Source organism: Carex rostrata, chromosome 9 (assembly GCF_964058835.1).
Source record: "Carex rostrata chromosome 9, lpCarRost1.2, whole genome shotgun sequence".
NCBI lineage: Eukaryota > Viridiplantae > Streptophyta > Magnoliopsida > Poales > Cyperaceae > Carex > Carex rostrata.
Window position 1 is genome coordinate 5,977,175 of NC_135926.1, and position 141,551 is coordinate 6,118,725.

A 141,551-nucleotide genomic window follows, 5' to 3' on the forward strand; every position below is an offset into this window, starting at 1 on the left:
CAAAGAGTGAGGCTACGGTAATATGTACTTTACAGAGCCGCCCGTGCTATAGTTTCATATGCTTTCAAAATTTAAATAATTAATCTAAACTGCTCAATATAATTTGCATAGAAAATTGTACTTTCATATCAAATTATCTTTTTTACTATTTTTTAAATAAATAAAAATCACTTGATTTAAAAATTTTGATCCATTCGAAATTAGTGATTTTATATCCATTTAAAAAATTCTAAAAAAGTTTCAAAAAAATGTAAAATTTGATCTCGAAGGATATTTTCATATTGAGATCATGTTTAACAGTTCAAATCAACTATTTAAACATTAAAAATAAAAAAAACAAACCCATAGCTCACGAATCGATCCATAATATACATATTACCATATCCTTAATTACTCAATGCCAAACTGTCCACCTTAGAAAACAAAAACACTGTTTACAATTTTAAGGACAGACATGCATGTTGGATCTTCCAATCGACTCAACTGGTAGGTGATTGAGCATGTAATTAATTATGTGTAGCATAAATTAAAGTTAGTTTAATGTACTAGTCGATGCAGAGAGCAACTACCCATTGTGTGAAAGTCGTTCATGGGTTGGTGCGATTGACATATTCGCTTTCTTCGACTGAAATAGCGAAACCAAAAGTACAAAAAAGAAAGAAAGAAAAAAAACAGAGAGAACTCGGCCCTGGTGGGGAAGAGACCTAGGTACTTGGGTAGGTGAGTAGGAGAGAAAGAAAAAGAAAAAATAGACCGATATATGGGACCTTCCCTTTCTAACTAGGATTTGTTTAACATGAAATGGTGCTCTTATAGGCCTACGGGCTGTCAGGAAAGCAAAAAAAAAAAAAAAAAAAAATGGTGCTCTTATTGCAGGAGGTATGAAAAAATGGGTCCTGGCTGTTGCCTGTTGGTGACTAGTCTAGTCAATTAAAGGGAATCTAACATAATTATTTAATTATCATTGTCCAAAAATGGACACAACAAGCAGTGTTTGTGGGAGTGACGCAACTGGACACTGGATTATTTTTATCATAATGAATAATGAAAAACGTAGGATCTTCGTTTTTTTTTTTTTTTTTTAAATAAAAGTTGAACTTCAAGCAATCTAATTATTTAATATTCACAAATAATAGTTTATTTGAGTTTTGAACCTAGGACTTTCTACATAGATAGCGTTGTCTTTGCCATTAGATCAAAGACGGATTGTCATAGGATCTTCAGACTTATGAATACAATATAATTATAAACTTAAGACGTACACACTCTCATAATTGCGCACAGAAATATTAATAATTTTCAAATTATATTGTTTTTATCGCCGAAGATCATGCATTATTCATTAAAGACCATATATTATTATCATTACGGTATAATTAATTTAAAATATTAAAATGTTAATTACATTACGTCATAACATAAGATTTTGAAAATGTTAATTTGACTAAAATTTAAATTTAGTTCATTAACTAATTTCATTGAAATTCTTCTTTCTTTTAGTGTATAAATACCCGAACAGTTTGATGTGTATTTCATATATAGAAAATATCTAATCTCTCTGTATATTTTTATAAAGAGAAAAGGTTATTGTCCACGGGCTTTTGTCCACCATCTGTCCACAGCACTTTATCCAATTCCTGTTCAACTGTCTTCCGATCCCCACTTCGTAACCGTCTCGTCTTCTTATTTAAACAGGTCGGCGGACGAGTAACCTTCCTTTTTTGAATTCCCATATTTCCAAATCCGATCAGATTAGATGCGCATTTCTTTCCTCTTTCTTTGCGACACATTTGGCGATTTCCTCTTTCATTCGCATTTGGCGATTTCTTTTACAGTATTTCTTTGAGATTTCTTTCCTCTTTCTTTCCGCACCAAACTGATCTCCTCTCTCCTCTCATTTTTTTCCGATCTGATCCGAAAAAAGTGTTATTAGATGCGATCAAAAGAATGTGAAAAGCAAACTGATCTCCTCTCTCCTCTCATTATTTCTCTCCTCTCATTTTTGAGATTTGAATTTTTTTCCTCTTTCTTTACAGTATTTCTTTGATTTTCTTCCGATCCGATCTGATCCGATCCGATCATCTCTCCTCTCATTTTTTTGTATTTACCTTCTCTGATTCATTTTTTCTTTGCAATATCGATTTTAATTGAGATTACTGACTCGATCTCGTTTTTTATACATGATCGCAACGGAACCTTCAATCGTGGAGCGCGATCGAATAGAAGTTGTTTTTGTTGAAGAGCACGGCAAAATTCAAATCTAGTAAATTATTTCTGTTGAATTTGTTGTTTTCGTTGTATGCAGTAATAGATCTAGCATTTCAAATGAAATATGGAGGAAAGAGATGATAGAGAGGCGATATGGAGTATTGATCTATTAATTTTACTGTATTGCCCCGTTAATTTTACAGTATTCATCTTGTGGAAATCTGGAGGAAATAGATGATAAAGAGGCGATATGGAGTATTGATCTGTTAATTTTACAGTATTGCCCCGTTAATTTTACAGTATTCATCTTGTCATTTTACCGTATTCATCTTGTGAAAATCTGGAAGAAAGAAATGATAGAGAGGCGATATGGAGTATTGATATGTTAATTTTACAGTATTCACCTTGTCATTTTACAGTATTCATCTTGCGATATGGAGTATTGATTTGTTAATTTTACAGTATTTATCTTGTAATTTTACAGTATTCATCTTGTGAAAATCTGGAGGAAAGAGATGATAGAGAGGCGATATGGACTAGTGATTACACTGCATATGCATGATTACTCTTTAATGCCTTTTATTTTGTATGATATAGGTTTGTATTTATGATTACACTGCATATGCAGCCTTGCATATGATTACACTGCATATTCAACCTATTAAATGTTGTAGTGAATATTTGTGGTTTGTGTTGAACAGATGATGAATGTATGTATAGATTTAGAAATTTTACAGTATACATGGTATTATTTTATGGTTTATATTTGAAATTTACAGTATACATGATTCTTTGCAGGTTGTAGTTTAAGCTGAAATGTAGCATTTTTTACATTTTATCTTACAGTATATATAGTATTATTTTATGGTTTAGATTAAGAAATTTTACAGTATACAAGATTCAATTGAAAATTTACAGTATTATTTGAAAATTTTATAGTATTATTTTATGGTTTAGATTTAGAAATTTTACAGTATACAATATTTAATTAAAAATTTTACTGTATACAAGATTCAATTTTACAGTATACAAGATTCAATTAAAAATTTTACTGTATACAAGATTCAATTTTACAGTATACAAGATTTAATTTTACAGTATACAAGATTCAATCGAAAATTTTACTGTATACAAGATTCAATTTTACAGTATACAAGATTCAATTTTATAGTATACAATATTCAACCCAGTGCAGACGCTAATAACTAACTCTAACTGCCAATAACCGCTAATAGCTAACTCTAACTGTCAATAATTTTCGAAAGTACAGTTTGAAAGTACATTTCTTTTCTCGTTGCAATCTTTTTCTAACTATCATGGGACCACTTCAAATAGTTGTTGAATGTTTTGTGATTAACTGATATATTTTATGTGATATATTGTATAATTATACAGCATGTAGAAGTAATTTTACAGTATTCGTGCAAGTCAAAGCTGTGGACAAATGGTGGACAAAAGGCTGTGGACAATTAGATGCTTCCTTTTATAAATAATAAACAGTGAATATCAACTTTTAAATAATTAAAAATTTGATAAATAAATTATGTTCCAATAATAATAAGCTTTAGTCTATCGGCAGATGAATTCTCAAGGCTACAGATAAAAAAAAAAAATAATACCATAACTGATGATAATAGTTTATAATACTTTTGGTCATGTTTACAAATAGAATAGTGCGGACCTTTTTTTTTTTTAAAAAAAAGGCAAAAAAGTCCATTTCATTTCTAAATTATAATAATTACAAGGATTAGTGTTTATCTATCTATTAGGCTGGAGTTCATTATCCCTCCTTACAAATTAAAAATTTAGTGAAAGACAATATAACCGCCAAATCTTGCTATTAGCAAGGCACCAAAAGTATGCTAAATTTGCTAAAACTAAGCCACAAAGTTTTGGGCTAATGCTAAGTATATCTATATGACAAAATTGGTGAAACATCTTCATTTTCCACTAAGGTAACACCTCAGCAACAGCAGCTCCTTGCTGTCCAGAGACCTCTACACCCGAGTGGAAATGACATCTTCTATGACCGGTGGCCACTCTCCAACAGCATCCTTGACTTTCTTGCTCATGTTTCCTGCTCAATAAGAACAAAGAGATTTAATTAGTAAAATCAGATTTCTAGCACTTTTAATAGCAGAAGTATTTTTTTTGAGAAAAAAATAAGGATCTAGCCCTTATTTGCTTTATTGATCATAAAAGGTTTCAACATGAAACCAAGTACAAAAACACAGTGTTATTCAACTTGGTTGAATATGAAGAAAACCAAAAATTGAAAGATAAAAACAGAAAAAACAAAAACAACAAATTGTCAAAAAGCAGGGTTTAAAGTGCAAAAATTGCAAAACTCTTCTTGTCAGTGAAGAGATTTCTTCCATCAAAAAGGCATTGCTAACAATGATACCTTCTTTCACTCTACACCGTCCGTTTCTGCATTCCCAACTGGTTGCAGCTTTCTTCGTCAATTTCTGTTTAGACTTTCCGGCTTGTAATTGTTACTGGTACCGACCCTTGTACCAGTACCCAGTGGTGTTCATCTACTACAGCACCATTCCACCAATTTGCAAAACCAGCCTACAACCAGTAAAGGATGTAAGTCAATCTTCATTTTGTTTGTCTTCTCTTGTACCAGTAAAGGATGCAAGTTAATCTTCATTTTGTTTCTCCTTCCTCTCTTCTTCCTCAATCAATGAAGGAACCTCCATTGATCTTGCACTTCTTCCATTAGCTCTTGTACTCCTTTGGATTGATCTCTAAAGATTCTAGCACAACGCTCTCTCCAACAAATGAAAATTGCCAATAAGAGAACTTCTTTGGATTTACCATCTTTGTGTTTTTTCACAATCCATTTGTGTGCACTTTCTTCATCGAATTCCCTTGACCAATTCCTTATTGGTAACTGAAATCTATGAATCAGCATTGTATAAACCATTAAAGAGAAGGGGCAATCAGAGAATAAATGTCTGATAGTTTCTTCACTAGCTCTGCACAGTATGCACATGCTCGGTAGATTCCATCCTCTTTTTTTTTAAGTTTTCTGCCGTCAATATCTTTTCATGATATGCCAACCAAGCAAACACTTTTATTCTTGGCGGCACCTTCATTTTCCATACCTTGTGTATTCGAATTGTATTATCAACTTCGCCCTTTAATCCTATGTACAGAGATTTGACCGTGAATTCCTTTGTGCTTGTCAGAGACCATTCTACCACATCTTGTGCTCCTGACAAAGGAAGGTGATTTCTAAGAATACCTTGCATCTGTTGAATTTGCACCAGTAAAGTTTGTTGATGCGTCATTCCTGTTATGATACACAGATTTTCAAAATTCTGGTTATACGCTTGCTGTACTGTCAAATTCCGATCAGCTGCCTGTTCATATAAAAGTGGAAATCTTGTGGAAAGAAAACCATGTCCCCAGTTATTGTTGGGGTTTTACGGTGCTAACCAAAAACCCGTTTAGGCTTAAGTTGCGGAATGACCGTAGAACAAAAATTTCTACGGCCAACTTAAGCTCAGGATTAAACGGGGTATGTCAGGAAACTTTTCAAGGCGGTCCACCTTCAGTATTCCTTTGGCATCAAAACCCAATTTAATCCTTTTACAGATCTACTCCATGATTGATTTCTAAAACTTTAATCTACTTACCAATTAAATAAATTAATATAGCATATTTATACCTTGTTTCCAAATCACAGTTGGAATGCAGACCGAGCGAGTAGAGCCTCACCAGGGAAGGAATCGACTCGGAGTATCACACGTGTGATACCTCTATCGGTTATCCACCAGGACTAACCGGAGAGCGGTTTATTTCTTCTGCCAGAAATACCGTAAACTGCGGAATTCTGCAAAAACACTATTCACAGGAAAAAGATGAAAACCCGTAAACACGAATTTTCGGTTGCTCAGTTTCATCAATATGCAAAACTGACATACTGCGAAATTCGGTAAAACACTATTCATCGATCCCGTAAATATACCTCACAACAACTCGCAAGATTATACGTCAACTACGTATAACTTTCTTTTCTCAACCGAAACACTATTTGGGAGAGAAACCGAGAAAGAGAGAAAATACCGATCCGTTTCGACACGAAACGGTATGAGTGAATTAGCAAATTTCTCTCTACCCCTCCACTCCTATTTATAGAGTTTAGGGTCGGTTGCCAAAAGACCAAAATGCCCTCCAAGTTCGGCCTATTTACAAGATATGTCATTGAATGGATAAGGATGACATGTCATGTGGATAAGATCGATGACGTGTCATCTGGATAGGATCGATAACATGTCATGCGGATAAGCACGAATATGAAAAGACCCGAATGCCCTCGGCCCGAATACAAATAATATTCGTATAATTATTATGAACAATTATATATAGTTTTCTTCGGTTGTTCGTTTCGGTATCGATGACGTGTCATCTGGATAGGATCGATGACATGTCATGCGGATAAGAACGAATCTGAAAAGACCCGAATGCCCTCGGCCCGAATACAAATAATATTTGTATAATTATTCTGAACAATTATATATATTTTTCTTGCGGTTGTTGTTTCGGTAATCTATACAATGTGTCCTTCACATTTATAAATTAACCGGTTAACTTTTATACAACGTGTCACACACGTTTATAAATTAACCAATGTTTTTGCTTGTTATTTTTACATAACATTTATAATTTAATTATAATACGTATAATTAATTATAACCATCTTACTATTGATCATAACCAATTTATAATCAATCACAATAAGATTCTCCGATTAACTCCTATATGGTGTGACCCAATAGGATCTGTGTTATGTTGGTAAACAGAGTTAAAACTGTTTTAACTTCTATAATCATGAGCGGCATCTGGCAACACATCATGACCATCCAATTACACAGATGATGTTGTACAGTACAATATCACGATCCAGTAAACAATTTACTTGTGTTGTCAATTTCGTGAATTTGAATTTTTCTTCCAAAGGAATTTTCTTCTTGTCTTGTCAATTTCGTGAATCACCCAAATCGGCAATTTAAAAACCGACATAAAATATGTCGGAATGGAAGACAGCACAGCATTTAGAACCAATCTTCCTGCAATTGATAAATTCCTTGCAGCCCATCCTTGTAGCCGATTATTTATTTTTTGGAGTAAGGGAACATAGGTCGTTTTTGGAAGTGATTTGTCAGATAGTGGCAACCCAAGATAGTTAAAAGGAAAGCTTCCCTTTTTGCAGCCCAACGCATCTCTCAATTGTTGTGTTAAATGAGGATTGTCGAAAGTAACCAGTAGTTCAGATTTCTCCATACTCACTGCCAAACCAGAAATTTGCTTGAAGACCATTAAAAGAATCTTCATTGCTTGTGCTTGCCTTATATCTGGTTTCATGAAAAACAAAGAATCGTCTGCATACAACAGACAAGGCCGCAATTCCAGAAAAGGGAGCTGCCATGCACCTTCTTGTACCAATTTTTCAAGCCATCTCGGGATGAAGTCCATTGCTAGTATAAATAAGAGAGGGGATAGAGGGTCTCCTTGACGTACGCCTCTCTTCAATTGAATTTTTTTTAAATGTAGTATTGAAACAAACCTCATTTCTATGTTTCCACAAATTTCAACTAACTGCACTAATGAGAATTAAAAATCCTGTTATATCTATGACATCGAGAGAATAAGCAAATGCAAGTATACTATCCCAAGTTGTCCACGATTGCATTATAAATTGATTTTTTCTTAACCAAAACCAAATTTGTTGAGCTGATGTACAAGTGAGAAGGAGATGGTCAATCGATTCATGGTGCAAACAGAATTGATATTTGGGATCTCCAACCCACCATTTTATGGCTAAATTGTCTTTGGTTAGTATGATATTATGCGAAACTAACCACATGAATAATCTAATTTTTGGTAGTACCGGCAAGTTCCAAATAGTGCGGACTTAAAACTAAATATATAGAAAAAGATCTGAGACAGTGTAGTTTATAGTCTCTGTGTATAAGAAGATGTCGTTGTAGTCTGCAGCTCCTGTGTTTTTCTGATGAATATGAAAATTTATATGTCATGAGTTTAATGTTTTTAAATACTACATTTAAAAAAAAAATGGTCTGCTCTCCAAATAAAGCTATAGAGTACAAAACAAAACGAACCCCTTACATGGGTGGGGTGGGGCAGGAAAAAGGCTATATATGGTTGGATATTAATTAACTGATTTAATGTTCTTGGAAGATGTAGGTTTCATGTTTGGTGCCTGCCGTAAAATTATTCTGGATTAAATTATTATTTTAAGTTAAAATAATTATGTTTAGTTCAATAAGTTTGATGGAGTAATATAATAATATAGAGAAAAAATTATAAGTCGTATGTTACAGAATCTACATATAGAGTATTTTATTCCGGATAAACTCAAATGTTACTTTTTTTTTGAGTGATGTTGGAAGAAAAGTTATTCAACTATTTAAATATCCACGTGAGATCTTCCATCCGGGTTTCGAACTTGCGACCTTTCCATGCTGAATATATTATCTTTGACACTAGACTAAAATCTGATTCTCAACTAAAATAGTACATCATTTTAATTTTTCAAATTTCCTCATCATTTGATTGTTTAAAAGTGAAATAAATAGTTTACTCCACAATCTAACATATGAGCGGATGGAGATAAATTTCGTTCTTTTTAAAAAGTTCAGGAGATACTTCTTTTTTTTGCAAAATTAATACCGTATTTATAGAAATCGTTACTGGCAGAAGCTGCCATGTTATTTTTATTGAATAAAAAAAATATAGTGCATGTGTTGTTCACCCCTCAGATTCCAGTACAAGTAAAGGAAACAACAAACAACCAAAAAACCCGAAAAGGAATGTACAGCAAAGAAATCCTTGAAATTTTCACTTTCCTATCTATCCCACTTAACAGAGACGCAGCCATTCTTCCATGTGGTACACACATCTATAGGCCAGTGCCTTTGCATCCAGTCTTTGCTCTCTAAATATAATTCCATTTCTGTGCTTCCACAGATGAACCGACATGCCCATTCCCTCTTACCCATAAGGCCCGTACTTCTTACCAACTCCCAAGAGGCACTTACAATTTGCTCCACTGTCATTCCTATTTTCATCAGAGATTTAGAAATAATGTTTGTCACATGAAACCCCACAGCAACAGCAAAAGGGCATGAGAAGAAGAGGTGTAGCCCCGACTCTACAGGGCACTGTTGACAGCAGACACACCCCATGTCGAGATGCATATATACCTCTGCGCCTGAGCACATCCCTTGTCAACAGCTTGTTTTGTATTAGCAAAAACGAGAAGAATTTTGCCGAGGGTAGAACTTAGCAGAAATCGTTATTTTGAAGAAGAAAAAATAACATATTCGGACTAAATTCACAAATTGTAGTTGCGTGCTTGATAAATTTTGAACTAAATATTTCGACACCGAAATTTTTGAAGGAGAGGGTTTCAACGCTCTGGTCCTGTGCATGCTCAGCTGTTCGATTGATCTAATTCAATCCAAATTTATATATCTGTTAAAGATTCGCTAATCAAACAATCAATTTTGAAAGTTACCGTAGTTGGCAATATAAACTCTTTCTTTACAGCTTACTGAGGCATTTATAATGCCGGATTTTATAATATGACACTTTATTATATTGTTTTCTAATAAAACAGGTGAGACAACCACTTTTATCAAAAAAAAAAAAATCAATTTTAAAATTAAATTGTTGAAATATTCATGAGACTAGTTATTGACAAGACCTGTCTATTCCAAAAGAGAGAAGAACCGCATATTTGATACTGGCCGGTGGCCACGGTACTCAGAATTTTTTATTTATAGATTTTATTAAAATAATATAGAAAAATTGATAAAAAGACGATGCAATTTCGATATCATAGAAGTAACCGGACTAATAATTCGGTTACTTTAGTGTAATGCTCTATTCACATATCCAGTTACACAAAAATCTTCCTACTCTCATTTTATTTCTCAAGGAACCGAATTATTGATTTGATTTTTTTATAACTGTCTAAAGAAATCGAATTAATGATTTAGTTTCTTATATGAAATAAATTTTACAGACAATCTATTAATTTTTCTATATTTTATAATGCATTTATATAAATAAAAATCAACGGTTTAAATAGCGTTTATCGTGTCATAGCGGATTGACTAAAAAAACAGCGCTATACTCAAAACTATGCACAGTACCCTCCACAAAAGGAATTAATCAATTGAACTCAAGAAAGGGACAATGGTGCTTACCGTTTAAATTGCGAGCCAACACTAAGTGCAATGTGTTAAGCAAAGTATATCAATTTAATGAGAAGAGAGAATAAAGGGGAGAGTACTTTATTATAACTACATAAAATGATTTTAGCTTTGTTAATTGATTACAGAGGACACAAATATCTATTTAATAAGGGAGAGCATGCTCTCATACAATGGATCCAGTCCAATACAAAATAATTACAACTACGCAAGTATCGAAAATATAGGTAATCGTCGTAATTTTTAAAAAAAAAATTCACGATTGTCTGTCCATTCTATATTACAAAAAAAATATAATGTTGTTATTTATTAGAATTAAGAAGCTATATCGAATAAGTGATGTCAGGGTGACTACATCAACGGGTCGAAAAAAATGGTAATATATTACGAATTAGCGCGTCGATGTCGATGTGGGTCCTGTCTCTTTACAGAAAAGATACATGCACAACTCTCGAAAAATAACATCTAAAAAAATATTAGAATATACCGAAATTCTTTAAAAAAAAAAAAAACATCAACAGCAAAATTGCACTTCAATTTTACTGCAATTTTAGCAAAAACCTATTTTAGAGTAGGGCACATAATATATATTTCTGTGTTGGACTTCACATAATATAATATTATGGCAGCCTAGTAAATTTATATTAATATGAAAATAAACCAACTATTATCTCAAGAGAATATACTATTTTTTCATATGTGAAGCATTAAGACTTATTTTTCATGAAAATGTTTTGCATTTCAATTTTTCAACGCCATCGGAGATAATATCATCGATATAACTTAAAAAGTCGATTGTACGTGTACGTTGTACTGTCATTTTGACTGTACATGATGTCACAGCAAAAAAGACAGATGCACACCAGCAGGTCAATGGCCCATTCAGTCATCAGTCCATTTTTTCCACTTTTATCTTTAATTTTATTGATGACCTTAGACTAGCATATTCTATGGTAAAACAAAGAAGATATGGACATATGGTACGATTGGGGTATTTCATGTCTCCCCTCAAAATTATAAAATTTTGCAACATTTTCAATTTTATGAAAACTGTTCCAGGACATAATTGCATAAACAGCGAAGCATGACTGCATGATTACTACAAAAATGAATTGCATATCTGACGGACATTCAGACCACTCCGTGACGTGCTACAATATGCGTTCGTTTTCTAAGATATTGTTTCATACCAACTCGTAGAATACTGGCTTCGCACAAGTTACAAGTCAATATGTATCTACCCAACATTATATTAGAGTAAAACTATGGTGATGTTAAGCTCGCCGAGTTCTTTGATCTTAACTTTTAAATTTATCGGATTGATTTCAAATGATAAAATTAAACTACATATATCAATATACTTGATAAATTATGTATTTACAAATCAAATTTATAAAATTTCAAATTAATTTAGCATAAAATTAAACGGTCAAAATATGATAAAAAAATGCATTAAAATTTTGACAGCTTAACTTTATACTAAATTAAGTTAAAAAATTTGGAATTTGATATATAAACGCATCTCATAAAATAGATTGGTTTCAATAATTTAAATTCGATGTTTCAAGTCATTTGAATAAATTTTGAAGTTCAAGCTTATAAAAAAGAAAAGAAAAACTTGGTGAGCTTAAGATCACCCTAGCTCTACTCTTGTACTTGGTCAATATACAAGTAGAAAAAGTTAAGTCTTTTTTATGATTCCCCGTTTTAGAAAATAAAAAGATTCTGCATTCGTTAAACTTAATAAAATTCAAAGGTTTAAATAACGTTTATTGCGTCATAGCGTACTAGTTAAAAAAACAACTCTATGTTCAAATAGCGTTGATAACGCCATAGCTTTTATGGCTTGAAAACGCTATAGCGGCTATAGCGCACTATTTAGAACCTTGATAAAATTTCATATACCTCCCTCTAATATCTGGAAGGTGCATCTTCTAATGTGCTAGGAATCATTTTATTTTGGAGAAATTAATTATTTGCCACTACAAAATCTTAAAATTTGAAAAATGTCACTCCGAAATTAGAAATCATCGTAATGTCACTCTAAACTTAGTTAATTTTTTAATTTTGCCACTCCAAATAATTAATGACTAAAATATCCTAATTAGTTATTTGCCACTCCAATATCTTTCTTTGAATTTTGTTTGATTTGGCTTTAACAACATTTTTACGTGTATAAACTTTTAAGTTTGATTACAGAAAGCTTCTCCAATGAAATTCCCCCAAAATAAATAAATTATTGCTTAGGCACCTAGAACTTATTATTGTTACCTTGATTGGCACATTTTATTATTGTTACCTTGATTGGAAATGTGCCGGGAGGGAACTTGTTAGTGAGCAACTCCTTTAGCCGTCTAACTGCACAGACAGCATTTGACAAAATATCTAAAAGAGGTAAAATCTCTTATATTTTTAATGGGAACTCTTCAGTAAACCACACAGTTGGCCGCAAACTCTTTACTGTCTTCTTCTCCTTGCATTTCACCTACCACAAATTGAATCAGATATGGTTAGTTATTAATTAATTGGAGTGGTAAAATTAAAAATAAACTAAGTTTAAAGTGGCATTAGGATGATTTCTAATTTTGGATGACATTTTTCAAATTTTCAAATTTTGAAGTGGCAAATAACCAATCTTCCCTTTTATTTTAGTCGATTGATGTTATCTTTTTATTCTCTCCCCCATGCATTCATAACAGGCTTTATACAACGTTAAAACCCAAATAAAAAAAAGGGAAAAGGCGGACAAGTATCCTGAAATTTGATACACCTTCCATTTGAGCGAAATCCTCAGTTGAACTCAATATATATAATAGTAGCTCCGGCCATTTTTTTTAATACCCCAAAAAAAAAAGAAAAATATAAAAATAACCTCTGTTTTGGATTTTTTTCATATATGCCCTGACCGCTTGGAAACGGGGCGGGCCAAAACTTTAGCAAACCGCCCATGCAATGGGCGCTTCATGCCATTACCAAACCGCCCATATACTGGGTGGTCCACTTTTTTTTTTTTTTTAAGTTTTGTTTTTTTTAAACAGAAATTTTTTTATTTTTTTTATTTTTTGTATTGAAATATTAGAAATATTGAATATATTTCTTTAAAAATAGATGGAATACAATATAATTTGATTTATTAGAAAGACTACAACAAATAACCCGGATCAATATTTTTCAGGCCGGATTTTTCGCGGCTGTAAGAAAAATTAATATATTTCTTTATGTGTTATTGGATAAAAATAAAAATGCTTAGATTCCGAGTTATTGATCCCGGTTCAAAAGTCACTTTTATGTAATCTAGAAAATATTATAATCCTTCTAGGACATTTAATTTATAAAAAGTTGTATCTATTTTGAGAATTCTTTTTGAATAACATTTATTAAATAACTTAAAGTTTTTTTTTTTCAAAAATAGATACAACTTTTTATAAATTAAATGTCCTAGAAGGATCATAATATTTTCTAGATTACATAGAAGTGACTTTTGAACCGGGATCAATAACTCGGAATCTAAGCATTTTTATTTTTGTCCAATAACACATAAAGAAATATATTAATTTTTCTTACAGTCGCGAAAAATCCAGTCTGAAAAATATTGATCCGGGTTATTTGTTGTAGTCTTTCTAATAAATCAAATTATATTGTATTCCATCTATTTTTAAAGAAATATATTCAACATTTCTAATATTTCAATACAAAAAAAAAATAAAAAAAAATTTCTATTTAAAAAAAAAAAAAAAAAAGTGAACCCCAAACCGCCCAAGCCAGGGGCGCTTCATTTTTTATTATTTTTTTTTTGAAAGTTTATTTTTTTTTAAACAGAAATTTATTATTATTTTTTTATTTTTTGTATTGAAATATTAGAAATGTTGAATATATTTCTTTAAAAATAGATGGAATACAATATAATTTGATTTATTATAAAGACTACAACAAATAACCCGGATCAATATTTTTCAGGCCGGATTTTTCGCGGCTGTAAGAAAAATTAATATATTTCTTTATGTGTTATTGGACAAAAATAAAAATGCTTAGATTCCGAGTTATTGATCCTGGTTCAAAAGTCACTTCTATGTAATCTAGAAAATATTATGATCCTTCTAGGACATTTAATTTATAAAAAGTTGTATCTATTTTTGAAAAAAAATAAAAACTTTAAGTTATTTAATAATTGTTATTCAAAAAGAATTCTCAAAATAGATACAACTTTTTATAAATTAAATGTCCTAGAAGGATTATAATATTTTTTAGATTACATAGAAGTGACTTTTGAACCGGGATCAATAACTCGGAATCTAAGCATTTTTATTTTTATCCAATAACACATAAAGAAATATATTAATTTTTCTTACAGCCGCGAAAAATCCGGCCTGAAAAATATTGATCCGGGTTATTTGTTGTAGTCTTTCTAATAAATCAAATTATATTGTATTCCATCTATTTTTAAAGAAATATATTCAATATTTCTAATATTTCAATACAAAAAATAAAAAAAATAAAAAATTTATGTTTAAAAAAAAACAAAACTTAAAAAAAAAAGAAAAAAGAAAAAGAAAAAGTGGACCGCCCAGTATATGGGCGGTTTGGTAATGGCATGAAGCGCCCAATGCATGGGCGGTTTGCTAAAGTTTTGGCCCGCCCCGTTTTCAAGCGGTCAGGGCATATATGAAAAAAAACCCAAAACATAGGTTATTTTTATATTTTTCTTTTTTTTTGGGGGTATTAAAAAAAATGGCCGTAGTAGCTCTGAAAACAATATATGATCTAACCTACTCAGATTAGTGTTTGGTAAATGCCCCCGGGGGCCCAACCCGGACCGGTCCGCCCGTGCCCGTGTCCGGACCGGACCGTGCCCGTGCCACGGGTATGCACGGGTACACGGGCACGGGTATTAAACGGGCCGGACCCGGTTTCTTGGAAAAATGCCCGTGATAACCCGGACCCTCGTACCCGTAACCCGTACCCGTGATGCCCGTGCCCGTGAGCCCGTGGCAGATTATTTATTTATTTATTTATTTTTTACTTTTGATCTAAAATTCAAATTTAAACTCAAATCCCCCCCCTCCATTCCCCCCATGCCCCACAGCCCCACGTTCTACCCGGACCCCTACCCGTTTTTTTTTTTTTTTAAATTCAAATTTTAATCCCTCCAAACAAAATTCTATAAATATACACCCATTCCTTACAAATTTTCATCTCTCATTTTCTCAATCTCAATCTCAATATTTTTATTATTCTCCAATTTTAATTTTATTGTTAAAAAAATATAGTAGTTAATTTAACAAATACGCAAACGCAAACGCAAACGGAATTACGAAGGTATTCTCGAAGATTTTCCCGCGAAATTAAAAAGGTAACATTAATTTTTGGTAGATTAAATTTTGTTAGATTGAAATATTGAATATTAGATTTATTTTTGTAGAGTAATTTAAAAATTAAATTTGATGTTAGATTTATTTTTGTAGAGAAATTTAGAATTTAAATTGAATGTTAGATTTCGTTTATGTTAGATTTATTGAATGTTAAGTAATTAGATTTGTTATATTTATTGAATGTTATATTTATTAAATTTGTTAAGTAATTAGATTTGTAAGATTTATTTTATGTTAGATTTGTTATATTTATTTAGTTTATGTTAGATTTGTTAGATGTGTAGTAATTAGATTTATTTTGAATATGTTAGATTTTATTTTTGAAATTCGGATTTATTTTTAATAGGTTAATAAAAGATGTTAGATTTTTTTTTTTTGAATATGTGATGTTAGATTTTTTTTTTGAAATTCGGATTTATTTTTAATAGGTTAATAAAAGATGTTAGATTTATTTTTTTGAATATGTGAAGTAATTTGATTTGTTTTGAATAGGTTAGATTTTATTTTTGAAATTCGGATTTATTTTTAATAGGTTAAATAAAGATGTTAGATTTTTTTTTTTGAATATGTGAAGTAATTTGATTTGTTTTGAATAGGTTAGATTTTATTTTTTGAAATTCGGATTTATTTTTAATAGGTTAATAAAAGATGTTAGATTTTTTTTTTTTTGAATATGTGAAGTGATTTGATTTGTTTTGAATAGGTTAGATTTATTCTATTAAGAATGAGTGCCAACACAGCGGAATCTCATACGCGAGCTCTCAGCCCGATTGCAGAGCCCTCAGCGGAATCTCGTACACGAGCCCTCCCCTACTTCTGCTCAAGAGATCTCGAGGAACTTATGAAAGAAGAAAACCCCGAGAACCTTCATGAAAAGTCCCAAGAACGTACAAACAAAGAACCGGTAGATTTTTGCAATCCCTGTTACCAATATGGGAAGAGGAGTGAGATGTTCTGTTGCGCGGAATGTTTGCAAGCTTTCCATCCTTCCTGCATTAGCGCCTACCCGACACGTACAAGGGAGGATATAAGGTTCAAGCATTTTATATGCCCACCCTGTGCCTTAGACAAGTCTAAGCGAAGCGGGCAAAAAAGAAAACGAAAGAAGCAGTGGAACTCTGATTCCGATTAGGATTATCTCAACGTTGTATTATTTTATTTTCAAACGCGACCTATCAGTTGCTAGTTGTAATTTCCTTTACTTCAATGTTATTTTTCCTTCATTTATCTCAATTAATTTTTTACTTTCAAAATTGAGTATTTATGACTTTAATTCACAACAAATGAAATTTTTATCTTTTGATTTTCTTATTTTGTCTTGTATATATGTATTATTTATTTTTATAGGAAAGATATAATTACATAAATAATTAAAATGTGTTAATTATAACAAAAATTATTGAGTTCAAAAACAAATATAATTACTTGTATTTCAAATGGAGAGTGAACAAATAAATCAGAATTTTTATAGGTTATAAAAATAGGTTATAACCTATTTTTAACAAATATAATTACTATGTCAAATGAATTTTAATAGGTATGAATTTGGATTTATAATTGATTGATTTTCAAAGAAAAAAAAACAAAAACAAAACAAAAAAAAAACAAAAAAACTGAACAAAAAAACAGAACAAAAAAAAAAAAAAAGAAAAAAAAAACAGAAAAAAAAACCGGTCCGGACCGGACCGCCCGGCCCCCCGTACCTGGACCGTCCTGCCCCCGAACCAGTGACGGGCACGGGTATTAAACGGGCAGGGCAGGATTTTTGAAAAAAAAACCCGTGATGCCCGGCCCGTTGTACCCGTGTGCCCGTGACCGTGGCTACCCGTGCCCGTGCCCGGGTTTTGCCCGGACCGCCCGGCCCGGCCCGTTTACCAAACACTAACTCAGATGCTTTAATTCTATTAATCAGGCCTACTTCCTGGCTATTTCCTATTTGCCTGGTGATGAGTATGGCAATATACTCATACCATTCAATGCACGTGTGACAAAAGTAAAAAGAGAAATTTCATAAAAAAAAAAAGTAAAAAGAGAAATCTTTCCTATCTACGAATGTTGTCATTAAAAATTTACAATTTGCATAAAGTAACAAATGAAAGCAATTGAAAGTTGCCACTTCAAAATAACTAATCTGCACGTACAATTGTCACTTAAATATGTACAATTTGCATTCTCTAATGCAGAAATAATAACAAATGAAAACAATTGAAAATTGCCACTTCAAAATAACTTATTCTGCACTTACAATCCTCATCACCGAGCTATAGCCTGAAAACGAGAAGATCCCAATCAATTCGTTTCAAAAGCTACAAAAACTGCTATAATGAAAGGCGTGTAACCTTTTTTTTCCTTGTATGGGAGAATACCACCTCTTGGGATTGGTTACTTGAATTGAGAGCTTCAAGTATGCTTTCAATCCACCTGCAGATTTAACAAAATAATAATGATGATGACGATAACGATAATAATAATATGATCAACCAAGTTATATATTCAATTGTTGAAACAAAAGAGAAACTATTACCCTTCAATGCTGGGAATTTTGGGATAATAAATATTCGTGAGGCCTAATCTTTTAGCTGCTGCAGCAGTTGTTTCTCCAATGCATGCCACCGAGTTGTCCCACCCGAAATTAGATACCAGATTAACCCAGGCACTGTTTTAGAAAATGTATTGTTACATTAATCCACAAGTAATTTAATACAAATTCAGAAAAAAATATGAAAAAATTACTGAAGTACCGCAAAGCAGAAGGAGAGGCAACAGCAACAACAGGGACCAAAAGAGCCTGCTCTAACTCCTGTGGGTCTACCTCTTGAACCGGTACCTTCAGGAAGTCGTAGATTTTAACAAGTTCCTTTTCTTATACCTGATTTTAACAAGTCATGCAAGGTATAAAAAAATGCATAAATAAGGTGCTAAATAATTTACAGTGTCGTATGTATTGAGCCTCAAAACATCAAATCCTCTGCCTGACAAGCCATCCTCTGCACACCAAAGGGACAACTCATGGTTACAAGTCTAAATATTACACTGAAAAGGTCAGGTTATTGAAAAGGTCTTAACAATGCATCATTAATCCGCAAACTTCAATTAATGTTTGAATGCTTTCATTTTTCTCATTTATAATCCTTTTTTGGTTTGAGTCAGACCTTGAACTAATTGCTATTGCTAACAAATTAGGTCCTTACCCTGTTAATGTCAAGCATCGATGATGTGGTGGTCAAAAGAAATATTTTGACACCAATTAAACAGACAAAACTACATCCAACAATCCTCAATAGCTTATTAAACAATTTTCGCAAATAAAAGCCAAGGAACCTTTTCGAACAATGAAAGAAAGTTGTGGCCCTTTAGGAGCAGAATTTGTAAATTTGACAGAATAACTTAGTATACCTATTTCATTGCTCGCTTTTACTGAAGCAGGATACAAAACCCTGCCGCTGATTTGACCCGATCTTGGAAGCTCTTGAGCCAAAACTTTTCCTGTTGCTGACGAGAAAAGTAGAAAAGAGAAACAATTCCATCACCCTCAATTTTCAGTGAAAAAGGTGTGAAATTATTTTGTACTTTTCACACAAGAAACAGATACCTTTAGAAGGAGAAAATGCAATCTGAAGAGGTTGATCAGGCAACTTAGATGCTTCGAGAAATGTGCTGGCCGTGCCTTGGCCGACCACTCCAACTTGCACTCTTGGATTTCCTGCCGCTCTGAGATAAGGTAACTTAGATTGATGTAATTACAAATATAACTAAAAGATAATCCATATCTTTTCTACTGTGATGAGATCAGATAGTAGCAGGCAAAGAACAAAAGAGTTAGTTGACACAAAAATCATTTTACCCTTACTTCCATGCATCGAGGAACACTGATCCAGCTTCTGGTGAGGTTATAATAATCCAATCAAAGCTATCATCTGGTAACAAAAGGCCAATGACAAGCTAAGCAACTGAGACTAATCTACTATAAATTTAATTTTAGAAAAGCAACGTATGACAAAGAATAAAATGAGATGTACATAAAATTACGTAAACATGAAAATGGAGATATTGTGGTTAAAACATACTACGCAAGACATGAGAAAGCCTATCAGCATCTGGCCCTTGAACATGCTTTATCAGAGGAACCTCTAAACACCTGATATCATGCTTTGCCTGCACAGCCAAATAAATACAAATCACTGTTAAGTGCTGATTAGTAGAAACACTATAGGGCCTGTTCGGAAATTACTGTTCACGTGGGAAAAAAAAAAATTCACTCAGATTGTATTTTTTTTCCCACATAAACAGTAAAAATCAGTTCAAAAATTTTGCATTCCTATTCCTATATGCACGCCGAACAGGCCCTAAGATCGTATGCTTTCAGATTTAAAGAAATGCGCGCAATTGGAAATACACCGAGCCCTAATCCCAATTTTTTTGCAAATTGGTGAGAGAATTTCAGGAAAGGTCAGTGAAAAAGGTAGAGATTCGTTGATCTAGACAGAGAATTTGTCCTTACATGCTATTAAGAAATTGAAATTCATAATGGAATTACTCTTTCTCTTTCTATTGGTTCTTTCTCCTTCCAGTTAGTAACATAATTTAGGGACAATTGTTGCCATACCCATACAAAACTTCTAAATATCCAATTTCCCCATCAAAATATGAAAAATTCTTATTTCCCCACTAAAAACGAACAACTAATTATCATACCCTTTCTTTACTCTAATTTTAAAATTTAATTTCAGCTTATTGCAATCTTTTATTTCAAGATGAAAATTTCCCCATCAAAATATGAAAAATTCTTATTTCCCCACTAAAAACGAACAACTAATTATCATACCCTTTCTTTACTCTAATTTTAAAATTTAATTTCAGCTTATTGCAATCTTTTATTTCAAGATGAAAGGACTAATTAACACTTCTCTTCAAACGAACATATTCTTATTGTCCGATTATGATAAAAAAAAAATATTGATCGTAGTTGGACAGTTAGAATGTGCTTGTTCGAAGAGAATGATAAATTTAGTGATAAATGGTAATACAATGAAAAAGGTGCTACCCACCAACACCCCCCCCTCCCCCCCAACCCACCCACACACAAAAAAAAATATTAAATTTGTCCATTTGAATTTTGTAATTTTAGCATGCATTAGTCCTCCTTATAAAATGAAATTATACTAGATTTGATTTTTTAATCTCCTCAATCTCAATTTCTAGTTTCGTCTCCGCTAAATTAGTCCTTTTATCTTAAATAAATGACTAATAATAAGCTCAAATAAAAAAAAATTAGATCAAAGAAGATAAAAAGACTAATAATAAGCTCAAATAAAAAAAAATAGATTAAAGAAGATAAAAAGACTAATAATAAGCTCAAATAAAAAAAATTAGATTAAAGAAAGGGTAATGAGAAAGGTTATTTGTTTTAGCTGGAAAAATTAAGCAATTTTCAAGTTTTGATGAGGAAATTAGATATTTACAAATTTTTGATGTATATGACAATAATAAGGAGGGTTCTAATGCCTCCATTATGTCTTTGCCTTTTAATTTTATAATAACATAAATTTTAAAATTTATATATTCAAACAGATAGATTTGATCTATATTATTTTCTCTACATGCACATAAAAAATTATTACCTTTTGATTTTGATTTTAAATGAAACAATAAATTGAAAAATCAACGTCCAGAATTTATCCAAATTGGTGTATTTTTGCAAGCTCTCAAACCTAATAGAAATGTAATGATACATGTGAAGAGAAAATGATATAAATCATATCTAACGGTTTTATTTTGACATTTAAATTTATATTTTAAGCTATTGTACTTCTTAAATGGGTAAATTTTGTTGGAGGTAACTAAACTTTGTTGTTTGTCACGAAATGAATGAAAAATGGTCATTCAAGTTTGATTTATCCCTCACTGACTTTTCATATGTCCCAATCAAGTCCTCTTTAACTTCTCCATCCAAAAAACTAATAAAATATAAAGTGATATGGAGATGGATAAGCATATTCCCTTAGTAATTTAGACGGAAAAGTTACAGAGAGACTTGATTGGGAATTTGGGACAAATGATAAGTTAAGTGACTAATTCGTGACAAAGCACCAAGTTAGTGACCACTGCCGAAATTTACACTTCTTGAATGGAGGCACAAGAAATTGAATCATTTGAACCATCCTCAACAGTAATTACCATCATTTAAAATGGGGAAATAGGCAATTTAGAATAATTTAATGGATATACCAACATTTCTCCCTGGAAATAGGCAAATTTAGAAGTTCTTTATTTTATTTTGAGATGGGAAAGAAAAGAAGGTTCATCTACCTTCAAAACACTGTAAGTTACTGATTCATGAACAAACTGACAGACAGTCTCGTACAGATAGCCCGCGAGATTTTATCTTATCTTCACAAAACCACTCCCCGTAATGTATATCAATGATACAAATTTAGAGAAGTTTGTAAGAGAATCTCATGTACTAAGTACAAATAGAAATCACTTACTTACCAGGGCATTAATGAGCTTCGCGTTCTTCCCTCTCTCTCTGGTGACAACAACTCTCGCCTCAGCTAGAGAAGCAGAGCAAGCACGAATGTTAGAACGGTGCGAAGAGCTCCAAAAAGCTTTCTTCGTAGACAAACGACTCGAAAAAGGAGAGATAACGGGCGGCTGAGAGAGGAGCAAAACGGATGCCATATATTTGATTTCGATTTTGGTTTCAATTTCAATTTTTGTTCCCTTGATATTTCCGGTATAGGTGATACGCTCGTGGAGAAGGCAACAGGCGCCAGCTAGCGGATCGCCCCTTGAGACCCTTTTCGGCTTTTGCCCTTCCTTTTTTATGTTTTTCCTAATTTTCTATTCCAACCTCCTCTTTCCGGAATGCGTATCCTCTGCATTAACTTAAAAAGGAATCTTTGAGTTAATGAATCTCCACCGTTTGATTTTAAACGGAGCCAATCTGGCCTTTGCTTATGATATTGGGGGGTCTCTAATATTAGTGCGGATCTAGAATGCACGAATCTTAAAACATATTGGATGGTCAGGATTCATTAAAACAAAAGATTCCCTTTTGAGTTAATGCAGAGGATACGAATTTCTCTTTCCCCGTTGCCCATCAAAAATATTGTGGGTTTCTGTTTCGTAAATTATTGTGTTCTTTCGTGAAATGGGTTAAAAATCCAATATTTAACGAAACAGGCCCACACCAAACTTCTTGTGATTTCCTCTATCGTCGAAAGCTGGTAAAAAAAGAAGAAGAAGCTTGTAGCAAAAACCCGCTTCATGTGGATATGCACAACTACTGATTAAACCGATCACAACAAAGCTAGGGGTCTTTTTCTTTTTTATTTCACAAGGCAGCTAGGTGTCAGCCGCTTGGGCCCGGTGTGTCCGCTTTGCCCTTTCTAGTAGTCAATGAGCCTGTTTCTAGAAGATGTAAGTTTCAAGGTGTCAGCCGCTTGGCCCTATCATGTGTCATGGATTGTACTACCAGCCTGGACCGTTCCTTACCGGCTTACCCAAAAAACAAAAAATATGTGTCCTTACTGGATAAAAATCTGCTGCAATTTCGGACCGATAGCAGTGTTAACTAAACTAAGGGTAAGGCTAAGGTGATATGGGTGAGTTGTACATAGACCTACGGTGCTACGGCTCAATATTTGAGTTTTTAAAATTCAAACGGTCGATTCGAACTGTTCATCTTGTTCTCCATATTAATATGTGTTTGGAGATCAAATTTTACATTTTTTGAAAGAATTTACTATTTTTTTAGATAGGTAGAAAATTAGTTGATCTAAAAATTCTGCACCATTCAGATATTTGATTTTCTACCTATCTAAAAAAATAGTAAAAAAAAAAATTTCAAAAAATGTAAAATTTGATCTCCAAACACATATTAATATGGAGAACAAGATGAACGGTTCGGATTGACCGTTTGAATTTTGAAAACTCGAATATTGAGCCGTAGCACCGTAGGTCGCTATGCAACCCATATCACCTTAGCCTTACCCCCTAAATTAAATAAGATAGCATTCAGCATCCTTGGATTAAAATTTTAGGAAAAAATTTCAGTGTATCCATCTAAATATTTGAAATAGCCAATTTTTTCATCAAAATAACGTAATATCTAATATCTACATACAAATTTAAAATTCTTTCTTCTATTTCAATTTATTTATTTTTCTTTTATTTATTTATTTTAAAATTTAAAATGACCATTGTGTTTCTCTGATTGTAAATGAATATGTCCATTAATGTTTCAACATGGTTGAATTTATAGCATTGAAGAAGAAAAGGAAAGACCTTCATTTTTCACGCCTCAATTGCAATAAGAAATGAGATGTATTTTAGTTTCATTTTTATTTTTTTGTCTCTGCCTCCTCTCTGAATGGTGTCACCCATCTCAGTTCTTGTCCTCGTATTCTTTCTCTGAATATTTTCTAAAAAAACACAAAACACTGATTCGGCTTCGCCACGGTTGCATTAGAAAACCTAAAGCTCTTAGGCGACGCGCATTAGAAAAAGAGATATTGGATATTATGGTATTTTGATGGACAAATTGGCTATTTTAGAAGTTTGTATGGACACACTAGAAATTTTCCCAAAATTTTATGCTTACTGAAGAGCTAAGCGTTCGGTGGGAAGATAAAATTAAGAAAGAAGTTTTAATGTAAACAAAAATATATACTGTACGTAGGAGTTGATTCAGGATTCTCGTCAAGGGGGGGGGGGCAAAAAATTATCGAATTGGATTTAAATAGCTAATCGGGTTTAAATCCATTAACTAATTGGATACTTAATAAAAAATAATACTTTGACTTATATTTTCTAATAATCTGACTTGTAATTTCTGATTGTCTAACTTATAATTCTAATTACCAATCATAATTTAAGAAAATTATTTTTATTTTAACCCTATATTTAACCCGAATTAGAAATTAAACATCCAGAGAGAGGCAAAAAAATTTTCAAAGAGAGGCAGAGTCGATCGAAATCGACAAATCACCACTAAAACTCAAAATCCAGGGGGGGCGCCTGCCCCCCTCTAGTTCCACATGGGTCTGCCCCTGACTGTACGTAGGATGTAAAATATTAGTTTGTATCTAGAATTATCGTTGATTAACTTGTCCACACATATGTAAATATCAATTTGTCATTTATAAAGATAGAAATAATCATTAATTTTCAAAATAATATAAACTCTATACATTACTATCAAGAGAGATATCAATGAAATAAAGGAATATCTATCAAAGCGAGTGTCAATGGAGCGTCTCGACGAAAATAATTGTGTGATTTCAAGTTCAGAAGAAATGTTCGTTGAAGAGAATATTTTCTTTTCTTACCCGTACCTAGGGAAGTGTTCTCTCTCATGAAGAAGGAAACAGAAAAATGAAAAAGAAATGTAAAGAACCTTAGAAGATTTGTTGTTGGGTTTATAATTTGGGAAAAAAAATGTACTTTTTGGTTCTTAAAGAAGTCTTGAGGCCAAGACGCTAAGGAGAGATTCCAAATTAGCATTATGTGTTAATATATATATATATATATAGAGTTAGGTTGGGGTGCTATGGATAGCATAGTGGCCTCTATGCTACGGCTCAATATTCGAGTTTTCAAAATCCAAACGGTCGATCCGAACCGTTCATCTTATTCTCCATATTAATATCTGCTTGGAGACTAAATTTTATATTTTTCTGAATTTTTTTACTATTTATTAAGTATTTTACAAAATTGTTGATCCAACGGTGGCTGCACAAAACAGTAAAACCGTTGGATTAGCGATTTTCAAAGTGGCTTAATAAATATTAAAAAAATTCAGAAAATTATAAAATTTGGTCTCCAAGCAGATATTAATATGGAGAATAAGATGAACGGTTCGGATCGACCGTTTGGATTTTGAAAACTCGAATATTGAGCCGTAGCATAGAGGCCACTATGCTATCCATAGCACCCCAGCCTAACTCTATATATATATATGTATATAGGACTTGGCTACTGTGCTATGGGTAGCTAAGAGGCCTCCCGTGCTACGGCTCAATATTCGACTTTTCAAAATTCTAATGGTCGATCCGAACCGTTCATCTTGTTCTCCATATTAATATGTGCTTGGAGACCAAATTTTACATTTTTTGAAAAATTTTTACTATTTTTTTAGATTTATTGAAAATCGCTGTTTTTCAGACAAATCTGGACCATAAAAAACAGCGATATTCAATAAATCTAAAAAAATAGTAAAAAATTTCCAAAAAATGTAAAATTTGGTCTCCAAACACATATTAATATGGAGAACAAGATGAACAGTTCGGATCGACCATTAGGATTTTGAAAAGTCGAATATTGAGCCGTAGCACGAGAGGCCTCTTAGCTACCCATAGCATATTAGCCAATTCCTCTATATATATATATATATATATATATATATATATTATTTTTTTTAAATAATTGTTCGAAAAAATTAACGTAAATTAAGAGTTTAAGAAGTGTCAAGAAGGCTCAAACCTCTTGAGCCGAACATGTACTATCTAATTTGTTAGAGAGTTACTTTTAAAGTTAAATTTTCAATTCGCATAAGTTAACATGAGTTTTATTTAATTTGTAAAATAAGTATTTACAATACAAATCCTTCAACCTATGAAACTATACGAGCCATTAAAACTATCTTTGCTCTTCTCAATTTAGGAGACGTTGTTCAAATTAAATATATATATATATAGAGAGAGAGAGAGATGGGCTATGGTGCATTGCAATGCATGAACCCTTTTATGCATTGCACTCTAAATCATGGATTTAAAGTCCAAACGACCAATCCGAACCGTTCATCTTGTTCTTAATATTAATATGTGCTTGGGAACCAAATTTTACATTTTTTGGAATTTTTTTTACTATTTATTAAGCAATTTTGAAAGTCGCTGATCTGATGGTCCAGAAAATTTTACTGTTTTTTACTGTTCACAGCAAAACAGCAATTTTCAAAAATGCTTAATAAATAGTAAAAAAAATTCCAAAAAATGTAAAATTTGGTCTCCAAGCACATTTCTATATGGATTAAACATCTAACGGTTCGGATCGGTCGTTTGGACTTTAAATCCGTGATTACAGTGCAATGCATAAGGGGGTTCATGCATTGCAATGCACCATAGCCCATCTCTCTCTCTCTCTCTCTCTATATATATATATAGGACTTAGCTACGGTGCTATGGGTAGCTAAGAGGCCTCCCTTGCTATGGCTCAATATTCGACTTTTCAAATCTCTCTCTCTCTCTATATATATATATATAGGACTTAGCTACGGTGCTATGGGTAGCTAAGAGGCCTCCCTTGCTATGGCTCAATATTCGACTTTTCAAAATTCTAACGGTCGATCCGAACCGTTCATCTTATTCTCCATATTAATATGTGCTTGGAGACCAAAATTTACATTTTTTGGAAATTTTTTACTATTTTTTTAGATTTATTGAAAATCGTTGTTTTTCAGACAAATCTGGACCATAAAAAACAGCGATATTCAATAAATCTAAAAAAATAGTAAAAAATTTTCAAAAAATGTAAAATTTGGTCTCCAAACACATATTAATATGGAGAATAAGATGAACGGTTCGGATCGACCGTTAGGATTTTGAAAAGTCGAATATTGAGCCGTAGCACGGGAGGCCTCTTAGCTACCCATAGCATATTAGCCAAATCCTATATATATATATATATTGATGACATAAAGAGTGTGTTTGGATTGAGAGTGAAATTGCTGAGAATAGCGTGCTAATTTAGAATTCGGAATAGCCACTAATGAATTAGCAGAATAACAGCTAATTCGAGCTAACTCAAGTGTTGAGAATAACTATTTTTCACCTAAACATGGAATAGTCGCTAACCCAACTAATCCTGCTATTCCTTGATACCCAAATACACCAGCTTAATGCCGCTTATTCTCCTTTAGGGGTGTCAACGGGTACGATAAGGATCATGTGAAAGTATTTTCATACCTGTACCCGTTACAAATTGTCCTTATCCGTACCTTATTCTTATTCGCTACAAATTATCTTAACCACATACCCTATCCTTATCCGTTACGATTGTCGAATAACGAAACGGTAGCAGATAAATAATGGGTAATACTAATATAATAATTATTTATTAAATAATACATTAAAATTTTACACATGTACAGTACTTTTGTTGAAAAAAATAATGATCATGCTAAGCACAAGTATATTAATTAAAGTACTATTTTCAATGCTTATATAAAGGAGGGATCTACTTACAACCTTTTTTGGTGACACTGAATTGCACCTTACATTTTTAAAGTATTCAAAGTCCAAACAGTTGATCCCAAAACAACTGATCCAAACTGTTCAATTTGATATCCATATTAAAATATATTTTGAGATCAAATTTTACTTTTTTGGAAATTATTTGCTATTTTTTAAGAATTTTTTAAAATCACTATTTTTCTATGGTCCAGAAATTTCTGAAAAACATCGATTTTCAAAAATTCTAAAAAAAAAAATAGTAAAAACTTCCAAAAAAATAAAATTTGGTCTCCAAGCACATTTTGATATGGAGAACATGTTGTGCCCTTAAGATCGACTATTTAAACTTCAAATCCAATGGTTTACAATCCAATGTCAAGAGGATATATACATTGCAATGCACCATAGGTCCATAGCCCCACTCTGTGTGTGTGTGTGTGTGTGTAGATATATATATAGAGGTTGGCTACTCTACTTACATGAGCATATGAGGGTATATGCTTATAAGTCATTTTTTCGTTTTCAAAATCCAAAAAGTCGATCTGAACATTAGAAGTGATCTCTTATTGAAATGTGCTTGGAGACCAAATTTTATATTTTTCTGAATTTTTTTACTATTTATTAAGCCAATTTGAAAATCGTTGGTCCAACGGTGGCTTAACAAAATAGTAAATCAGAAGCCACCGTTGGATTAGCGATTTTCAAAGTGGCTTAATAAATAGTAAAAAAATTCAGAAAAATATAAAATTTGGTCTCCAAGCACATTTCAATATAGAGATCACATCTAACGGTTCACATCGACTTTTTGGATTTTGAAAACGAAAAAATGACTTATAAGCATATACCCTTATATGTTTATGTAAGTAGAGTAGCCAACCTCGATACACACACACACACACACACACACAAGATTGGAAAACGGATACGAAATAGACTTTATCCGTACCCTTACCTGTTTAAATAAAAAAATATATATTTACCTATATCCATACTTTTTAAATTTAAAAAAAAAAATCTTACTTGTACCTGTCTTATCTAATAGACTAATACAGTACAGATCGGATAAACAGATAAAAGGGTGCCATTGACAGCCCTATTCTCCTCTGACCTTGTCTTCCCTTCAAATTGTATAATTTAATATTTTCTTGGCGAACTCTTCATCAAACTTTTTTATGGAGCAATATTTTGGAACCATAAAAAGCTTTCAATCACCCAAAAGACCACTAAAATAATCTGAACAAATAATGATAAAATTCCTAGAATTTTCGGTGATCTTTTTCTTTTGCATAAAGTTGCCATGGCAAGACAAAAAAAAAAGAACAAGCAACAGACTCATGTAGTTGGAGTTGTTTCTTCACGAGAATATATGCAATAAACTAAGGTTTGAGTTACTTCTTCACGGGAACATTGCTTTCTCTTCGGACTTTTTTTAACAAGTTATATTTTAATAGCTTGTTTATACAGAATTTTGTTGGCCCTCCGATTCGGTATCCTATGTATTATCTCGTATTTTGGATTTATCTCGATAGTTCGATCAGAATATGAACCAATCCGACTCAAACATGTCTATAATGCACGAGATCTTTTTAATATTCATGCCAATACATATTCAAATGGCCTGAATTTGTTATATATAAACTCAACATTTGAGTTACTATAAACATTATGAATTCGGTTTATTTATTTCCTTATGAAGTCCAACATGATAAACTAGAGTAATAAATAGTATTGGAATTTTAATTATGTAACTAATCCAAAACTAAATGTTTTAAAGGACAATTTGATTCTTTGCTTATTCGTATCCTTACGATCACTCTTTCCCCGCAAATTTTGAATGCTAATTAATTTTCTACTTCGAAGGCATTAATTATTGATTACTCTCTTTATCATTGAAAGGGTCTTTTTAAGTACATTTTTTTTTCGAGAGGCAGCACAGTTGGCTAGGAAATTTTTTTTAGAATTATTGGTTATTCAAATGTCGAGAGTTCGTTTCCCCTTATGATTTCCCAGTTTCTACGAAAGTAACAAAAAAAAAATATCATGTTTAAATATTATCATTTATAATTTATACGCCTATTTTTTTTTTGAAATAAGTATTAACCTTTTGTAATGGAGGAGTATAACAATTATGTATCATTTTCATTTTTTTAATCCTATTTTTATTTCTTAATTTTTTATGTAACAATTACATAAAACAATCAATTTTGATGAATTTAAAATTAATTATATTATTTTCTTTCTAATTTTAGCAGATCAGCTAATATATCCAGGGGCAAATATACAGTAGAAGAATGGGGGTCAATTGATCTCCATTTTTTTTTTCCAAAAATTTTAATTTGCAACTTATTTTCTATATAATTTGTAATAAAATAGTACAATTAGTGTAAAATAACTTTTATTCACAACAAAGAAAATTTTATATGATTAATTCTCATTCACATTTAACTCTCATAACTTGAAAATCTGGCTTTGCCCTTAACTATATCCAGCAAGACTTTACGTTTTCTTGGGCTTTCTATTACTATTATTTGTTTATGCATTGAATCTAACTTATATTTAATCATCCTAAAATCATAATTTTTTTCATAGAAGAAAATATTTTAACATTTGTGCTGTGAATTTGTCATCTAAGACCCCAATGTAGTAACTTATATGTTTTTAAATAAGTATAATTTAGTATTAATTTAAATGTTCGATTTTTAAAATTGAAATTGTTTTTCGTTTTTATGGTATATATGAACTATATTTCCATGCATCCTTAAATCCACACAATCATACGCTTGGCGATAAACCCGGAAAAAACATTACGCCACACGAGATCCGGAGTTGGAAGTTTCTCGACATTAGCGCAGAATCACTCCTTTATTTTAAAAAGAAAAAGGCGATCCTCTAAGATCGTCCGTACCTCACCAAATGATCATCGATATTTTTTTACTTGCACTAGGGGCACATTTTGTAGTAAACCAAAACACCGACTAGCGGGGCCCACCTTACAGTTTAACGGCCTGTTCAGATTTGACTGTTAACATGTGTGAACAATAAAAATCAGTTCAAAAATTTTGTAATCTCATTTCTATATCCATTCTCCTCCGTCAGCCGAACAAGTCCTAAAACACACACTTTGTTCGTTCATCCAGACAGTACCACATTAATATTTATAATAACCTCATTAATAACTATTAAAAAAAATCATCATCATCATCATTGTTATTTGCTACTAGATTGTGATATGAGGAGGTATTTTTACGGTTTTTTAAGAAATAAAAAAATGTAATTTCTTTCAGAGAGTGAATGATTAATTAAAATTTTCTTTGAACAATAGATGAAACCACATCAATGATGATGTGGTATTGCCGGATGCAAGTTTTTGGAACCGTACTAACTGTGTAGTTTCGGTGTTTTTAGATGTTAAACTCCATCTTCACCACGTATTTGTTCAAAAACTGTTAGAATCATCATTAAAGTGTATCTATTATTTTTTGAAGAAAATAATCAATTTTCTTTTTTCAATTCTGAAAAATAATCTATTTTCTCTTCATTCTTAGAAAATTACTAAGATTCACTGAACGCAGAGGCGATCAATGGTCATATCTTTTGTACATCTCTCCATCAGATGAACCTTGTGAGGAGAAATGGGAAGCAAATCTGCTTTTTTTCTTGTGAAAAGGACCTTTCTGTTCTCCAATTTAAACGGTTCAAAATCGATCAAACGGCTTCAATTATATCTGATTCATTTTAATAGATTATATTGATATAAAAGAAAAAGGTAATTGAAACTGTTTGATCGATTTTGAACAGTTCGGATTGGAGAATAGAAAAAGAAAATGAGCAGATTTGCTTCCAGGAGAAATGAGATTCTCGTGCGTCTGAGCGATATGATAAGCAACGAATCGGATCGGATCGTATCACCATATGTAGGTTAATAATTAACACATAAATACATAATATTGAGTTTGGCTAGTATAACATTAGTGTCATTTCAGCCTATATAACATCAACTCTAAAACCTATCAAATCGGCTTCGAACGACTAATTCAAACCGTTCAAACCGATTTATATTATGAGTAATGCGTTTACATACAAATTTTTTATATTTTTGAGTTATTTTAGTATCAAATCAAGCAGTAAAAATATTGAAAAATTAATGTATTAAAATTAACTTAAAAACTCACACATTTAACCACTTAACTTAATACTAAATAAATTCGAAAAGTTATAAATTTTGCACGTAAATACACAACTAATGAATTAGATCGGTTTGAACGGTTTGAATTCTTGGTGAAATCGATTTCAACCGCCATTTATGCTAAGTATTTGTCCCATTTATGCTAAGTATTTGTCAATCAGTCAATGAATGCTCTTATTTCTTGGTGAAATCGAGCGAGTCGTAACAAATTTGTCTCAGTTTTTTATCAAGTTATTTCAAAATAGAACAAAAGGAAGATGGAAAGAAAATCTGACAGACAATAAATCTCTTTTTCTTTTTCTTTTTCTCAAAGAAACGAGTCATATTCTCTCACAAAGAAATAAATCGAATTTAATATAAAACATATTTTTTGAGGTTCAACTCTTTGAATATGAGTTCAACTTCAAAATCTTATGAACTATATTTCAAAGTAAAATTTAATATTTTAATATTTTACATTATTCTCTAAAAAAATAGTTTACATTAACCTTTTATCTTGATATAATTTTTTGAAAAAAATCGAGTTTCTCATCTAATTTAGCCAAATTCTATCAATTCTTCCGATTCCGATTTTGCAGTCAATTTACAAGTCCGCTTCCAATAAAAATTAAAAATAATATTTAATAAAGAATAAAATAAAATAATTATATATTTTTTTACGTAATACAAATCCTGACTACGCCATACTGCTTAGCAATATGATCCGTTTGTAAGATGATAAACACAAACGGCCCTTTGTTGGATTTATTTTATGCAGAACCATACTGCATATATAAACTCTAGATATGTCATGATCATTTAGTAAACTCTAATATGAAATTTAAGGTTATCTTGGTCTATAGGCATGATCTTCCAGAGATGCATAATCACTGTTAATCACCGAAAACTCTTAGAATTTCAAATAATCTCTCTCAAGTCTGATAGAGAGAGCGAAAGAGACGGCAGCGGCAACATTCTTTTCCGTACAAGAAAAAACATCCGATTTAAGTTCTCAATTTTCCGTATTATGTTTTTCTGTATATCTTTTAGAGAGATAAGATCAATTAATCTATAGAAGTATATATCCTGATATATATATGAAATGATACAGATCAATTAGCGCCTCTTTCAATAGGTGCCTCCTTTTATTAAACAGGATATAGATCATTCAATAGTCGCCTTTAGCCTTTAGTTTTAATTAATTATAATTAATTAATTAATTAATCAATCAATCAATCAATCTTATTTTTCTTATTGGATCTGTAGCGGGTTTGAATTAAGAACTTTCCTTATTGGGTATTTCTTTATTTTATAGAACATTACCATATTTGATTGTATTTCCCAGATACCAATAGCATAATTGTATTATTACCAAACTTTATATAATTTAGACCATCACTAAATCATAAAAGTTATTAATACGCATTCTACAAATCAAAGACCTCACTTCTCATGATACGTATTGAACCCGATAAATAATACTTAATTTGATCACTTCATAACGGGTCTAATTTTGACAGTCTATTATTCAATATATATTTATATTACATATAAGCTCACATATGTTGTAATTAATTGAAATTAATTCCAACACCCTCTTCTATCCATTTTTATGTAGACAATGACACAATTACTCAATTAGAAGATGGAATTCATGCAACAATCACTAAGCCCGGTTCGTCACTGGGAAAGCAAATCCAATTAAACACATCGATACGATCATCCAACAAAACATCGACCCGAAAATAAATTAGATAATATTTAATTGTGAGTTATTAAGAATAAATAGAAAAGAAAAATTAGAGTTGAGATATATATATATATATATAGATAACAAAGAGTACTAGAGTAATTAATAAAAAATTAAAGAAGTCTTCTAAAAGTATCTAGAAAATTTACCCCTTTATTTTTCCATCTCTGAGAAAGACAATTAATGTTGATCCGGTGAAGACAAAAAGTATTGGGCCGCAGCCTATTTTGTGTTTTCACGGAGAAGTTCCGAATGGAACTTGAAGCGGTTTTGCTTCTATTGAACTTCCACTGAATTTTTTTTTTTTTTTTGGAAACTCTGATAAAGGCTGTCAGGTTGAACTTCCACTGATTTTCATTCCAGTAGAAGACAGTTTACTAGGCTGGGATTTCACAGGATACACTTTTCCTATGTTTTGCGATTAGAATTATCTTTCAAAAATACATGTATAGGAAGGGATAAGCAGGGTAAATTGGCTGATGGAAGTGTTTGTGAGCCTACGAGCATGAATGATGCAAAAAGAAAAATACTAGCTGTAAGTCATCTCTTTGTAAAGTGAAGTGTTCTCTTCAAGATATCTCTCTTCAAGATATCTTTTTTTTTTTTTTTTTTCTAGAATTCTGCTCTTTAGTACGAATTAACAAAAATACACTAGGGAATTTTAAAATAGTGCATGAAATTATAAAGAGAGCGTGGAAAGAAGTAGTGATTTTGTGTCGTGCTTCGGTAATTTTTTCTTTGTAAAAAGTTTTCACGTAAAATCTTGTTTCTTTTTTATTTCCTTGTGCTTATTGCTTGTTGTGGTTAGTTCTTGTGTGTTTTTCATATTTCTTCATTTGAATGGATGTTGATGTATGCTCACAATATGTTTGATGAAATTATTCTTTAAATGCTTCCGCCGCAACCTTCCTACAACAATTAAATTTTTTGTACAATCAGCAGATAGCCTTGAGCTTCAATATGATATATGCAGAGAACTGCATCTTCAAGTTGAAACCAGGCTGGGAACGGATGAGTCATCGGTTTGTTGCTGCGGTGGTTACAAAAAAATGACATGGTAATTGTTGGCTCAATATATTCAGATTATATTGCCTTAAAACAACTTACATGTGAATATACCGCTGACTAATGCACACAATTAAAACATTTATAGATTATATCAAATGTGTCAGACTCAGCTCAACATCCTTATGAACACAGATCAGATTATATGTTTGTTTTCTACATCATAAAAAAATGATATACTGTTTATTATTTACATGTTGTGTCATCATAGGAAACCGCCAAGTAGGTTTATGGACATTCAGACCAACTAGACACAAGAACAAACCAATATAACTTAAATTTATTGAGGTGATTTGTTATGAGACGTATGAATCTGAGAATTGCATTGGTAAGCAGCAAAACTTGCTGTGTTACATCTCATGAAAGCATAATGACGACACAAGGATTACAAAACACCACTAACTACTCTAAACCTTAGTTAAACCAACAATTCTTTTCATAACCACAATTCAAAAGATGAATACCAATATCCTTTGAAAATGTTTATTAAAAAAAGGTCCTTTGGAAAAGAGAACTACACAACAATTAAAACAAAAAATGACTTCTAACATCCTATTCTGAAGAGGAAAAGAGCTTTAGACACTCACTCTGGCAGCGTTTCAAACAAGTATCATTCCAGTTGGGTACTTGGTACTGATTCACGCACACTGTCCGTGCACATGCGTCAGCACATGCATCCAGCTCAGAAACACCACAGACAGTCACACAGGTATCAGGCATTGGGTCCTTGGATAAGGCCCCAACCTTCTTCAGCATTCGCTTGGAGGTGCAGACCCGCTCACACACAAAAACCTCATCAGAGTTGTTTCCACGGCCTCTTGCAGCTTTCAGGCGACTTTCTTCATCTCCCCTTATCTTTCCAATAATTGCTTGGCCGGCAAGTACTGCAGGTACAGCAGCTGCAAGTACAGGCCACCAGATGGCCACCATTTCACAAGTAGGGAGTGGCAAGAGTTGTCTTGGTGAAAATTATTACCTGGTAAAAGGTATGAGTCTATATTATCAAAGCTGGGAGTTCACCTATAACAAGAAGAACAGGTGCAATTAATTCAATTAGGAACTACAATACTTATCCCATTTGTACCAGTGCTGCCAAGAGGGATATCCTTCAGTTGGACATTGAAGTTTCATATTTTGCAGAGATCAAAACAGCAGTGCAATTTAAAATTGTAATACGCATGCACCTGAAAGAGGTAGGAATTTCGAGAAATGCTGAATTGAATATTTACAGTTAAGTTAAAACAAAACAAACTAGTACATTGTGAATTAAGCAGGAACAAGTACAGAGGTGGCATTCTGCCAAAATGGAACTGGAATGATGTTGAAATAAAACAAACAACATCATAAAATAAAATGTAACTAAACAATATGTCCATGAGAACAAAAAATAAAAAACAGAACCACAATGTGTCACCCAAAGAATCAAATTACAAGGAGATTTCTTCTAAAAACATGCCTTTCAAAATATGAAAATTTCATGTATTACCCCTAGAAACAAGAAATATCTCACTTGCCCCAGTAAATAAATACCATGTATGCAGATCCCACCTTCCCCAAATTGCACCTAGGAAGAAATTATCAATTGCCAGTAAGCTCAACTTTGCATTGATCCTCGCTCAAAACCCTGAATTTGAATACTTTTCAGAGGCTCTCAAGGGGTTTTACTTGCTTTGAGAATTTGTTAAAATTGCTGGATTTGGTTTCAGAGAAGAAATAGTACACCCCAACAGTCTCTTGGTACTCACCAATCAGCTTTAGGCAGTCGCCAATTACTAAGGTTGGAGATAGAGTATCCAACCCGGAGAGTACATATGGGACATTTGAAGGTATGTCAGAAAAGATGCAGCCATCTAAATCAGGAAATACAAACTCTTCTTCACAATCCAGTTTATTGTCCATGAGACTATAATAGGAAGAACAATTCACATTACTTAGTTTTCTACATGCTTGTAAGGCAAACAAAACGATGTAACAAACACCTAAATAATATAGACTTGAAAGGCCGGTTAACTTCAAAATTGTAAGGGGTAAATCTACAAAATAGCACTTCCATGCCTGTTTTGAGACAAAATAGGCCCCATTCAAAATCATCTTCCAAAATAACCACCATGGTATACACTCATGACCTTGGGGTCATACCACAAATGCTGTAGATCTAAGTTCTGGTATTAACTCAACTATACACAGCCCAAGTTTGGAGTTCTGTGTAATAGTGAAAATTAAGATAAAGTTTAGTTAACTATTCATAATAATTTCCAGAGAGTTTAAAAATAAAAGGATTACAAATGATACGTCCAATTGTCCAGGGAGAGAAGGAGAGCCTATACAAGCACAAATTTTCTTACCCCGGGTATTGTCAGATCATAGTCAACATGAACAAAAAATGAGCAGATACCTCAATAGGAGAAAAGTAAAACAGCTCTTTCCAATCAAGAGTTTCAAAAGATAACATGAAACCAAAGGTCACAGTTTTCTACAAAAATAGTGCTCGATGGACATCGCCAGTAAAATGCTATAATCACTTTCATTAAACTCACTGCAAATAACAATCGAAATCAAGGTCGACCTTAACAATTATAGTTTCAGGGAACAAAGAAATTATTTTAAAATATTAGCTCCACAGTTTGTTTATTCGGAAAATACCTTCTGTTTGGTGATCAAGAATATCTAGGGTTTAAGGCACGGGCTCCGTCTCCTTTCGCTTGCGAGGCGATGTGCGCGACTCACATCTAGTGTCAAAGACCTACTCCGTTTTGTTGAGCAAGGAATGGAACGAAAAGGGAACACACGCCGGACGAATTTACCCGATTTTGGCGAGGCCCATTATCACTGGAAGCGTCCGGTCTATTTTAGTGTTTAAAATCTGTTAATGAGCAATACGTGAAGATTCTGAATTCAGATCCAGTGCAATACCTGTCCGTGTAGAATGAGATCAGAGTCGTCCGTTTTAACGTAAATTCAAGTAGTCAACTATTTACTCCCGTAGCCTCTTTTCTTTAACAAGGGCTGGATTGGCACTCCATTGAATAGAGAAAGAATAAATGAGAAAGTTGAACCATTTTTTACCATAATCCAATACAAAATAGTAGACAGAGTGCAATTAAACTTATTCCAAATATCCAACCCAGTATAAAAACAAATTTTCCTTCATTCATCTCTCACAGAATAAGAAATAGACTAACTAAACCATAGGATAGGAATTAGGGATGGACCAAAGTCCAAACAGAAAATAAATTGACAGTAAAGTTTCACCCAATTCCATTTCTATTTTTCCCCGTCCCTTTCTCCCGAACAAGCTATAAGAATTTAACCTATGTAGCATGAACACTTTAGTAGTGCCACATCAATGTCCAACACAACATACTATAAGAAAAAGCAAACAGAAAATAATGTATTGCATTATATCATGTCGTACTATAACACTCATGTTCATATCCATATTATGCAAAGTTTAGAGAAAATTAGCTGCGACAATCAGACTACTGGTTGTCCTAAAGCAGTAAATGTTAATTTATTTATTTAATAAATGGTTGACTATCTACTTTGATATATACATGGACATTATACAAAAATCAGTGCTATGGCATATTACAACCAAGGTGCCATACAAGTGGCACAATACATACATGTCTTAATTACAAGTTTACAACAAACACAAATTCTCTATAGTCTGTACATCAGATGAATCCCTACTCTCATTGCTAAGCTCACCTATTGGTACCTCATAGAAAAGATTTCAAAATTCCTGAAATTCTAATTCTTATCACGTTGAGCTGTCAGTTTCTTTAAGAATTTGAGCGTCTCAGCATAAGATGGATCTGACTTGTTCAATGGCTTGCATGAGTTTACATGATCAGTTCCATCCAATACCTGGTAATAGTTATCATGCAACAGACACATAACGATTAACACCATGCATAGGATGTACAGAGAGCATATTACAGACTGGTCTTACTATGTTTAGGTCCCTAAAAGTTTCAATAGTTCCCATTTTGCAAAATTTGTCATCTGGATTCCTGCTGACCATTTCAGTCAAAAGAATTAATGAAAACAGATATTATGCAACTCGATGTGAAACAAACGACTTCTACTAAAAGAAATATCAGAGAAATGACTCCTTCCAGGTGAGCTGATTAATGATTATGAGTCACATTTATACTTTTTATTAGAAAGTATGATGGTACAATCAAAACAGCATATATCAGACTGTTCAGGGACCAAAACAGGTACTAAGCTTCAAGGACCGTGTGATAAATGGGTAATTACTTTACCCCCCATGTGATTTATTCGCTGATGAATGAATATTACACTTACAACTAATTCACCAAAGCCAGGATACGCAGATTCAATAGGCACAACTTCCATGCGAAGGGCCCACCCACCATATCCTTCTACAATGGGCGTAACCTGAGTCTGTTATCCAGGCAAATTCATTATTGCTCTCAACTAGTGCTGAAAAGTTGTGCTAATAATTTTCGAAAGTTAAATTTCATACCTCGCTAAAACTAAGCACATCAAGGGTCCCCTTGTTGTTACGGCTTCTGATAAAGTCATTCAGCTCTAATAATCGGGGGGATCCGCTCCTTAATTCTCCAACCTATAAGACAAAATTAATTTAAGATATACTAAAAAAAAAAAAAACTCGGAAAGATAGATTGAATTTTATATACTCCACAAAATTATAGTACTAACTGAAGGAGCTGGGCGAAGAACGAAGCCCATTCGCCAGGGCATATCAGCTAGTTTGCTCCCAAAATGGGGACAGCTATAGAATACCTACAGCAAATAAGAGGTGATATATTTTATGGTAAAAACAATATGTATGCAAAATATGTACTGAACGTGATAAGATTGTATACTTACTATACCAGCTGTATTGTGCAAGAATTCATTGTGGTTGTTTAGCTTGGCTTGGAAAAGCATCTGCTTGACCACAAGACCGCCCAAACTAGAATCACGAGAAAACAAAATCAAGTTTATAGCCTTAACATGATAAAATCAAAATATGTTCTTCAAATTTTTAAAAAATATTAAACCTGTGAGTAACAAATACAACAGGTCGAGTGCCAATTCCTGCTGCTAACAACCTCCTGAGAAGCATGGAACTCACCTCCTAGAAACACAAACATATCATCTTATCTAAAAGAGAAAATTCTTTTTTTTTTCTTAGTTAACAAAGTGTTGGAGAAAGGACAAACCTGAAGAGGCAAGCTAGCTCCAGTCCAATCAGATAAATTTGTCTGCACAAGATACATTCAATTAGGATATAATAATGCATTTAAAAAACAGTTTCTTCAAATACAACTCACAAGAAAAAAATAAGAGAGAGAGAATCGGGACAACAATTATATAATAAATTGGAAGGCATCCTATGAAAAAGGTAAGAGTTTTCAACTCATTCATTACACCTGAACCTAATTTTAGCAGATATTTAAATATAGATTAATCTTCAATGAAGAAATATTGTACAATACATTAGTAACCTTATGTATCTTGTTAGAAAAAAAAAACATTCAAAAGCCCAATGCAATATTTTCCAAAACTACCTTGTACTTGACAGTGAACAACCGGCCATGAGGGAAATCCATGGAAAGCCACTCTCTAGGCCAGCATGTCCCTTCCTTTCCTGCATCCTGGTCAATGTTCTCTACCAAACCTGCCTTACTAGTAGTTGAACACTTATTATCAGCTATTCTCCACGAATTAAAGGGTCCCCCTCGTAAACCGTGCACAAACACCACATCCCACGTGGGATGCATCTTTTCATTTTCCTCTTTGTTTCCTTCCTCTTGGTTTGCTAGAAATCCCTGGGGCATTTCTGGGTTTACAAAAAACAGCCCATCACAAAATTGAGGGATCTTTCTCTCAGGGTTTTCAGGCACTGAAACATTTAACAAAACTGATCTGCAGTAGCTCTGTAGCTTTAGATCATTGCATTGGACAAGTCCAGCAGCACAGTCGTTAAGCCACTTGCACAAGATTTTGTCATATTTTATTGCACTCTTATCATGAGGTAAAGTCGAGAGAATGTTTAATAGTCGGGCTGCATGCCTCCTAACATGTGCAGCAGGCGGCACACGAATGCTAGAATTGTCGGTACCAGACTCTACATTGGACTCACTATTATTTGAATTTTTATTTGATTTATTTGACGCATCATATGTTGCATTAGCAGCTAATTTTTCATAGTCATCCCGCAAAAGGAAACGCCTCAGTAAGGAAAGAGCTCCTAAATTAGATATCTTTGTCTGGCATGCTATGTCATCTGAACAAAGCTCAGACAGTGCTTTAATGGCTTGTAGTGTGGCTAGGGCTGAGTCAGCAGCGTCAAATTTGGGAGGATTTTTCTGTTTCAAAACGTTTTTGAGAGATGTGGCAAATGGTTCCAGAGAGAGAAAATCTGCCAACGGTGCTTCGTTGATGGATATGGTCCCAGGTTCCGAATGGATCCCAGCTTGTCTGACAACTGCTGAAGCTAATTGGTTGGCAATTGGCATGGCTGAGGAGGCATTGAAGTGGTCAATTCTATGCTGCATAGAAACAGAGAGAAAGAGATAAATGAATGTTAATTTAGATGGTATTAATATCTTTTGCTCCAAAACCGGTGTTACTTTTATCATTTTCATTATCCAGGCGACACCACCGTTTATCTATATAAGCAAAAGACACCAGAATTTGGACACTTGCAAGAAACATGCATTTAAAGAAGCAAGCAATAATCTAACTGGATATTCCACTTTACGGTAAAGTTACTTTCCTCGGATAAATGTGCCCCGCAACAGCAGTTGCAGTTGCAGAAAACCACTCATGAATGTTTTGATGTATTTCTCATTTGCCAAGATATATTGAATTGAAAACATGTTCAAGGAAAAAGCGGTGGTTTAATATTTTTAACAATCTGCTAGTGTTCATCTTATTAGTGGTACTTTTGAAATGAACACGGATAACAGGTACATTTCCTAATGTGGATAGTGGTTGCTATTTGAAAAAAGAAAATGTACTGAAACAATATGAAAGCTTCAATATTAGAGAAAGAAGCAGAATTACATACTTTCACTTTATCAGCCTGCGGAGGGGGTGGATTTCCTTTCATATTCTGAGTCTGGCTTGAACCCAGAGCTTCATTGAGCAAAAGAGTCAACCAACCCTGAGAAACTGGTACTGAAGCAGGGCCACAATCCTCCAGTATACAGGAGAGTATTCTAATAGCTGTATCTCTCATAGTATCTGGATAATACCGGTCAAAAATCCATCGCATCAAAATCCCAGACCATTTCTGGCCTTCCTCGATAGACAATTGAGCACGTGTATCACTAGAACCATTCATATGGTTATCCTCACATAAGAGACCCAGAACCCTAACTAACATCTCTTGCAAATTAATATTTTTCTCAGTTTGTTTTGTGATTCCTCTCAGAAGTTCTAGGCCTTTCTCCCTGATAACCTTCTTAGACTCATCAGACCTCTCAACTGAAATAAGAAAAGTTGAGAGTGCCAGCTGGACCAATGAAACATCCTCACTCCCACTTGCATCAAAAGCCGTATTGAGCAGGCTCGAGCTCCAGTCAGGTACCGAACCAGTCAGAGGCAAATTTGGGTCGTCCAAAAGTGCATGTGCAACCAAAGAACCATGCCATTTTACAGTCCTTTCTGGAGCCATCAAAGCTGCCATTACTGCTTGACCATCCTTATCCAGCTCTTGGATCCTTAACCGGTTTGTACCAGATGCCAGGGCCCAGTTTGCCAGAGCCCATGTAGCAAATGGTACCGCCACATGCTCTCTTTGCAAGTCGTCCCACAACCCTGGCACGGTGCCTGAAAACGACCTATCCAGCTCAGGCAAGCTCACAGCATTATGCAATGGTACAGTCAATTCCTCCCCCTTACCAGGCGAAAACCCCAAAATAGTCGTACCACCTAGAACCTTAATACCTATACCTTTCATGCCTATGTCTCCATCATCACCATCATCATTGTTATTATTGTCATTTTCGAAATGTATACTGCCTTGTTCGATTACTTCAATGGCAGAAGCAATGTCACGTAAACTTGCATTGCCAGAAAGCACAGGATGAAGAGAGGCAGGGTCTGTTGTGTCACAGTTGGAGGTGATGATATCCATCAAGGCGGCCACAAGCATGCTCCGTCCTCTCGAGGGATCTAAACCATCCAAGGAAGAGTGCTTAAAATTCTGTCCCCAGAAAGAACAACAATTAATCACTGTTACACAAGCCTAGGGCTATATCAGGATTGCAATTCCGGCTTATAAATAGTAAGGTTCAAGCTTACCCAATTTTTACTACAATTTTTCAATGAGAAAACAAGCAACAGAGTAAGACCAACTGAGAGAACCCAGTGAGGCCTAAATTTGCAGTAGCCCTAGGCATTACCAGACTTGATTTTACCCAAGGGACCTCAAACTCAAACCGGCCCTGATTTTACCAACAAATATAGCATAACAACAAGGCACCAACAAAAAAAAGCAAGCAACTATAAAAGCCAAAACTAGAGTGGTCATTGGTAAGAGTTAGCCTCACTATCATACCAGCGGGTACAAATGAATACATGATCAAGTGGTAACCTTATTGGGCTTCTTGGGCTGGAAGGAAAAAATAAACCGCAACAAGCTGGGCACCGCACCGGGTCTCCCAAGAACCTTTTCACAGACAGCAGGGTCCGCCACAAGGTGTGCCAGAGCTCTCGCTGCCTCAGCCTGGGTCCCACCCCTGTCCCCATTTCCATTTCCAGACGCAATCTCCAGCAGCCAATCCACCACAACCCCACGGCCAGCCCCAACAAGCGCCATCCTCCTCGCAGAGTTTGCCGCGGCAATGTCAGCAAGGAGGGCTGCCACACGGAGCTCAAACCCGGATCTGACTCCCTGGTTTGCTGATGTCAATACGGACAGCAACGAACGCCAGAGGACCGCTGCAGCTGCGCCTGTTTGTTTCATGTGTGTCATGACGCGTCTCGCGGAGCATTTGGATTTCTCGAGGGTTTCGGACAGGTCGGTGTAGATTCGGTCCGAGGTAGCGGATGGAGAAGAGGAGGTATCGGAGAGATAGTAGACCAGAGCTGCCGAGGAGACTAGGGTTCCGGCGATGGCGTAGGACGGTATGGAGCGGCGAGGGGGAGGCGAGGATAGGGAATGGGGGAGAGGGGTGAGAGAAGGAGGCCGTTGTTGATTGACGGGAGGAGCTGAAGAGATGAGGCCGGTGACGTGACGATGGTCGGAGGAGGAGGAGAAGCGCCGTATGAGGAGGGGGCGCCGCCGTAAGAGGAGGCGGAGCATCGTCGAAGAAGCTCGGTTTAGATAAACTTGTTATTTTCTCGTTTGATCACAGCATATCAGGCTCCCTGTCTCTCTGTTGATGGTGTGTGTATGAACCTATTATAATACGGCACGCAAGAGGACCAGGATAACTGAATTTTTTTATAAACCATAATTAATTAAACCTTTGCTAACTTTTTTAAGCAAAGCGATGTGATTATTTTTTTTTTATAAAAACTATAAGGACCGAATTTTCAGTTCGGTCTCCACATTTTATTTTATTTTTGACCGAATTGAAAATTCAGTCTTCCTTTATTTTGAAACAGGAGCTGTTCTGAGCTGAAACAGCTTGTTTCTGGAAGAAACAGGGTCCATCCCAAGCAGAAATAGGGACCGAAACAGAGAAAAATGTGAAAAAAAAAATAGGGTATGTTCCTGACAGAAATAGACTGAAACAAAGGAAAATGTGGAGACCGAATTCTCAATTCGGTTTCTCCAAAAAATAAAATTTGGAGACCGAATTGAGAATTCCTGGGATTTAATCCTTCGTTAATCGTTATTCCTGGGATTTAATCCTGGCACAAAGAAATCTTTGTGTTTCTGAAATAATGGGTCCCACGTTCGCTGTGGAGCTCTGTCAATGTCATGGGAGAGATGTAGAGTACATCATATTGTGTGTGCCCGTGAGAAGCGGCGTCTGACGCTGCAAAATGTTGGAATATTCGAGAAAATTCTTTGGTTATGACTTGTGAGTTACGACCTGCCAAATTGCCAATAAATTACCGCTGGAGCAAGCAAAGACCGTCCGATGAATCAGTGTGCTTCCGGTTCTGATCTCCGCTGCTTATCCGTATGTGCCATAATTTCAAAAAACAAAAAAAAATAAGCCAAAAAATAACTGATTCTGAAAAATTAGAATTTTGACACAGCCGCATCCTAAAATGCGGACCTATTTACAGGGGACCGCATCCCCTAGATGCAATCATTTTTTTTCTTTTTTCTTCTCCCAAACAAGAGATGCGGCCGAAATTTTTTATTATATTATTTTTTAAACAGAAGATGTGGCCCAGTTGATTTGATTATATATTATTTTATATTTTGGTTGTTTTTCACCGAAGACTCGAGAAGTTTATTTGCCAATAGCCCTAAATTAATTTTTATTATAAAGAAGTCTAATTAGGTATATATTATTTCATTTTGTGGTTATTTTTTACCGAAGATCCTAGAAGTTTAATCATTGATAGCCCTAAATTAATTTTTATTACAAAGAAGTCCAATTATATATATATATAGAGAGAGAGTGACTAATGTGCATTCGAATGTATATGGGCCGAAATACATACGGTCCAAATTTGACTTTTCAAAATTCAAATGGTCGATCCGAACTGTTCACCTTGTTCTCCATATAAATATGTGCTTGGAGACCAAATTTTATATTTTTCTGAATTTGTTTACCATTTATTAAATATATTTACAAAATTGTTGATCCAATGGTGGCTTTATAGTTTTTTTGTTATATTTTGATTTTATACTTATATTAAAGCAAATATCTTTTTAAAATTATTATAATAGAATTTCATAGTGCCTATAAATATGAACTGAAAAAAAAATCTATAAATACGATATTTGTCAACATTGTTAAGATAATTTTATATTTATATAATTCAATTAGTTAATTGTATTTTTAATTTTAATTTTATATTTATATAATTCATAATGTTGTGTTTATTCAATATTTCATTACTAATATGTTGAATTAATTATTTGATAAATTCTTTTTTTTTAACGAGGACCTAAATAATTAATATTAGGACGAAAACGGATCAGATGCACATGTGATAGATGAACTACGACATTTAAACATACACAAATACATATTGGGTATTAAATGGATATGAATAGAAATAATATAACCAACTAGTTTTCGAAAATGGGGAAATTTATCTGACTTAAAGTGAAATATGTAATGAGTAGCTGTAGAACTAGGGTGTTCTTAAGTTTATCAATTTTTTTGGTGAACTCAAGTATAAAAACTTTGAAATTAATTTTGCATAGAGTCAAATGTAAAAAAAAAAACGTTCAAAAAATGAATGCATTAAAATTAATTTATTAACCTTCTAATTTTGACCGCTTGACTTTATACTAAATCAATTCGAATGTTTAAAATTTTCACATTAGTGATTAGACGCATTACTCGTAAGGTAGGCGGATTTAAACGGTTCGGATTTGTCATTTGAAAACGATTTGACGGGTTTTAGACTTGAGTTCACCAAGAAGGTTGATGAACTTAAGAACACCCTACTTCTACTCAATATTGATTATAACTCTAGCATTCCTTAATGCTGAGACATATTGAATTTTTTTTTAAATAATTGAAATATTTAGAGTAGTTATTAGCAGTGTTTTAAAAGTCGGTCTATTAGGCCGAATATTCGTATTTGGTTGGAATTCGAATAGAAAATGAGTATTCAGTCCAATATATGGTTTTGAATATTCGACTGCATATTCGAATATTCAGTCGCATATTCGGCCGAATTGAGATCAATATATGAATATTTTAGTATTTCATTTAGTATGAAATGAGGATCGATATTTTAATATTTCATCACCAGTATATGTATAGTCAATTATAAATATTTTCTTTGTATACAAATTAATACGAATTTTCATTTTAAAATCCGTATATATACATCTGAATAAAAATCAATATATGTGATTGCATACCGTATATGCAGTATGAGGTGGCTTTCTAAATACCGCATAAGAACTGATTTTTAAAACACTGGTTATTAGCTTCTGTACTTCCAAAAGTAGTAATTAATACACTACAAATAATATAGCCATAGTTAAATCATAAAACAAGTAATTGTTAAAAATTGTAGACTGATAATTTTTGTAAGTGTTGAAATTAGAAATTCTGAAAATATCGTAATTACTTTTACTTGCCATAAGATACGGTACATTAATCTACTTAATTATTTAAAATTTATTTACTTGTAAAGTCATATAAGTGATTAGATAGGTTTCATGTTAGCCTTGAAATGTTTTAAATTTTACTTTTACCTGCCATAATTTCTCTTTTGGTCTGATTTGATTTTAAGCTTAAGCGAAAATTCCAATATCAGCAAAGAGATAATGCCATAGAGCATGTGATAACGGGTGTTGGAGGCTTGATTAGGATTTTTTTTTAAAATGATGTAAAGAGCAGGTTCTATTTAACAAGGTTATGAGAACGAGATAGGAGTAGGTCCGATGGACATTGGACCTACTTTTAGGTTCAATTAGCTCTATCACCGTACGATTAGTATTAAGATCTGTGCGCACGGAAATTGATAAAAACTCATACGGATTTTAATACATAATGCACGATTCTTGATGCAATTGGATGGTCAGATCACCCATCGAACCAAAGTAGGTCCAATAGGCATCGGACCTACTCCGAAGTGTATGAGAACAGGCACTCATTTCAAAACAGAAAATAAATTAGATAATTCTAATTGCAGCGTACTAATTAAATGGGCTTGGAGCAGTGTTAAATTGCATCATAACGGACCGAATCCGAGTTGATCTAAATCCCGCCCATTAGCACCCTTGAATTATGGAATAAAATAAATTTAAGATCTCTTGGCAACACTTTATCTTAATAATACTTTGTCAAATTATGTCAAAAGAAAATTAAACCAAAAACATGATAAACAAGTTGTTTTTCTTATAGATCGATTGTCTCAACTTTCATACATTTTAAAATTTATTTGATGTTCTATTGAATTCAGATAAATATATATGGATTGTTGGAAATTTCATATTATTTGATAAACACTAAAACTAAATCAAATTTCTTTATAAATTAATATATATAATGTGTATAAAATATAGATTAATATTTTATTTGTAAAATTTCAATATTATAAGTTAATTCTAACGATTGGCATTTGGTAAGACTGTCAAACTAATTTATTGTCAATATATCTTCAATTAATATGACATTCGGATCACGAAAGAATTAAACTTTGTTCAAAGCTTTGAACTGGAAGGCTACTCGATCCTAAAGATCACCAAAGCTGACCAATAACATCTCATATATATTATCTATGTACACCGTACATGATCTTAAGATCATCAGAAATGACGGAGAACATGGTATATACATTCTGATGCTCGTAAATGTGCAAAAATAAAAGAGATGCATCAAATATTACACATGCAGCTCCTCTAAATTAAGGCAATTAATTATCATTCTATGCATGTGTTAATATTTGTAATCAATCTGGTGATATTTATGATCATAATGTTATCAAAACTTGCGGATAACATACTGCATATATATGTTATATGTATTTTCGAGTAAGGCTTGGGTGCTATGGATAGCATAGAGGACTACAGTGCTACGGCTCAATATTCGAGTTTTCAAAATTCAAACGGTTGATCTGAACAGTTTATTTTGTTCTTCATATTAATATGTGTTTGGAGACCAAATTTTACATTTTTTGAAAAATTTTTTTACTATTTTTTTAGATAGGTAGAAAATCAAATATCTGAATGGTGCAGAATTTTTTAAATCAAGTGATTTTCTACATAGCTAAACAAATAGTAAAATTTTTCAAAAAAATGTAAAATTTGGTCTCCAAACACATATTAATATGGAGAACAAGATGAATGGTTCCGATCGACCGTTAGAATTTTGAAAACTCGAATATTGAGCCATAGCACCGTAGCCCTCTATGCTATCCATAGCACCCAAGCCTTACTCTATATTTTCATAATTTTATGTGTGCATAAATCAAACATATACATCGAATGTTAATATGTTATGCATCTAGTTCTTATAAAAGACATTTCTAGCTGCCTTATGCGTGTCTGTTGATACTTTTATTTTCACTTTCATGAATACAATGAAATTGTAAATTTTAAAAGATTTCACTAAATGAAAGCTGTCATCTCCGTTTTTACTCTCTCACAACCTATAAAATTCACTGTTCTAACATTTAAAAGTAATTAAAATAATTACTAATCAATTGCATGGATATATACAGGAGTTGTCAAATTAATTTCTCTTTACTCTTTGATAATTGTTTAAAATTGCTAATCAATTGTATAGGTAGAGATGCTCTAGATGCTCATAAATCTATTGGTCAAAAATCAAACAAATATGTAGAAAATTAAACCAGTAATTCTTCTAAAAGACGTTTCATTGCATTACGTGTCCATGCTGACTTTCTTAATCTATATCGGTCACAATAATGATCTCAAGATTGTAAAAGATGGCAGATAATGTCACATATATTCCACTAGATGTTCGTAATTTTATTTCAACAGAACTCAAACATATATTCCAAATATCAGGCATGTGATATTTCTAAATGAAATTTACAACGTGTTATATGTTTTTGTTGATGTATTAATTAAGGTTCTAAATAGCGCTCTATAGCGCTGTTGTAGTATTTTCATATTACAAAAGCTATGACGCTATCGGCGGCTTTGCGCTATAGTGCGTTATTTCGCACTATAGTGGCTTTATATGAACATAGTGCCGATTTTTTTAGCCATTCCGCTATGACGCGATAAGTGCTATTTAAATCTTTGGTTTTAATTAGTTATGCTCGCATTATGTCTTAAGATTGTCATTGCTAGAACTCACGGATAACTTCCCATACATGTCCTTTTGATGTCTATATTTGTGTAAAATTCAAATATGTTCATCGAATATTATGCATATAATTTTTTTTTTTTAATTTCAGTGTGTCATGTGTTTTGAGAACTATAGAAAACCGATTTTAGAAGATGGAGTTTAAAGAAAAGAACGAAAGGAAACATGAGGCGCAGTGAGAGAGGCATGACATGCGTGTTGAGAAACAAGATTCAATTAGTCTATCAAACTCGACGAATGTAATTGAAACTATGACACATTGCTATCATCATGAGCACGACAACACATATAATTATAAGAAGTATATCTACAATTCTTATTTTTATTTATTTTAATACTCGCTAAGTCAGTTTTTTCGCTAGCTGTCAATATATAATAATCTTAAATATAAATTTTTCCCATCTTAAAATTGTATGTAATATACACATAAACAATACAAAATTATTCACTCGAAATAGGATTTGACAATTTATGTATTTATTAATTTTTGACTAAGACGGTATTTCTTATGTTAGAAATTCAGTTGAAATTCTTTTAAAATGAACAACTCGATCCTCATTTCATTCAAAAAATATATACCATCCCAGATAGGGGTGTTCATTGGATCCGGTTTAGTCGGTTTTGAACCGAACCAAATTGGTTTGGATTAAATAGTTCGGTTTTTTTGATTTAATGGTTTGATTTGGTTTGAAAATTTTCAAAACCGAAATAATCAAATCGATCGAACTTTTATGTATTATGAATTTGGTCCGGGTCATTCCGGTTTATTTGTTAATACTCCGATTTATTTCTTCATCAATTGCTTTAAATACTTTGGTTTATTTCTTAATATCCCAATTTATTTCTTAATATTCCGGTTTATTTTTTAATATACTTCGATTTATTATAAATTAATTGTTTCAAATAAAAAAAATTAATATATTTCGGTTTGAAACGAATAAACTGAATAAATCGAAATAAAACTTTAATTCAGTTCAGTTCGATTGCAATACTAAATCGGTTTGGTTCTATTTTTGAAACCGTCTAATTCGGTCAAACCGAACTGAACCAATAGAACACCATTCCCAGATACAATAGCGACCCGATTCCCTAGCGGCTCGCAGAAAATGGATCTGTATAAATCCGAAACGATGACCCGTATAACCGAGACATCACATAAGATCTGAGGATGGCGCGCATGGCATGCTAATCCATTTTTCTTTTCGCCTTCTCTGGCCGGAGAAGCAAACTAGAAACAAACCAATCAGCCATGGATTCCGCACCTGTCAATTGGGAGGCTCTCGACTCTCTTGTACTCAGTTTCGCCAAATCCGAGCACCTAATCCAATCAGAGGAAACCTCCACCACAATCGCTAACCCTAAACCTAGCTCGCCGCCTCTTTCCCCTGAATCCGCCTCATCCCCTTCCACATCTTCTTCTCACTGCTCCTCCAGCTCTTCCTCGTTCCAGTCCAGGGTGATCATTCGTCAGATCAGACGGTGCGTTGAGTCGGGCGACATAGATGCAGCTTTGGAGCAGTTGCGATTGCATATCCCAGTGGTGCTTGATGATCATCGCATCCTTTTCCGCCTCCAGAAGCAGGTGATCTTGTGCTATTTTGCCCATTTTTTTTCGTCATTTTGTAGTTTACTTAAATCTTCCATTGGTTTTCTTCGATGAACTGTTTCATCTTGTCTCTGATTTGTTTGTACGTGGGTTTGTTAGAAATTTATCGAGCTACTAAGGGGAGGAACAGAGAGGGACCGTGAATTAGCGATTCAGTGCCTGCGCGGGGCCCTGGCTCCATGCGCACTTGATGCTTATCCAGTATGTTTTGAATTGATTATCTTTGTAAGGTTGATTTAAGCTGGAAATATATTTAATATGATCTTATGTATGATATAGGAAGCTTATGAGGAGTTCAAGCATGTCCTGTTGGCATTAATATATGACAAAGAGGATGAATCCTCCCCAGTTGCTAATGAGGTATGATTATTAAAAGTTCTGAATATTTCGGAAAGATGCCAAATTATTCTCTCTTTCAGTATGTAGTTCAAGAGTCCATGCTGTTGCGTGGTACATTTACTTCATTAATGTTTCTTTGTTGAAATTCTGAAAGTTGCTAAGTTGCAAAGGCATATCTCACATGCTAAATGGATGCTACATTTTGTTTCCCTTGTATTGTTTGTGAAACATTAATTGGCGTCAGCAAAGCATAAAATTTCTTTTATTAAGGTTCACACAATGGCATTCCCAAGAACAAAATTGGCAATATGTACTGAGAGTAGCACTTAAGAGAGAATAGGGCAGAATGGTGTTAACCAATTCACTCTGGTTCCCTTAAATTTCAATGTTTACTTTATAATACTATGTAGGGCTTGCTCCATCACTTTTAACGTGTTCATTAAATATTTGTTACCTACCCAAACTCAAAATCCATAACCCCGAACCTCAATTATTTGTGTGCCATTCCAAAATTAAAGGACTCATCTGAGAGGACATGCTGTATAACAGTCTTAACTCCAGGAATTTTCCTTATTGAAATCTACTGTTTCTAAATTGAATAGACATTAGGGTCTGTTCTGCGGCAGTGGAATTGCACAGCATGAGATTTCACGGGTCTTAGATCCTACAATACAATTAGTAGGATCCCATGGGCACAGGAATGGATAGGAAAACTTGGGAGTGAACTGTTTGAATGGATGGAAATTGTGGTGGAAAGATGCTAAATTTTGAAATTTAGCCATTATTGTAGATTGACATTTAGATAACTATTAGTCCACAAGTAATCTTCATGCCATCATTATATCCTTCCAAGTTCCAACACAATGTCCTCGTAATATATATATTTTTTTTGTAATGTACATTTTATAATATGTATATGGGTAATGTATGTTTCTAACAAATTGTATATTTTTTATATAATTTAATATAGTTTGCATTCTTAAATAATAATTTATTCAGTTGAAAAAAATATTCAAATTAAATATAAAAGTAGGACATGGCCAAGTTTAATGGGGGGAAAAGGATTTGAGTTCGATAAGTTTCAAATCCCACGAGATGCATAGAAATAGAGGTTAATGTGGGAATCCTTGAGTTTGTCAAGATAAAATCCTAACAGCCGAACAGAATTTTGAATCCAAAACTTTTCCCATTAAAATTCCCAGCAAATCCCACACAAGGGTGGATATCTACAGGCACCAAGTACACACCAAATAACTAACACAGTTATTCTGATTTTACTTTGCTATGCTTCTTAAACGTGATCATATTAAGCACTATCATTTCTTTCTTGGTTCATAAAACCCTATCTTTTCTTTATTACTGATTTATGACAGTCTTTTAGAGCTATCATTTTTATTTTTCATTTTGAGTAAATTTTAGTGGTCTGAAAAGAGGAGGTTTGATCTTGCTGGATTGCTATCATCCATATTAAGGGCCCACCTACATGCTTATGATCCCATTTTCTCAATGACACTGACATACTTGATAAGGTAAGGTGCCTTTTTGAATTGCATGTTTAAGTTTCATTTTTGTAATTCCTCTACCATAGGTGGATTTCTTATCTTCTAATCTGTACATGAACAGCATTCACAAATTATTCTGCAATCGCCAAGGGATCCCCTCTCCCATATCAGACTTAACAGAAAGGCTTCTCTACGAGGAACGGGATGCGCCTGCACTACCTCAGGAGATGTTCTATGAGGCACCGCCTTTTGATGAAGTAAATCTAAATCTTTATCCTTGTGATTGTGTTCCTACTTAATTGGTTATCCAGAGAACTTAATGTGGGAAAATGTTATCTGATACATTCAAAAACAAGTACCTCTTTTTCTCCACAACATGGAGAATATGACATATACCCCACATTTTGGCATTTTTTTAAAGATGCTAAACTTGGGCCAATATTTTCTTCACAAAGTTTTAACATATAAAATCGAATAATATTAGTATTATATTGGCAAAAGGATGTAGGATTTTGTTCTAGTCGGCATGTATGTTAATTTGTTTGTAAGGGCATTATCATAGTAACATAGCAGTATTTGTTGTTTTCCTGGGTATACATGTGAAATTGATATTTACAGGCATATATGTGAAATTGGCCCAATTATATGGTATCGTATTTTCAGGTTGATATTCAAGCTCTGGCTCATGCTGTGGAATTGACAAGACAAGGGTCGGTTGATAGCTTAAAATTTGCAAAAGGCGATTTGCTTCTTGCATTTCAGGTTTCTTATGTACCTATTATAATCTGCTAGTTATCGTTCGGTTATTTATTTACCGATATTGTATAATGCAAACTGTCAACTGTGTTTGCAGAATGAGCTGTGCAGGATGAAACTAGACTTGCCATCCCTTGACAGGCTTGTGCATGAGTATTGTGTATACAGGGGTATTGTTGAAGGTTGTCCTACTTCCACTCCAGGTATGTTTATGTTAACGTCAGAATCAATAAACATAAATGTATGTATTATGTGCCTTATTTACCCTGTGATTTTGAATTTGTGTGATACTGTTGTATGGGTCATGTTAATTATCAGCTGCATCACATATTACGTTCTAGTTTCTTGTACAACATATATATTTTTTATCGTCATTGACTTGTACCTTACTGTACCATCAATCTGGAGTCTGCCACTACACTGACTCCATGTTGGGGGTTTTCTGGTGGTAGTATTTCTGTTTTCTTTAGTATCATTGGATTGTACATGCCTGATACAAGGAATAGTATTTTTCAGATGTAGAAATGGAAAATGTTCAAGAGAGAAATGCGGACATCACAAACAAAGCAGGCTTAGTCATGGAAACAAGATTTGCTAATGAGGCAACTAATCTGGAAAGAGAAGATTGTAGCACAAGTGATGTAACCAACCAAGAATCAGGGTATAGCTCTAGGAGGTTGAGGAGGAGCAGGAACCATGCCTCTGGTGTAACAAGGAGGCGCAAGAGGTGGAGAGGTAGAGTAGAGAATCTCAACTGCTCAAATAATGAATCTTATACTGGTACAAGTGGGGATGCAACTGCTGACAAGGTTTCCTTGAACTTCAAAATAATCAATTTTGGTAGCTATATTTACCAGTGCGCTGTGATCGCTTATTTCATTTGTTTTTCAAATTTTTTTATAAAATATATAGGATATGGAAATCACAGAGAATGGAAACTATGAGATGATATTGGAGATGAGAGAATTGGCTTACAAGGGTATGGCTGAAAAAGTAGTTGAAGAGATAAATTGCTTAGATCCAGATTTCTTTAATCAAAATCCTGTTCTGCTCTTTCAGCTGAAACAGGTATTCCCTGAGCCTATGCATTTCTTCTTATGTGCCTCCTTTTATTTATTTATCTACTATTTTCTTGCTGTGTTTTTTTAACTGATTGTGCCAATTCCAGGTTCTGGAATAGTTTTTTTTCTTGACTTAGAAAGTTAGAAATGTAGATTGCAAGTATTGTAAAGTTAAAATAGTGAAGCAGCTCATATTCAGCTAAATTGTTTCGAATTCATTGCTATCTCTAAAGATATAAATATATTTAATTATCTATGATATTTTGTAATTCATGCTTACCTCAGGGTTAGGTATCGCTGCAAATTTGGGCTATGATGGTTGTTGAGATCTTTAAATAAGAAATCCACTTCATTTTTATCTATCTTATGTTTTGTTACCATTTTCATGCTAGGTTGAATTTCTGAAGCTTGTGAGTGGAGGTGATTATAATGGGGCTCTAAAGGTGGCCAGTGACCATCTAGGCCCACTAGCAGCATCCAATCAGGCACTTATGAAGCCTTTGAAGGAAACATTAGTTGCACTGCTTCAGCCCAGTGAAGATGCTCTTATAAAAGCAGTACCCCTACCTGTCCTCGCAACTTCTCTCCAGGTGTTTAGTCCTACTCTCATATATTGTTTTGATGCTTCTTGCTCGAAGGCTACACATTTGTCTCTATTAGCACTTTGCTTGCGACTGAGAAATTGATGGAATTCCTAAATAACCCATATGCTAGTGTCACATTACAAAAAGAATGGCAAAATCCTGGTAGCTATCCCTTTTGATAGCTTGCGAAAATTATCTTCACATTTTTCTTTTATCGATTTCGTACAAGCAAAGATCGCACTTTCTAATTTCTTTTCTCATGCTATGTTTCAGGTTGCAATGGGCAAGAGGTTAGGCATTGAAGAACCACAATTGATGCGAATAATGCGGGCCACACTACACACACACACCGAGTGGTTTAAGCTCCAAATGTGCAAAGATCGGTTTGAGCAGCTTCTTAATATAGACCATCTCAAGGAAGTTGATCAATTCCCCAAACGACTTACTGATTCTTGGTCTAGGTCCTTAGTGGATGATAGTGCCAACAACAGTTCATCTCAGATCACCACTTGCTCGAGTGGAAAGGTTCCAGAAGAAGGCACTAGCCCTCCAGTTGCTTTGACGGGCGAAGCTGCCTGTGATGAAAGTGCTATCCTTAAAGTCATGGTGAGCTTTGTTGTTTTGTAATGATTTCGAATTTCAATTTTGGATATGTTATTAAAGTTTATACTTCTTGTTTATTGGGGGCAACTTATGTCTACCTTGCAAAATTTCAAAATAGATTCTGCAGCCCTATACTCTGTGCAAAGCATAGGAATTGACCCAAAGCATAAAACTTATCTAAATTAGGGGTGTCTATGGGTTGGGTCCAGTCATGCACTGGATGGGTCAACATTAATAGATTAATAAATTTCTCTTTGGTCTGCCCCCACCCAATCTGCATAAATTAAGAAGTCGTCTTTATTTGACATTTTTTTTATTTATACAAAATTAAAGTAGCAGCACGGTGGTTATGAGCAATTGTACACAGTTGAGGTGTTATTTATTTATTGCCTCTTTTTCTTTTTTTCAATTCATTCGAACAAACCAATAGCGGATCAAATAGGCCAAGAGGTGTGAATCGAACCATAAATGGCGGCAAGTTAAGAATTGTAACTGTTACCTGACCGATTAACCCATCAAGTATTAGACAGGTTAGCCCGTATTGATCTGTTAGGGCCAGGGCAAAATCCAAACCCTTATCTATGATATTAGGTACTTTGCAGGGTTTATATTGAATGTCCCCTTAATATCTGTAGATCTGTTTATTTATTTATTTTGGATATCTATTTTGATAGGAGTTCCTGGCTTTGCCGAGAGCTGATGCAATCCACCTGCTCATGCAATACAATAACAATGCAGAGACTGTTATTCAACAAATTTTCTCATAACTTATTTATTTATATGAGTCTGTTGGCAATGGAAAATATCCGTCTCTCCTTATGTTAGGAAGCTAGTTGTGTATAATGAATTAGCTTTTGTTAAGCTATTTTTTTATCCTTATTTTGGTTTAACATTGTAAGAAAAGAGAAACACAGGATTATAGATTTTCAGTGTACTGGCCATGGTGAATAAAAATATTGAAATGATTATGAATTAGTTTTAGTAGTTCATATAATTCATGTGAAGGCGGGAAGTCAACAGTGGCGGATCCAGACAGACCTACAAGTATAGTCATGATAAAAAACAATTTATCAGACTAAACATGATTATACCACAACAATATTAATCTTATATATACTTGGCAAATAAAAATATAATGAATGATAATTGCATTTTTTAATTAAGCCTGCCTAAAGTCTAAGCTTGCTCATGTTTAGGTTCGCCATTGTACACAAGTCAACATTAAGGTAGGTATAATTGAGTTATAAACCATCATTAGGCTCTTATCACTCTACTCAAGCAAGAATGATCAATTTGCATTCATAGCATGTGCATACCTTTGTGTGTTTTTTTGTTTGTTTAATTGTATATTTTTAATCTTATATAACAACTACTTTATAACTTTTTCTATTAATGAAAATGCCTATGGATTTTCAACCAAAAAAAAAAATTGAATGATAAACACAGTTGAAAGAAATAATAACTAGAGATGACGAGAATATTAAGCATAGAAAGGTATTAAAAAAAGAAATTTGAATGAACTAGACAACGGCAATATTTTATATAAGATCCTGACTTGTAAGACGATATTACTTCGAGGAAATTAACATTTTAAGCCACAATATGTCGGTGTCACATAGTAAATATGGTCACAGTGCGGGTAAGTGAGGAAAAAGAAATGACCGGGACATTTTTGACTAAGCCTCGTATTCCTTTTCATCTTGTCTTTTTCTTTTTTGAAGGTTTCATCTTGTCTTTTTCATTAGCAACACTTGATCATTCAAAAAGAATATCGGATTCATTTATTGATTCCACAATGATCTTCACTTGAATAGGATTTGTTGACCTTAGTTGTCATGTGATCAATAGATCGGAGCCTAGTGACAATATAAATAACTTTTTTGTTTAATTACTCGATCATATACTTTACCATATAGCATTACATCAACAGCCAAAAATCTTGACCAAACAAATTATTCACTGTTAAAATCACAATCACGATGGATCGAACCATAAAACAACAATTCAGATCCACTAGAGACCGACCACTTCTGGAATTCACATCCCTCAGGTTACCTGACAGAGAGTATAATTGAAATGGACAGTCCAGGATCATTCTTTTAACTTAGCACAAATAATACTGGCCTCCTGCGCCATCCCGAATAGGCACTGACTGAGAGTAAATCTGGGCCGTTCGTTTCAATTGTCTTGAGTCAGGTACCTGGGAGGATACGGATCCCCAATTCTGACTCCACAAGTCAAAATTAAAAGAAAATCTGAATAGCACCTTACTTAATTTCTGAACATCCTTTCACTTTAATTTAACCATCAAATTGAAAAATTATTCCTGTGATCACTTCTATTAAGTTCCAACAATACCCAAAATTTGCAAAACAAAAGCAAATAAATAAATCCAAAAAATGAACAAAAACCTTCTAAACTATTAAACTAATAAATATGCAACAAGATTTCAACACTGTTGCTAAAATTGCAACAAATGAATGTACAGTAATTTCTCTCATATGCTCTTCCTTTGCGATTAGACTTCACTGCGCCCGGAAGGCTTAACCAAATCCTTCTTTTCCATCATCTCTCTGACAAGCCTCGCCTCTTCCAATCTCCCCTTGCTTGTGTATATATTTGACATTGTAATGTAATTTCCGGGATTACTTGGCTCAATCAAAACCAACTGTTCGAATGCAATTCTTGCAAACTCCACATTGTTGTGCAAACAACAAGAAGCTAAGATAGCACCCCAAACACTTGCACTTGGCATCACCGGAATTTTGTTGATTACCTTGAGTGCTTCCTGGAATCTCCCTGACCGGCTTAATAAATCAACAACACAAGCATACTGTTCCATAGTTGGTATTACATGCTTGTCATTAACAAATTGTTCAAACAACTGGAGACCCTCGTTAAATAATCCGCAATGGGTGCAGGCCATTAGCGCACTAGTTAAGGTCAGACCGTCTGGTTTATACCCGGTAAGAGACATTAATCGCACGAGTTCCAAAGCCTCGGGGCCTAGCCCCTGTGATGCATAAGCACTGATCATAGTGTTCCATGAAATTGTATCCTTAATTTGCATGTTGGAAAATACAATGCGTGCATCCTCTATGCATCCAGTTCGGGAGTACATGCTAATAAGAGCATTTGAGACCATGCCACTGGACCTGCCATAGTGGGTCATCACATACCCATGTATTTGCTTGCCTAAAGTCAAGTCACATACTGGGAGAACAGTAACAATAGTGGTTTCGTCAATATAAAACCCTTTAAATTGCATTTCTCTGAAATAATGAAACACTGATTGGTGCAGACCCAATTGTACATATGCCGAGATCATGGCATTCCAAGCAACGGCATCAGTTGGGTCCATCAAACGAAACACTGATTCAACGGCTGAGATTTTCCTACAAGCTGCATAGATAGTAACTAAAGCAGGTCCAGCAGAGTAATAGAACACTTCATGATCCACTGTCTTCACACCATATGCATGAGCTTCTTGGCCATTACAAAAAGCTGACGTGTTTCGGCAAGAGGATATCACAGATGATAATAAATCAGAATCAGGTCGAACCTGATTTTCTAACATCATTCTTCTAAACAGCTGCAATGCCAACACATGATCAGCACACCGAGCAAATCCAGAAATCACTGTTGTCCATGACACAATATTTCGGTCAGGTAATTGATCAAGCACACTCAATGCTTCCCTGCACCGACCAGCTTGACAGTATCCATCAATTAGAGTGTTCCATGTGACGAGGTCGGGTTTGCAACCGTTAAAACGCATGGACCCAACCAAGTCAACAGCCGGTTCAATTAATCTGACCGAAGTGTACGCCAAAATCATGGAGTTCCATGACAGGAGATCCCGGTCAGACATTAAATCAAACACTTTACGAGCAGCAGAGACAGCTCTGTCCCCACACCTTGCATATGCGGATACAAGGGCATTGGCAACTGGTACGGCCATGTAAGCACCGAACTTGATCGAATCAGCATGAAGAGATGGAATAATGAGAGGGAGAGATTGGGACAATGAGGTGGCAGATCGGAGAACTGGAGGGAAGATGAACTTGTCAGGTGGAACGGGAGAGGAGCGGAGGAGTGAGTATGTGGAGAGGCAGTCATTGTGGAGCTGGAGGCGGGAGAGAAGAGTGAGGAGAGAGGTCCAGGCGAAAATGGAGGGAGGGAAGGGGAGAGAGGAGAAGAGGTGGCGGGAGGAACGGAGGTCATGGGAGGAAGCGTAGAGATGGAGGAGCTTGGTGGTGTGGAAATGAGAGAGGAGACCGTGAGAAAGGAGGTGCTGGTGGAGTTGTATTGTTTGGCGGTGGGATAAGGTGGCAGAGACGGCGGCGATAAGCAACGGTAGAGAGAGCTGGCGTATGGGCGGGATCGGACGGACCATCAGCGGGTCCCTGGAATATATTGTTCCGATTTAAACTAACCTCGCATCCTATGCATTATGCATTAACACACCTTTTCGGAAATAAATCTGCTGTTATTCCGATCCCAACTGTTGATATTCGTCACGATTCGTGCATGAAAAGAATTCTTCATCGAGATTCGTGTAAGAAAATATTTGAACAGTTGAAATCGAAATAACAGGTTCCTGTTATTCTAACAGATTTATTTCCCACCTTTTCAGTTTATTTCAGGATTGTCCGATCAGAATTCACCAATTCTATCCGTACCATACCACTTACCAGTGATGTACGACACCCTTTAATATCTGTACAGATTTAAATCGGACGGTAGGGATCTAAACTCAAATTTTGAGTTAACTCAGAGGATACAAATTTGAATTCGAAATCTCTAAAGTAACTAAAAAAGTTTGAATTTGGACGCAGACTGTCCAACTAGAACTGCATAAATTTTAAAAAGCGCCCATTTTCAGTTGTCGAACTAGAAAATTTGCGATAGGAGATGAAAAATAAAATGTAAATATTTATAATATAGTAGATGAGATCTAAATTCAAATTTTTCTACAATTATAATGAATAACTTTAATTATTGGATTACAAGCAAACATTTGTTATTTTATAAGAGGATTGAACTAAATAAAAATTTAAAGAAGAAAAAAATTTAATTTAATTTTAATATACATAATTAAAAATTCTACAATTAAGAGGTGGCTTAGCTCTAGGGGTGAAATCGAAGTGAATTCGAAACATATAATGTTAATACCAAATTCGTATCTGTTTTTTAATTAACGGATATAGATACAAATACGGATAGTAAATTGATATAAAATAAATAAATTACTATTTTTTTTAACTTGTAGCCTAAATTTACAAATAGTCAATTTTTTTTTTTTGAATGAGAGAGTCGAGGTTAAGCTACCTAACATTCTTTTTAAACTCATGTTATTACACTGAAAGATTTTTTCTAATCCAAATTACGAACACATAACCTCTCACATCAGATGACATGTGTCTTTGCCACAAGACCAACGATGATTATTTATTTTTTGTTTTATTGTTCCAAAACATTTCATACAACATATTTAAAACCTCATTTAAGAATCACCTTTTAATCTAGTAAGAAAAATAACATTCTTTGTATGGAAAGTTATAAATTTGAAACCTAAATATATATAGAGTGGGGTTAAAATGCACCCTCCTTTTTGTGCTCCTAACGTGCACCCTCCCCTCGTTTCTTCATTTTTAAAGTTCAAATAGTTGATTTGAATCTACCAACATGTTTTACATATTAAAATGTGCTTGGAGACTAAATTTTACATTTTTTGGAAATTTTTTACTATTTTTTCAGAATTTTTTAAAATCATCACTGTGCTGAATTTTTTATTATTGTTTAGTTTAATAAAAAATTCTGAAAAAATAGTAAAAAATTTCCAAAAAATGTAAAATTTGGTCTCCAAGCACATTTTAATATGTAGAACACGTTGGTAGATTCAAATCAACTATTTGAACTTTAAAAATGAAGAAACGAGGGGAGGGTGCACGTTAGGAGCACAAAAAGGAGGGTGCATTTTAACCCCACTCATATATATATATATTTTATAAGAGTGATGCTTCTGTGCATACAATGACCTATTTGTAAAATGAACATATTTTTATTTTCAAAGTTCAAACAGTCGATCCGAACCGTTCATCTTGTTCTCCATATTAATACGTGCTTGGAGACCAAATTTTACATTTTTCTGAATTTTTTTACTATTTATTAAGATGAGTACAAAAAATATCAAATTCAGACCATTGAATTTTGTACCCATCTTAATAAATAGTAAAAAAATTCAGAAAAATGTAAAATTTGGTCTCCAAGCACATATTAATATGGAGAACAAGTTGAACGGTTCGGATCGACTGTTTGAACTTTGAAAATAAAAATATGTTCATTTTACAAATAGGTCCTTGTATGCACAGAAGCATTTGCCATTTTATAAATATTAACGTTTACTTAAAAATAAATTATTTTAAACAAAGAGTCGTCAGTCGTGAACCAAGTGCTACAGATTAACCAAGCCCACGTTTGACCATTGGGCTGAGATCGAGCCCATAAAAGGAATAGTACTAAGGCGGGAAGTAGGGTAAAAAAAAACGCGGGAGAGCGTAATCCTGGTCTCCCTCCCTCTCTCGACTCTCGTACGTACTAGAAGGAATGTTAGCAAAATGGCGCCGAAAAGGAAAAATGTCGAAGTAGAAGAAGAGGAAGAGGATGAGGAAGAGGAGCTCGCTTTTTCCAGGAATTATTTTCTTGCGAAGGAAGTCGGATCTTCCTCTGGCAAGCGATCTGCCGCTAGGAAGGTCTCAGAGATCAATCTAGTCGATGAGCAGGTTAGGTTTTCTCGTGTTGCGCATGCTTTACTTCTATTTCTTTTACTTCTTCCTCAATTTGTTCATTGCGCCCCAAATCTGGGTTCTCGGGGGTTTGGAGAGTAACGGGGGTTTGCTCTACTTCAAGGAAAAAAAAAAAAAAATTATGCGTCGCTTGTACTGGTATAGTACAATACGGACTCTTAAAAATTATCAATCTTAATTCCCGCTGACTAAGTCAGAGTATTTTTTGTTTTTGTTTTTTTGTTTTTTGTTTTTTTTTTTGTTTCGTACATAAGCTACTGATACAGGTCTCCTAATGTTAATGAAATTTGCAAATTTGATTGAAGTTTGTGTCATCAGTTAAAGATGAATTAAGTGTTATTTAGTGCATTTAGGATGGACGAAAAATTATCATATGGCTGTAGGAGGGTGTAATAGTATTCTGTACGGACATATGTAAGGATATTTAATATATATTTTTTGCATCTTTAGTAGGCATCAAGAGCATTTTCAAACTTCTAATGGAAGCCACTGATCTCTTGCAATTACACAAAAAAAGGGAAAGAGGGATAAGGATTGAACTTAAAAAATCTTTAATTTTGTTAGCACCAGTGCACCACCAATACAACACAGGACATACCTTCAAGTTCACCTCTGAGGAATGCTGATGCATGGTTGTGCCAATACTCATCCAAGCCACTACATCCAATCTGATATAAATAATTTGTTTTTGCAAATGTAGTGTTTTGGGTTATTGATTTTGTTTAGATCATCAATTTTTAATTGAACGGCTAGGATTCAGTAATGGCAGAACTGTGCCATTAGAATGATGTGATTTACCATACCTTAGAAGAACTATTATTAGGGTCGCATATTTTTCTCCAGCTTTTACAATGCTACTTTTACTTTTTTGGTACATAAATCATGAATGCAAAGAACAGACATTAATTATTTGTTAACTGCAGTTACTGAGAGCATCTTTATCTGAAATACCAGCAAAGCATGAAAAAGAGATAGGATCTCTTCTGGAAAGCTACAAGAGTCTCTACTCCAATTGGCTCTTTGAGCTCAGGTAAGGTAAATTTGATGGAGCAACAAACAGAAACCCAAAAGAGCAAAATTATTTCTTGGCTACAACAATTTCTATCTTTTCTTGCCTACAACACTTTCTTGGCTGCAAATCAAGTGTAGAACTAGGATGTTCTTAAGTTCGCCATATCACTTGGTAAACTTAACTTCAAAACCTATCGGGTTGACTTCAAATGATGAATACAAATCATCGAAACCAATCTACTTCACGAGTGATGCATTCACATATGAAATATATAATATATTGTAATTAACTTATAAATAATCTTTATACTAAATTAATTAAAATTTGACATGTAAATGTATCACTTCTGCAATTGAGCGACTGAGAAGATATTCTAGTTACTTTTGATATGTGCATCCCTAACTAAGCCATCTAGTTCCGACACCCAAATTAAGCTAAAGCCAACAAAAGATGATTGGTATGTTAGTTTTCAAGTTTTGTAGCATTATCCATGAAAAGATCATGTAAATTCCATTTTTAGTTACATGGACATCAATGCTAGTATCCATTTAATTGATATATGATGCCGTTGATAATGACATTTCATTTGGGATCGATGTCTGTTTTACTTGTGCGATATCATCCACGCTATTTGCAAGGCTTAAATGATGCTGAGATGGACCATTTGTGTAATTTACCTTTCTTATATTGAATGGGAAGGCTGAAGTCCCACATCCATATTTGTGCCTAGGGCTTGAATTTGTGATTCTTGGAAGCAATCCCAGTACCTTACTAGTTGAGCTACTAGTCCATTAGCTATAACATATTAACTTCATTTTTCTTTAGTTATTTGATGCTACTCTCAAAAACCCAAAAGATGTTGAATGTTAGACCGTTTGGTACAAATATGAGAGATGGCAGGTGTTATTTTCATAGTACTATAATACTAATGTATTAATACTATACATAATAATTTTTCCTTTGGCAAGTTTTTCTCAGTGTTTATCTGTGTGGTACCAGTATAAAGGTCAGCCCTTGCATACATGAACTTTTTGAACTCCCAACAGCATAAACTGTCAACTATTTCACTTTACCTTGTTTTGGTAGTAAATAAACTTCTGACTATTTGTATGATGTATCTTTATAGAGATCCTAGCTTGTCTCTTAATTTTGTTATTTTTGTGTGGCTTGGTCGATATAAATGAATGCATATGAATTATCCTATCTCTATTTTAATTGGCGACTTTTTTTCCATTACAGATGTGGCTTTGGCCTTCTAATGTATGGATTTGGGTCAAAGAAGACATTACTTGAAGATTTTGCCTCGAGTACTCTAATATCTTATACCGTGGTTGTTATTAATGGTTACCTTACATCTGTTAACCTAAAGCAGGTACACTCACTTTTCTGCACCATCAAATTTCATTATTTTTTTTTATTGTCAAAATATAGGTGCCATTCTTCTAGGTATGGTAATATGTGCATTGGTACTTTACCATATGTAGTCCTTCATTTAGCTATTGTTTCTGGGGCTTTCTCCTTGTGCAAAAAATTATCTTTCATGAAATTTGCACCTTGCACCTAATATTGGTCATTGCAGACTTGCAGTCAATACCCCGATGTTTTCTGCTTATCTGCAAATAACTGCCTAATGAAACTACAGTTAAGTGAATAAAAAGGACTAAATTGCCCCTACATATGAATACAAAACTCATCATATATTCTTCGGCTGAAAAATCTGATTTTTATTTTGCAACTTGATTTTAGGTGTTGCTTATGGGGTTTGGGAAAACTGCAATACTGCATTTCCCTTTTCTATAAAAATTAGTACAACAGCTATTTTGCAGATCTCTTCAAATTTTCTGGGTCTAAGTAGCAAATACAATAAATATTAGATGTTCATTTGCTTGTGTGATACAATATTGGGATTTTTTTTATTTATTTAGAAATAAACAAATGGATTTAGACCAAAAAAGCACCGAAGGGACTGAAAAACAGAGGGTGGAAGCATGCCATGAACCCATGAACCTTAAACCTAAACTCTCCACCCTGAACCTTAAACCTAACCTAACCTTAAACCTTAAACCTTAAACCTAACCTTCTGAAAAACCGAAGGTGCTTGTTTCATTTCAATCCATTTGTTTATTTCTAAATAAACAAAAAATCCAATATTGGGTGTTTTTTTTTGCTAGTTTCGTTCTAAGTCATCCTAATTTTCCAGGTTATGACTACAATAGCTGAGATTTTATGGGAACATTATAAATGCAAAGGCAAAACATCTAAGAAGCAGCACACACAGCTTCCAAGTGGGTCCAAATCCATAGACGAGATCATCACATTCATAGATGACATATCAGATGATTGTAACTGCTCAGTGTGCCTCTTAGTTCATAACATAGATGGGCCTGCCTTGAGGGACCCTGATTCACAGCAGCATCTTGCGAGGGTTTCATGCTGTTCGTGCATTTATTTGGTTGCGTCTATCGACCATGTCAATGCACCTTTGTGTAAGCTTCAATATCTCTAGTACTAGGATAATTTGCAAAACAGAACTTCATTTTTCTGAAATTCAGAAAACCCAATTCTTTTCCTTTTTAGAATTGCCTTCCTTTTCTCTTTAATGATGTGGTTAAGCACAAGAGAAGTAGAATGCACCTTTGGAAATGGATGGGTTATTTTGCAATTTCACGTGTTAAACTGCAGGGGCCTTTAACAAGTTTCTATTAATTACATGTGACTTTCTACTCAGTGTGGGACAAGAAGATGGTGCATACACAATTCAAGTGGTCCTGGCACCATGTACCAACCTTTGTTCCTTACAAAATTGAAGGTCTATTTAATCCCTTAATACTCTCCAGCTGCGGCCATGTACAGACTACAAAAACTGCCTTGGTGGTGCTTCAAAGCTTGACCCCTAATGCACAAAGTGTTTTCAGAGTTTTAGCTGAGTTCCAATTAGCCAATGAAAAGGAAGAAGGCAAGTCAATTCTTACTGCATAAGCTTAATTCAATTAATATTCAGTTTACTCTCAGAACAACAGAGTTGAGCCTAATAATTCTGAATTGGCCAGTAATCTCCAGGTCTCGTACTAGCCCAATTTGCTACATTAACCTTACTTGTGCAATTAATTCTCCGTTAAACCATCAATTAGCATTTTAACATGCAGCTGGGCAATTGAGCCTCAACTGAACCTATCAGTTAGACCTGAAGGGAGCAAAGAAAGGCTCAAATTCTACCAATTTTGCTCAATTGAACCATAAAAGTGTTCATTTAAGCATCAGGATTCACTTGATTGATCCTCAATTGAGCACCAAAGGCTCATTCGAGCAAAATTTCCCTCATCGGCCTTCTGAAATACTAAATTCCCCATTAATTAACCCTGAATAATTGCAACCAGTTATCCAAATTTTGCTCAAGTAAACTCATTGGTTTATTATAATTAGGTTGAATGGTGTTATGTTACGTTCAAGATCTATCGTGACTCTTGAGCTGGACTTGGAGCAAGCCATATTTTTTTTATAAAAAATTGTCTATTTAAGCTTCGCTACCCAATTTAGCCCTACCTGCAAGCCACCGTTAGTGGAACACTGAACTAGCCAAGCAATATCAAAGATACAGAAACAATCAGATTGCAAAGTATTATTCTTTTTCTCCTCTGCTTTAAAGACAGATGCTCTGATGTTGTTTTACCTTTATCAGGTATGCATGTCAGCGAGCTGTATACCAAGTGCCGTGAACAGTTTCTAGTGAGCAGTCAAGTGACATTGAATGCACACCTGACAGAATTCAAGGACCACAAATTGGTTAAGATGAGGCGACATTCTGACGGCCATGATTGTCTCCACATTCCTCTTCCATCTAATGCACTCGAAAAGCTGTTACAAGATCTAGTATGAAGTGAATAATTTTGTAATTTTAAGTTGACTGCTCACATCCTTTTGGATAATATAGTATCTTAAACCAGATATACCTTTTTCTTTTATTGTCGAACAGAATTGATAGTCACATTGAAATTTATAGCTATTTGAGCCGGTTTTCCATTTTCCTGTGGCTTGATACAAACTTTGTATTGCATGATTAAAGCCCCACAACTTTATTCTCAATTAATCCGCTACTAAATGACCATACAAGTATACAACTCTTAAATGAATTCACGACGGACTATTTAAGCACCTCTTATTACTCCAAAAATAGTTATACTTGATAAGCACATTATTCGTATCTCGATTCACAGAACTCGATATCTAATATACAATGTTTTCATCATTTGCTCTTTTCTAATGATCACAAGTTTGAAGTTAAATATTTTGTCAAATAAGTACAGATACAACTTTGAAATTTTATTATTTATAACAACATAAAGATATAAATAATTATATTATCAATAAACACTTTTATAAAATATAAAATTACATCTCATCTCCACTGCAGCAGGCAAGGAATGCACAATGCACTTAACGCTCCTCGTAAATAAAACTGCATTCATGTCATTTCAGCTTTTGCATATTGCAAACTTGATAACCAGAGCTACAACTTATAGACAATTGCAGTGCAAAAAAAAAAAAAATTTATTCGTCAACTGCCTTTGTTCTCATAGCACACTCAGTACTTGATCTGTTTCAAGCTTTTGAGCCAAGAAAGCATCTCGTTGAGGCCTTCTTCCAAGCTTCTAGGCTTGTAACCCAATTCCTTTCTTGCCTTTTCACATGAATATGCCCACTGACATTTCAACACCCTTACTGTCTGTAATAACAAAAGCATACTGTGAAGAAAATTTGCTTGTACAACCTTGCAAACTTCAGATTATCAAAGTACCTTACAAAATGAGAGATATCCCATGTACTACTAAAGAAGAGAAAAGGTCCAATATATTTATTTTCAGCCTTATTTCTTTCCTTAAAAATGCTACCTCGAATGGGAATTAGGTATATTTTTCTGTATTTTCATTTAGCAGCCAACTATTTCTTATGCTTCCAATTAAAACCTAATATTGCATGTCATGGGCAAATAACAACCAACTATTATAAATGAAATTAGGCTGAAAATAGAAGACAAAACCCAAATAGCATCTATTAATTATTTAATTAACAATACCTGAACCATGTCTCCACAACTAGCAGCTTTATAAACATTGAATCTGGCATATCAACCAACCTAGCTTGATTTAAGTTGAGTGCGGACTTGACAAACAGTAACTCACTAGAGTTAGAGAAAACCAATTCATTATTTAAAAGTGTATTTATCTTTTCCATTGTACAGATTAACAGTTAGGTGTTTTTAGTAAATAGCTCAAAAACTTCAGGGAGTAGACTGGTTGTCACTTGAAAAGTACTGTCATGCAAACAAAGGAATGTTGTTCTGTAGGGACACTTAGTTGTAAATTAAAAACAAAAAAGTTGAAATTAAAACATACAGGATAACTAATAAGTGGAAGGGTCCCAGTAATCCGAGAGAAGCAAACCAAAATCCAGCCATAGATTTCTATCAACCAAAGCGGGATGTGGAAAAGTGGTTTGCTAGTTTTGGTAATTGTAGCTGCCATGTCAAAAATTTGCACAAAAGAAGCAGTCTCTCCGGTCAAAAGGTATCTTTCACCCAATTTACCCTTGCGTAATGCTGCAATATGACCATTTACCACATCATCTACATGGCAAAATGAACTTATGTCATGCCCCTTTCCTATATAGCCTGGCAGCCTCCAATTAAACCTTTCAATCAACTGTAGAAAAAAAGGGTAAGTTATGGAAGCTGATCTGAAACATTTAATGATTTATTATTATTATTATTCTTTAACCCCTTTCAGTGGTTACAGTACTGGCGAGTACTACAGAGGTAAACTCAATAGATTTTAGTCTACAAATTATCCTAAATTTTGGTTTCTGAAGGAAAAACAAACTAACCAGTACAAATAATAGATTACAAAACTTGAGGATTGGTCAGGTATAGTTTGAGACAGATAGATGTTGGTCTTATCGAAGTTCCAAACTACTTGGTGGTACCTGTCAGATATACACCCTTTTGTTCTCAATTGTTTTGGCTCTTGACACATGTTTCATTTGTGCATGAACAACATATTACAATGCCTGTAGCTTTATAATCAAATAGAACAGATCCACAAAGAAGATATACTTACAATACGTGCAAGAACATTTCCAGCAGTCAATTTGCCAGGACCATAGATAACACCTGGGTAAAGGATCACAATTGGAACTCCACTTTCGGCTGCTTTTAATGCAATCCCATCTGCAAGAAACTTGGACTTCTCATATTCTGTGCAAAATGACTTTCCATGGTGCATCTGCAATAAAAAAAATCAGTTTTAAGGTTGTACCGCTGCTAGAGAAGTGCAGTACGGCAGTTTTATTAAGTAGCATTAAATAAACTTTTAGAAATTTGCTTGAATTTACTGGTGGTACATAAGGGCCTTTTTTTTTACAAACTTTTGACAGTACAATAGTTCACGGTTTTTGTTGGAATGTCTCCCAGGGGTTTGTCAACCTAGTAAGAATTTGCATCACCTTGCTGCTATTTCAAACTTTGTCACATAACAGTTTCGTTTTTTGAGAATTTTTGTAAATGCTAGCAAAAAGTTAAGGAAAGAAAAACCAGTGTGTAGAACTTTGATTTACCTGTTTCTCGTCTGCAATTGATCTATCTGTCGGACCAATTGCAAAATAGGAAGAGGTATATATTAACTTCTTCATTGTCTCCGTCTTTGCAAATGCTTTTAAAACATTCTCAAGGCCCCCAACATTGACCTACATTTTTGAATTGTAAAACAAAGAAAATATAATATTTTTATTAGACCTGGTTTCTCTGGGTAATTAAGCAAATACACTGCATATGGAAACTCCAAAATTGGTACTCCTTTCGCACTTGTAATTGACTAGGAAAGTGACAACAAAAAAATATCAACGCCTTTTACCAATTCTTCACCCAACTAGGCAACATGTATCAATTGCCTCGGCCTAATTTAACCCCTGAAATCCCTGAAATTTGACTTAAAATATAGTCCAAAACTAACGGAGTAAAATCGAGAGGGGTCGGGAAGCCACGGTTCGACTAGCGCCGCAACATGAAATAGCGCCTCGCACCCGTCGCACGCCTTCACGAGCGATTCCAGATCTGTGATATCGCCATAGACGAACTCCAGTCCGTGCGCCAGCTCAGCTCCGCCAGCTCTGGGACGAAGGGAGCTTAGATCGCTACTCCGTCGCACCAAGGCGCGCACGGAGTAGCCCTCCGCTAACAGCGCCAAGCACAACTTTCCGCCTAGGAAACCTGACGCTCCGGTCAGCAGTACTTTCATGCCTGGTTTGGTCGATATCCTGGACTGCTTTTATGGAGAAATGAACCAAACACCAACTGTGCTTCGAAGTTGACCTGATTAAGTGTTGACTTCTCTCACGATTAAATATTTTATGGAGAATTTCATATATATATATATATACCGCTCAAAAACCGTGAAATTACGTATTATCAAATTTCTATAATTACATATTTATCATTTAAAAATCTAATAACTCACATATTCACCAAATTAATCAAAAAATAAGACTAATTAAGTTCAAGATTATATAAATATAATTAATAAGTTATTTAAACTCTCATCATCCCGTCTCTCCTGCTTAAACTCAGAGAGAAGAGGTAGCATACTCAGATTTAAGGAATCAAACTCCGACTTGATCGTTTAAAAACAAGATAACCACTCCAACTTTTTCAACAAAATAACTCATACTGAATTCGAGGATGATATCGCAACCCATTATCAAAGTAGTAACTGAGTTTGAGAATATGTGTTTTGTTATTGACTCAGTTTGGAATATCTATTTTTAATATTTTTATATTGGATATAAAAGAGAACGGTTCTAAGCAAAGAAAAAGATGGTGCTAAGTTAATCCTTGATTAATTATAGTTTTAAGAAAATTAAACATAATTAATATGAGTTTTGGGTATATACTAAAGTTATATTGGGTAAATATGTGAGTTATTAGATTTTTAAATGGTAAATATATAATTATAAAAATTTAGATGGTAAATATGTAATTTCACAGTTTTTTAGTGGTATATATGAAATTCTCCCAATATTTTAACAGAGTAATTTTTGTTTCACGCAGTTCACGATTATAGAATCAAAACAGTATTATATATCCACGTGCGCTGTATGAGGTTAAAACTGCTCTGTTAAATTTCCACCCAATTGAGTTTGAAGTTTTGAACTGGAATACGAATATACGAATTTTTATTAAACCATAATTAGAATAAAGATTTTTATAAAATCAATATGATTATTTTTTTTACAAAAATCATAAGGACCGAAATGACATTTTAGTCTCAGATATTTTTACATTTTTTCAAAGTATTCTTTTCTTGAAATTTGTGAAAACGGCTTGGACGAAATGTCATTTCGGTCTAAAAAAAAAAGATTGAAATAACATTTTGATTCTTATGATTTTTGAAAAAAGAAGAAGTAATTATATTGGTTTCATAAAAATCTTTTTTTCTAATTATGATTTATAAAAAAAATTCTGAATATACGATGGTTGCCGATTTTTTCTTAAATACCCTAAAAGACTAAAAGGAAATAAGAAAAATATATTGCGATTTCAAATAATTTAAAAATTAACCTAAACGTCCTACCGTGGACTACAGTGGGACGATTTGATTTTGTCTATAAATAAAGGGATAGAGACATAAAGATAGCGTTTTTGCTCCAATTCATTCCAAAATTTCATCTTTTTTTTTTTTTTTTTTTTTTTTTTGTTCTCTTTCTCTCTTTCTCTCTTTCTCCAACTGTCCGCACAGTAATTTTCATGTAAGTTCTTCAATTTTTTCGTTTTTTATATTTTTAGTCCAAAATAGTTCAGAAATTATTAAGAATTAATATAAATTGTTTGGAATAGTTAGGAATTATTTAGAAATTGTTAGAAATTGTTTAGAATTAATAATAATTATTTAGAAATTATATTATTAATTATTTTTATTTTAGATTGCAATATTAATTCTTACCGAGGTTCTAAATAGCATTTATCGGGTCATAGCGGGAAGCCTACAAAAAAACTATAGCAAATAACGAAAGCTATGCTACATAGCATTTTTTTTATTTTTATAAAAATTATATCATATATTTGTACTAAATATCAACATTATCTAAGTCTCATAGAACAATAAATAACATCAAATTAATTAAAAAAATTATAATATTCATATTGAATCAATACAAATTCCAAATTGCAACTCAAAATGTCCATAGTAACTAATATCATAAACTATCGACTTTTTTCTATTCAAAATATATTCAGCATCATGACATAATATATCTTTTTTTTATTTAAATTTCAAAATAATCTAGACATCATGACATAATTAACTATCTTAATCTATTTAAAATATTCAAACTGCCATATAGTAAGTATCATTTTGTTACTTCAAGAAATATCTTAATATATTAAATCAGAGCCTTTATTTAAAGCCCATATAAATTGAAAAAAAAAAACTCATGTTGCATAGCACGCTGTAGCTTCCTTATTTGATTTCGTTCGATGGATCTCTCATTTAATAATTAATAGTTTAATATAAAGTTTAGTGCGTCAATTGCAAAAAAAAAAATCACGGTTAATATCTAATATGAGCATTTATTTAAAGCCCATATAAATTAAAAAGAAGAAGAAAAAAGCTCATGTTGCATAGCATGCGCTACACGCTATGCGCTATAGCGGACCACTATTACCGCTATAGCGCCCGTAACTCAAATAACGCGTTTTGATGCCATAACTTAGCGTTTAGGGTCCAAAAACACTATAGCACCGCTACATTATTTAGAACACTGATTCTTACTAATTATTATAAATTATAAAAATATGTTAGAAATGGTTAGAAATTATTAGGAAATGTTAGAAACACCAAAATTAAGGTTTTAAAAACACTCGACATTGTTTGGAATAACCGTAAGTTTTTAATTAATGGTCCAGATACTAAAATTAGGGTTGTAAAAACACCACACATTGTTTAGAATTGTCGTAACTTTTTAATTAGTGGTCCAAACACCAAAATTAAGGTTTTAAAAATAGCCGACATGGTAAAAATGCCGTAACTTTTTAATTAGTGGTCTAAATACCAAAATTAAGGTTTTAAAAATACCCGACATGGTTTAGAATTATTGTAATTTTTTAATTAGTGGTCCAAGCACCAAAATTAAGGTTTTAAAAATACCCGACATTGTTCAAAATTGCCCGTTAGTGGTCTAAACACCAAAATTAAGGTTTAAAAACACCTAACATAGTTTAGAATTGTTGTAATTTTTTAATTAGTGGTCCAAACACCAAAATTAAGATTTTAAAAATACCCGACATGGTTTAGAAATATCGTAACCTTCTAATTAGTGGTACAAACACCAAAATTAATTTGTTAGTTTTAAGTCATGCCTGGAAGGCTGGAACTCGATTTGTTTGTAACGACAAACTAACTCGATATAATCCAAGACTAAAAATAATGTAAAACTAAACGATTCTAAATCCCATCCTATCCCCTTTGGCGGAACCGTGGAACGATGCCATTTGTATCGGAAAAAAAAAAAAAATTCGTAAGGGACATGTGTTGGACTTTTAGTTGGGCTATGGAAGCCCAAATCCGTATATGTCTAATTCATTTTTCTCCTTTAATCACCCAAATCTATAATTTTCCTCTTGGGTCCTTACGTCGAAAGATCCGAACGGACCGAATCCCAGTGTCTCGTATGTGGGTCAAGATCGTGCGGTTCTGATATTCCCCATTGAGAAAGTTTTCGCGTCGGAAGCAATGGGAGTTGTCCGATTAAAATCCTCCTGATCCCCTTGAGAAGAACCATGGATTATTTCAAGAATTCAAGCTCTCGCCTCGGCATGGGTCCTGGCGTCCTGCCATAATAAAAGTCATGTACCTTTCTTCAGAAGAGCTCCAACGGTCGACTCCACCATTACCGAGGCAAATTTGAATTCCAATCTTTTAATTTGTTTTGCTCCACTATTTCTCTTCTCGAGTTTCAGTATCTCTCTCTCCAACACACACATACACAGTCATTCAGCAATCAATGGCGAAGAAAAGAGCAGCTTCTTACGAGGAAGCACGAAAGAGAAATATTGAAGAGAACAAGAAGAAACTTGAAGCTCTAAACCTTCACCACCTCTCATTCGCAATTCAGAAGCCTCAACCTCCCAAAACCCCACCTTCGGTCACTAATCCCCTTTCACCACTCAATTTTATTTTATTTTAATTATTTGTATCTTTTTTTTTTTGAGGAAATTTTTTTTGTATCTTTACTTCTCATCATTTTTTCTGCTTAAAATTTTATTATCGTTCCTTTGTTTTTATTGCTAAATTGATTTCATATGTCCCTCAAAACGGGGATAATGTCCCTCATATTATTTTCTGTCATTTTTCTTAACATAATAAGTGGGAAAAATGAGTACTGATTTGGGCATTTTTGAAAAAAAATGGAAGAGAGAGAGGCATCAGATGAGATATTTGTCTTTAGAGATACACATTAAGGTTTCTTTAGTAGGGACATGCATGCATTATCTGGCCAACTTATCCATTTTAGTATCTCTGGTTATTTGTTGAGGTTTATATAAAAGTATTATGCATTATTTGGCTTATTTTAGATTAAACAGAGGAGGCCTAAAGTTGACGTCGAAGTGACACCAACAAGGAGATCTGGGCGTCTTGCTAAATTACAAGGGGCGAATTATCTTGAAGTATGCAATTTTCCCCTTTTTGTTAATTATTCTGTTGTTTCATACAATCCTTTGTTTGACGATGTCAAAACAACATTGCATGTACCTAATGATTAAAACAACATTATTTCACCACATACTAATTTAACCAGTGTGTGTGGTACTGTGGTGGGTTTGGGTGTGTGTGTGTGTGTGTGTGTGTGTGTGTGTGGAGGGGGACTGCAGGAAGATTATATGTGAGTGACAACAATTTCTGATACTCTTTAAGTGGGAAAATATTGATGTCCTTTTGTTGCTATAAGTGTTATCTATTTATAGAGCTCTGAGATGAATATCTCGCTAACTTTTGGAATATGATGAACTGTTGTTGAGGCATCTCGAATGACTGACTTGCATAGATTAGACTTATAAATTTCCGGCCTCACTAGTTACAACATAAATGTACAAGCTGCTTCTGAATAGTTGTTCTTTTTCTTTCTTATTAAAATGAGTAATCGTCAGTTTGAACAGGTTTCAGAGAAGATTATGGAGACACCAAGAAGGTTCCTCATTGCATTTTTAATCCAAATCTAAAAAAATTAATGATAATCTCCATGTATAGGAGAAAATAACACCTTTCTTCCTCCTACCCCATAGGATCATACAAGTTAGATCAGACAGGTCATATCTAATTAACCAGCCGAATATTTCCTATGAAGCAAAAGAACGTGCTCTAAGGACAGCTCAAGAGATTGAGTCACAGCTTGACCCCACATTTCCCAGCTTCATCAGATCAATGCTTCATTCGCATGTCACTAGAGGATTTTGGTTTGTATGTAATCACAGATTTGATTTTGAATAAAACTAGCAATCTTACTCATCGTGATTATTCATATTTCAGAGAGAATACGGTACCAAAATGATGGATTTTTGTATTAGATGGAAAACCAGCTGGTACACCCAACTGGCATGATACCGTGCAAAATATATGTACAAACAAATCCCCTTTTTTCTTTCTTATATCCTTTTGGAGGGGTGAAATGGTTAAAGATGGATATTGGTATAAGACCTGACTGGTATGGAACAGATACTATGATCATGTAATTTAATCATCTATTAACCATTCTTCAGGGCCTTATAAAACAATTCTGCACAAGTCATCTCCCTAAATATGATTGCACGGTGACTCTAGTTGACGAACAAGGAGATGAATTCGATACCAAGTACTTTGCTGGGAGAACTGCTTTAAGTGGTGGGTGGCAGGGATTTGCTGTGGCACACAAACTAATAGACGGCGATGCATGTGTTTTTCAGCTGATCAAGCCCACTACATTCAAGGTAACTATTTTTTGGTCATTTTACTAATGACCAAGTCATTGAACACGTGGCCATTGTTTGCTCAAGTTTAAAAAGGGAGTTTCTTTTTACAAAGAAATGGATGCCTGGGGTATATCATGAAGTCTCTATAATTTTTTACTTTCTTGATTGTATAAGTTTGAAGATGTATTTTTTTTTTCTCATTGTTTTTCTTGTCTCTGTTTCAGGTTTATATAATTAGAGCCATTAATCATGACAGTAGTTGACGTAGAATTGTAATAATACTCTAAATTTCGGTGCAAGAGAAATTGGTGTTTTGGTATTACTATTGGGTTGCTCAGAACCAGAGTATAACTTTTCCCTTTGTTCTCGTCTTTTTTTGGGAGTAGAGAGTTTTAACATGCATTTGACCTTTTGTAATTTGTTGATATCAGATGCTAATGCAAACTCTATTTTTATGAAGGCAAAGAGCATGGCTCTGAAGCTATCATTAGACATGCTAGATTTATTAACAGATAATACATAAAAGACAATAACATTAGATATTACACACATTAGACCATCTTTCTTTCATGGAGAAATCATACTCTTAATTTCTGGTTAGAGAGAAGTCAAATACTGCTCTCCCAATTTGAGGTCTCTATGGCTCCAAATTATTTCCAGTTGTCCTGAAAATATAAATAATTATGTCACCATATTTTAAATCGAAAACCAATTCCCAAATATATAAATTACGTCAGAAAAATTGCTTACTTCATGTTAAGCCCAGATTTATTTTTCAAACTGTCTGGGATTTTGCCCGAAAGGTTGTTGTTTTGTAGGAATCTGTAATTATATAACAATTTGTCTTATAAGTGAATAACATGGTAGAATAAAAAATTGATGTCACTGGTGGAAAACTTGAGGTCTTTACTGCACTATTTGGTATGAATTGAACTTTTTATGATAGAAGTACTCACAACTCCTTCAGATTTTCAAGCCCACCAAGAGATGAAGGGATTGATCCGCTGAATTGATTATCATCCAAGTGCCTTCACATTAATAAATAAAAAGTTAATTGCTTGTTATTCACCGTTAGTGTCTTTCTTCAAGAGAATAATTTTTATGATAGAAGTACTCACAACTTCCATTATGATTGTTGTTTTTGTTACTGGTAGTTCTTATCTTGCATGCAAATACAACAAAATTAAAAAGCAATGTTTGTTTTGTAAGATAAATTATTAGAGAATAATTCTTATTAGCACAATCAAGAGATATAAGAGTTTTCTCCTTATCTCTCTAATTAATATTCCTTCCAAATATTGCCTAGGAGACAAGGAAAATTGGAAATGGAGAGTTTAAAATCTTACAATGCCACCAAGTTCTTTAGATTGCTCATATCTGGGATAGGACCAGAGAGGTTGTTCCCACTAAGCCGACTATGATAATAGAGATGAAAAAGTTACAATTGACCAATACCCAAAAGTAATTGCTTTAGTTAAATATATTAAAATTTACATACATGCTTTGGAGAGCTGTCATGTTGGCAATTGAGCTAGGCAAAAATCCCGACAGGCCAGCATCTGTTAGATTCCTGCCAAAGAAACAGAAACACAGTTGTTCACAGCTAGTCCTCGTAGAAGCTGATGGAAATAATACTTGGGTACACGGCCTAAACTTACAATGACTCAACTCGTATTTGATCATTCGTAGAACAAATCACACCTGTCCATGAATTACCATGTGGTGAACACGGGTCTCCACTCCAGTCTGACGGGGGGTTCTTCAGGTTTCTTGCAAACTCCTCCATTGCAATCACTGCAGAGGCAAAAGCCTAAACCGATTTCATCAAACACAAAATAACAAATCATTCGACAAATTTATGAGCAGAAGAAAGCAACAACTAGATAGGAGACCAACTACCATCTCTAGTGGCAGTTCTTGAGCCGAGGGGCTTGATCTGAAGCATCTCCCCAGCATTGATTATTGGCCCCACAGGAGAATTATTGTCAGGGGTGAGTGCAATTTGGGTCTTCCCGGACAACTGAAGCTGAGTTGCATAAATCATCACACCATCAGTGGACACATTTAATCCCTTGTAGAAATCGTTGCCATTTATGGATACGTCTAAGACGCGCCAACTCCAGGGGCTTGGGGTGCGGTTGTCTTGGAAGTAGAGAGCCACATAATAGCTACCATTTGGGAGGGATGCCGGTGGCCATTCAACCGTCAGTTGTTTTCCTCGACTGGTTGTAATGGCACTGCTCAGTGCTACCCCTGGTGGAATGTTCCAGAAATTGCTTGATGATATGTTGGAGTGGCAGTCAGCTGTCGGGTTTCCGTCTGTGAAAGGAGCCCAATATCTGTTGTATGGATCATCTGGATAGCTGTTTTAATTTTAGTTAAGCAGTTGTATTTGAAGTTTTCAAGTAAGTTGTTATTCTGGCATATGTGGTATTGGAAAGCTTGTTTCACTGAATGCATGTACAAGATTGAACTAAACAGACCCAACAGAAGTATGTCTTTTGGGATAAATAGAAAGGAACAATATCAATTGAGGCCAATATGAAGAATTATCAATTCAAGGAAATCTAAGCGAAAGGGATATGCAAACTTGTTGTATCTTCTCAGTACCTGACGATTGAACCATTTTGACCAAATCGGTTGCGAGCAACTGTAATCAGTGCATAGGACTTAAAATCCGTCGAGTTATACATTGAATCATCCAAATTCACCAATTCAAGAGCGGAGATAAATGGGCTCGAAACAGTAGCACTATTCCTGGCCAAGCAAATACTAAGTGTCTTTGAATGTGCCGCCATTATAATCTCATAGTAGGTTGACAAACCCTTTGAATAATCCTCGGTGGTGTTAACTATACTCCATCTGGTACCATCAATTATTTGATCAAATACCGGAGGTTCGTTACCACCGTCAAACTCGCCATAATAGTATGTGGTACGGATCAAGTACTTGTCTCCTTTGATAACTGGTATAGAGTAACAATATTTCCTGGCTGACGTGTCAGGGAAATACCTCACGGATGATAGTATTGGTATAAGCCCAGTTTTGTTGATGAGAGAGATGTTCCCGGTTTTAACGAACCCTTCATCTTCGATCCATTTGATACTTCCTAATGTCTCCTCCTCTGTTGATCCACAATTGATGTAATAACCTATCCACAGAAGTAATAAGCATATTGAAAAAATGTATATTCAAATACAGAAAAATTAAAGGAGGAAACTTATTACTACTTAATTGCTAAGATCACTTGCAATTATCGAACCCTAATTAATTTTTAACGAAAAAAGGTTCATCAGGAAGTATTTGATACCTCTAGGAAGAGGAAGTGCTATGGAGAAAGAGCTATAGTTAATGGAGAGAAGCCATAGGAGAAGAGAAAATGAAAGAGGAGGCATTGTTCGTGGACCAAAATTAAGGTGGTGAAAAAAACCAAAGAGAAACAATGGCCGCTGTACCCTTTGGTTTTACCTTCCTTTGCTGGGAGGTTCACTGGCAAATTGAGACAGTTAGTTGTTTCATGGTTAAAAATAGCATGAGAGAAATGGTCCACGTTGTTCCAACCTGGATTAGATTAAGATCATTTAGTCCCCACATATATCATTGACTGTCAGAAACATTACATGAAATCTTCGATCGTGTCCCTTTAAAAAGAATATTCTCATTATTTAACTGCCATTTAGATATATAAACCGTTATGCTAGCATTAGAAATATACCTAGTCACATCAATCTGATCCGGAGCGGAGATACTTCTTTGTCAACCAAATAAAAAAAAAAAGGGAGCAGCTAGCTATTCCCCGTAACAATTTCTCATTTATCCTTCAGTCATTAACTACTTGAATAACTACTAACTATCTAGGGAATCACTTACTATTTGAGGACTATCTAATATTTGAAAGATTTTACAACTGGCGCGCACAAGTATTCATCTATAATGCATTAAATATTCATCTATAACACGTCAAGTATTCATACCTAAAATATTAAGTATTAAAAAAAAAACTGGACACGTTTTTAGATGTTATTTTTTTTCTCCGTTCAATGTAATTAATATTTCTAACTATCAATGAGGAATTTTGCAAATCTAAAACCATAAATGTTTTCTATATAATTTTATCTTTCAAATGAGATCCAAATTAATGGTGAGAAATAATTTAAATTTAGGAATGTTTATTATGACACAATGAATGTTTCCCGAAATAGAAGGAGATGATTGGGTTTTTTTTTTTTTTCGAGAGCTCGGAAAGAGTAATTGTCATAATTTATTTTTTAGAAAAATATGTTAGCATCACTTAATATTTGAAGGTTAGCAGTAGTAAAATATGTTAATCTTCCTTTCTATTCTATTCAATTTTCTTCTATTATTTACCCTCCATTCCTTCCTCTACGTACTCTCCATCCAAACAGGGTGCAAGTAGCTTGTATCTTCACACATCAGGCAAGATTAGAAGTGCAAAGATTAATGCCGGAGTTGTTCCTTTTGGATAGTATGCAAATAGCTAATATGACAAGGCTCTACTCAATACGAAGGAAGGTACACAGGTCTAGACGACCAAAATTTTTATTCATAGGAAAATAAAAAAAATATTAAAAATAAGAAGCGTTGTATGAAAATTTTAAAAATAGGCATCTCAACCCCGTGAATTTTTTTTTCTTCTAAAGTGGGACATTGGGGGCAACCCAACCTAGGAAATAAAAATAAAAAATAAAAAATGGGATGCCATGAGACAACCCAACCTAGAAAACGGAAAAAAAGAAACAAGTCCCCAAGATCGAAGAGGTAAGATTTTTTCATTTCATGGGCTGGGTTGTCCAATGGCATCCCACTTTTTTTTTTCTTTTTGGATTGCCCCATGATGTCCCACTTCTTTTTTTTTTTTTTTTTTTTTTTTCCATTCTCCAATCCAGGATTGAGTTGTCTCATGGCACTTATGATTTTTTTTCACAGTCTTGAGTGTGTCATGCCTTTTCATTTTTCAAATTTTCACATGACATTTCCTATTTTTAATATTTTTTTAATTTTTCTATGCATAAAAATTTCGGTCCAGACAATTATGTGTTTTGTAATTTGAAAGGAGAAATGCAGGAGAATATTTACATAGGAATGAAATGAGTAGAACTAGGGTGTTTTTAAGTTCAACAATATTTTTTGTGAACTCAACTATATAATCTATCGGATTATTTTATCAAAAAAATATATCGAATTAGCGTTAAATAACGAATTTAAACCGTTGAAATTCATCTACCTTATGAGTTGTGTCTACATGAGAAAAGTTTGAAGTTTTAAATTAATTTAGTATAAAGTCAAGCGGTTAAAACTAGAATGTTTATAAATTAATTTTAATGCATTTATTTTTTGAACACTAGATATATTTTAATGGTTTGAATTCGTCGTTTGATGCTAATCTGATAAATTTTAGAGCTGAATTTACAAAGAGACTTGGTGAACTTAAGAACACCCTAGTCCTTAATACAAAGAAAGGTACATTAGGTCCAAACGATTATTTGTTTTGTAATATGAAAGGAGAAATGTAGGAGGATACTTAAAATGTAGGAGGATACTTACAGAGGAATGAAAAATAATCAGGTTGCTGGCGGATAAGATAAACACATAATTTAGAAATTGGTACGATAGTGGAGATCAGGAACATAACAGAAATGTAAAATACTACTGTAAAATTGACATTTTCGATGTTGGTGTCGTCATTAATATGGAAGTATGAACTCCGTATTTCTTTCTATAAAAAAACTCAAGAGACGAGAGTGATGATCGAATTCCAATCTGTTGCTATTCTAATGAGAATAGCAGCATCCTGCTATTTATTTTCTCTCTATCTTTCTCTTCAAAGAAGAGAAGAGAGAGAAAATCACGTGGAAGAGAAAGTACGAGGAGAGAGATAGAAAGAAGAGCATGTAAAAATCATGAGAAGAATAACACCCATTCCGTGATGATCAATCTCAACACGACAACACTCCAACAAAAAAAAAAAAAAAAAAAAAATCACATGACAACTTTGATATGGCCCGCCGATTCAGACCAATCGCATCTTAACTTGGTCTATCATGTTTTCCTCAGTGCATTGAATCAGGATTATAAATTGATTAGTTAGATATGAGAAAAGGAAAATGGGCCTATGGTACGGGCCATGAAAGAACCGAAAATAAAAGAAAAGGAAATGAAGAGCAATATTTATTAATTAGCGGATAAGGCTGCTACGGTCCTATGAGTTGCATAGAGAGCTACGGTGCTACGGCTCAATATTTGAGTTTTTAAAATTCTAACGGTTGATCTAAACCGTTCATTTTGTTTTTCATATTAATATGTGTTTGGCGATCAAATTTTACATTTTTTAAAAAAATTTACTATTTTTTAAGATAGATAGAAAATCAGTTGATCTAAAAAATTCTGCACCATTCAGATATTTGATTTTCTACCTATCTAAAAAATTAGTAAACAATTTTCAAAAAAATGTAAAATTTGGTCTCCAAACACATATTAATATAGAGAACAAGATAAACGGTTCGGATCGACCGTTAGAATTTTAAAAATTCAAATATTAAGCCGTAGCACCGTAGCCCTCTATGCAACCCATAGCACTGTAGCCTTACCTTAATTAACTCGACGCGTTATTTATGTCTGACCCAATCGGTTTAATTACCTGTTGTGTTATAATTCGAAATACCCATAACATGAAGATAGAATCTAAATCTAAATCCGATTCAACTCATTTGACTTTGTTCGTATGGATTTTTCACAAGAAATATGGTTTCACGACACAATTTAGAAAAAATAAACAAGAAAAGCTCATATTTGTTACTGTGATTCGAACAAGGTACCTCTCTAGTAACAAAATTTGGCCAAATATCAACTCTACTTTTTAAACTTATTTAGCTGAGTATTTAAAAAAAAATGATAAAAAAAATATGTCTATAATTTAGGCAAGCCGAATTGACCAAGTTCCTAATCTAGTGCGGATAGAAAAATTCTATCATGTGTCAAGTCATGTTTATTCGATCCATCTAAAAATATTAATATAATATTATCTATACGATTCAAATTCGATTTATTGCCACTCCTAAAATTAACCAAGTTCTTTAATGACGATAAAAGGGTCAAATTAAAAAAAATGATAAATAAAGTAAAAAGTATGGTAGATAAAAGGAAATTTCTTCTTGAGTTCACAAAATTTTGCCTTTGAAAATTGTTTATTTTTTTTTTAAACTTATATATACTTTTTTAATCGCATGACTTTGTTACATTTTCCATCAAGAAGTAACAGTGTTGACGTCAACACCATCATATTATTATATAAACATCCTCATTAGCAAAAAGCACGTTAATATTTGAAAAAAATTATACAAATAAGTGAAAGGATTTTTTAAACATTACCGGAAAGCTTAATAGATCTACAACATGTATATATACGCATGTCATCATATTATTAGTTTTGTATATGAGTGATTAAATTTGAATAGATTAAAAGTTACAATTATTTATAGAAATAAATCGAACTTTAATGACAAACTTATTATAGAAACAATTAATATTAGTTTTGCTAGCCTAATCTATAATTTTATCCTTGATAAACTCTTTTTCTGATGGTCAATCCTTGATAAATTCATCTGGGTCCACACACAAAAGTAAATAAAAAATAATAACATAAAATTATTAACAGCTGACTAAGACTAAATAGTACATGGTTAGCTTTTAAGGACCGACTTATTGGATTTGTGTAAATTCAACCAAAAGTGAGTGTGGTTGGTCTTCAAAAGCGAAGTAACTCAACAAATTGAAGGATTAAAGATGAGAAGCATCAAATATTAGTACAAATTAAAGAAACGACAAAGGAAACACATGCAAAACGACGTACCACCAAACCAATCTCTTTTTTGTTTCATTTCATGTGCACCCAATTAATTACACCTGGACTAGACCTACGTGTTTTAATTCCTCGTCCAGGTTGCGAATAGGAGAGAACTCAGAAGTGTTGGTTCTATGGCCACCGGAGTCGTACGATGCACTTTAAAATTCGTACACATTTTATTTTAAAATTTGTACGTACAAATTTTAAAATACATCAGATGGCTTCGAAGCCCATTAACCTACTCAGCGCTTAACAAATAGATCCTACGTCCGAAAATTTGAAGTGATCCCCCTCCCCCCCCACCACACACACACAAAAAAAGGAAAAGAAAGAAAAAGGAGCCCAAGTATTCTTCATATTACAAAAAAACCATTATTTGTGTTCAGATCAATGACTAGTTATTTGGACCTCACATTGTTAGTTTTATACTAAAAAAAAATCATCTGTGGCACTATTAGAATGCAATATATATCATTCATTAAAAATAACCTGAAATAAACTTACTTTATAATTATTTAATTATCACTTAACATGTCATTGCTGAAATTAACTTATAAAATATTTTCTTTCATAAATTAGTTTAATTATTGCTCCATATAATCATGTGACACAGCTAATTCAATGTCTGGGAATAACTAGCCTTTTTTTTTGTGTTGAGAAAAATGAGGGTTTTGCCCACATTTGCATTGGATTGAATAGGTTCAGTTATGGTAACCAGTAACCAACAAACAGAAAAAAAGAAAACATTGCTCAAAAATTTGAGCTGAAAATTAAAAAAGAAACAAAAGCTGCTGATTACATATTCATCTACTGGTATGGTACTGGTACACTGGTACCTAGGTCAACTTGAGCTACTCCATAACTCCATCCACCATATAAAGATAGAGAAGAAGTAAACACAGAGAGAAGCCCTAATTACATTTTACTTATTACAACGTGAGATTAACTATGGTAAAGAGTAAATCATAGAATACGCTGGAAGCAACAGTAGGAATCTTCTAGTTGCTGGTATTGTTGAGTGACAGGTCCAAGTTGTCTCCATTTGGTGTAGGAATGGATGTATCCATTTCATGCTTAACACACCAACACCTCGATTCCTTTGTCAGAATCAGCAAAAATTCTGGTTCCCCTTTCTCTCCACAGTATAAATTGTTAAATAAGCATAGTGGCCCTTTTTTCTTTTGCTGAATCTTGGATCTGTTATCAGGTCTGTTGGTTGTACCAGTGTATTTGCAGTAAGGTCCCTTATGTTTGTGGCAATTACCACTTGGTTATAAAAGACTTTGGCGAAGGGGCAATCATTGAAAATGTGTTGGACAGACTCAGCTCAAGCCTTGCAAAGGGCCAACCTCTTTTAACTAAATTATATATGGTGATTATTAGGTTTAGTCTCATTAACCATCCGAACATTTTCATTCTGGGTGGCATCTTTAACATCAATATCCTATGAATTTGTGTTGTGACGAGTGGTTCCTCAGGAATAACTAGCGTAACTCCATATTTTCTTGCATTCCAAGCTCTAGTTCAAATAAATCTGCCAATGCAATTCTTTTTGTTTCCATTTTTGCATTATCCGTTGATGGATTATGCAGGATCCTTTTAGCCATTTTTCTCAAGAAAGAATAATGTAAAGAAAATAGAAAGAAGAAAAAAAGGAAAAATAGAAAAATAAAAGAGAGAATGGAAAGGATAGTAAACAGAGTACTCCCATCTATTTTTTCTTTAGTTAATGAAAAAGCTCAAACCTCTATTTCAGTTACTTCGGCAATCGATTTGAAACCAAATTCTTCCATAAATTGAGCGTTACTTTAATCAACTAATCTAGATGTGTTTTAATATTCCCGTAATTCTTGGTGCTTAAATTGATTTAAATGTTTGGACGGCTTGTAAAAAATAAACAGCCCTCCAGTTTACAAATTACTATGTTGATATATCAGCATTCAGGATTTATAATTGAAATTATTCTAGTCTGTTTCTTGGCATCAGCTAAGTTTTACCAGAGAGCAACAAATTAAAATAAGTGTTTTATATATACTATTATGATCGACAACTGATTCTGTGTTTACATTGATTATTCATGTTCTACAACCGAACATATATACTTATCTAACTATGAAAAAAATTTGCCCCAACCTGTCTATATACCAAATTAGAATGTGAAAATGAAAATGCCATCGGATAAAAAAAAATTAAGAAGAAAATAAAAATTTAAACCCCCTTTCCTCACATGTCCTTTCTCGGATCGGTAACATTCATCTGCCAATGCTCATCAGGAAATCCAGCTTTTCCTGCCATTTTGCGATCCCATAATAGTTCAATCTTTCTCCGCTCTGAAAGCCGACAATGAAACTGCAAGCTCTCATCCATCTCATCGTGCAGTTGCCACCACCTCCGATTGGCTACATCGCTCGCATATACCCTCTGATCCCCTATGTCCCAGTTACAGTCATAATCCCTGTAACATAGCCATGGTTTTAGCCCAAGGTAGTGTATCGAGTACACTTTTGGAGGTTCTACTGTGAACAAGTGCTCCTTGATCATCCTCTCTCCTGTTGTATTCGCCCAAAAGTTCTTCAAGTAGTTCACCCGCCTCGGCATCCGGTGCCACCAAACAAATAATTCATTTAGGAATCCCTGGTCCCCACCATTGTAGGAGACTACGTCCTTACGGTGGCGCATCAGGGTGTTAAAGGTGCAATTAGAAGGCTCAATGACCATAACACCCGAGTTAAAAATTGAACCGTCATTTCCTGCTGCAGACATCTGGGGGAAACTAAACAATATATCGAGGCTACGTAGTACTATCACATCAGAATCAACAAATATTATTTTGTCGTAATCAGTAAGTTGCCAGAGGCGGAATTTGCTGTAGTTGTGCTCGTTATATGTCCCAGGTTCAGCCCGGGGGTTGCGGATCCGTTTTATTAGACGAAGGGTCCACCCAGCAGCAGCAAGGGCATCGAGCTTGTCTTGGGGAATTGACTTGTCATGAAGGAGGAGGAGGTCGCGGGTGGTCCCAGCACGTCGGATGCTTTGTGCCAGCATTATGGCACCACATAGATAAGTAACCGAGGAGTGGAGTACTGTGGCATAGGCCTCCCGTCTGGCCGGAGCGGTGGGTGCCGACAGTTTGGAGGTGTTAAATTCGTTGTCGACACCTGCAAGGAGAGGCCATTAAATTTTACAATACGGAAATATATTTTGATTTAATCATTTCCTTTGAGTTAGATTACTGCATATCTGTTTTGTAATTTTGGCAAAATGTGACTACAATGTTTAATTAATGATCTATCTAGGCTGCTAGAAGTGTCCTGTCCTGTTCTGTCTTGTCTTGCCAACCTCTTTTATTGAATTTGTGACAACACTAACAGCATACCAAGAATTTAATTGATCTTTTATGGACGCTATTACCTAATAACAGTTTAAAACTACTTTGCAATGCATTTAATGCTTCGTGGGCCCCACAATGACAATTATCACTTACCTGGGAGTCAATATCAATAATAAATTTGCAAAAGAACTGGCAAGATTAATCTAACTTTTCTGTAAAAGCTACAGTGATGTATCAATTATTCATTGAACAGTAGTCATCATGATTTTGAAATTTGAATGATGATTGCAGATCAGATTTATTTGAATCAGTGAGACGTTGGCAGGTCTCCTAATTTGATCTGAAGTACCCAACAAGTCTCGTGTGTTCACCAACCAAACTACCAAAGTGTCATTGTGTTGTAAGGGTCAAAATAAAACTAAATAGGTTATGACGTTTGGTGAGTGCATATGCAATGCGTTCTCTTTTCCTATCTACCTGGGACATCTTTTTTTTTTTCCTTTTAGCTTTGCCTGGTCATTTCATTGCAAATAACAATTATTTCTTCTTGCTTTTCAAGAAAAAGTTTTCTTGTGGCCTTATTTTATTGATAACTGGAAATATGAACACAAGAAATGCTAAAATATAAGTTTTTTCTTCAAGGAATAGACTTACGCAATGTTTAAAATGGAATTAATTAGCAGCTCGATCTATAGATAGAATTATTAAAGCAATTACATTTTTCTAATGAAAATATTTTTTTTCTAGTTAGCAAAGAGAACATAATTATTTCCTTCTATTTTGTTAACCCATGCTATATAATTAAACTACTGCCCATTAAGTACCAAAGAAATCAAACTCACATAATACAACTCAATCTTCTTATATGTCATTTACGATTCTATCCTTTTCACTAAAAATTTCGTGCATGTGGAAAATGGCATATATGCGCTAGTCTCTCTCTTATTTTCAATAGCAACGATCATTAATAGACAGTTATGCATTCAATAGAGTCTGTTGCTTCAACCAAAATATCCTTTAAATGCTCGTGGCTTAGGTGCATAGTTCTTTTCAAGAATTAAATGTGATTAATAATACTAAATTAAGCATCACAAATATATAAAATGAAACCCACTCTGTTATTTTTCATCTGCCCTTCTGATTAGTTTTCAGCAATAATGACGAATTATCTTGCACTTTCACCATCACTATTATAACGATTTTCTCATTTTGTGTTATCTACCGTGCCCAAATGTTTTGTTCATGATAAAACAAAAAGTTTCTAAAAGGCACATACAAGATGTTTGAATAGCTTGAGCTCAACATTCAGATAGCTTTTGCTTTTATTTTTGTTTTACATTTATTTGATTTATTTAGTTAATTATTTGTCTATAATGCTCTTGAAATTTTCTTACTGCAAAACCAAGCTCTGCCAAGATTATTGCAGTTTTCTCAAACAGCTGATTTATGAAATTTTGAATGAGAAAAGTGAAACAAAATATTTATATTACTCAGAATTAAATTAAAGTTTAATTTTAATTACCTTCATCCCATAGAGGCAAAGCCAAGTTGCATGATCCCAAAGGCAATCTTAACTTCTCTTCAAGATTGGCGACATTCGCCTCGTACATCCACCAGTCCCCCTCACTCTGCACCACATCATCACATCGGAAAATATCCATCATCGGTTCACATTGACTCAAAAAGACCACTTTCACGGTCCCATTTTGGCTCATTTTTCCCTTTTTTGTTGCTATTTTAGCTGACACCATATGCACCTGAAGTCTGAACACATCGCGGTTCCAACCTTCCTCAGGTTTCCTGCATGGCAACCTGGACACTAGAACATCTACTTCATCATATACAGTGACATCTGGCATCGGTACTTGAGGGCAACTCGAACCCTCGCTATCCTCTTCTTCATCGATCCACTCGGGGAACAAATCCTTCCATTCAAATTTGGTTGAAACCCGCTCGAATTGTATAGTTGTGACCTGGCCTTTTATGCCCCAATCTCTTAGTTCATCTTCTTCCATGTTGACTAGACCGATTTTTACATTGTCGTGCATGAAATCTAGGAAACCAGGGGCCTTTTCTTTTACCATCCTCTTTTCAGATGTTACTTTGTTTGGAAATGTTCCGGCCACCTACAATTTTTTTTTTCATATTAGGTAAGAAAGCATGTCAGTAATTTTAATGATCCACTATATATCGTTTATAATCCATTTTACACATTTAAATAGTACAGCATCTAAAATGGTGAAAATCTAACATGGTTTTTATAAGATCATTATTTTAAATCTCTGTCACGAACAAAAGATATGGATGTAATACTCATTAGTCTTCATTATTATATCAAAGAGAAACTAATATACAAACAGCAAAAAAGTTTGGAGTAACAATGCACATAAATGAAGTCATTAATTATAATAACAACTTTTGTTGTTATATAACTAGTTACTCCAACACACTGTTTTCAAGATAAATAAAACAGACACATGCACAAATAAGAGCAAACTAGTATATCATATAATCATAACAATTATTGAATGAAACAAATAAGGTACTCACCTTACCTTCCTCAAGTGACAATCATGAAGAGTGCACCGGACAAGCGATGCAGTCGTAACGCTGTTGTTGTTATCAAATAGAGATGATGGTCGGAGAAGAAGCACAAGGTACGAGACCAATAACAAGGCCAAAAAGGCAATATTGATCTTTATGACTAAGCTTCTAGAGGCAGTTGCCTTGAACATTTCCCCTGTTACACCTATCATAATTGTTCCAAAAAGAGAGAAAGAACTTTTCTTATGAGGAAACCTTCAACCTGTGAGAGCTGGTTGCAAATATATGTATATTGGTTATATATATATGTATGTGATATGCGATTCGTTCTATTTAATGCTGATGGTTACTTGAAGCTGTGAGGGATAAGCTTTTATTTTTGTTTGTTTGATTGTGTGGTAAGCTTTTGGGTTGCAGTGGTTGGGATGTATAAGGAAGTAGGCTGTATGAAAGGAGAGACTACCAAGAAAGCGGTCCACCGTGTCAATCTCTCGCGATAGTTAACCACTGGAAATTTCTATCCTCTCCAGTCCAGAAGAGAATGGATATTAGCGTGCATGCAAAATCAATGATGTACGCAAAATATGTTTTTGTTTATTGTACTTTAATCCATAATGCACACCTTGTCAGCAGATTCAATCTCTCTCTCTCTCTCTCTCTCTCTCACACACAGGGTTCCAATGCCTCATTCTCATGTCTTTCATACCTCATATTTTATATTTTCGTTTTCAAAGTTCAAATTGTTAATCCGAATCGTTCAACATGTGATATATACTAAAATATGGTTAGAGATGAAATTTTATAATTTTTGAAATTTTTTTACTATTTTTTAAAATGGGTAGAAAATTAATGTTTTTTGAACGGTTCAAAAACATTAATTTTGTATCTATCTTAAAAAATAGTAAATAAATTTCAAAAAAATAAAATTTCATCTCCATGTATATTTTAGTATAAATATTATGTTGAATGGTTTAGCAATTTGGAATTTGTTGCATAAACGTTTTCCATTAAATTATAAGAAGTGGACTATTATATTTAATCTTCAATTACATGTTACGCCTGGTAAGATAACTCATAAGGATTGAAACGATAATATATTTCTTTACTAAAATGCATACTCAAAGTTAATACACACACATGTACAGTAAAATTATAGTATTATATATATACACTTAAACTAGCATGCATATTTTTTTTGTTAACTAGAACATACATATTGTTTCTAATGGATTATATACTTAAAAAAGACCAATGTACTTTTGTTATTTTTTTAAAAAGATACTGAAATATAATATAATTAAGCATAAAATGGAGGTTGAAAAAATGAAGGTTAATTTGGAGTTTGGATTATGAAAAAAAGAAGACAATAAAATTCCTTAATTTAGATGGGGTTGGTGTATCTTCCTTCGTACTTATCTTTGATATTTCTATCTTTATTATTATAGTAATAGAGGATCAATTTTATAGTATCATAACATTTTAAATTATATAAAAAAATCATACATAAATATCAAATTTAAAACAAAAAATTAAGGTCAATTGACTACTATTTCTTCAACCTAAATCCGCCTCTACTTAATAGCTAGGGATTAAACAATGTAGAAGACATATTCAAGCTTTAAGATTCACGTTGTTTTTTAAACTTATTAAATTTTAAAATTATTTACACGAATTTTGATGCAAGTCAACAATTTGGAATATACTTTGAATAAAGTTTGTCCTAAGTCTTTTGACAAAACTCAATTATTTTTCATTTTTTCAACTAGTGTTAATTTGATCTTACTCGTCATATATACTTCACGATATGCGAGACGCACCAAATATATTTTGAACCGAACACATCCAGTCTTGGACAAATTGCGCTAAGAGAACGAAGTTATAACAAATTAAACCATTCAATACCGCTAGCTGTACCGGACACTTCCAATTTCTCTATTAAAATAGGATAGGTGGAGTAATAAAAGGAAAGGATAATCTGCATGACTCATTTTACATTTTACAAAAATATTTAGTTTCCTAAAAAAAACATAAATATTTAGTTTGGAGAAAAGCATGTTCCCGGACAATTTTTGGATCGGTTCCGACGCGCTTTCAACTGTCATTAACAGTAGTGGTTCCCTCACACAGTCCTCCAACATCAATCTTCAAATATTCTTCAAATCAACTGTCACTACTTGAAAAGTGTCGATAAATTTCTTCTTATAATTTTGTAAACTTCAATACTCAATTTGATAAATACATTGAACAAATTCTCCAAAAATTAGTGATTTTTTTATTATAGTGTGGTGTCCAATAAACCCCATAGTTTCACCACTTTGATTATGACAACTTGAACCACTTGTAGTATTTTGACTAGGACCACTGAGATCGCTTGCAGAAGTTCTCTAACTACTTTTTAAAACTAAAAACTAACTCGGGACCACTTTGAATCCTGTAAATTGTTTTTTTTTAATGTTGTAAAATGTTTCTTTGAATTTTATAAACATAACAAAAATTAAGTTTACAGAGTTATGTAATAAGATTTAAAACATCTAGATGTAAATTTAAAAAAAAAATGAAAACTAAAATACAATTTTGAAAATAAATAAAATTTGAATTTTTTTTTACCGCTTACAACATTTAAAGAAACTGTCTATAGAGTTATGTAATAAGGTTTACATAATTCAAAATATTTAAAAGTACATACAGATGCAAATTTGAAGAAAAAAATTGGGGAATTTTTTTTACCTGTATATGTTTACATAATTTTAAAGTGGTCTCTGTTAGTTACTAGTTTTAGATTTTTTTTCTAGATGCGGTCCTAGTGGTCCTGGTCAAAGGTCTATAAGCGGTATTGATCAAAGCAATCAAAGTTGTTAAATTGGAGATTAAACTAGAGCTTTATTAGAGCACACAATAATGAAAAGTTATTATGTTTGCATAATTCGTTAAATTAATTTACATAATTAATATTGAAGTTTACAAAATTCCGTAAAAAAGTTTACAGACATTTTTAGTGGAATCCGAAAATAATTCAAATATTGATGTCTGGAAGCTGTTAACAGCTTCCTTTAAATACCAAACTTCAAATAATAAAAAAAAAAAAAAAAAAAAGGTCAACAACGTAGAAGTCATATTCAAGTTTTTGGATTATAGATATATATCCGATTCCGACCTGAAGCATATCATCAATCTAAAGAGCAAATTTACATTTAATATTGAAAATAAAAAAGAGTATGTAAAAGATGAGACAAATAATTAACCAACACTTCGATCTCAGGGAAAAGACTACATGTCACCTAGCTAGGGGGTCCCATATATAATTAATGTAATCAATTCTTCTTTTTATATTCCTTTTGAGAACAATATATATATAGAGAGAGAGAGTCAGAAGGGATCCGCTTATACTTTATTTTGGTGACATCGAATTACAATTTACATTTTTAAAGTTCAAACAGTCGATCCAAACCGTTCAACATGATGAGTATATTAAAATGTGATAAAAATATACATTTTTTTAATTTTTTTTACTATTTATTAAGATGGATACAAAAATTCAATAATCTGAAAACAACAATTTTGTAAAATACTTAATAAATAGTAAAAACATTCAGAAAAATGTAAAATTTGATCTGCAAGCACATTTTAATATATCCATCATGTTGAACGGTTTGGATCGACTGTATGAAATTTGAAAACTTTAAAAATATAGGATATATTCTGGGGTCACCAAAAAATTTAATATATCCAACATTTTAATATATCCGCTTATTGCTTTTCAATTGTTCTTTACCAAGTACGAAATGCCGAGCCAACAAATTCAACACTGTTTCCCTGCTAAAACTTTCGTGAGATGTTTTTCTTTTTCTTTGCCCAAGGAATTTTTTTTTTTAATTTGTACAAAATCACAAAAAAAAAAAGAAATTCAAAACATTCCAATTTGATGAGAATTCAAAATTCACCCAGGCCGTCAAATTTTTTGGTAGCTCTAAAAACTGGGATCTTCAATTGGCCATGCGGCCTCTGTCTAGGAGCCTCCAAATAAATTAGTGGTCCATTTCTTTTCTAATACGGTTAATATCCGATCAATTTGCACAATGAGAACTGAGTCGTCAGTTTTATCTAACACGAATTCAAAAGTAGACCCCTATATTCCAAATAGGTGAATTGCTTATTTGCATGTTATAAAAAGGAAGAAGAGGCCGCTAAATGGTTTGGAGGCCTCTAGATTAGGGCCGCGGGATCAATTGGCACCCCTCAGTCTTTGAGGCTACTAAATAGTTTGGTGGCCTGAGTAAAATTCAAATTCCCACCACTTAGAAATGTTTTTTTTTTTTTATCATGGTATAAATAAAATATTCAGAAAAAAAATACTGGAGAACTGTGAAATTAACCACTAATAATAAGTATCATGTATATGGTTGTAATTATGGATAAGAAAGTTGAAATAGATAACATTTATTTTATCAACCTAATCTTACTATGTACGATAATCCATTTGAGCAGACCACATAATAATACTACCAAAAATAAATGGTTTAACTTATGTTTTCTCATATCCGAATAGTCTGAAAAATATGTTTTCTCATATACAAAATAAAAAAGATGTTTTCTGGTTATATTTTTTAAATAAAAAAAAGTAAAATAATCTTAAAAATAGTAAAATCAGTATCATTCATAATAATAATATGAGGAACACATTTGGTGGCTTGAATTGACCATTCGAACATGAAAATTACTATTGAAACCATTTGTATTTTAATCAAAATATAAATGTTTGTACAATAATCTAAATTCTATCAAAGTGTACTATTTTGTGGAATAATGTTAACCCTTCCTTGAAGATGCTGATGGTATCGATATAAGAATGGTTAATTAATAGCTAACGAATAAGAACTAACATTTAGTCTAGTGACAAAATATGATGCTCTCTGCGTGTGAAGTTGCAGACTCAAAATCCAAATAAAATATCTCTTTTTAACATTAGCATTATTAATAACTGGATGGTTTGATCCCAACAGCTTTTAAAAAACATTTAATATGTAACAAACTAATTATGAAACAAATTAAGTTTACTGAATGGTTTATTAATTGTTTGAGATAATACACATCGAATGATATGAATATTCTAACTGTTTTTATATTAATTATTAAATTAACCATATTAAATATATCCTACATTTGAATGACGGATAATATATGTATAAATTTTTTTTTTTAGTTTACAAAAGTTGATAAAAAGTATAAAATAAAAGTAAGTTAGAGTAACTCTACTCGAAATTTTATAAAAAAAAACGTTTAATAATAAGATTTACAAAAATTTTAAAATGAACCACATTTTTATAGAAACGAAATGCAGTACAACTGTGAGAATTACACAATGAGCCATGTGTTTGCATAAAACACGTCATGTGTTGTTTCAAAAGATATGAGGGCCACCGATCATGAAAATTTTCACATCGGACGGCTGATTTAATGCACGTGGACAATAAAAAAATACACACGCAAAAGTACACACCTAGAATAGAGAGAATTAGACAAACTAAGTTGTATGATAAAAAACAATGATTATTTGTTTCCATTATATTTCCATTACACTAGAATAATGCCAAGATAGTTATTATGAAAATGCTCATCTTTTTTTTTTTTTCTTCTCGCTTTTCTTATGGAGAGAACATTTCGTATCCTTTTATGTGTTGAGAATAATTCATTATAGATCTTGAGAAATAATTTTTGATTTAATAATAAAGATAATATTTTTTGTCACAACCTCGATCTGGAGGTGCGACAATGCTGCCACGTCTATTTACCATTTAATATATGTAACGCAAGGCATGGATGATCTTTTGTATGTATTGCCAATAACATCCATTATATTTTTGTCACATCCCAAATAATTAACAATAATTACTTGACATTTATAGTGGATAATGCTAGAGAAATATTCTATGCATCCTGTCAGATAAACTAACCCCAAATCTCATATCTTTAGGTGGCATTGCTGTCAATTATAACCCGGAAGTGTTTATCTAACTTCACATAATGAACCTGTAACCCATAAGGGGAAACGAGTGAGAAATAATAAATTATTTCTCAATGTTGATTGCCACTTAGATTATTAGATTCGAAGGAAATCCATATTCAAAATGAAATCACTGCACGAGAAACAAATAGTTAGTTTCATAATAACGAATGCAAATGCTCAATAACAATATCCAATTGAACAACAAAAATTACATAAATAAATCAGAACTATAAGAATCTTATTAGAATAAATGGTTTGGGTCAAAATGTTTAAACCATAAATTAAGTCTGATAACGTTTGTGACCTAATCCTTACAATCACTAAGTCTGATAACGTTTGGTTTCTATAACTTTACAATATGACAGTCAACAGACTTACTTGTAATTAAGTTTCAATTATATTGGGCTATGCATATGATGCAACAGTTCAATCAAATATTCAAAATGCACAACGAGTTACGATTTAATTCCTAGTTATGAATCTCATATTAATCCAATAACCTCGCACCTGATATCGTAGGGCAACATATAAGGTCACTAGCAGTTTGTTCTTCCTGAACATTTTGTCACGTCAGTCTTTTTCATAATTATGCATACATTAATAATAACATACACATTCTAATCAATATTTATGTTTTGTTTCGATGTCATACAATACCTTGTGATATCGGTTAAATTCTTATACATATAATTAAACACTTCTATAAGACACTCCAACAGTATCCATATTAACTAATGACATCTTTTGATAAATTATTAAACATTATTTTGTTAATTCTTTTTATTTAAATTTGGTTTCAGTGTAAAGTCTTGATTTGAATCCAATCCAATTAACTAAGTTCTAGTCAAATAGTCCAACATTCCAAGTATCCAAATAATCAAGGTCATTATTCATATTTTGTTTCTTCTTTAACATTTACATGTTCAAATGCTCACTTCACTTGATTTATTTCAGCCGAGTACAAATCTCAACAAAGAGAAACAGAGGAGGTTATCAATATATATACTAAATTCAAAGTGACAAAGGAAATCCTAATCAAGTGCTTAATTTCTTCTTTTAATTCAAATTCTAATACCGGTCATAGTAAATATTTTATATTATTCACTTAAGTCCATCTAACATGATCAATTTAAATAGCAGAAATTTTGTAATTTTATCTTTTATATATTATTTTTCTTGTAAACAAGTCCCTTAAACTATCATAATAACATACAAGCAAATGCAACTAAGTTGGTACCGACCAATACCAGAATTTGACGGGTCAGAGGTATTCAATTCCGACTCGGTATAGTATCACAAAGGTAAACAGTAGCAGAATAATCCAATCATGGCTAACGGGTTCAACCCGTTAAAGAAAATATAGTAAAAAGAAGATGATTTTCAATCAATCAATAAGCTCAACTCGGTTTACAACACGACATGGCTTACTTGCTCTATTCTCAAGGTTACCGAACCTAAGTCATGTAAGAGAAGAAAAATAGTACCAAGAGAGAAAGAAGAGTGATATCCATTCACGCTAGATGCATCGAGAGTAGACATTTGCTAAAACCCGGCCGGGCTCAACCTGGACCGGTCCGTCCGTGCCCGCTACCCGGGGTACTCGTACCTATGTCCGGGTATAGACGGGTAAACAGATACACGGGTGCGGGTATGAAATGGGCCGGTCACGGTTTTTTTTGGAAAAAACTCGAGCTAACCCGTTGCCCGCTCGTTGTATCAGTTACCCGTTATACCTGTGCCCGTGCCCGCACCCGTGTACCCTATAACCATTATACCTGGTTTTTTTTTAATTCAAAATTTTTCCTGCCCCAACAGTTCAAATCAAAGAAAAAAGAAAGAAAAAAAAAAGAAAAAAAAGAAAAAAAAAGAAAGAAAAAAAAGAAAGAAAAGAAAAACATAAATAAAATTCGAAAATTTCCCTCACCATCTTAAAAAATTCAAATTTTAAATACTTGAGTTCTTTAAACTTAAAAAAATGAGTCAAGTAACATTTCTTTTTCACTTATTAGCATATAACATTTTTTTTCACTTATAAACATATAACATTTTAATAATCATTAGCATTCATCTTATATGTATATGTATATACATATATTATACATGTATTATATTATATATACATATACATATATCATATTACATATACAAATACATATATATACATGTATTATATTATATATACATATCCATATATTATATTACATGGAATATGCTAGCATGCTATGCATAGCATAGAGTCCCTCCATGCAACGCCTTGAAGTTTGACTTTTTAAAATCCTAACGGTCGATCCGAACCGTTCATCTTGTTCTCCATATTAATATGTGTTTGGGGACCAAATTTTACATTTTTTGGAATATTTTTACTATTTCTTTAGATTTATTGAAAATCGCTGTTTTCAGCAAATCTGGACCATAAAAAAACAGCGATTTTCAATAAATCTAAAGAAATAGTAAAAAAAATTCTAAAAAATGTAAAATTTGGTCCCCAAACACATATTAATATGGAGAACAAGATGAACGGTTCGGATCGACCGTTAGGATTTTGAAAAGTCGAACTCCAAGGCGTTGCATGGAGAGGCTCTATGCTATGCATAGCATGCTAGCATATTCCTATATTACATATACATATACATATATATATAGAGGTTGACTTGGGTGAGCCATGGATCACCGAGCGTTTGTATTTCACGCCGTATTTTCATTTTGAAAGTCCAAACGACCGATCCGAACCGTTAGATGTGATCTCCATATTGAAATGTGCTTGGAGACCAAATTTTTTTTTTTTTAATTTTTTTCACTATTTATTAAGCATTTTTGAAAATTGTTGTTTTACTGTGAACAGTAAAAAACAGTAAAATTTTCTGGACCATCGGATCAGCAATTTTAAAAAATGCTTAATAAATAGTAAAACAAATTCCAAAATATGTAAAATTTGGTCTCCAAGCACATTTCAATATGGAGAACAAGATGAACGGTTCGGATCAGTTGTTTGAATCTTCAAAATGACTAAAATGAGTCATTACTCACCAACGCGCTATGAGCCATGGCTCATTTTAGCCCAACTCTATATATATGTATTATATTATATATACATATACATATATTATACATATACATATATTATATGAGATGGGCTACGATGAGTTGCGAAGTAAAACGCGTTTTTACTTCACGCCGTATTTTTATTTTGAAAGTCCAAACGACCGATCCGAACCATTAGATGTTTAATCTTGTTCATCTTGTTCTCCATATTGTATTATAACTTTTCATACATGTATATATGTATATATGTATAATTATATTATATTATAACTTTTTGTATAATTATATTATATTATATAATTGTAAAAAAATCTAATTTATATATATATATATATATATATATATATATATATATATATATATATATATATATATATATATATAGAGATAGGCTAATATCAAAACGTTTGCACCAACCCCTCCCGTGCAACCAAGTCATTTTCCGATTTGCAAAGTCCAAACGACTGATCCGAACCGTTAGATGTTTAATCCATATTGAAATGTGCTTGGAGACCAAATTTTATATTTTTTGGAAATTTTTTTCTATTTATTAAGATGGTTTGAAAATTGCTGTTTTTATTAAAATTTTGCACCACTGGAAAACAGCGATTTCAAACCATCTTAATAAATAGCAAAAAAAATCCAAAAAATGTAAAATTTGGTCTCCAAGCACATTTCAATATGGATTAAACATCTAACGGTTCGGATCGGTCGTTTGGACTTTGCAAATTGGAGAACCGAACCGTCTGTTCCTAAGGGTTGGAACAAACGTTTTGATATTAGCCACTCTCTCTCTCTCTATATATATATATATAGAGAGAGAGAGAGATGGGCTATAGTGCATTGCAATGCATAGGCCATGGTGTGCATTGGACCATAAATCACCGATTCAAAGTCCAAATGACCGATCCAAACCGTTCATCTTGTTCTCCATATTAATATGTGCTTGGAGACCAAATTTTATATTTTTTGGAATTTTTTTACTATTTATTAAGCCACTTTGAAAATAGCTGATCCAACGGTGACTGTTTGGAACAGTAAAATCAGAAGCCACCGTTGGATCAGCGATTTTCAAAGTGGCTTAATAAATAGTAAAAAAATTCCAAAACATATAAAATTTGGTCTCCAAGCACATATTAATATGGAGAACAAGATGAACGGTTTGGATCGGTCATTTGGACTTTGAATCGGTGATTTATGGTCCAATGCACACCATGGTCTATGCATTGCAATGCACCATAGCCCATCTCTCTCTCTATATATATATATAAATTAGTAAATTAGAATGAGAATTTGAGAATAAAATAAAATGATTCGTGTAAAGAAATAAATAAATAGATTTGTAACTTAGCTGAATAAATATACAAATTTTCGCACAAATAATTTGTATATATAAGTTACAAATTTTATTTATTTAGGAATTATAAATATGTGACTTGATAATTTTATGTATATATATACACACACACTATTTCATATTGAACTATTCAGATTTTAAAAGTCGAATTATAAACACGTAATAATATTCGTACGACATTGTAAAAGAAAAAAAAATAGAAAACAAAAACAGAGAAAAAACCCGGACTGGACCACCCAGCTCCCCTACCCGGGGTACCTGTACCCGTGAACCCGAGACGGGTACGGGTATGAAACGGGTAGGGTAGAGTTTTTAAAAAAAAAAACCCGTCTACCAGTGCCCTTTCTACCCGAGTACCCGTTGCCTGCCCCGGGTTTACCTGTGTCCGGCCCGAGGTACCCGTTAGCAAACCTCTAGTTGAGAGAGATATATAAAGCTCTCACACAGTCAACAGTACAGTCACATGTGCTCAACTACGGGAGTCCGCATCATCTGCATTAACTCAAAAGAGCATCTTTTGAGTTAATACATATTGGCCGTTTGATTGTAAACGGAGTCCATCCGACTTCCGCCTAAAACATAGGAAGGTCTTTACTATTAGTGCGGATCTAACTCGCATGAATATTGAAACTAATCGGACAATCTAGATACATTAACTCAAAAAATTTCTTTTTGAGTTAACGCAGAGGATACGAATTCCAACTACGGTAGGTGAAGTGAAAACACACCACTGTTTACTCTTTTTCATTTGTCATTTCCTTTCTCTTTTCTTGTCCGATTTTTATTTAGTAATCTTTGCTTCCTTTCTTTTCTTTCTTTCTCACGGAACAGAGTGGAGAAAGACCTTTAATTAAAAAGGGAATTAAGATGGGATGTCAACCAGCATAGGCCACGTGGCCTTAGTGCCACTTTGGTCAAATTTTTTTCTTTTATTAATTTGGTATTTTCACATAATTAACCTTTGAGTTATCAAACTTTGTAAATTAGTCCAATTACTTCAAAGAAAATTATAAATATTACCCTTTCTATCATACCATATCAATTCTGAATTTTAAATATTCGTTTACTCATACTTTGTTTCAATACAATAGATTTTCAAATATTCTGTTTATCGTATTTAACTTTAGATTTACTTAATTATCTTGCTTGCTCGTTAAATGTTACTTATTTTTATTCAAAGACACATTCAAGCATTTCGTATCTTACCTTTAGTCATTAAGTTCATTTATGTATTTTGAATAGTGTTACAATTTTCGTGTGGAAAATTACGAATTTAGGGCAATCCAATCTACATTAAAAGTTCCTCGATGAATATGCTAGTTACAAAATTTGATTCTCAACCTTTAAAAAAAAATATAAATTCATTAGGTATTTCTTCATTAATATTCATGTACGATAAAATTGGTATTGTCAATTTTTATTCTAAAAATATGAGGATTCGATGACGTGCTCAAATTTTTTTTAGGCTTCGTGACGGGTAGGTGGAATCCGCATCCTCTGCATTAACGCTCGGTTTGAATTTAGTTAATTTCAGACCGTTCAATTAGAATTCAGACCAATTTAGTCTACATCTGTAATACACGAGATTCTTTAATATTTATACGGATTTAAATCATACGTTACGGATCTAAACTTAAAATTTAAGTTGACTCAGAGGATACGAATTCAGGTAGGTGGAGGGTGTGGATTTAACCGAGACGATTATGGTATCCGGTCAATAAAAAAATTTCCTTAATTGATCTTTCTTTCTCTTCTACTGGCTTTAACAGTATTGATTGTCCAAATGTGATTATTGTTTTCATGCTTTAATGATTAGCAACCTATTAGTGGCCAATCAAAGTTAGCTCAACATTTATGAAGCCACGGCACCGACTAATTGATCAATCTATTATGCCCAAATTGATCGCATCCTGATTCTGGATCTGTTACAAGCATATACATCGTGTGAGATGTTTGCTACATAACACATTACACATATCAGACTGTATTTCTAGGGATTGTGATTCGGGAACCCCTTTCATTTGTCAGAAACTTGCCACACAGTAATATGCTTTGTAGTCGCCGTAGAGGATCGAGACAACCTACTAAGTGGGTGCGATTTGCGACAAGTCTGAAGTCTTTAGCCACTATCTCTATCTGGATCCTCACTATCTCTATCTGGATCCTTTGTAGCTTTAGCCCACTAGCCTACCTGGCATTAAGTAATAATTTATTTTGAACATAACACCGTCAGGTCAGGTCATAATGAGGTTAAAAACGGGGATTTTTTTATTGGTAGTAATTGATAGAAATAGAAAGAGTACAGCTATTTTTATATAAACAGTAAGATTGATACTGTTTATACTTATTCTAATTAATAAAAGAGACAACAAATATATTTTGTAACTTAAAAAAATAAAATTAATAAAAGAGACAACCTTTGTTTTATATTTTTTTTTTGGGATGGGGAGCCCGCCTCTTGTCCTTGATTCTCTTTCTGATTAGTAATATCACCGTACACTGATAGTTTAGTTGAAACATAACTTCGTCATGGTACAGAGAAATTGTGACATCTCAAGCAACGTACTATTAAAATAAATGTTTCTTACACAAGCTTCTAAATAACTAGCTATAGCGGTTTTGGACCTAGAAAGTTAAGCTACATGGTAAAACTGCGTTAATCGAGCTACGACCGCTATAGTGTTAATAGCAGTCCGCTATAGCGTGTAGCGCGTAGCAAAAATAGCGGTCCGCTATGCTACATGGGCTTATGATTTTGCAATTTTAATGGGCGTTAATGTCCAGATGGACTTTTTTTTTACTTTATCAAACTATATTGATATAATGGAACATGTGCAGGCTATACCGCTATATCAATTAAATTTTGTATTATGCATTATTGTTGGGTTTTCCAAAAATAAAAAATTAAAACAATGTTTAGGGACCTTGTCCGTGAGAAATTAAACTTCAATATGAATATTATAACTTCTTAATCAATTTGGTGTTTTTTTTTTCTCGATGAGAGATGTTTACTATTAGTAGAAATATAAAATATATTTTTTTAAATAAGAAAACGCTATTTATGATAGCTTCCGCTATAGCTGCGCTATTCGCTAAAGCTTTTTTTTTTTGTCTCCCCGCTATGCCGCTATAAACGCTATTTAAAACCTTGTTCTTACATAAAAAATGTAATGAGCTGATAATATTTGAAGATCGAACAATTTGAAAGACATTTTCTTATTATAAAATTCTTGCTACAACTTCACATATATTTCGAAGACCTACAACTTTGCATGTAAAATAGATAACATTAAATGCCAATGCAAATATTATTTGTACAAACACAACATACATTATGATAATTCTAGTTAGAAAAATAATGGTTAGTTTTTTAAACTAGTCATGACCACTTGAGCAGCTGAGTTTAATTCTCTCAATTGCCTCACCATTTGAGTTTGAATCCGAATTATCCGATAAGAATTCAGATCAATCTAATTCAAACGCATGAGACTTTTTTAAAATTTATGCCATTATATAACAAACGATCTGGAAAAATGAGATAACTTAGTCAATAGACACTATTGCACCAAAAGCTGCACAAGGTTAGAAATGCGTATCTTCTGCATTAACTCAAAGAGAATATTTGAGTTAATGCATCTTGACCATCCAATATATTTTGAAATTTGTGCAAACTAAATCTGCATTAATATTAAAGGACCTCTATGTTATAAACAAAAATCGAATTGACTCTATTTAAAATCAGACAATTGAGATTCATTAACTTAAAAGATTTCTTTTGAGTTAATGCAGAGAATACACATTTCAAGGTTCGACCATACATGCTAACTCTACAAGACAGATAATTGTATTCTACCTAAAATAAAAGAGACTTTTCAAAAAAAAAAAAGGAAAAAAATGTTATATCATTCAATTGATCTCATCCTTAAGTAAAGTGTGTTTATACAAGAGAAAGACAAATTGTTAGATAAGACATTCATGTGAAATATCAGCCTCCCCCTTTTGCTTAGGATGAAATCTTCCCTTGTACAAGTTACATATATGCTAAATATATCGAATATACTACGTCATGCTTGATTGCACCTTATTTAATTTCTTAACGTAGTTGAATGAGAGAGACATCAGTATCAATTAAGTTGCTTTATTTGTAAAAGAAATATATAAAAGAAGAGATGGAAGTAAAAAATTTAAGTGTGTTCGTCAATAAAGAAGACTTTTAATTTTATTCACAAGTATATTTTTATTAAGACAAATTAATGAGAAATTACCCTTTCTAAATGCAAGCCCAACCGCTAGTAATGATGAAAAAGTAGAAATAAAGATGATAAACACAAAATGGAAACAATTATGGGCAAAAGATTAAAATGACACAATATACACGTGGAATTGGGGGCAGCCATCTAAGGCGGTCTCTGGTTTGTTTTCTTTAAAGCAAAATGAAGGTGGTTACCTTGTCTAAATCCAATTCCAAATTCTATCTCCAAAATAGAAAAAGATGAGAGCAAAAAAGAGATGTGCTATAAATTACATTAACTTAAAGGTAACTCGTTCCAATATGACTTGCTTTTTTTTTTTTATATTAATTATTATGTTCATGGTTGGTCAGTTAACTTTTTTTTTTATTAAAAGATAAAATCTAGCTGTTTAAATTTTAATATTTATAAAGAACTATTTTTCAAATTTCGAATCAGCAACATCTCACATAAATGACATATTTTTTTGTCACTAAATTAAAGACTAGTTCATTCTATCAATTATCTTATTTAAAATAAGTAACAAGTGCAAAAAAAAAAAAATTGTAATAGCGTCATAGCTTAGATTAGTTTAGAAAATTCTTCATAATTGACAAAGAAATAACTTAATGAACTTTTTTCGTGAAAATTTCTACTTCAATTTGCACAATGAAAATATGCCATTAGATATGTTGGGACGACAATCATTTATTGCATGTCACAAAAAGTGCATGATTAGTTTATCGAACTTTAGTTTTCGCACCAAACATCAAGAAGGAATCTTTGCTTTCACCAAACACCAAGTACAAAAAGTGCCTTCAAGAGGAGGGAGGTAAAGCAAATAAATAATAAAGATTAATTTCACCTCAGATGCGTCCCTAATTTGTACTACTTTTATAATTTCGTTGAGGTCAATGTTGAGGTGTGTAGGAATTCATTAACCAAACAATAATCGAATTTTAAGCAAGAACTAGCATTTAATCTAATAATTAAATTATAACTAAGAACTAACATTTGGTTTAGTGATACAAACACCAATCTTTATGTGAGAAGTTATGAATTCGAAATTTAGATAGAGAAAATTATTTGTTGTAATAACAAAAATATTAAATAGTTAGGTGGCTTGACCTTCAATCTTTACTAAAAAAAAAAAGAAAAAAAATCAAATCCTAACTAAATTTTATTTATGATTCTCGAACATCATGTTATCTAACAACACCGTTAACTTTATTTCATGATCATTTTAATTACTTGTTTATATATTTACAGATTTTGTAAATTTGAACTGAGAACAAAAAATTTTCAACTCATTTTTTATGCTGACTTTGTATTTTGAAGCTGAGATATTTTACCAAAAGAAGTAATATCTTAATAATTCTTTAGAAATTTAGTATAATTATGCTGTATTAACACATTTTTGTTCTTCAAGAATGTGTAAATGCTTTCGATTTTTTTTTCCTGTTTGCCATAGCTAGCGACAATACTATAGTAGTGTACTAATAACGCGAATATAAAATATAATAGTTATCATGATGAAGATGATCATTCCCTTTTCGCCATACTATAGTAGGTAATGGAATTTACCTTTAACCAATAGAAGTTGTTTTAGATTATGAAAAGGTTTGAAACAAACTTGGGTTATCACATACGTACAATCATTAAAAGAGAGAACCAAAAAAAAAAAGAGAGAACTAACCTTGCATGAATGTTAGAAAAAGAGAACAGATATGCAGGGTTTTCTTTTTTTTCTTTAATTGAGATATGTATGCTGTGGTAAAGCGTCACATCGAGTACGAAAGGCCAACAATTTGTTCATGAGACATCTATTTTTTGTAAGATTCTGTTGCAGTGTCTTGTATGGCGGGCAATAACTTATGTTTATCTAACAATGTTGTAGGAGGAAGTTTCCAAATTTCTTGTACCACAATTCAGGATGTGTACGTATCACTATGCTAATCAGCTTTTTTAACTCTCATCCATAAATTTCAGAAATAATTAAACACCCATTGTAGGGGAGGAGGGAGGGGGAGCAGGACGGAATCAGATTTTTTAAATTACGAGAATTAAATACACAATAAAAATCAATTATTAAAGAAATTTTAGTTGATATGAGATTAATTTTACCGTACTCATAATATTTTACTATGAACTATATAGACAATAATAAAAAAGCACATAATTTTGTTGTTAAAAAAATAATAGGGGTCTAATTGATCCTTATTTATTCTACATAAATATGTCATTGGAGGGGAGCGTCCAATGCTAATGGATACGAGTACAGGTATCGTATTGGATACGATACGGATACGGTGATACGGTAATTTTCAAAAATCTAGAATATGATACGTCTATTATATATATAAAATCTGCTTGGAGACCAAATTTTACATTTTTTGGAATTTTTTTTACTATTTATTAAGATGGTTTGAAATCGCTGTTTTTTAATAGTGCAGAATTTTAATAAAAACAACGATTTTCAAACCATCTTAATAAATAGTAAAAAAATTCCAAAAAAATATAAAATTTGGTCTCCAAGCAGATTTTATAATAGATTGAACATCTAACGGTTTAGATTTGTTGTTTGATCATCACACACTAAAATATAACCCCGGAAGCACCCCGATCGAAGTGCTTCCGGTAGCAAATTAGCCACACACTCTCTCTCTATATATATTTTATATGTTGCATTTAAATAATCATAAAAAGAAAAACTTGGTTATTTGCCACTCCAAAACTTTCAAATTGTAAAAATATCATCCCAAACTTTAAAATTATAAAAATACCATTCTAAACTTCATTAATTTCTAAATTTGTCACTCCAAATAATTAATGACTAAAATATCTTCCTTTCTTCTCATCTTCTTCTTTCTCCTCCTCCTTTGACTGAGCTCCACGGCTTCCTTCTTGGAGTGGTACGTGATAGAACAGATTCAAATGTGCCGGCCCAAGCATCGCGTTTTGTCGAGAAGTTATTGGTGTTGAATATCTTTTTCACCGTAGCAGGAATCGAGGAGTGCTCTAACTGGGATGTCGTATCTGGACCTGTTGGCCTATGGAGCACTGCACATGCAAGATTTCAGTACCCATTTTCATATACTCATCTACCTTATAATTACTTAACCCAAATAGTGGAAATATTTTTATATGATTCCAAACAGATAATTGCATGTTATTAAAGCTGGTATGTCTATTATTAGTTCATTACTACGACAAAATAATGGTTCAGAGAAAAAAGAAAAGAAAAAATAATATTATAAATTTACCTGTGCCGGGTTCAACCCATGGAGAGATGAAGAATGTCGGCACCCGAACCCCGTGACTTCACTTTGAATCTGTTCTATCATGTACCACTCCAAGAAGGAAGCCGTGGAGCTCAGTCAAGGAGGCAGGAGAAGAAAAAGAGAAAAAGGGAGGGTATTTCAGTCATTAATTATTTGAAGTGACAAATTTAAGAATTAATAAAGTTTAGAGTGGCATTTTTATAATTTCAAAATTTTGGATGACATTTTTACAATTTGAAAATTTTAGAGTGACAAGTAGGGGTGTCAATGGGTACGATACGGGGAGGGTGGAACCATTTTCATACCCATACCCACTAAAAATTGACCTTACCCATACCCTACCCATACCCGTTAAGAATTTGTCTTACCCTACCCTACCCATACCCGTTATGATTAACGGGTAACGAAACGGTAGTGGGCGAATAACGAAAATACCAATATAATGGTTCGTACAGCATATGGTCAATTTTGTCATTTATTACATTCTTTCTTCTAACATTTCATTCCATCTCATTCAATTATTAAATATATATATATAGAGTTAGGCTGGGGTGCTATGGATAGCATAGTGGCCTCCCGTGCTACGGCTCAATATTCGAGTTTTCAAAATCCAAACGGTCGATCCGAACCGTTCATCTTATTCTCCATATTAATATCTGCTTGGAGACCAAATTTTATAATTTTCTGAATTTTTTTATTATTTATTAAGCCACTTTGAAAATCGCTAATCCAACGGTTTTACTGTTTTGTGCAGCCACCGTTGGATCAACAATTTTGTAAAATACTTAATAAATAGTAAACAAAATCAGAAAAATGTAAAATTTGGTCTCCTAGCAGATATTAATATGGAGAATAAGATGAACGGTTTGGATCGACCGTTTGAATTTTGAAAACTCGAATATTGAGCCGTAGCACGGGAGGCCACTATGCTATCCATAGCACCCCAGCCTAACTCTATATATATTCATAGTATAACATTGAGAAAGCTGACATATAATACAAAATTAAGACGCTAACACCTAAGCTGACATTAATGGATTACTTATTTAGACCAAACAATAGAATACATTATTGCCAGAAAATAAGGTGAGGATATATTTTCTTTGAAACATGGAATATTTTCATTTGTAGAATTGAGAAAAAGACAGTAACGATGAATAAGAAAGAAAACAAGGAAATGAATTCGTTGATATATATGTCTCTAGCGTTGATACAGGCATACAACAATATGAAAAGAAGAAAAATAAATAAATTGGATATAATATTGATATATTTATATAGAGTTAGGCTAATATGACACTAGTGTTATATCAAACTAAATAACACCACATCTTAAACCCTTAGATCTGCTTTAAGATTCGTACAAAATGAAGTGCTTGAACAGTAAAAGCGGATAGTACGAATCTTAAAGCAGATCTAAGGGTTTAAGATGTGGTGTTATTTAGTTTGATATAACACTAGTGTCATATTAGCCTAACTCATTTATATATAATATATTTCATATAATTACCCATTACCCAACGGGTACGAAATAACCTTTACCCGTACCCATACCCGTTTATCTAACGAGAAAAAATCTTTACCCATACCCATACCCAATAAACTAACGAAAAAAAAACCTTACCCATACCCGTCTTATCGAATAAGATACAGGTAGGGTAAACGGGTAAACGGGTAAACGGGTGTCATTGACACCCCTAGTGACAAGTAACAAATTTTCCCTATAAAAAATTAAAGGCTTAACCTAAGTATAGTTTAAATAATAAAGTTATCGAAGTAAGGCACAGACCAAACTCTGGTAGAGTGGTCAAAGATTTTTTCTCTCAACTAGACTTTCCAAGTTCGAACCCTGCGGAGCGCAGAAAAAATGCAGATTTGCATTGCTGGTGTATTACGGCTCACGGGTGCGGGAGCGGTTCATGGGCCTTAATGGTTCGATCCAACCATATCCATACGTATCCAGCCGTTTCAACGGAGTATCGACGACTGTGCCAACTGAGTAATGATACGCAACGTAAGCAGATACGTATGTCAAATCAGAGTTGTTAAATCCGTGTTAAGATTGATGTTCACTTTATCTGTCATAATCTTATAATTGTCTATGCAAATTTGAGTGCAAATCGAATGAATCTGATCAAATATCAGACTGAATTTAATTTGATATCCATCGAACTGCCCCGCTCCAGATTCCATCCATAAGCACAATAATGTCTAGAGAACAAATGGTCTTATGTGGGCTGGGTTATTGTTTGATGTCACAGACTCACAGGTTGCTAGCTTTTGAGGCCTATGCAGGGCTTCCAAGGCCCAAACAATCTAATAGTCGATAAATTACCCAATATACATTGTTACACCATTTTCTGGAGAACTGGTCCGTACTCCGTAGGCACATTGTTATAATTTTAGGTAAGCATCTGAAAGCACGAAATAATTTTTGTGTGGACCGTTGCCTCTGCTTTCAGATCCATGTTTTTCCGTCATTATGTTGAAAATTATTTTTATAATTTTAACTAAGATTTAATGGCGATTGGACCAACTTTTTTTTTTTTTTCTCTCCCGATGATATAGTTAATTGATCTAAGTAACTAGAGTTGTCCTGTAGACTTCGGCTCCGAAATAATATTATTTTGGATAAGTTCAAACTTATATAATGATGTTTATATAAAACATCTAACAATCAAGTATTTTTTTATGTAAATAATAAATTTTGCAAACTTATAAAATTTCATATAATAAAAATGAACACCATTAACAAGATAAAGTATTACATAGAGTCATGTAAATATTTTTCTTAATTAATGAAAATTGTTGGTTCGCTTTGGCCATCCAACCCTAAAAAATGGTATTATATAGAGAAATATAAACATATGTTCTCTTTTAAATGAGAAGACGTACAGCATGATAAAATATGAGTCCTCAATCATAATAAATAAAGAGAGAAACATAATCGAATGGACGGGGACATTGATGAAGTGAAATAGGTGAAGTCTTACAACTTACAACTTTTTTTTTTTTTTTATGAAATATAGATTTATTAAAAGATTCGTTGATTTCAATTCATAGTCTGAAAAAAAATATTAACAAGCAGAAGAACTACATGTAGAAATTCATTATATAAATACTCCCATTTATTTTTCATGTACTTCTATTATGTAATTCACATATGACACAACTGTTGATAGTTGTCACGAACTTTAAATCAAGTCGAATAACATTGTGATAGCAATAACTGTACATATAATGTCTTAATTTTTTTTCTTTTCCAAATTTATCGTTTTAGCCTCTCAAGAATGTACACTTGGCTTTTATACACTTGTTTCTTTAATTTTCTTACTGTTTAATCTATTTAAAAAAAATCATTTTTTTTCAGAAAATATGATTAAAACATGAGGACTTAACTGGTAAATATCATATTTCTGAAGCATAAACAAAGCTGCTTGTTTCGTTGGAGTCAAACATGAAATCTCATTCATTCCTTCCAAATTTCTGCTGCCACTGCTGCTATCTCCGTGCATCTAAACCACCACTTCAAGTTAAATGCAAATTTTCTTTTTTTCACATTTTCTAATTAGGAGATGAAGCGGCAATGTGATGATAAAAGGTACATATTATTCAGACCACTTCTACATTTTTTGTCATCTAAGTTGTATGGGTAATCGGGCAAACTACAGGAACTATTTTGCGTCACTTCCAGTGCTTCTGTTCATGTATCAGGGACCATCCGCGTTGGTTTGAGCATTTCAACAAACACCTTTAATGCATTATTCTATTTAATAAAATGATCTCAAAAATTCAATCTTTTCAAGTGCATGGACTACAAATTCGAATTAAGTGATTCAAAGAGATTACTTACGATATTTTGTGCAGGTTTGATTTTGTTTCAAGTTTAGTCTTCAGAATGCCCTTGAGCCACTGTGCAATACACCACACTAAAAATAAGAAGATTGAAGGAGAAAGTCAAATAGAAAGAGGAATGAGAACCAATTTCTTATTTCTTTCCATCTTAACCAGCGGAGAAAAGGGGGCAGGAAATGAAAAACTTGATGAATTCGGAAGATGCACGAAATCAGATTTCAACAAGAAGAAGATACGAAGATTTATCAAATTGGATTTGAACCGGTACTTTTAGGCGGTTTTATTCAACAACTTAATACATGAACCAGCCGATAAAATTCATTTTCACCGATACAATAGCGATAGAATTGCTGAAGTGATAAATTATCTGAACCGAATCGGACTGGTGACCGGTTTCATTTTTTTTCGGCCGGTCCGATCCGGTTCTGATAACACTGGTTAAAACATTTTAATTTTGTTATGCATAAAAAGGATGTTCATATTTGTAAAATTATGTATCATCATAAAAGAATTTACAATTTTTAATGTTATAAGAAAAGAGAAAAGGTAACGTCCCTCGACCTTCAGTCTCCCGATAATCCCTGCCTATAGAAACATTCCTGGTTTAGCTTCTTCCGACGCGGTCCGCCACTTCGAAACTGAAAAATTTCCATTTTCGACCACGTGTTTTCAACAGTCCCTAACGGCCATAACCGACACTTTCAAGCAACGCGGTCCCCATTACCGCCGACATTTTTCCTATTTAAACCCTTTCATTTTTACCGCTTTCCATTTTTTTTGAAAATTGAATCAATTTATTTCTCTTTTTTTCTTTTTTATCTGATTTGTTTCCTCTTCTATTTCTTCTTTTTGTGAATCGATTTATTTTGAGCATCGAGGAGTAGCATCTCCCGTGGTTCTAATTTTGCAATATTTCTCCATTGAAGAGCATCATTGAGGAGCAGCATCTCTAGTGGTTCTAATCTTGTGTCGTTTCTCCATTGAAGAGCAGCATCGAAGCGTTAAAAGCTATTTAGTGAGTTTCTGATTATATACTAGTATCCAATTTCGTATTTACATCATTTTTTTTTATTATATACTAGTATCCAATTTTTTTTTATTATCATTGAGGAGCAGCATCTCAAGTTTTTTGATGCAAATTTTCAATTTCGTATTGAAAGTTACATAGATCGTTTAGCTTGTCATGTTTATCAATTGCAGTTTACAAAATTCAATTATGATGTTAACATGGTGCATTCTTTTAGTTTGTCATGTTTATATTTCATATATTCATAGTGTGATAGATTTTTACAATTGCAAATTAGTAGATTTGCATTATACATTGCAAATTAATTTATAGGATCTTTGTTTATATTTACTGCATACAACAACTGAAGTCAAACTTTGTTATGTATTTGTTGATGATGTATAAATTGATAATTTGTTTACATGATTGGTTGTGATATATTACATGGTTTATATTGACATTTACAGGATTTGTTTTATAGAATTTGTTGTTTTGTTCACAAGATGTTTTGTCAGATTTAACTGATTTTATATGTTAATGCATTGGTAACTAGTATTGTTAATTTGTTTTGTAATTTTTTTTGAAAAACAAAATTATATATATATATATATATATATAGGATTTGGCTAATATGCTATGGGTAGCTAAGAAGCCTCCCGTGCTACGGCTCAATATTCGACTTTTCAAAATCCTAACAGTCGATCCGAACCATTCATCTTGTTCTCCATATTAATATGTGTTTGGAGACCAAATTTTACATTTTTTGGAAATTTTTTACTATTTTTTTAGATTTATTGAATATCGCTGTTTTTTATGGTCCAGATTTGTCTGAAAAACAGCGATTTTCAATAAATCTAAAAAAATAGTAAAAAATTTCCAAAAAATGTAAAATTTGGTCTCCAAGCACATATTAATATGGAGAACAAGATGAACGGTTCGGATCGACCGTTAGGATTTTGAAAAGTCGAATATTGAGCCGTAGCACGGGAGGCCTCTTAGCTACCCATAGCACCGTAGCCAAGTCCTATATATATATATATATATATATATATAGAGTTGGGCTATGGTGCATTGCAATGCATGGAGGGGTTTGTGCATTGGACCATAAATCTAAAATTCAAAATCCAAATGGCCGATCCAAACCGTTCATCTTGTTCTCCATATTAATATGTACTTGGAGACCAAATTTTACATTTTTCTGAATTTTTTTACTAATTATTAAGTATTTTACAAAATTGTTGATCCAACGGTGGCTGCTGATTTTACTGTTTTGTTAAGCCACCGTTGGATCAACAATTTTGTAAAATACTTAATAAATAGTAAAAAAATTCAGCAAAATGTAAAATTTGGTCTCCAAGCACATATTAATATGGAGAACAAGATGAACGGTTTGGATCGGCCATTTGGATTTTGAATTTTAGATTTATGGTCCAATGCACAAACCCCTCCATGCATTGCAATGCACCATAGCCCAACTATATATATATATATATATATATATATATATATATATTTGAGTGAGTCTATGGTACTATGCATATTACGATTTGTTACCGTGCTACGGTTTTATATTCGAGTTTTCAAATCCTAACGGTCGATCCGAACCGTTCATCTTGTTCTCCATATTAATATGTGTTTGGAGACCAAATTTTATATTTTTTGAAATTTTTTTACTATTTTTTAGATTGATTGAAAATCACTGTTTTTGGATGGTCCAAAATTTTCAGATCAAGTGATTTTCTAAATATCTAAAAAAATAGTAAAAAATTTTCAAAAAATGTAAAATTTGGTCTCCAAACACATATTAATATGGAGAACAAGATGAACAGTTTGGATCGACCGTTAGGATTTGAAAACTCGAATATAGAGCCGTAGCACGGTAACAACCCGTGATATGCATAGTACCATAGACTCACTCTATATATTTTTTTAAAAACAAGATGTTTTGTCAGATTTAACTGATTTTATATATTAATCCATAATGTTGTTGTAATGGATGCCACCTACCTTACAAATATGTAATATATTTGTGTTATTTTACAAATAATATTTATGCAACATGTTCATATTCTTAATTAAGGGTATTTTTGGTACTGTATGCTTTATGATGCAGTGTTTACAGAATTGTGCACATTGTTATATATAATTAGTAACTTAATTTACAGATTAATTCTACTAAAATTTCTTACTATTATAACTTTCAGGTATCATATGCCACTTGTGCTTTTTGTTGGTATGAACCATCATTGGCAATCACTGATTTTTGCTTATGCTCTTCTTTCAAGAGAAACTGAGGTGGATTATAAATGGTGCATGAAGAAGTTTCTTGATTGTATGAAAGGTGTTAAGCCAGGTGACATTTTGATAGATCAGTGCCCGAGTATTTAGTCAAGGATTAGTCATGCCTTTGGTGCTGAAAGCATAGGTGTTGTGCATAACATATATTATGTAAGTTGCCTGAAAAATTGGGTGGTACTATTAACAAGGATGGTATAATTCTGCTTGTTAAATATGTCATATACCATGTCAAAACACATTTTCAATTTGAAGAATATTGGTTAAGGTTGATGATAGAAATTAGTTATGAAGATGCACCCTGGTTTAGAAGTATGTTTGCACAGAGGCATAAATGGGTTCCAATTTATTTAAATGACCAATTTTTGGGCTGGAGTGAATACTACCCAACGTGTGGAGCGGATGAATCATTTTCTAGATAAATATCTCAGACCTAAGGTCACTCTAGCTGAATTTGTTGGTAGTTTTGATAGTGCTTTAAACAGAATATGGCAAAAAGAAAATGACAAGGACTTTGAAACAAATACAAAAACAACTACCATGTATTCAGAGTTTGTATTTGAAAAATAATTTTCCAAGGTCTATATTTTACAATATTCTACAGGGTTCAACATAAGCTGAGAACCTCCATCAATATGACTTGTGTTTTTAAATTGGGACTACCTGACTTTAGAACATTTTATGAAGTTGAAGATATCAAAGGAAAATTTTTTGAGGTCCAGTACAACAGTGAATATAAATAATTTTCTTGCATTTGCAAAATATTTGAGGCTTCTGATATAGTTTGCTCATATGCCTGTTGGGAAACGGTGCACATCAGAAGGTACCTTTCAAAAATTTACTGAGTGCCACACGCGATCCTACTATAAATATACAATCAATCACACGTAGTTTATGGATCATGTTACACGCATGATCAAGTAAAGTGTTTGTTCACACGCAAGCGTATACACAAAGTTTCAGGTACAGCTAGCTGTACCCTTTTAAACCGTGATTTAGCTTTCGAATTAGGTTGCAAGTGCACAACTTTTATTCAATAGTATAATCAGGTATTGATCCACAGGGACGGTACGGTTCAACTCTGGACCCCTACTTATCTCAGTTAGGCACTAAATCTGAGTATAAATTGATTTGATATATGTAAATTTCCTAATTTCAATAACTGAAAATGACAGCAATCAAAAATTTGGTTTTAATTGATTTTAAAATGAAGTTTCCAGGGTTTTAGATTTCATCCTCAACTCTGCTTCTCCGGACCCTCACGCGACTTTCATGCTTTCGCACACAACCCTTGTGACCCGCATGGTCTCCCACGCGACTCGCATGGTCCTCGAGTGAATGCAGCATTTAGTCTGTTTCTGAGTTATTCACTTGTGTAAGGATCCATTGACCGTACCTAATGTTCCTAAACCTCAACTCTCGTTTATTGGCTCAATGAACCTGGTAAGGAAATGCAACTTCACCTTCTTAGATCTACAACCTCAAACTCTCGTTTACTGGTGTTCAACATAAGTCATTTGTTTGGTTTGCTAAAGGTATCCACTATCTCTCAATAGATGAAAATTTCACCTCTCAGTTACTATTGATCTCACCTCTCGGATCTAAGATCTACCTCAAATACTTGATCTAATTGCAAGAAACATAAGGTCAAAGTACTAGAAGAAATGCTAAAAAACATTCAACAGTAGACATCAAGATTCATTCAAACAATTTCAATCAAGCAATGGAAGAATAATACTTAGGCAAATAAACACAAGAAAAACTCAAATTCATACTTAATGCATTACAAACAGAATTTCAGACTACATCAACCCTAGAAACAAGAATGATCTACTCAAGCATCATAAAGAAAGAGATAAGAGAAGAAATCATGATAAAACTGAAGGAGGAATTGGATCTATGAAGAATCTTCAAATCTTCCCTCCTCAGCTCCCTTTCTTGAGCGATACTTCAAAGAGCTAGGTAGTTTGAACTTCTTGAATTTTCTCCCTTCCTCTCGTTGGTGGCAGAGGGTGGTCTTTATATAGCTTTCCCAAACGACCTCAACCAATTTGGGCCTTTACTGGGCTTTCATTAGGCCTCCGCCTTCTGCTCTGGGAAACTTTGATGCGAGTCGCGTCAACAGTGATGCGACCCGCGTCAGCTTGTGTGTCTGATGCACCTCGCATTGGTTGACAGTGCGACCAGAAGGACTTGATGCACCTCGCGTCTTGTGGTAGCGTCACGGTGTGATGCAACTCGCGTTAGCCATGATGCGGGTCGCGTCAGAATCTCAGTGATAGGGCCATGTTCTACGGCCCATATAGTTTCAATCTGGACCACAAACAAAGCCGGGATTACGACATCGTTTGGCGAGGCCAACCCGGGAAATAATGTGGGGGTCCATGATTGAAGCCCATGATAAGCCAGCCCAATTGTGATAAAACATCATTCGCAGGGGGTTATACGGCCCAAAGTTGGTTCTGAGATATTAACCGCTTATAACTGATCACCATGTCGGTTACCGACTTCGTTCACACGATTAAACGTGGTCGCGATCACATAACTTTGTAACCAACCCACGTTCTGCCTTGCCCTGGTAGGGGAAAGGCGGTACATGGGTCTACTATATAAAGCCCTTCCTTTCGTAAGAAAAGGGCGAAGAATTAGAGCTAGATACTCTGATATCCTGACACAATCACATTCATACACCCACACACATCCTCCGAGATATCTGATAGGTAAGAGTACGATATCTCCGAGATCCTCCCCCTTGTCCCCGAAATAGCCTACTTACTTCCGAGATTTGATCCCCGAGATCATTATCCGATTTCCTTAAATCAACCACCTCTCGGCCTGCGACCTCTAGCAGGACAAGCCCAGTTCAGCCCAGCAAGTGTTAGTGTAATAATCTAGAAGTCAATAATACGATAATTTATCATAAAGCTTTGTTCATGAATTGGATGATTAATATCATTTTGTTGCCTTGAGTATTATTGCATTTATGGATCATTTCGAGTTCATGACTGAAATTGTGAAACTCCATAATATAGATGATATATACTCTTAAAAGGTCACTGACCAAGGTAATTAGCAGGAACACTAATTACCGCTGTAAGGTTAGTATGTGGATTAAATGATGGTCAAGTTTTACAGACCATAGACAAGGAGTTGTCATTTTAATCACATAGATATATGTTCCAGGAACATGATATCTGACAGACCCCGAATGAAACATTATACGGAATTGTGTTCGTGTCATTAATGCTTTCATTCAGTGTTAAGTTCTAAAGTATGAGGTATTCATCTTTCCTACTAAGAAATGTATATGTGTGATTGTTATCAAACGCTGTCGGTAAAATACAGTTATAACGGTAGCTCTTCGGTATACATGGCTTAGCTGAGGTAGTGATGATTTACCAAAAGTACTATTGTCCCTCGTATCTCTATACGAGCTATAGCATCACTGGGCCCCTTGATAGAGTAAGATTATCAGCGCGCGGTATGATTACAAGAGTAATCATATTTGATAATCTGCTCAAGATCAAGAAAAGATTAAGTTTACAAGGATGACACACACCTACCTTGAAACTAATCTGATAGCTATGTGACAAAAAAAAACTGACACAAGTAAATTGTTTACTGGATCGTGATATTGTACTGTACAACATCATCTGTGTAATTGGATGGTCATGATGTGTTGCCAGATGCCGCTCATGATTATAGAAGTTAAAACAGTTTTAACTCTATTTACCAACATAACACAGATCCTATTGGGTCACACCATATAGGAGTTAATCGGAGAATCTTATTGTGATTGATTATAAATTGGTTATGATCAATAGTAAGATGGTTATAATTAATTATACGTGTTATAATTAAATTATAAATGTTATGTAAAAATAACAAGCAAAAACATTGGTTAATTTATAAACGTGTGTGACACGTATAAAAGTTAACCGGTTAATTTATAAATGTGCAGGACACGTTGTATAAATTACCGAAACAACAACTGCAAGAAAAATATATATAATTGTTTAGAATAATTATACGAATATTATTTGTATTCGGGCCGAGGGCATTCGGGTCTTTTCAGATTTGTCTTATCCGCATGATATGTCATCAATCCTATCCAGATGACACGTCATCGATACCGAAACAAACAACCGCAGAAAAATATATATAATTGTTCAGAATAATTATACAAACATTATTTGTGTTCGGGCCGAGGGCATTCGGGTCTTTTCAGATTCGTGCTTATCCGCATGACGTGTCATCGATCCTATCCAGATGACACGTCATCGATCTTATCCACATGTCATCATCCTTATCCATTCGATGGCATATCTTGTAAATAGGCATATGTTGAGGGGTATTTCGGTCTTTTGCGAACCTCCTCAAAAGCCTATAAATAGAGGGGTGCATGTAGAGAGAAAAACTACTAATTCACTTGTATCGTTTCGTGCAGAATCGAATCGATATTTTCTCTCTTTCTCGGTTTCTCTCCCAAATAGTGTTTCGGTTGAGAAAAGAAAGTTATACGTAGTTGACGTATAATCTTGCGGGTTGTTGTGGAGAATATTTACGGGATCGATGAATAGTGTTTTACCGAATTTCGCGGTATGTCAGTTTTGCTCATTTGATGAAACTGAGTAACCGAAAATTCGTGTTTACGGGTTTTCGTCTTTTTCCCCGTGAATAGTGTTTTTGCAGAATTCCGCGGTTTATAGTATTTCTGGCAAAAGAAATAAACCGCTCTCTGGTTAGTCCTGGTGGATAACTGATAGAGGTATCACACGTGTGATACTCCGAGTCGATTCCTTCCCTGGTGAGGCTCTACTCGCTCGGTCTGCATTCCAACTGTGATTTGGAAACAAGGTATAAATATGTTATATTAATCTATTTAATTGGTAAGTAGATTAAAGTTTTAGAAATCAATCATGGAGTAGATCTGTAAAATGATTAAATTGGGTTTTGATGCCAAAGGAATACTGAAGGTGGACCGCCTTGGAAAGTTTCCTGACATACCCCGTTTAATCCTGAGCTTAAGTTGGCTGTAGAAATTTTTGTTCTACGGTCATTCCGCACCTTAAGCCTAAACGGGTTTTGGTTACAGCACCGCCGAAACCCCAACAGCAAGAGCATACGGCCTGCTACCCAACATAGCCCGTATCACTCAGAATGTCAGAAACTTCCCTGATTTCGCCAGTTTTTCTGCAAAATAAGAATGAAAATGCAGTAGTACCACATTATATATATATTCAATGTAATAGACGCTATTTGATGGTTTAAAATACATGTTTTGGTACGGGAATTGGTCAGAACAATAGATTAAATATGGCAATATCAGTGTTGAGTGTTGTACCAGGGTTGCAACTACCATCGTCTCTTGCCATTTGGAGACACTGCTAGAGTGCTGCAAAGACCTTCCATTGGACACCTTCAATTGGAGTGTCGTATTGGGGTAGTAAATGCCCTATTATCTTGCCAAATAGAGACACTACTAGAGTGCTCCAAATACATTTAATTGGAGTGTTGTATTAGGGTTGTAAATGCCCTATTATCTTGCCATATAGGGACTCTACTAGAGTACTCCAAACACCATCCATTGGAGTGTTGTATTAGGGTTGTAAATGCCCTATTATCTTGCTATCTGGAGACACTACTAGAGTGCTCCAAACATGTTCAATTGGAGTGTTGTATTGGGGTTGTAAATGCCCTATTATCTTGCCATATATAGACACTCAAATAATGCTCCAAACACCTTCAATTGGAGTGTTATATTAGGGTTGTAAATGCCCTATTATCATGCAATCTGGAGATACTACTAGAGTGCTCCAAACACCTTCAATTGGAGTGCTCTATTAGGGTTGTAAATGCCCTATTATATTGCCATCTGGAGACACTACTCGAGTGCTCCAAACACCTTTAGTTAGAGTGTTGTATTAGGGTTGTAAATGCCATATTATTTTTCCATATAGAGACACTACTAGAGTGCTCCAAACGCCATAAATTGGTATTGTATTAGGGTTGTAAATGGCCAATTATGTTCCCATTTGGAGACACTACTACAGTGATTCAAACACATTCAATTCAAGTGTTTTATTAGAGTTGTAAATGTCATATTATCTTGCCATATAGGGACTCTACTAGAGTGCTCCAAACACCTTCAATTGGAGTGTTGCATTAGGTTTGTAAATGCCCTTTTATATTGCCATGTGGAGACACTACTAGGGTGCTCGAAACATCTTTCATTAGAGTATTCTATTAAGGTTGTAAAAGCCCTATTATCTTGTCATATAGAAACACTACAAGAGTGCTCCAAACACCTTTAATTGGAGAGTTAAATTACGGTTGTAAATGTCATATTATCTTGCAATCTACAGACACTACTAGAGTGCTCCAAACACCTTCAATTAGAGTATTGTATTGGGGTTGTAAATGCCCTATTATCTTGCCATAAAAAGACATTACTAGAGTACTCCACACACATTCAATTGGAGTGTTGTATTATGCAAATGCCTTATTATCTTGCATCTTGAGACACCACTAGAGTGCTCCAAACACTTCAATTGGAGTGTTGTATTGGGGTTGTAGATGCCCTATTTTTTTGCTATATAGAGACACTACAAAAGTACTCCAAACACCTTCAATTGGAGTGTTATATTAGGGTTGTCAATGCCCTATAATCTTGCAATCTGGACACACTACTGGAGTGCTCCAAAAGCCTTCAATTGGAGTGTTGCATTAGGGTTGTAAATGCCCTATTATCTTGCCATAAAGCGATCCTACAAGTGTGCTCCAAACACCTTCATTTAGAGTGTTGTATTAGGGTTGTAAATGCCCTATTATCTTGTCATATGGACACTACTGGAGTGGTTGCAACACTTTAATTGGAGTGTGGTATTAGGGTTGTAAATGCCCTATTATCTTGCAATATAAAGACTCTACTAGAGTGCTCCAAACACCTTCAATTGGAGAGTTATTTTAGGATTGTAAATGCGCTATTTTCTTGCCGTATAGGGACTCTACTAGAGTGCTCCAAACACCATCAACTGGAGAGTTGTATTAGGGTTGTAAATGCCCTATTATCTTGCCCTATACACTACTACAGTGCTCCAAACATCTTCAACTGGAGTGTTGTATTAGGGTTATAAATGCTCCATTATGTCGCTACATAGAAGACTACTAGAGCTCTCCAAACACACCTTCACTTGGAGTGTTGTAAACCATATTATCTTGCCATATGGAGAAAATATTAGAGTGCTCCAAACACCTTCAGTTGGAGTGTTGTATTAGGGTTGTAAATGTTCTATTATCTTTCCATATAGAAACACTACTAGAGTTCTCCAAACACCTTCAATTGGAATGTTGTATTTGGGTTGCAAATGCCCTATTATCTTGCTATATAGAGAGCCTTCTAGAGTGCTCCAAACATCTTAAATTGGAGTGTTGTATTAGGGTTGTCAATGCCCTATTATCTAGCCATATAGGGACTCTACTTGACTGCTCAAAACACCTTCAGTTGGAGTGTTGTATTAGGGTTGTAAATGCCCTGTTATCTTGCCATATAGGTACTCTACTAGTGTGCTCCAAACACATTCAATTGCAGTGTTGTATTAGGGTTGTAATTGCCCAATTATCTTACCATATAGGGACTCTACTAGGGTGCTCCAACCACTATCAATTGGAGTGTTATATTAGGGTTGTAAATGCCCTATTATCTTGCAATCTGGAGACACTAATAGAGCTCCAAAAGCTATCAATTGGTGTGTTGTATTAGGGTGGTAAATGACCAATTATGTTGCCTTCTAGAGACACTACTTGAGTGCTCTAAACACCTTCAATTGGAGTGTTATATTAGGATTTTAAATGCCCAATTATCTTGCCGTTTGTAGACACTACTAGACTGCTCCAAACACCTACAATTGGAGTGTTGTATTTGGGTTGTAAATACCCTATTATCCTGCCATATAGAGACTCCAGTAGAGTGCTCCAAACACATTCAGTTGAAGTGTTGTATTAGGGTTGTAAATGCTCTGTTATCTTTTGATCTGGAGACACTAGTGCTCCAAACATTCAATTGGATTGTTGTATCAGGGTTCTAAGGTTGTATCAGGGTTCTAAATGCCCTATTAGCTTGCCAAATTCCTACTCTACTAGAGTGCTCCAAACACTATCATTTAGAGTGTATTGTGTTGTAAATGCCCTATTATCTTGTCATCTGCAGACAATACTAGAGTGCTCCAAACACCATCAATTGGAGTGTTGTATTTGGGCTGTAAATGCCCTAATATCTTGCCATATAGGGACTCTACGATAGTGCTCCAAACACCTTCCAATGAGGTGTTGTATTAGGGTTGTAAATGCCCTATTATATTTCCATCTGGAAACAGTACTAGAGTGCTCGCCAAACACCTTCAATTGGAGTGTTCTATTACTCCAGACGCCATTAGTTGGGGTGTTGTATTAGGGTTGTAAATGACCAATTATGTTCTCATCGAGAGACATTACTGCTCCAAACACCTACAATTTAAGTGTTGTATTGAGGTTGTAAATGTCCTCATATCTTGCAATCTGAAGACACTACTAGAGTGCTTCAAACACCTTGAATTGGAGTGTTGTATTGGGGTTGTAAATGCCCTATTATCATTTCATATAAGGACTCTACTAGAGTGCTACAAACACCTTCAATTGGAGTGTTCTATTAGGGTTGTAAATGCCCTATTATGTTGCCATATGGGGACTCTGCTAGAGTTCTCCAAACACCTCCAATTGGAGTGTTGTATTAGGGTTATAAATGCCCTATTATGATGCCATCTGGAGACACTATTCGTGTGCTCCAAATACCTTCAATTGGATTGTTGTATTAGGGTTTTAAATGCCATATTATCTTGCTTTATAGAGACACTACTAGGATGCTCCAAACACTTTCCATTGGAATGTTGTATTTAGGGTTGAAAATGCACTATTATCTGGCCATATAGAGAGGCTCAAACACCTTCAATTGGAGTGTTGTATTAGGGTTCAAAATGCCCTATTATCTTATCAACTGGAGATACTACAAGAGTGCTCCAAACACCATCAATTGGAGTGTTTTATTAGGGTTGTAAATGCCCTATTGTTTTGCCATCTGGAGACACTACTAGAGTACTCCAGACAACATCAGTTGGAGTGTTGTATTAGGGTTGTAAATGGCCAATTATTTTCTAATCGAGAGACACTACTACTGTGCTCCAAACACCTACAATTTAAGTAATGTATTGGGGTTGTAAATACCCCATTATATTGCCATATGGAAACACTACTAGAGTGCTTGCGAAACACCTTCAATTGGAGTGTTCTATAAGGGTTGTAAATACCCTATTATCTTGCCACGTAGAGACACTACTAGAGTGCTCCAGACGCTATCAGTTGGAGTGTTGTATTAAGGTTGTAAATGGCCAATTATGTTCTCATCGAGAGACACTACTACTGTGCTCCAAACACCTACAATTTAAATGTTGTATTGGGGTTGTAAATGCCCTCATATCTTGCCATATGGAGACACTACTAGAGTGCTCCAAACATATTTAATTAGAGTGTTGTATTACTGTTGTAAATGCCCTATTATATTGCCATCTGGAGACACTACTAGTGTGCTCCGAACACCTTCAATTGGAGTGTTGTATTAGGGTTGTAAATTCCCTATTAGCTTGCCATATAGGGAGTCTACTACAGTGCTCCAAATACCATCAATTGGAGTGTTCTATTAGGGTTGTAAATGTCCTATTATCTTGCCATCTGCAGACACTATTAGAGTGCTCTCAACACCTTCAATTGGAGTGTTGTACTGGGGTTGTGAATGCCTTATTAACTTGATATATATAGACACTAAAAGAGTGCTTGAAACACCTTCAATTGGAGTGTTATATTAGGGTTGTAAATGCTCTTCTTGCAATTTGGAGACTCTACTAGAGTGCTCCAAACCCCTTCAATTGGAGTGTTGTATTAGGGTTGTAAATGACCTATTATCTTGCCATCTGGAGACACTACTCGAATGCTCCAAACACTTTCAATTGGAGTGTTGTATTAGGTTTGTAAATGCCATATTATCTTGCCTTATAGAGACACTAGTAGAGTGCTCCAAACACCATCAATTGGAGTGCTATAAATGGGTTGTAAACGCCCTATTATCTTGCCATATAGGGACTCTACTAGAGCGCCCCAAACACCATCAATTTGAGTGTTATATTATGGTTGTGAACGCCTTATTATCTTGCCATATAGGGACTCTACTAGAGTTCTCCAAACACCGTCAATTGGAGTGTTGTATTAGGGTTGTAATTGCCCTACTATCTTGACATCTGGAGACACTCCTAGAGTGCTCCAAATACCTTCAATTGGACTGTTGTATTGGGGCTGTAAATGTCATATTATCTTGCCCTATAGAGACACTAGTAGAGTGCTCCAAACACCATCAATTGGAGTGCTATAAATGGGTTGTAAACGCCCTATCATCTTGCCATATAGGGACTCTACTAGAGTCCTCGAAACGCCTTGAGTTGGTGTGTTGTATAAGGTTCTAAACGCCCTATTATCTTGCCATATGGAGACACTACTAGACTGATACAAACACCTTCAATTGGAATGTTGTATTAGGGTTGCAAAATGCCATATTATTTGGCCATATAGGGAGACTACTAGAGTGCCCCAAACACCTTCAATTGGAGGGTTGTAGTAGGGTTCTAAATGCCCTGTTATCTTGCCATCTGGAGACACTACTAGACTGCTCCAAACACCTTCAATGGGAGTGTTGTATTCGGGTTGTAAATGCTCTACTATCTTGCCATATTGGTACTATGCTAGAGTTCTCCAAACACCTTCAATTGGAGTGTTGTATTAGGGTTGTAAATGCCCTATTATCTTGCCATATAAGGACTCTAGTAGAGTGCTCCATACACCTACAATTGGAGTGTTGTAGTAAGGTTGTAAATGCCCTATTATCTTGCCATATAGAGACAATACTGGAGTGCTCCAAACTCCTTCAATTGGAGTTATTAGGGTTGCAAATGCCCTATAATCTTTCCATATAGAGACACTTCTAGAGTGCCCTAATCACCTTCAGTTGGAGTGTTGTATTAGGGTTCTAAATGCCCTATTATCTTGCCATCTGGAGACACTACTAGACTGCTACAAACACGTTCAATTGGAATGTTGTATTAGGGTTGCAAATGCCCTATTATCTTGCCATATAGATAGACTACCAGAGTGCCCAAAACACCTTCAATTGGATTGTTGTTTGAGGGTTCTAAATACCCCATTATCTTGCCATCTGGAGACACTACTAGAGTGCTCCAGACACAATCAATTGGAGTGTTGTATTAGTGTTGTAAATGCCCTATTATCTTGCTATCTGAAGACACTACTAGAGTGCTCGAAACACCATCAATTGGAGGATTCTATTTGGGTTGTAAATGCCCTATTATCTTGCCATATAGATGCTACTAGAGTGCTCGAAACACCATCAATTGGAGGATTGTATTTGGGTTGTATATGCCCCATTATATTGCCATGTGGAAACACTACTAGAGTGCTCTCCAAACACTTTCAATGGGAGTGATATATTAGGGTTGTAATTGTCTTATTATCTTGTCATATAGAGACACTACTCGAGTGCTCCAAACGCCATCAATTGGAGTATTGTATTAGGGTTGTAAATGACCAATTATGTTCCCATCGGGAGCCACTATTTGTGTGCTCCAAATACCTTCAATTAGGTTGTTGTATTAGGGTTTTAAATGCCATATTATCTTGCTCTACAGAGACACTACTAGGGTGCTCCAAACACTTTATATTGAAATGTTGTATTAGGGTTGCAAATGCACTATTATCTGGCCATATAGAGAAACTACTAGAGTGTCCCAAAAACCTTCAATTGGAGTGTTGTATTAGGGTTCAAAATGCCCTATTATCTTATCAACTGGAGATACTACAAGAGTGGTCCAAACACCATCAATTGGAGTGTTTTATAGTTGTAAATGCCCTATTGTCTTGCCATCTGGAGACACTACTAGATTGCTCCAAACACTATCAAATGGAGTGTTGTATTAGTGTTGTAACTGCCTTATTATCTTGTCATCTGAAGACACTACTTGACTTCTCCAAACACCTTCATTTAAAGTGTTGTATTAGGGTTGTAAATGCCATATTATCTTGCCATATAGGGACTCTACGGGAGTACTCCAAACACCTTCAATTGGGGTGTTGTATTAGGGTTGTAAATGCCACATTATATTGCAATGTTGAAACATTACTAGAGTGCTTGGGGTTGTAAATGCCATATTATCTTGCCCTATAGAGACACAACTAGAGCCAAACACCATCAATTGGAGTGTTATATTTGGGTTGTAAATGCCCTATTATCTTGCCATGTATGGACTCTACTAGAGTGGTGCAAACACCTTTCATTGGAGAGTTCTATTAGGGTTGTAAGTGTCCTATTATCCTGTCATATAGAGATACTACTACACTGCTAGAAACACCATCCATTGGAATGTTGTATTAGGATTGCAAATGCCCGATTATCTGGCCATAAAGAGAGACTACTAGAGTGCCTCAAATACCTTTAATTGGAGGGTTGTAGTAGGGTTCTAAATGCCCTATTATCTTGCCATCTGGAGACACTTTTAGATTACTCCAAACACATTCAATTGGAGTGTTGTATTAGGGTTGTAAATGCCATACTATCTTGCCATCTGGAGATACTACTAGACTGCTCCAAACACCTTCAATTAGAGTGTTTTATTAGGGTTGTAAATGCCCTGTTATCTTTTCATATAAGGACTCTAGTAGAATGCTCCATACACCTTCAATTGGAGTGTTGTATTGGGGTTGTAAAGACCCTATTATCTTGCCACACAGAGACAATACTGGAGTGCTCCAAAATCCTTCAATTGGAGTGTTGTATGAGGGTTGCAAATGCCCTCTTATCTTTCCATATAGAGACACTTCTAGAATGCTCCAAATACGTTCAATTGGCGTGTTGTATTGGGGTTGTAAATGCCATATTATCTTGCCCTCTAGAGACACTACTAGAGTGCTCCAAACACCATCAATTGAAGTGTTATATACATGATATAAATGCCCTATTATCATGCCATATAGGGACTCTACTAGAGTGGTGCAAACACCTTAAATTGGAGTGTTCTATTAGGGTTGTAAACGCCCTACAATCTTGCCATATAAGGACTCTATTTGAGTCCTCCAAACATATTCAATTGGTGTGTTTGTATAGGGGTTGTAAATGCCATATTATCTTGCCATATGGAGACACTACTAGACTGGTACAAACACCTTCAATTGGAATGTTATATTAGGGTTGCAAATTCCCTATTATGTTGCCATATAGAGAGACTACCAGAGTGCCCAAAACACCTTCAATTGGATTGTTGTTTTAGGGTTCTAAATGCCATACTATCTTGCCATCTGGAGACACTACTAGACTACTCCAAACACCATCAATTGGAGTGTTATATTTGGGTTGTAAATGCCCTATTATCTTGCCATGTATGGACTCTACTAGAGTGGTGCAAACACCTTTAATTGGAGAGTTCTATTAGGGTTGTAAGTGCCCTATTATCCTGCCATATAGAGATACTACTACACTGCTAGAAACACCATCCATTGGAATGTTGTATTAGGATTGCAAATGCCCGATTATTTGGCCATAAAAAGAGACTACTAGAGAGCCTCAAATACCTTTAATTGGAGGGTTGTAGTAGGGTTCTAAATGCCCCATTATCTTGCCATCTGGAGACACTTTTAGATTGCTCCAAACACATTCAATTGGAGTGTTGTATTAGGGTTGTAAATGCCATACTATCTTGCCATCTGGAGATACTACTATACTGCTCCAAACACCTTCAATTGGAGTGTTTTATTAGGGTTGTAAATGCCCTATTATCTTTCCATATAAGGACTCGAGTAGAGTGCTCCATACACCTTCAATTGGAGTGTTGTATTGGGGTTGTAAAGGCCCTATTATCTTGCCACACAGAGACAATACTAGAGTGCTCCAAAATCCTTCAATTGGAGTGTTGTATGAGGGTTGCAAATGCCCTCTTATCTTGCCATATAGAGACACTTCTAGAATGCTCCAAATACCTTCAATTGGCGTGTTGTATTGGGGTTGTAAATGCCATATTATCTTGCCCTCTAGAGACCCTACTAGAGTGGTCCAAACACCATCAATTGAAGTGTTATATACATGATATAAATGCCCTATTATCATGCCATATAGGGACTCTACTAGAGTGGTACAAACACCTTCAATTGGAGTGTTCTATTAGGGTTGTAAACGCCCTACAATCTTGCCATATAAGGACTCTATTTGAGTCCTCCAAACATAGTCAATTGGTGTGTTTGTATAGGGGTTGTAAATGCCATATTATCTTGCCATATGGAGACACTACTAGACTGCTACAAACACCTTCAATTGGAATGTTGTATTAGGGTTGCAAATTCCCTATTATCTTGCCATATAGAGAGACTACCAGAGTGCCCAAAACACCTTCAATTGGATTGTTGTTTTAGGGTTCTAAATGCCATACTATCTTGCCATCTGGAGACACTACTAGACTACTCCAAACACCATCAATTGGAGTGTTATATTTGGGTTGTAAATGCCCTATTATCTTGCCATATAGAGATGCTACTAGAGTGCTCGAAACACCATCAATTGGAGGATTCTATTTGGGTTGTAAATGCCCCATTATATTGCCATATAGAAACTCTATGAGAGTGCTTCAAACACCATCAATTGGAGTGTTGTATTAGGGATGTAAATACCCCATTATATTGCCATGTGGAAACACTATTAGAGTGCTCTCCAAACACCTTGAATTGGAGTGTTCTATTAGGGTTGTAAATGCCCTATTATCTTGCCATATAGAGACACTACTAGTGTGCTCCAAACGTCATCAATTGGTGTGTTGTATTAGGGTTGTAATGGCCAATTATGTTCCCATCGGGAGACACTACTACTGTGCTCCAAACACCAACAATTTAAGTGTTGTATTAGGGTTGTAAATACCCTCATATCTTGCAATCTGAAGACAATACTATAGAGTGCTCAAAACACCTTGAATTGGAATATTGTATTAGTGTTGTAAATGCACTATTATCATTTCATAAAGGGACTCTTCTACAGTTCTACAAATAGCTTCAATTGGAGTGTTCTATTAGGGTTGTAAATGCCCTGTTATCTTGCCATATGGGGATTCTGCTAGAGTTCTCCAAACACCTTCAATTGGAGTGTTGTATTTGGGTTGTAAACGACCTATTATGTTACTATCTGGAGACTCTACTCGAGTGCTCCAAATGCCTTCAATTGAAGTGTTGTATTGGGGTTGTAAATGCCATATTATCTTGCCATGTAGAAACACTATTAGAGTGCTCCATACACTTTTAATTGGAGTGTTGTATTGGGGTTGTAAATGCCCTATTATCTTGCCACATAGAGACAATACTGGAGTGCTCCAAACTCCTTCAATTGGACTGTTGTATTAGGGTTGCAAATGCCCACTGATCTTGCCATATAGAGACACTTCTAGAGTGCTCCAAATACCTTCAATTGGAGTGTTGTATTGGGGTTGTAAATGCCATATTATCTTGCCCTAGAGAGACGCAACTAGAGTGTTCCAAATACCATCAATTGGAGTGTTATATTTGGGTTGTAAATGCACTATTATCTTGCCATATATGGACTCTACTAGAGTGGTGCAAACACCTTCAATTGGAGAGTTCTATTAGGGTTGTAAACGCCCTATTATCTTGCCATATAGAGACAATACTGGAGTGCTCCAAACTGCTTCAATTGGAGTGTTGTATAAGGGTTGTAAGTGCCCTATTATCTTGCCATATAGAGACACTACTACACTGTTAGAAACACCTTCCCTTGGAATGTTGTATTAGGGTTGCAAATGCCCTATTATCTAGCAATATAGAGAGACTAGTAGAGTGCCTCAAACACCTTCAATTGGAGGGTTGTAGTAAGGTTCTAAATGCCCTATTATCTTGCCATCTGGAGACACTACTAGACTGCTCCAAACACCTTGAATTGGAGTGTTGTATTAGGGATGTAAATGCCCTATTATCTTGCCATCTAGAGACAGTACAAGACTGCTCCAAATACCTTCAATTGGAGTGTTGTATTAGGGTTGTAAATGCCCTATTATCTTGCTATATAAGGACTCTAGTAGAGTGCTCCATACACCTTCAATTGGAGTGTTGTATTAAGGTTGTAAATGCCCTATTATCTTGCCATATAGATACAATACTGGAATGCTCCAAACTTCTTCAATTGTAGTGCTGTATTAGGGTTGTAAATGCCCTATGATCTTGTCAGATAGAGATGATACTAGAGTGCCCCAAATACCATCAATTAGAGTGTTGTATTAGGGCTGTAAATGCTTTATTATATTGCCACATAGGGACTCTATTAGAGTGCTCTAAAAACCATCAATTGCAGCGTTATATTTGGGTTGTTAATGCCTCATTGTCTTGCCATATATGGACTCTACTAGAGTGGTGCAAACACCTTCAATTGGATAGTTCTATTAGGGTTGTAAACGCCCTATTATCTTGCCATATAGAGATGCTACTAGAGTGCCGTTAGAGTTGTAAATGCCCTACTATCTTGCCATTTGGAGACACTACTAGACTGCTCCAAACACCTTCAATTGGAGTGTTCTATTAAGGTTGTAAACGCCCTACAATCTTGCCATATAGGGACTCTACTTGAGTCCTCCAAACACATTCAATTGGTGTGTTGTATAAGGGTTGTAAATGTCATATTATCTAGCCATATGGAGACACTACTAGACTGCTACAAACTCCTTCAATTGGAATGTTGTATAAGGGTTGCAAATGCCCTATTATCTTGCCATATAGAGAGATTACCAGAGTGCCCAAAACACCTTCAATTGGATTGTAGTTTTAGGGTTCTAAATGCCCTATTATCTTGCCATCTGGAGACACTACTAGAGTTGTCCAAACACCATCAATTGGAGTGTTGTATTAGGGTTGTAAATGGCCTATTATCTTTCTATCTGGAGACACTACTTGACTGCTCCAAACACCTTCAATTGGAGTGTTTTATTAGTGTTGTAAATTATCTTGCCATATAGAGATGCTACTAGAGTGCTCGAAACACCATCAATTGGAGGATTGTAATTGGGTTGTAAATGCCCCATTATATTGCCATATAGCAACTCTACGAGAGTGCTTCAAACACCTTCAATTGTAGTGTTGTATTAGGGTTGTAAGTACCCCATTATATTGCCATGTGGAAACACTATTAGAATGCTCTCCAAACACCTTCAACTGGAGTGTTCTATTAGGGTTGTAAATGCACTATTATCTTGCCAATATAGAGACACTAGTAGAGTGCTCCAAACGTTATCAATTGGAGTGATGTATTAGGGTTGTAAATGGCCAATTGTGTTCCCATCGGGGGACACTACTACTGTGCTCCAAACACCAACAATTTAAGTGTTATATTGGGGTTGTAAATGCCCTTATATCTTGCAATCTGAAGACAATACTAGATTGCTCTAAATACCTCGAATTGAAATGTTGTATTAAGGTTGTAAATGCCCTATTATCTTTTCAAATAGGGACTCTACTACAGTGCTACAAACACCTTCAATTGGAGTGTTCTATTAGGGTTGTAAATGCCTTATTATCATGCCATATGGGGACTCTGCTAGAGTTCTCCAACCACCTTCAATTGGAGTGCTGTATATGGGTTGTAAATGCCCTATTATATTGCTATCTGGAGATAAAATTCGTGTCCTCCAACCACCTTCAATTGGAGTGTTGTATTAGGGTTGTAAATGCCCTATTATCTGTCATCTGGAGACACTACTAGTGTGCTTCGAACACCTTAAATTGCAGTGTTGTATTACGGTTGTACATTCCCTATTATCTTGCCATATAGGAACTCTACTAGAGTGCTCCAAACACCTTCAATTGGAGTTTGTACTAGGGTTGTAAATGCCATATTATCTTGCTACATATAGACACTACAAGAGTGCTCCAAATAGCTTCAATTGGAGTGTTGTATTAGGGTTGTAAATGACCTATTATCTTGCCATCTGGGGGCACTATTCGAGTGCTCCAAACACGTTCAATTGGAGTATTGTGTTAGGGTTGTAAATCTTGTATTATCTTTCCATGTAGAAACACTACTAGAGTACTCCAAACAACATCAATTGGAGTGTTATATTAGGGTTGTAAATGCTCTACTATCTTGCCATATTGGTACTATGCTAGAGTTCTCCAAACACCTTCAATTGGAGTGTTGTATTTGGGTTGTAAATGATTTGAGAAAGGGGAGGTAGCACAATTGGCTAGGAAAATGTCCCAGAGTTGTTATACCAAAAGGTCGAGAGTTCGATTCCCCCTCACGAACTTTGGTAGCTACTGCCAAGTTTTCAAAAGGGTTGTAAACGACCTATTATGTTGCCATCTGGAGACTCTACTCGAGTGCTCAAAATGCCTTCAATTGAAGTGTTGTATTGGGGTTGTAAATGCCATATTATCTTGCCATATATGGACTCTACTAGAGTGGTGCAAACACCTTCAATAGGAGAGTTCTAATAGGGTTGCAAATATCCTATTATCTTTCCATATAGGGACTGTACGAGAGTGCTCCAAACATCTTCAATTGGAGTGTTGTATAAGGGTTGTAAGTGCCCTATTATCTTGCCATATGGAGACACTACTAGACTGCACAAGCACCTTCAATTGGAATGTTGTACAAGGGTTGCAAATGCCCTATTCCTTGCCATACAGAAAGACTACTCGAGTGCCCAAATCACCTTCAATTGGATTGTTATTTTAGGGTTGTAAATGCCCTATTATCTTGCCATCTGGAGACACTACTTGACTGCTCCAAACACCTTCAGTTGGAGTGTTGTATCAGGGTTGTAAATGCCCTATTATCTTCCCATATATGGACTCTACTAGAGTGGTGCAAACACCTTCAATTGGAGAGTTCTAATTGGCTTGCAAACATCCTATTATCTTGCCATATAGGGACTCTACTAGAGTACTCCAAACATCTTCAATTGGAGTGTTGCATGAGGGTTGTAAGTGTCCTATTATCTTGCCATATTAGAGACACTACTAGACTGCTACGAACACATTTAATTGGAATGTTGTATTTGCAAATGCCCTATTACCTTGCCATATAGAAATACTATCAGAGTGCCCAAAACACCTTCAATTGGATTGTTATTTTAGGGTCCTAAATGCCCTATTATCTTGCTATCTGGAGACACTACTAGAGTGCTGGAAACACTAACAAATAGGGTGTTGTATTGGGGTTGTAAATGCCCTATTATCTTGCCCTCTGGAGACACTACTTGACTGGTCCAAACATCTTCAATTGGAGTGTTGCATTAGGGTTGTAAAGGCCCTATTATCTTGCCATATATGAACTCTACTAGAGTGGTGCAAACACCTTCAATTGGAGAGTTCTAATTGGGTTGCAAACATCCTATTATCTTGCCATATAGGGAGTCTACTAGAGTGTTCCAAATATCTTGAATTGGAGTGTTGTATAAGGGTTGTAAGTGCCCTATTATCTTGCCATAAGGAGACTACTAGACTGCTACAAACATCTTTAATTTGAATGTTGTATTAGGGTTACAAATGCGCTATTACCTTGCCATATAGAAAGACTATCAGAGTGCCCAAAACACCTTCAATTGGATTGTTATTTTCGGGTTCTAAATACCCTATTATCTTGCTATCTGGAGACACTACTAGAGTGCTCGAAACACTAACTAATAGAGTGTTGTATGAGAGTTGTAAATGCCCTATTATGTTGCCATCTGGAGACACTACTTGACTGCTCCAAACAACTTCAATTGGAGTGTTGTATTAGGGTTGTAAATGCCCTATTTTCTTGCCATATATGGACTCTACTAGAGTGCTGCAAACACCCTTAATTTGAGAGTTCTAATTGGGTTGCAAACATCCTATTATCTTGCCATATAGGGACTCTACTAGAGTGCTCCAAACATCTTCAGTTGGAGTGTTGTATTAGGGTTGCAAATGCCCTCTTATCTTGCCATATAGAGACACTTCTAGAGTGCTCTAAATACCTTCAATTGTAGTGTTGTATTGGGGTGGTAAATGTCATATTATCTTGCCCTGTAGAGACACTTCTAGAGTGCTCTAAACACCATCAATCGGAGTGTTATATATAGGTTATAAATGCCCTATTATCATGCCATATAGGGACTCTACTAGAGTGGTGCAAACACATTCAATTGGAGTGTTCTATTAGGGTTGTAAACGCCCAATAATCTTGCCATATGGGGACTCTGCAAGAGTTCTCCAAACACCTTTAATTGGAGTGTTGTATTAGGGTTGTAAATGCCATATTATCTGTCCTCTGGAGACACGACTAGTGTGCTCCGAACACCTTCAATTGGAGTGTTGTATTAGGGTTGTAAATTCCCTATTATCTTGCCATATAGGAACTCTATTAGAGTGCTCCAAACACCTTCAATTGGAGTGTTGTACTAGGGTTGTAAATCCCATATTATCTTGCTTTATATAGACACTAAAAGGGTGCTCCAAACACCTTCAATTGGAGTATTATATTAGGGTTGTAAGTGACCTATTATCTAACCATCTGGAGGCACTACTCCAGGTTTCCAAACAACTTCAATTGGAGTGTTGTATTAGTGTTGTAAATGCTATATTATCTTGCCATGTAGAAACACTATTAGTGTACTCCAAACACCATCAATTGGAGTGTTATATTAGGGTTGTAAATGCCCTATTATCTTGCCATATAGGGACTCTGCTAGAGTTCTCCAAACACCTTTAATTGGAGTGTTGTATTAAGGTTGTAAATGCCCTATTATATTGCCATCCGGAGACACTATTCTTGTGCCCCGAATACCTTCAATTGGAGTGTTGTATTGGGGTTGTAAATGCCATATTATCTTGCCCTGTAGAAACACTACTAGAGTGCTCCAAATACCATCAATTGGAGTGTTATATTTGGATTGTAAATGTCCTATTATCTTGCCATATATGGACTCTACTAGAATGGTGCAAACACCTTCAATAGGAGAGTTCCAATAGGGTTGCAAACATCCTATTATCTTGCCATATAGGGACTCTACTAGAGTGCTCCAAACATCTTCAATTGGAGTGTTGTATAAGGGTTGTAAGTGCCCTATTATCTTGCCATATGGAGACACTACTAGACTGCACAAGCACCTTCAATTGGAATGTTGTACAAGGGTTGCAAATGCCCTATTCCTTGCCATACAGAAAGACTACTCGAGTGCCCAAATCACCTTCAATTGGATTGTTATTTTAGGGTTGTAAATGCCCTATTATCTTGCCATCTGGAGACACTACTTGACTGCTCCAAACACCTTCAGTTGGAGTGTTGTATTAATGTTGTAAATGCCCTATTATCTTGCCCTATAAAGATGCTACTAGAGTGCTCGAAACACCATCAATTGAAGGGTTGCAGTAGGGTTCTAAATGCCCTACTATCTTTCCCTCTGGAGACACTACTAGACTGCTCCAAACACCTTCCATTGAAATGTTGTTTTAGGGTTGCAAATGCCCTATTATCTGGCCATAAAGAGAGACTGCTAGAGTGCCCCAAACACCTTCTATTGGAGGGTTGTAGTAGGGTTCTAAATGCCCAATTATCTTGCCATATGGGGACACTACTAGACTGCTCCAAGCACATTCAATTGGAGTGTTGTATTGGGGTTGTAAATGCCCTATTATATTGCCATCTGGAGACACTACTAGACTGCTCCAAACACTTTCAATTGGAGTATTGCATTAGGGTTGTAAATGCCCTATTATCTAGTAGAGTGCTCCATACACCTTCAATTGGAGTGTTGTATTGGGGTTATAAATGCCCTATTATCTTGCCACATGGAGACAATACTGGAGTGCTTCAAACTCATTCAATTGGAGTGTTGTATTAGGGTTGCAAATGCCCTCTTATCTTGCCATATAGAGACACTTCTAGAGTTCTCCAAATACCTTCAATTGGAGTGTTGTATTGGGGTTGTAAATGTCATATTATCTTGCCCTATAGAGACACTACTAGAGTGTTTCAAACACCATCAATTGGAGTGTTATATAGAAGTTATAAATGCCTTATTATAAAGCCATATAGGGACTCTACAACTGTGGTGCAAACACCTTCAATTGGAGTGTTTTATTAGGGTTATAAACGCCCTATAATCTTGCCATATGGGGACTCTGCTAGAGTTCTCCAAACACCTTCAATTGGAGTGTTGTGTTAGAGTTGTAAATGCCCTATTATCTGTCATCTGGAGACACTACTAGTGTGCTCCGAACACCTTCAATTGGAGTATTATAGGGTTGTAAATGCCCTATTATCTTTTCATATAGAGACACTACTAGAGTGCTCCAAACATATTTAATTGGAGTTATTAGGGTTATAAATGCCCTATTATCTTGCCATCTGGAGACACTATCAGTGTACTCCGAACACCTTCAATTAGAGTGTTGTATTAGGGTTGTAAATTCCCTATTATCTTACCACATAAGCACTCTACTAGATCGCTCCAAAAACCATCAATTGGAGTGTTCTATTTGGGTTGTAAATACCCTATTATCTTGCTATCTGCAGACACTACTAGAGTGCTTCAAACACCTTCAATTCGAGTGTTGTAGTAGGGTTGTAAATGCCCTATTATCTTGCTATATATAGACACTAAAGAAGTGCTCCAAACACCATCAATTGGAGTGTTGTATTAGGGTTGTAAAAGCCATATTATGTTGCCATCTCGAGACGCTACTAGAGTGCTCCAAACACCATCAATTGGAGTGTTGTATTAGGGTTGTAAAAGCCCTGTTATGTTGCCATCTTGAGACACTACTAGAGTGCTCCAAACACAATCAATTGGAGTGTTATATTTGGGTTGTAAATCCTATTATCTTGTCATCTGGAAACGCTACTAGTGTGCTCCAAACACCTTCAATTGGTATGTTGTATTAGGGTTGTAAATGTCCTATTATCTTGCCATATAGGGACTCTACTAGAGTGCTCCAAAGACCAACAACTGGAGTGTTGTATTCAGGTTGTAAATGCCCTATTATATTGCCATCTGTAGACACTACTAGAGTGCTCCAATCACCTTCAATTGGTGTGTTGTACTGGGGTGTTGAAATGCCCCAATACAACACCTTCAATTGGAGTGTTGTATAAGGGTTCTAAATGCCATATTATCATGCCATCTGGAGACACTACTAGAGTGCTTCAAACACCATCAATTGGAGAGTCCTAATTGGGTTGCAAATATCCTATTATCTTGCCATATAGGGACTCTACTAGAGTGCTCCAAACATCTTCAATTGGAGTGTTGTATTGGGGTTTGAAATGCCCGAATATCTTGCCATCTGGAGACACTACTAGAGTGCTCCAAACACCTTCAATTGGAGTGTCGTACTTGGATTGTAAATGCCCTATTATCTTGTCATATAGAAATGCTACTAGTGCCCCCAAACACCATCAATTGGAGTGTTGTATTAGGGTTGTAAATGCCTTATTATATTGCCATATAGGGACTTTACTAGAGTGCTCCAAACACCTTCAATTGGAGTGTTGTATTGGGGTTTGAAATGCCCGAATGTCTTGCCATTTGGAGACACTACTAGAGTGCTCCAAACACCTTCAATTGGAGTGTCGTACTTGGATTGTAAATGCCCTGTTATCTTGCCATATAGGGACTCTACTAGAGTGGTCCAAACACCTTCAATTGGAGTTGTATTAGGGTTGTAAGTGCTCGAACACCGTCAGTTGTATTGGGGTTGTAAATGCCTTCAGTTGGAGTGTTGTATTAGGGTTCTAAATGTCCTATTATCTTGCCATCTGGAGACACTACTAGAGTGCCCCAAACACGTTAAATTGGAGTGTTGTATTAGGGTTGTAAATGTCTTATTATCTTGCCATATAAAGACACTACTAAACTGTTCCAAACACCTTCAATTAGAATGTTGTATTAGGGTTGCAAATGCTCTATTATCTTGCCATATAGGGAGACAACTAGAGTGCCTGAAACACCGTCAATTGGAGTGTTCTATTTGGGTTCTAAATGCCCTATTATCTTGCCATCTGGAGACACTACTAGAGTGTTCCAAACACCATCAATTGGAGTGTTGTATTAGGGTTGTAAATGCCCTATTATCTTGCCATCTGGAGACATTACTAGAGTGCTCCAAACACCTGAAATTGGGGTGTTGTATTAGGGTTGTAAATGCCCTATTATCTTGCCATATAGGGCCTCCACTAGAGTGCTTCAAACACCTTCAATTGGTGAGATGTAATTGGTTTGTAAATGCTCTATTATATTGCCAGGTGGAGACGCTTCTAGAGTGCTCCTAGCACCTTCAATTGGAGTGTTATATTAGGGTTGTAAATGCCCTATTATCTTGCCATACAGAGAGAGTACTAGATTGCTCCAAATACCATCAATTGGAGTGTTGTATTAGAGTTGTAGCTACCCTTCTTTTGCCATATGGAGACACTACTGGAATGTTGCGAAGACCTTCAATTGGAGTGTTGTACTAGGGTTACAACTAACCTCTTCTGTTTCCATCTGGAGACACTAGTTTAGTGCGACAAGAACCTTCAATTGTAGTATTGTTTTAGGGTTGGAACTACCTTCAATTGTAGTGTTGTATTAGGGTTGCAACTACCCTCTTCCCTTGCCATATGGAGACACTCCTAGAGTGTTACAAAGACCTTTAATTTGTGTATTTAAGTATTAGGGTTGCGACTATCTTTTTTCCATTCCATTTGGAGATACTATTAGAATGCGGGCCTTCAATTAGAGTGTTGTATTAGGGTTGAAACTATCCTCTTCTCTTGTCATGTGTAGACACTACTAGAGTGCTGCAAATAACTTTAATTGGAGTGTTGTATTAGGTTGGTAACTGCTCTCTTCCCTTGCCGTATGGAGACATTACTAGAGTGCTGCTAACACCTTCAATTAAAGTATTGTATTAGGGTTGCAACTACCATCTTCTCTTTCCATATGGAGTTTAATTAGAGTGTTATATTAGGGTTGCAACTACCCTCTTCCCTTGATATTTGGAGACATTACTAGAGTGCTGCAAACACCTTCAATTAGAGTGTTATATTATGGTTACAACTACCCTCTTTTGTTGCCATATGAAGACACTACAAGAGTGCTACAAATTCCTTCAATTGGGGTGTTGCATTAGGGTTGCAACTACATTCTTCTCTTGCCAACTAGAGACACTACTAGAGTGCCGCAAAGACCATTAATTGGAATGTTGTATTAGAGCTGCAACTACCCTCCTTTTTTCTATATGGAGACACTACTAGAGTGCCGTAAAGACCTTCCTTTTTCACTTGCAATTTTGAGACATAACTAAAGTGCTGCAAAAACTTTCAATTGAAGTGGTTTACCAGGGTTGCAACTACCCTCTTCTCTTGCCATTTAGAGACACTA

The 141,551-nt window shown here is 34.3% G+C and overlaps 9 protein-coding genes and 1 pseudogene across 20 annotated transcripts; 3 read left to right on the plus strand and 7 right to left on the minus strand.

Annotated features, from left to right (window-relative positions):
• Window positions 1-17,925: 17,925 nt before the first annotated feature.
• On the minus strand, window positions 17,926-22,658 carry HEMD (uroporphyrinogen-III synthase family protein). Of its 3 annotated transcripts, none has more exons than XM_078309033.1 (10): window positions 22,322-22,658; window positions 19,897-19,984; window positions 19,680-19,746; window positions 19,422-19,540; window positions 19,226-19,321; window positions 18,761-18,816; window positions 18,571-18,656; window positions 18,354-18,485; window positions 18,199-18,250; window positions 17,926-18,097 (listed from the first exon to the last, which is right to left on the minus strand). In XM_078309033.1, the coding sequence occupies exons 1-10, from the start codon at window positions 22,508-22,510 to the stop codon at window positions 18,083-18,085; spliced, it is 900 nt and encodes a 299-aa protein (XP_078165159.1). In that variant the 5' UTR covers window positions 22,511-22,658; the 3' UTR covers window positions 17,926-18,082. The 3 variants fall into 3 exon arrangements, with proteins under 3 accessions (XP_078165159.1, XP_078165158.1, XP_078165157.1); XM_078309032.1 differs by having other exon boundaries at window positions 18,169-18,250; XM_078309031.1 differs by lacking the exon at window positions 17,926-18,097 and having other exon boundaries at window positions 18,104-18,250.
• Window positions 22,659-35,304: 12,646 nt separating this feature from the next.
• LOC144559762 (uncharacterized protein At5g64816 pseudogene) lies at window positions 35,305-37,854 on the minus strand (annotated as a pseudogene). Of its 5 annotated transcripts, none has more exons than XR_013513233.1 (2): window positions 37,686-37,854; window positions 35,305-36,018 (listed from the first exon to the last, which is right to left on the minus strand). The product of XR_013513233.1 is annotated as an uncharacterized protein At5g64816 pseudogene, transcript variant X1 (transcript). The 5 variants fall into 5 exon arrangements; XR_013513234.1 differs by lacking the exon at window positions 37,686-37,854 and adding an exon at window positions 36,573-36,927; XR_013513237.1 differs by lacking the exon at window positions 37,686-37,854 and adding an exon at window positions 36,788-36,915.
• A 570-nt stretch (window positions 37,855-38,424) lies between these two features.
• On the minus strand, window positions 38,425-44,464 carry LOC144559020 (alpha/beta-Hydrolases superfamily protein). Of its 3 annotated transcripts, none has more exons than XR_013513075.1 (10): window positions 43,624-44,464; window positions 42,094-43,233; window positions 40,589-41,572; window positions 40,241-40,282; window positions 40,079-40,155; window positions 39,911-39,990; window positions 39,735-39,818; window positions 39,538-39,639; window positions 39,357-39,455; window positions 38,425-38,912 (listed from the first exon to the last, which is right to left on the minus strand). XR_013513075.1 is itself a non-coding variant. In XM_078307925.1 (10 exons), the coding sequence occupies exons 1-10, from the start codon at window positions 44,332-44,334 to the stop codon at window positions 38,796-38,798; spliced, it is 3,441 nt and encodes a 1,146-aa protein (XP_078164051.1). In that variant the 5' UTR covers window positions 44,335-44,464; the 3' UTR covers window positions 38,425-38,795. The 3 variants fall into 3 exon arrangements, 2 of the variants coding, with proteins under 2 accessions (XP_078164051.1, XP_078164052.1); XM_078307925.1 differs by having other exon boundaries at window positions 39,906-39,990; XM_078307926.1 differs by having other exon boundaries at window positions 39,906-39,990; window positions 42,094-43,202; window positions 43,624-44,435.
• A 6,602-nt stretch (window positions 44,465-51,066) lies between these two features.
• LOC144559875 (Ran-binding protein in the microtubule-organising centre protein) lies at window positions 51,067-57,386 on the plus strand. Of its 2 annotated transcripts, XR_013513279.1 has the most exons (13): window positions 51,067-51,542; window positions 51,666-51,767; window positions 51,846-51,926; window positions 53,325-53,434; window positions 53,529-53,664; window positions 54,071-54,169; window positions 54,261-54,366; window positions 54,680-54,972; window positions 55,076-55,231; window positions 55,617-55,814; window positions 56,082-56,414; window positions 56,530-56,701; window positions 57,086-57,184. XR_013513279.1 is itself a non-coding variant. In XM_078309027.1 (12 exons), exons 1-12 carry the CDS (start codon window positions 51,210-51,212, stop codon window positions 57,176-57,178), a joined length of 2,040 nt encoding a protein of 679 aa, XP_078165153.1. In that variant the 5' UTR covers window positions 51,067-51,209; the 3' UTR covers window positions 57,179-57,386. The 2 variants fall into 2 exon arrangements, 1 of the variants encoding a protein (XP_078165153.1); XM_078309027.1 differs by lacking the exon at window positions 56,530-56,701 and having other exon boundaries at window positions 57,086-57,386.
• Window positions 57,387-58,682: 1,296 nt separating this feature from the next.
• LOC144559337 (pentatricopeptide repeat-containing protein At5g16860-like) lies at window positions 58,683-60,853 on the minus strand. The gene has a single exon (XM_078308350.1). It carries the CDS (start codon window positions 60,805-60,807, stop codon window positions 58,930-58,932), a length of 1,878 nt encoding a protein of 625 aa, XP_078164476.1. The 5' UTR covers window positions 60,808-60,853; the 3' UTR covers window positions 58,683-58,929.
• A 2,127-nt stretch (window positions 60,854-62,980) lies between these two features.
• Window positions 62,981-68,231, plus strand: ORC2 (origin recognition complex second largest subunit 2). The gene is made up of 6 exons (XM_078309029.1): window positions 62,981-63,196; window positions 64,144-64,250; window positions 65,472-65,604; window positions 66,433-66,718; window positions 66,961-67,188; window positions 67,912-68,231. The coding sequence occupies exons 1-6, from the start codon at window positions 63,032-63,034 to the stop codon at window positions 68,106-68,108; spliced, it is 1,116 nt and encodes a 371-aa protein (XP_078165155.1). The 5' UTR covers window positions 62,981-63,031; the 3' UTR covers window positions 68,109-68,231.
• Window positions 68,232-68,478: 247 nt separating this feature from the next.
• On the minus strand, window positions 68,479-71,578 carry FLDH (NAD(P)-binding Rossmann-fold superfamily protein). Its single transcript, XM_078309030.1, has 5 exons — window positions 71,237-71,578; window positions 70,842-70,970; window positions 70,346-70,510; window positions 69,626-69,931; window positions 68,479-68,955 (listed from the first exon to the last, which is right to left on the minus strand). Exons 1-5 carry the CDS (start codon window positions 71,519-71,521, stop codon window positions 68,815-68,817), a joined length of 1,026 nt encoding a protein of 341 aa, XP_078165156.1. The 5' UTR covers window positions 71,522-71,578; the 3' UTR covers window positions 68,479-68,814.
• Window positions 71,579-75,167: 3,589 nt separating this feature from the next.
• LOC144559881 (B3 domain-containing protein Os03g0184500-like) lies at window positions 75,168-77,667 on the plus strand. 2 transcript variants are annotated; one of them, XM_078309034.1, is made up of 6 exons: window positions 75,168-75,422; window positions 75,853-75,945; window positions 76,426-76,466; window positions 76,561-76,735; window positions 77,035-77,241; window positions 77,448-77,667. In XM_078309034.1, the coding sequence occupies exons 1-6, from the start codon at window positions 75,282-75,284 to the stop codon at window positions 77,484-77,486; spliced, it is 696 nt and encodes a 231-aa protein (XP_078165160.1). In that variant the 5' UTR covers window positions 75,168-75,281; the 3' UTR covers window positions 77,487-77,667. The 2 variants fall into 2 exon arrangements, with proteins under 2 accessions (XP_078165160.1, XP_078165161.1); XM_078309035.1 differs by having other exon boundaries at window positions 76,435-76,466.
• A 90-nt stretch (window positions 77,668-77,757) lies between these two features.
• On the minus strand, window positions 77,758-80,679 carry LOC144559876 (putative LRR receptor-like serine/threonine-protein kinase At1g51810). Its single transcript, XM_078309028.1, has 9 exons — window positions 80,534-80,679; window positions 79,834-80,374; window positions 79,123-79,586; window positions 78,882-79,017; window positions 78,722-78,793; window positions 78,570-78,638; window positions 78,180-78,251; window positions 77,974-78,045; window positions 77,758-77,888 (listed from the first exon to the last, which is right to left on the minus strand). The coding sequence occupies exons 1-9, from the start codon at window positions 80,616-80,618 to the stop codon at window positions 77,861-77,863; spliced, it is 1,539 nt and encodes a 512-aa protein (XP_078165154.1). The 5' UTR covers window positions 80,619-80,679; the 3' UTR covers window positions 77,758-77,860.
• A 6,399-nt stretch (window positions 80,680-87,078) lies between these two features.
• Window positions 87,079-91,254, minus strand: PGSIP3 (plant glycogenin-like starch initiation protein 3). The gene is made up of 3 exons (XM_078308378.1): window positions 90,974-91,254; window positions 89,941-90,544; window positions 87,079-88,245 (listed from the first exon to the last, which is right to left on the minus strand). Exons 1-3 carry the CDS (start codon window positions 91,172-91,174, stop codon window positions 87,311-87,313), a joined length of 1,740 nt encoding a protein of 579 aa, XP_078164504.1. The 5' UTR covers window positions 91,175-91,254; the 3' UTR covers window positions 87,079-87,310.
• Window positions 91,255-141,551: the final 50,297 nt, after the last annotated feature.

Coding starts and splice junctions, on each gene's coding strand:
- FLDH (XM_078309030.1), bottom strand. CDS start 71,521: ATGAAAGTACTGCTGACCGGAGCGTCAGGTTTCCTAGGCGGAAAGTTG. Junction 70,511..70,841: donor CAATTGCAGACGAGAAACAG/GTAAATCAAAGT, acceptor TTTTTATTGCAG/ATGCACCATGGAAAGTCATT. Junction 68,956..69,625: donor TTCCACTTATTAGTTATCCT/GTATGTTTTAAT, acceptor TTGTTATTACAG/ACAGTAAGGGTGTTGAAATG.
- HEMD (XM_078309031.1), bottom strand. CDS start 22,510: ATGGCATCCGTTTTGCTCCTCTCTCAGCCGCCCGTTATCTCTCCTTTT. Junction 19,541..19,679: donor GTGTTCCTCGATGCATGGAA/GTAAGGGTAAAA, acceptor ACCTTATCTCAG/AGCGGCAGGAAATCCAAGAG. Junction 19,322..19,421: donor TGCATTTTCTCCTTCTAAAG/GTATCTGTTTCT, acceptor TTTTCTCGTCAG/CAACAGGAAAAGTTTTGGCT.
- ORC2 (XM_078309029.1), top strand. CDS start 63,032: ATGGCGCCGAAAAGGAAAAATGTCGAAGTAGAAGAAGAGGAAGAGGAT. Junction 65,605..66,432: donor CATCTGTTAACCTAAAGCAG/GTACACTCACTT, acceptor CTAATTTTCCAG/GTTATGACTACAATAGCTGA. Junction 66,719..66,960: donor CCATGTCAATGCACCTTTGT/GTAAGCTTCAAT, acceptor CTTTCTACTCAG/TGTGGGACAAGAAGATGGTG.
- LOC144559875 (XM_078309027.1), top strand. CDS start 51,210: ATGGATTCCGCACCTGTCAATTGGGAGGCTCTCGACTCTCTTGTACTC. Junction 53,435..53,528: donor ACACTGACATACTTGATAAG/GTAAGGTGCCTT, acceptor GTACATGAACAG/CATTCACAAATTATTCTGCA. Junction 55,232..55,616: donor TGCTCTTTCAGCTGAAACAG/GTATTCCCTGAG, acceptor TTTTCATGCTAG/GTTGAATTTCTGAAGCTTGT.
- LOC144559876 (XM_078309028.1), bottom strand. CDS start 80,618: ATGCCTCCTCTTTCATTTTCTCTTCTCCTATGGCTTCTCTCCATTAAC. Junction 80,375..80,533: donor AGCACTTCCTCTTCCTAGAG/GTATCAAATACT, acceptor TTCTGTGGATAG/GTTATTACATCAATTGTGGA. Junction 79,018..79,122: donor AAGAACTGCCACTAGAGATG/GTAGTTGGTCTC, acceptor TTGCCTCTGCAG/TGATTGCAATGGAGGAGTTT.
- LOC144559337 (XM_078308350.1), bottom strand. CDS start 60,807: ATGGTCCGTCCGATCCCGCCCATACGCCAGCTCTCTCTACCGTTGCTT.
- LOC144559881 (XM_078309034.1), top strand. CDS start 75,282: ATGGCGAAGAAAAGAGCAGCTTCTTACGAGGAAGCACGAAAGAGAAAT. Junction 75,423..75,852: donor CTCCCAAAACCCCACCTTCG/GTCACTAATCCC, acceptor GGCTTATTTTAG/ATTAAACAGAGGAGGCCTAA. Junction 76,467..76,560: donor ATTATGGAGACACCAAGAAG/GTTCCTCATTGC, acceptor CCTACCCCATAG/GATCATACAAGTTAGATCAG.
- LOC144559020 (XM_078307925.1), bottom strand. CDS start 44,334: ATGCTCCGCCTCCTCTTACGGCGGCGCCCCCTCCTCATACGGCGCTTC. Junction 40,283..40,588: donor TGTTCACTGTCAAGTACAAG/GTAGTTTTGGAA, acceptor TATCTTGTGCAG/ACAAATTTATCTGATTGGAC. Junction 40,156..40,240: donor GAGCTAGCTTGCCTCTTCAG/GTTTGTCCTTTC, acceptor TTGTGTTTCTAG/GAGGTGAGTTCCATGCTTCT.
- PGSIP3 (XM_078308378.1), bottom strand. CDS start 91,174: ATGATAGGTGTAACAGGGGAAATGTTCAAGGCAACTGCCTCTAGAAGC. Junction 90,545..90,973: donor ATGATTGTCACTTGAGGAAG/GTAAGGTGAGTA, acceptor AAAAAATTGTAG/GTGGCCGGAACATTTCCAAA. Junction 88,246..89,940: donor TTTGCCTCTATGGGATGAAG/GTAATTAAAATT, acceptor CTCTCCTTGCAG/GTGTCGACAACGAATTTAAC.